This window comes from Mytilus trossulus, chromosome 2 (assembly GCF_036588685.1).
Source record: "Mytilus trossulus isolate FHL-02 chromosome 2, PNRI_Mtr1.1.1.hap1, whole genome shotgun sequence".
Lineage (NCBI taxonomy): Eukaryota > Metazoa > Mollusca > Bivalvia > Mytilida > Mytilidae > Mytilus > Mytilus trossulus.
In genome coordinates, this window is record NC_086374.1 from 45,092,439 (window position 1) to 45,236,617 (window position 144,179).

General features: G+C 31.7%; 6 protein-coding genes and 1 long non-coding RNA gene across 8 annotated transcripts; 5 read left to right on the forward strand and 2 right to left on the reverse strand.

Moving 5' to 3' along the window:
- The first annotated feature begins 5,105 nt into the window (after nt 1–5,105).
- LOC134707349 (cyclin-dependent kinase 2-like) lies at nt 5,106–13,044 on the forward strand. The gene is made up of 8 exons (XM_063567050.1): nt 5,106–5,300; nt 6,531–6,608; nt 8,596–8,716; nt 9,245–9,415; nt 9,893–9,994; nt 10,673–10,742; nt 12,025–12,158; nt 12,478–13,044. The coding sequence occupies exons 1-8, from the start codon at nt 5,185–5,187 to the stop codon at nt 12,583–12,585; spliced, it is 900 nt and encodes a 299-aa protein (XP_063423120.1). The 5' UTR covers nt 5,106–5,184; the 3' UTR covers nt 12,586–13,044.
- Nucleotides 13,045–27,256: 14,212 nt separating this feature from the next.
- Nucleotides 27,257–34,616, forward strand: LOC134707350 (uncharacterized). The gene is made up of 6 exons (XM_063567051.1): nt 27,257–27,563; nt 29,708–29,921; nt 30,835–30,956; nt 32,020–32,108; nt 33,843–34,072; nt 34,478–34,616. Exons 1-5 carry the CDS (start codon nt 27,305–27,307, stop codon nt 33,966–33,968), a joined length of 810 nt encoding a protein of 269 aa, XP_063423121.1. The 5' UTR covers nt 27,257–27,304; the 3' UTR covers nt 33,969–34,072; nt 34,478–34,616.
- A 6,654-nt stretch (nt 34,617–41,270) lies between these two features.
- LOC134707351 (TLC domain-containing protein 2-like) lies at nt 41,271–51,676 on the forward strand. Of its 2 annotated transcripts, none has more exons than XM_063567052.1 (5): nt 41,271–41,589; nt 44,348–44,661; nt 45,539–45,621; nt 49,830–49,912; nt 50,675–51,676. In XM_063567052.1, exons 2-5 carry the CDS (start codon nt 44,402–44,404, stop codon nt 51,077–51,079), a joined length of 831 nt encoding a protein of 276 aa, XP_063423122.1. In that variant the 5' UTR covers nt 41,271–41,589; nt 44,348–44,401; the 3' UTR covers nt 51,080–51,676. The 2 variants fall into 2 exon arrangements, with proteins under 2 accessions (XP_063423122.1, XP_063423123.1); XM_063567053.1 differs by lacking the exon at nt 41,271–41,589 and adding an exon at nt 41,624–41,710.
- Nucleotides 51,677–55,162: 3,486 nt separating this feature from the next.
- On the reverse strand, nt 55,163–75,879 carry LOC134707353 (uncharacterized). The gene is made up of 4 exons (XR_010105701.1): nt 75,799–75,879; nt 66,037–66,136; nt 57,653–61,662; nt 55,163–56,299 (listed from the first exon to the last, which is right to left on the reverse strand). It is a non-coding gene; the product is annotated as an uncharacterized LOC134707353 (long non-coding RNA).
- On the reverse strand, nt 70,585–72,220 carry LOC134708620 (E3 SUMO-protein ligase ZBED1-like). Its single transcript, XM_063569267.1, has 2 exons — nt 71,498–72,220; nt 70,585–71,004 (listed from the first exon to the last, which is right to left on the reverse strand). Exons 1-2 carry the CDS (start codon nt 71,630–71,632, stop codon nt 70,585–70,587), a joined length of 555 nt encoding a protein of 184 aa, XP_063425337.1. The 5' UTR covers nt 71,633–72,220.
- A 2,668-nt stretch (nt 75,880–78,547) lies between the features above and the next one.
- On the forward strand, nt 78,548–83,195 carry LOC134705169 (low affinity immunoglobulin epsilon Fc receptor-like). The gene is made up of 5 exons (XM_063563926.1): nt 78,548–78,649; nt 79,220–79,314; nt 81,129–81,222; nt 82,292–82,490; nt 83,055–83,195. The coding sequence occupies exons 1-5, from the start codon at nt 78,604–78,606 to the stop codon at nt 83,098–83,100; spliced, it is 480 nt and encodes a 159-aa protein (XP_063419996.1). The 5' UTR covers nt 78,548–78,603; the 3' UTR covers nt 83,101–83,195.
- A 3,351-nt stretch (nt 83,196–86,546) lies between these two features.
- Nucleotides 86,547–98,340, forward strand: LOC134705170 (perlucin-like protein). The gene is made up of 4 exons (XM_063563927.1): nt 86,547–86,987; nt 89,968–90,083; nt 90,829–90,922; nt 97,709–98,340. The coding sequence occupies exons 1-4, from the start codon at nt 86,624–86,626 to the stop codon at nt 97,924–97,926; spliced, it is 792 nt and encodes a 263-aa protein (XP_063419997.1). The 5' UTR covers nt 86,547–86,623; the 3' UTR covers nt 97,927–98,340.
- The last annotated feature ends 45,839 nt before the right edge of the window (nt 98,341–144,179 follow it).

Here is a 144,179-nt window from a genome sequence, read left to right on the forward strand (position 1 = left end):
CTAATGTCAAGAGGTTTTCACTTTTCTGACTGTTTGTACAAATATAGAAGGTGTGCATGTGGTTAGGGTTTTGATTTGTTTTTCATGTTTTTCATGTTTACTCTTTTTGGAAATAGTTGAACTTGCCATTTTTTGGAGTATTTATTTGAGAAGAGGTGCAAAGAGTTTCTGGATAGCTCCTCTTACAGTGAATCACATACCTATGTGCTCCCATGCTCAACTTTGTGCATTTTAAATAAAACTTTGCATCTGCTTGGGAAGCATTAGTGTCTCCCAGAAGAAATGATATCCCAAAGAAAGTACTACATTGACTACATTATAATACAGTTAATTCTAAGTAGAGTGCCAGGGCATCACTTTGACCAGTTAATATATAGATTCATTACAAGCTAAGGTAACTAATTGTTCTCACAGTGATCATTTGACCTTGATCTCATATTCAAATTTTATGGGTTATTGATGAGCCTGAAACTTTTGTCGCAGAAAACTCTACATAGGGATAGTGATGTGGGGACAACAGCGTTAGCTAATATAAAAAGAAGATTTGGTATGATTGCCAAGGAGACAAATCTCCACAAAAGACCAAATGACACGGAAATTATCAACTAAAGATCACCATACGCCTTATTTATGTACAAAAAATGTACTGAAAAAAAAAATGTAACGCATTAAGAACCACTGAATTACAGGCTCCTGATAAGAACTGGCATACACATACAGAATGTGGCGGGGTTTAACATGCAAGCTCGAGCCCAACCCTTCCCTAACCTGGGACTGGTGCAACAGTACAACATAAATATAAGAAAGAACTCTAAAAGTCAGTTAAAAAAGGCTTCTATTAAAGATTTATATTTTACTAGGTGGAAGGCCTGGATACTTGATACATTGTGTATAGATGCCTTGTGTAATGAAGTTTTTATCTGTCACATGCCATTGTCTTTGACCTCAATTTCATGTTTTAGTGACTGCTTAGAAAAAGTGGGGATTTTGTAAATTTAATTTCTCTCTTATTATGAGTAATAGGATAACTATTTTTGGTTTGTGTGTACCTTGCAAGGACTTCATGTATGTCAGACAGGTTTTTTTCTCATTTTACCTTGACCTCAATTCATGGATCAGTTAACTAGGTTAACTTTTGGTGGTCAAGTACATATCTCAGATACTATAAGCAATAGGTCTACTATACTTGGTGTATGGAAAGATTGTAAGGTTTATGCCCAACTGGCAGGTGTCACCTAATCTTGACCTCGTATGTACGTTCAAAAGTTGGTTTCTGTTAACTTAATATTATGAAACTTTTACACAATGCTTATTACTACTATTTAAAGATCAAATTTGAATTTTGGTGTCGTCACTTATACCCTTCTAAGGTTATGTCCTTTACAAATGGAAAATTGCTGAAAATTTCAAAATTTATCAAGTATTATTTTTTTTAAATTGGAGTTATCTTCCTTTGCCCATGATTGTAGTTGAATCAACTACAATCAATGCTTTTAAAATTTCTTTGAAAATTGAAGTTATCTTTCTTGGGTCCAGAATGGTAGTTAAATTAACAAAATACAATGCTATATACGATGCAAAATTAAATTTTACCATCAACTGATAAATTAAAGCAATCTTATAAGCACTTTGGTTACCATTCTAGGGTTATGTCCCTTTACAAATGGAAAAATTGCTGATTTTTTGTTTCTGTTCTCTTAACTTAAAACTCAGTTTAAGTTCAAATTTTGGCATCTACTTTTAACAGGTCTTGGGTTATGTCCCTTTATAACGTTATATGCTAGCAGGGGCATCATCAGTGTCCCTATGGACACTTTCTCCATTTATTCTTATACTGTATACAATAGGTCTATTATATTTGGTGTATGGAAATATTTTTTGAGGTATATGTCTCACAGGTATTATTTGACAGTGTTAAGTTTTTGTGTTTTTGTCTGTTTTATAACTAATATAAGCAATAGGTCAACTATTTTTGCTGTATGGAAGAATAGTAAGGCGTATGTCTGTTTGTCAGGTATTATCTGACTATAACCTCATTTTCATGGTCCATTGGACAATGTCAAGTTTTCATGGTTAAGTTTGTTTCTTAGATACTATAACCAAAAGGTCAACCATTTTTAATACAAAGATTAATATTAAGGTGTACATGTCTTACTAGCATGGTTCATATGACCATGAACTAATTTTCATGGTTCATTGGTCAATGTTTAATTTTCATGGTTAACTTTGTTTCAAAGAAACTATAGACAAAAGGTCAACGTATTTTGTGTATTCAATGGGCCGTCGGAATAATGGCGTGTAACCAAAATAAAATGGTTACACGCCATTATTCCGACAGCCCATTAGTCCGACAGCCCATTGGCCCGACAACCCATTAGTCCGACAACCCATTGCTCCGACAGCCCAATACTCCAACAACCCATAAGTCCGACATTTATCGAGTCAAGTACCAGGGCATCAGGGTAAAATAAAATGTGTCTGTCTGTATTATTACGTTTAAATATGTATTAACATATTTTAACTCCGTAGATCTATATATAACATATGGCTAAGGTTGTTCAGATACTTTCTATATACTCAATTCCAAATCTGTATATAGAATATAACAGAAAAGAATATGTCATTTTCCAAACTAAAGGATCTTTAAAGAGCATATAAATCAAGAACAACCATTGATGGAACGAGCTACTGGTGATACCCCCGGCCAAACATTTCGGTAAACAGGAAGTGTTTGAGTGGTGAATCTGAAAAAAACATCAATCACATAGTATAACTGACTAATATATAAATCTTGAAATCAAATTTAAGAAATCATTGTATTGTAGTTCCTGAGAAAAATGTGACTATTTTCAACTTGGCTGTCATGTAATGAGTAATGAATTTGAAAACGCATCACACGACTTAGACGACTTCAATAAACCGTCAGAAATCCTTGTAATGTAGTTCCTGAAAAAGATGCAACGAAAATATTTATGGGACGGACGGACGAACTGACGTCACGGACACACAGACAGAGATAAAACAGTATACCCCCACTTTTTGAAAACGGCGGTCTAATAATTGGGTCAAAATTCATGACATTAAGACATTACAATACTAATATAAATAATTATCTTTATAGCACTATAAGCCTCAGTCACCAAGACAAAATACAAAAAAAACTAACACATTGATATCAAATAACATTCGGTATCAAGACATGTACTACATGTAATTAAAAAGAACTAACGATGTAATCATCATCCCTCCCCCCCCCCCCCATACTAGTAAAGTTTTCTTGTGTTAACATCGAAAATTTATCATATTTATTTTACTTTTTAAAGTTTTTACATGTACTTGGAATATATTGAAAGAGTTCCTTCCTCAAATTATTATGAAGTGATAAGTTTATGTGTAACCTGTTGTAATACATTAAACTTAAAAGATTTTTAAAAATAATATTCAGTCATGATCATTAAAGCAAATTAAAGCAATAGATTTAGTGTTTACTCTCGTTTCGTGTATTATGAGTAAAAGGACAACTATGAATTATTTGAAGATCTGTCTGACAGGGTTCACCTTACCTTGACCTTATAGTTCAGTAACCAAGGTTGATGATAAGTTAACTTCTTTTATTTTAATATAGTCAACTATATTCTATGCATAGAACGACTAAATGGTGTACATGTTCCTATTTGGGTTTATCTTACAATACCTTGACCTCATTTACATGCTTCATTGATAAATGCAACATTTTTAGGTTAGCTTAATTATAAGAAAGTTATATATACATAATGTACATGTTCAGATATTTCACATCCATTATTTTATGGAAATATTCTTTATAAAGCACAAAAAAAATCAGTATTCACTTTAGAAGCTTTCAAAACCTTTAAATAGACTTATTAAGAAGGGGTATAGTTACGATACTGTTGTCGGACTGCATATTTTGGCGTTAATATTGACTCACTTTCAACGCAGGGTCTTTGCATCGGAACTAAACACATTTATTTAAAAACCAGTTGTTGGCATGACACGGGTAATGTTCTTCAAGTTCTCGTATATGTTATGATGGTATGGGGAGGATTGTGCCTGATGTTCATATGATGAAGAAAACCCAAAGCTGAAGCACAACAAAACTGATTTAAGCACAACTAAAATTAAGCACAAATTATAAACTGAATATAGCACACGCGGACACATTTAAGGTATAAAAGCATGTTTGAGCAACTTCTAAAATACTGATGAAAAAGCTTATCTACATGCAGAACAACATCACTTTGAACCATTCTATGACTGTATAAAGCAAAACAAACAAAAACCAATTTTGGTTATGGAAAATACATATCATATGGTGACCTATAATTGTTAATGTTTGTGTCATTTTGGTCTTTTGTGGATAGTTGTCTCATTGGCAATCATACCACATACTCTTTTTTATAATAGACAAAACAAACATAATGAAAACTCGACGATATTATAACATGTATATAATACATATGATAAAAACAGTTATCGGTCTCCTTTCCTCAGTTCTAATATGACTCTTAGATAAAACTACTGCTTTACATCATTTGGTGTTGATAGATTTAGTATAATCACGAGATTATCAGTAAAATCAGAGGTATATAATACAATGTATTTTATGTCTCTGGTAAAATTAAGTATGTAATGCGTGTGGCACATTGATAATATTTTTTTTTAGCAAAATCAGTAAAAAGATAATAGAAGTAGAGATTACACCTAGAAAATATTGCTCCCGAGTTCATATAATAGTTGAAGTCTCTGGCATAGGCTTTTATCATGATGGATCAAAGAAACATAAGGTAACAAGACCAAGAAATGATGATTATTTGGAATATCGAGAATATATTTTATACGGATTTCAAATAGGAGGTATTTTTCAGCAAATGTTTACAAATATTTTTCAGTTTGTTTCACAGGCACTTGTCTCAGAAAAAAAATCATATACCTTAATATAACATATAACATATTAAGGTATATAGGAATTTTTTTTTAAAAGTGCCTGTGGTTTGTTTATATTTTTGCTCCTCGTGGTGACACGCCCATTTTATTTACTTCCGGAAAAGTATAAACCAATCAAATTACTGGATTTGGCAAGGATTTAACGCGCGGGAAAATGGTAAACAAAAACAGTACCAAACGTTTCCGGTTTCGCAATTACCAACTTGCCAGCAGACAGCAATGGAAAATTTCCAGAAAATAGAAAAGATTGGTGAAGGGACTTACGGAGTTGTTTACAAAGCAAGAGATAAAACAACTGGTCGACTTGTAGCACTGAAGAAAATAAGACTTGATGCGTACGTTGCTTTTTGTGTGCTATATCATTGTCATCCCGAACATGCATGTTGACATGGTTGATCTCATGACACCTGCTGTTTTCAGATTTTGCTAGCTAAACCAAACTTCACATCTTTGTGAACATATTATCTAAATAAATATAAACACAATAATATTTTCCAAGCAATTAAACAACGTCAACCAAGCATCTTAAAAAAAGTTATAAACCTTCACTGTTCATGCATCGATCGTTGGCCTAGTGGGCATAGACAGAGACATGTATACTAAAGAGCGTATTTATATGTCTCTGGCATAGGCTTTTATCATGATGGATCAAAGAAACATAAGGTAACAAAACATGAAGGAAAGAAAAAAAATGATTGGAAACTAGGATATATATGTATATTTACTGAGTGATAGAAAATAAAGCTTTCATGTCAGTCCTGCCCCATGTTGATATGACCCATGTCGATCCAGCCCAACGGCAACGTCAATTTGGCCATATTTTAAGTCGTTCCAGCCCCAATAAAAAATATATTTATAAGGAATAAAAATAAAGATATATATTAATTGCAATTCATAATTGTGTATGAATTTTATTATAATATAACATTAAAAAGTGTAAGGTAAAGATTTTCAAGATTATTGGGTATATTAATTATAATTAAAACGTGTATATATATATATATATATATCAGTAGTTAGTACAATCAACAGACATCAATATTAACCTGCAGTAATTAGCATTTTCTTACAATTGACTGTGATCTGAATAAGTCTCTCATCCTGTGTCATAACAATAGTTACATACACAAGGGTATACAAGCTGATACATACAATATTCGATTTTGTTTTAAGTTTTAAAACTTCTCAAATAGTTATCAAAGGTACCAGGATTATAAATTTAAAAGCCTGACATGCCTTTCATCTACATACATGACATAAGACTAATCAGTGACGCTCATATCAAAATATGTATTAAGCCAAACAAGTAAACAGTTGAAGAGCATTGAGGATCTAAAATTCCAAAAAGTTGTACCAAATATGGCTAAGGTTATTTATGCCTGGGATAAGAAAATTCTTAGTTTTTCAAAAATTCAAAGTTTTGTAAAAAGGAAATTTGTATAAATTATAAGCATAAGATCAATTTCATTTCATAATGTTTGTTCATGAATACTTACTGGTTAAACCTATGTAAACATTTGCCATAGAGCATTTTTGTCAAATTGCTATATATATTTTTTTTATAGAGAATCTGAAGGAGTACCATCAACAGCTATCAGGGAAATATCTTTACTCAAAGAACTTGACCATCCAACAGTTGTCAGGTAATAAGATGTTCATCAGGCATTACACATTAGGTACTGTTTGTAAACAATGAATGATTTTCATCAATATTCTATAAAGATGCCTTTTCACGTTTAGTATATGAGTTACAAATGTAGTTTTATTTGAGTTTATAATTGAACCATATAGCTATAACATAAAAGTGTAATTACATAAACATTACAAATTTTATTACACCATGAAAGTATATTTATTGTTGTCATAATAAATGTCTCTCCAGTGATGGTTGAGGCTAAAATATTGAATATTAAAATTGAATATTGAAATGGGGAATGTGTCAAAGAGACGACACCTGACCATATAGCAGGCAACAGCTGAAGACCTCCATTTTGTGGTAATATTTTACATACACAGTGATCTGGAAGGCTTTGTTACACTATGGGCCCAGGGCCCCTCAAAAATATATTCATGGGCCATTTTAAAAAATAATGGGCCATTTGAATTGACTTCTGTGAAGAAAAAAAAAGTATCAGTATATTTTGGCAAAGAGGTGTTGGTACTTACCTTTATGATTTTAAATAATATGAATATTGTTCCTGCGATTTTGTAATTTCAATGAATATACAATAACTTCTTCCAAACCGAAGAATATTTAAGATAACCTTTATTTACTATGTTTAAACTGGTACTGTTGCCTTGTTCATGTTCATGGTTTTTTGTACATTAAATTTTGGTCTTTGTCAATACCATACTTATTCCAGACGTTCTGTATCAGAGAACATTTTTGGCATTTCCTCTGCACTTCTTGTATTATGATTACTTCATCATGGTGACAAGAATAACAGTAGAGAGTACCATTAATTGATAGAACAAAACAAAAGTCATGTTTACAAAATGTCAAAACGAACCAAAGACCAAAAAATGAAGGACAGTTAAGCGTCTTTCATTGAGACAAAAACTATATTCATAAAAAGGCTTTGGGGTTTTTCAATTGAAATTATAGCAAGCTTAACTAAATGAGATTATTATTAGAGTTAAATGTCGTCTATTCTTGCTAAATTTCACAAATTTAAAGTTGTTTATAAAAAATTAAATCATGAATGATAGTTTATTACATTTTTGGGGTTATCAGTTAAACCACATGGTTCTATTATTACCATAGAATAACACCCAAGATGTTAAACCACATTGTTCTATTACCATAGGAAAACACTGGAGACGTCAAAAAAATATGTAGGTGCTCCTATTATTGGAGGAACATTACACTGTTGTGTACACACACATGGCGGCACAGAATTCTGTACGAAATCCATTTGATTATATCTAAACATTTGGAAATGGAGTGAAAAATATTGTGCGCCAAGTGGGCTCTTACATTTGTCACTGTATTCACCATTTCTTGTTAATATGGGCTATAGGTACAGGGCGCACGTCTTGAAACAAGCCAAATGTAATCTCTGCATAGGTTTTTTTGTGTAATTTTACATACATGTACATTTCTAAAATACAACATAACAGTTTAGCAAATTTTATTATTCTCCCATAACGAAATATGAGAGAATTTGCATAATTAATAAAGAGTCAATGGGTAAACTATGCAAGAAATAATCTTCCTAACATATATATAAATATATTTTTTTTTAGGAATACATGTACCTCTTTAAATAACAGCCAAAACCACAAATAGAATTCTTTAGATTACTGTTAACATGGCCAACTAAAGGTGTCCTTATATAATATTAAATACATGTATAATACATTTAATAATAAAGAAGCACTACAGATATAGGTTATTTACTGTCGATTACATAAAGGGGAAATCAGCATTCCAGTAATACAGGAAAATGATTATACATGCTATACTTTATGAATAATTGAAATATTTAAAGAATAATAGAATGTTACGCTGTGTTTGAAGAGTTAAAAGCGAATCACTCATTGACAGCAAATAGATATAATCTTCAAAATTGGTTCCATTATTTATATTCTGATTCAATAATAGCTAATAAAATATTGTTTCTATTATAGATTGCTTGATGTTGTACATAGTGAGAAAAAGCTTTATTTAGTTTTTGAATATTTAAATCAAGATTTGAAGAAATATATGGACAGTTGTCCACCTTCTGGAATGCCTTCATCATTAATAAAGGTAAAGATAACTTAGCTCTGAAGTATAATAAATACATGTATGCATTTAACACAAACACACAATAAAAACTGGAAAAGAATGTAACCTGTTCACTAACGGCAGCACCTTTAGAAACATGTATATTTTGTTAATAGAAACAAGTGTATAGAAATAGCATTGAACAATGTAACAGTCTATACTTACACATGTTACAACTATGGTAATACTGTATGTTGTAAAACGTAGTTTTCTTGATTGATCAAATCAAATCAAATCAAGTTTATTGTACAAAAACAGGCCTCCAGCCCACGGTACATTTATAAATTCACAATTTAATATCAACTACAGTTCAATAATAACATATATTAAACAATACAACACACACATATGATATTACCAACATATATATATATATCTATTAATTTTCAAAAAGTTTTATAAACTTGTATTTGTAATAAATTTATTTGTTTTCTTGATTGCTCTAACTATGACACTAGAAGATTTTTCAGACTTTAGATATATATTTGATATGTTTTTTTGTGCATTTAGAGTTACCTTTACCAGCTGTTACAAGGTGTAGCCTTTTGTCATGCACATCGAGTTCTACACAGAGATTTAAAACCACAGAATTTACTGATAGATGTGGATGGTAACATCAAACTAGCAGATTTTGGTTTGGCCAGGGCATTTGGTGTTCCAGTTAGGACATATACACATGAGGTAGGATTTATTCATTTGAAATTATTAAAGTATTTCAAGTGTTTGAGTTGAGGAAACAGTTAATGTGCAAAATAAACCATGAAAACAATTACTGACAATTCTAATTTTATGATTAAAATGAATGAGTGTAACATGAACATTATTAGTAGAAATATTTCTTTACAAATTAATTCTTATTTCCGCTTAGTTTTTTTCTAGTTTGCAACCTTAAAATACATATTACCTACATGTATGGTTAATAACCTACAAACAAGCATTCACCAACATTTTCCAGCAAGAGTGATTTTAACTGAAATATAAATGATAAAAGGGAAAAAATTATAATATATTTCATATGTTTGTTAACTTAATTATTGATATTAACCTTTATATAAACTCCACTGTTCTATACTCAGTTTGTGAGTGGAAGAGTTGAGTCTTGTCACATCTGTTTACATTCATGAATGTTCGTCATAAATGATATTTCATTCTTAACAGGTTGTAACGTTATGGTATCGGGCACCAGAGATATTATTGGGAAGTAGGTTTTATTCAACACCAGTTGATGTTTGGAGTTTAGGCTGTATATTTGCTGAAATGGTAAGATATTCAATCATATATGATGTAAAGTAACCAATAAAAAGACCATAACAATCCCAGATATTTACAACATTTCATATTGGTTACTCATCACAGTAAGTTAATCTTGATCAGGGGCAGATCCAGCCATTTTCAAAAGGGGGTTCCCAACCCAGTTAATTTCTAAATATAGGGCAAAAAGTTATGGACTGCATGATAATTTAAGAAATACAAATCAGTTGAAATGGAGAAAATGTAGTGATATTTTCAAAAACTTATATTCCATAACTGTAAAATTAATAAGAGCAATATTGATTCAGTTATTTGCTACCCTTTTTGTCAGATAGAAATTCTTAAAATCAGGCATTTAAGCAGAGTATACTTATATCTGAAATTTATTATACTTTATGTGAATATATAATTGAAAAAAAAGTGAAAAAAAGAATGCATTCACAACAATACACTTACCTCATTCTTGTAAAAATAGATTTTAACTAAGCATTCATATATTTAGCTGGTGTTTTATCTCTATAAAATTATTAGAAAGGCCACATATCAAGCTATGCAAATAACCAGATATTATTTTTTTTTAGATCAGATAGATAGTAAATAGTGTACAGGCTGAAATTATGCAATTAACCCAATTATATACAATTAAGCAGTATGTGAGTCAAGTTTACAATATTTATTTTGTTGTAGATGACACGAAGAGCATTGTTTCCAGGAGATTCTGAAATTGACCAACTCTTCAGAATATTCAGAACTTTAGGTAAGTTTATAAATCATTAAAACAGAGAATTGTTTATAAGATGTGTCCAAAGTGCATCGAAATTTGGCTTTATCAGTTTATCACAAATTTTCTATTGAGGCAGAACAAAAATAATACATGTGTTTTCTGCTAACATGCTGAAAAAAAGGGGAAGGTAGGTAGGCAATATCATTTTATTTTATTTTTAGCTGGTTACTTCGAGGAAATCAGTCTGACTTTGAACATTGCTTGTTCTAAAATGGCATAAAAATTAGGGTTGATCACGAAGGTAGGGTTAGTGGAAACATATGTAATATTTTTTTGGCCTGACAAAAATTTTAACAATTGATCCATTATTTTTACAAAAAATATATCCCTTAGAAATGTAAATTCTATAGAAAATTGCTTTGTGAGCACTCTCATACCATTATTTTTTGTCTGAGTTGAAACAAAGTTTTATATCAGCCAGGGTTTGGACAAGTTTGATAATCAGTGCGGACCAATTATTTTTACAGGAGTAATGCCCCATGATAATGGAAAGTAAACATCTAAATGGGAAATTGCATTATAAGCAAGCTCTAGCCTACATTTCTGGAAGAAGTGAGAGCTGTATTTCATTTACTTTGTTCATCCAGTTTTTAACAAATATTTCTGTCACACTTTTCTAAGTTACCACTGAACAGGACTTCATGTGGTGTGAGCGCTTTTCGAATATATGACACTTACTTTCAGTTTTCTGATCTATGAGTTGGGTACGCTTAGAAAGACAATGGATTCAATTTTATTGTAATTATTGGCCTTGGTCTGATAAAATCTGTGATACAGTGGGGTTAACACTGTTCCTTAGGAATGTTTTACATAGATATACATGTAGGAAGATGTGGTATGAGTGCCAATGAGACAACTCTCCATCCAAGTCACAATTTATAAAAGTAAACCATTATTGGTCAAGGTACCGTCATCTTTACAGAGCCTTTGCTCACACTGAACAGCAAGCTATAACATGTATAAAAGGCCCCAAAAAATGACAAGTGTGAAACCATTGAAAAGGGAAAACCAACAGTCTAATCTATTTTAAAAAAAAGGAAAAACGCTTATGAACCACATCAACACACGGCAACCACTGAACATCAGATTTGCAACTCAGGACAAGTGCAAACAATTGCGGAGGGATTAAACGTTTTAATGATACCAAACCTTCTGCCTTGTGGTAAGTTATCTGAAACAATAGTGTAACATCACAACATAAAAGACACATACCACAATTATTTATATATACAATATACATATAAATATGTTTCAGGTACACCTGATGAAACGGTATGGCCAGGAGTATCACAGTTACCAGATTTTAAATCTACGTTCCCCAAATGGCCTCAACAAGCAATTTCCTGTACTGTCCCTCATATTTCAGGAGATGTATTAGATATGTTAGAAGTAAGTTTATAGACATTTGTTTTTTTATTTTACAGTTTTGATTTGGAAACGATACTGTGAAATAAATCATACAGTTTGGATCTTGGTATAGAAAGAAACAAGTTTTGTTATAGTTTTTACATGAAAAAATCACTGTTGTTGAAAATATTAGCAATAAGAAAGGTTTTACTTTTGTGCAATATTTGTTGCCATTTCTCATCATCTGTAAAATTGTACTTTTGTCCTATTGCAACAAAATTATAAAATTTGTGTCAGCAGTCCCACATGTCCTCTTTTACATATTGAATTCATGTTAATTGATTTTAAAATTTATTTCCAGCATATGTTAAAGTATGAACCAAGCCAAAGAATATCAGCTAAAGCAGCTCTGACTCATCCATACTTCAACAATGTATGTAAACAAAGACCACCGCAAATCCTCAAATGAAAATAATTCATGTGTTAAATGGATCTTATAAATCAAATTTCTACTTTGAAAGTAGAAGAGAAAACTATTTTCTGAAGGAAGAATGACCAAAACAGAAGTGATTTAAAATGTATACCTTTTAAAACTATTTTTAATATTTATACATCTTTGTCTCAAAGTATCAAAAGTATGTGACATAGATATTTATGATTTAGAGGAAGAAACATTAGTCTTTTGTTATTAAGAGATCATGTGGTAATGTGAACAATGCACCAACACTAAGTCTTCATTTCTGTTGAAAAGAGAACAATAAGGGTGAGGATTCCACTTCATTGTTTTTAAGCTGTAGTTTTATAAAAAAAAGTCTCACAGTTTTGATATGCATGTTATTTTTGCTGCTGAATGTTAAGAATCAACCAATCATCGTCAATTTTCCTATCACTCATTTTTGTCGAGCCTTCGACTTTAGCCGAAAAAGCGAGACATAGCGATCCTACATTCTGTCGGCTGCGTCCACAAAAATTCACTCTGTGGTTAAAGTTTTGAAATTTTAATGACTTTCATATACTATACTGGATTTCTACCAAACTTGGACAAGCTTGTTTATGATCATTAAATATTATCCAGAAGTAAATTTTGTAAAAATAAAATTCGATTTTTCCATATTTTACTTATAAATGGACTTTCTGCGGGGAAACATTACATTCACTCTTTGGTTAAAGTTTTTAAAACTATAATAACTTTCCTAAACTATCCTGGGTTTGTATCAAACTTTTCTCCCCGTGTTTTACTTTTAAATGTACTTAGTTTTTCTGTGGTTCCAGTTTTCAAAATTTTAATAACTTTCTTATACTATTTTTAATTTGTACCAAACTTGGACAGAAGCTTGTTTATGATCATAAGTAAGTATCTAGAAGGAAGTTTTGTTTCAATTTTGTACCTGTATATCTGTATTTTACTTATAAATGGATTTAGTTTTTCTTCCAGTGAAAATTACATACAGTCTGCAGTTGAAGTTTTCAAAACATTTTTTAGATTCATAAACTATCGTTGATTTTTACCAAACTTGGACAGAAGCTTCTTACAATCAAAAGATAGTATCAAGAGGAATATTTTTATTGATTTTTTTCCCTCATGTTTGTTGAGCTTGCGATTTACAGCTAAAGTAGGCGAGACACTGAGTTCCGTGGAACCCTTACAAATTTTTATGATATTTTAACAAAACTTTACTGTTTCCATTTTTAAAAGACTTGTATGTTATCCTTTTATTCCATATATATTATCATCTACAAATGTCCAAGGCCTTTCAATTGTAAAATGGTGAAAATTCCAAATAGAGTTGTTTATGATAACAATTTGAATTTCCTTTTGAAATTATATGGTCAAATATTATAAATGTTTTTTAATCTTGTTTTGTTTTCTCAATCAAAACATTTCAAAGATTGAAGAATCAGGATAAGTTCAGTCATATTCTTCCATAAAATTAATTTGATTTGTCATTAAACATCATAAGTATTAAATATTGTTATAAGTTGCAGAATATTGCATAAGGGCATTGTTAAAGTTTTAATTGAATAAACTTTTTTTAATTGCATGTACAGTACACATAAGGTAATTTTTATGTACAAAAATCACTGGTGATAATTTTTCACAGTCACTCTGAGCTATCTGTATATTCCATAAGTATGTTTTGAATTCTATGACATGATCATAAATAAGAGTATTAACACTCCAAAAGGCAAGCAATTAGCTTGATTCACAGTTCTGCAATCAAATCTGACAATGAATTTAAACTTATTGGTAGACATTATCTTAGTTTTAACCTTCATCATGTATTATGTTGCTAATGACAATAATGATAAAATTGTATGTAGCACCAAGATAAATTGAGGTTATAAAAACTGTAAGAGTGATTTTCATCTTTTTGGAAATTACATGTTTAATTATTTCGAATTTGTAGGAATAATGTTAAAATGAATTGTTCATATAGTTTTATAATATGAAATATATTGTGTGTTCAGACACATTTTAATTCTACTTGATATGAAAAATAAAAAATAACAGCTTAATTTTTTCGAGTGCTTCATTCATGAAATATAATCAGTTTTTTTTGGAAAATTTTCCTTATTTTTTGTTTTGTTATTGGCATGTTTATAATTATTTTGTATTTCCATTACTATTGAATTTTCATTTCTAACCAATATAGTAGAAACTTTTACTTACAGAAAAAAAAACCTACTTTTCTCCAATATTTCAATGGATCTCTTATTAAATGTCAGAAGTTTTAGTTGCATATGTACACTTTTTGATTTTGTTTGTTTATACTTTGTTTGTAAGGTTTTATATGTGAACATTTGTTACAAAGTTGTTATGAGTTTTTACTTGTTATGTATGAATAAAATAAATGTAAAATTTATATTCTTGTATATTTTTCACAATCTTCCAATTATTTGCACTTAATTGGTTTGACAATATAAGTAGCTAAAATAGATCAGAACAGCAACAGCATGCCTATGTGAAAGCATTCTTTCTTGAGGATGGGAAGTTTTCAATAACATCCTAGCTGTCTTCTACCAAAGACCTTAATTATTGCTTATTCTGATATTGAGGAGTTAAACATTTCAGATGGGTTAAACTATTCCTTAAACCTAATATCATAGAGCTAACACATTAAAATATTTGGATAAGCATATGTCTAGTACAAAAAAGGGCTGATACACCAATCAGGTCAACACTTCTCTACTGAATGTTAGACTATCTAGGGCTGATACACCAATCAGGTCAACACTTCTCTGCTGAATGTTAGACTTCCTAGGGCTGATACACCAATCAGGTCAACACTTCTCTGCTGAATGTTAGACTATCTAGGGCTGATACACCAATCAGGTCAACACTTCTCTGCTGAATGTTAGACTATCTAGGGCTGATACACCAATCAGGTCAACACTTCTCTGCTGAATGTTAGACTTCCTAGGGCTGATACACCAATCAGGTCAACACTTCTCTACTGAATGTTAGACTATCTAGGGCTGATACACCAATCAGGTCAACACTTCTCTACTGAATGTTAGACTATCTAGGGCTGATACACCAATCAGGTCAACACTTCTCTGCTGAATGTTAGACTTCCTAGGGCTGATACACCAATCAGGTCAACACTTCTCTACTGAATGTTAGACTATCTAGGGCTGATACACCAATCAGGTCAACACTTCTCTGCTGAATGTTAGACTATCTAGGGCTGATACACCAATCAGGTCAACACTTCTCTGCTGAATGTTAGACTTCCTAGGGCTGATACACCAATCAGGTCAACACTTCTCTGCTGAATATTAGACTTCCTAGGGCTGATACACCAATCAGGTCAACACTTCTCTGCTGAATGTTAGACTTCCTAGGGCTGATACACCAATCAGGTCAACACTTCTCTGCTGAATGTAAGACTTCATAGCAGATATTTGATCTATGAATTAAGAGGCAATTTATGCATGTTCCCTTTGCTCTGGGTGCCTCATGATTTTTCTGATCATGGACGACCTGATCCTCCAAAAATTACAGAATTTGGCCTGCATGTCAAAAACTATGATTTTTTTCCATATTTTCAAATTTTTCACAAACAATAATATCATGAATATAGACATGATAGATACAAGAGAAAAAAAGGTAAAAAGCAAGCAAAATTTTTAATGCGATGAGAGAAACCTTAACTGTCCCCATATAGAAGTTATTTGTCCGGGATGATGATTTTTACCTTTTTAGCTCACCTGGCCCATAGGGCCAAGTGAGCTTTTCTCATCAGATTCCAATATCTGCTTTTCTCATCAGTCGTTGTTAACTTTGACAAAAATCTTCTCCTCTGAAACTACTGGGCCAAATTTAACCAAACTTGGCCACAATCATCATTGGGGTATCTAGTTTAAAAATTGTGTCCGGTGACCCGACCAACCAACCAAGATGGCCGCCATGGCTAAAAATAGAACACAGGGGTAAGATGCAGTTTTTGGCTTATATCTCAAAAACCAAAGCATTTAGAGCAAATCTGACAGGGGTTGAATTGGTTTATCAGGTAAATATCTATCTGCTGTAAAATTTTCACATGCATTGTACAACTGGTTGTTAAGTTGCTGCCCCTGAATTGGTAATTTTCAGGAAATTTTGCCATTTTGGATATCATCTTGAATATTATTATAGATAGAGATAAACTGTAAACAGCAATAATTTACAGCAAAATAGGACCTAAAAATAAATCAACATGACCAAAATGTTCAATTGACTCCCTAAGGAGTTATCGCCTTTATAGTCAATTTTTAACAATTTTCATATAATTTATAAATTTTTGCTAACATTTTCCACTGAAAAAAACTGGGACAATCATTAAAGATAGAGATAATTGTAAGCAGCAAGAATGATCAGTAAAGTAAGATCTACAAACATATCATCATCACCAAAACACTATTTTGTCATGAATCCATCTGTGTCCTTAGTTGAATATTCACATAGACCAAAGTGAGCGGCACAGGCTCTTTAGAGCCTCTAGTTTTGCATTGGCATATATAGGAGGCAGAGAGTAACTTGGGGAAAAAAAATAGACTTTTTAGTAAGTCAACTAGTTGGGACAACATCCCTAATGAGGAACTCAAAAGTCATGTGTAAACAAAAATTCTCTGTGATAGGATTCTTTTATTGTCGAGCCTTCGACTTTAGTCGAAAAAGCGAGACTAAGCGATCCTACATTCCGTCGTCGGCGTCCACAAATATTCACTCTGTGGTTAAAGTTTTTGAAATTTTAATAACTTTCTTAAACTATACTGGATTTCTACCAAACTTGGACAGAAGCTTGTTTATGATCATAAGATAGTATCAAGAAGTAAATTTTGTAAAAATCAAATTCCATTTTTTCCGTATTTTACTTTTAAATGGACTTAGTTTTTTTTCTGCGGGGAAACATTACATTTACTCTGTGGTTAAAGTTTTTAGAATTATAATAACTTTCTTAAACTATCCTTGGTTTGTACCAAACTTGGACAGAAGCTTGTTTATGATCATAAGATAGTATCCAGAAGCAAATTTTATAAAAAAAAAAAAATCCATTTTTTCTGTATTTTGCCTTTAAATGGACTTAGTTTTTCTGCAGGGAAACATTTCATTCACTCTAGTTAAAGTTTTTAGAATTTTAATAACTTTCTTAAACTATCCTTGGTTTGTACCAAACTTAGACAGAAGCTTGTTTATGATCATAAGATCGTATCCTGAAGCAAATTTTGTAAAAAAATAAATCCTTTTTTATCCGTATTTTTCTTTTAAATGGACTTAGTTTTTCTGCAGGGAAACATTACATTCACTCTGTGGTGAATGTTTTTAAAATTAAAATGACTTCCTTAAACTATCTTGGGTTTGTACCAAACTTGGACAGAAGCTTATTTATGATCATTAGATAGTATCCAGAAATAAATTTTGTATAAAGATAACTCCATTTTTTCTGTATTTTACTTTTAAATTGACTTAGATTTTCTTCCAGTTAACATTACATACATTCTGCAGTTAAAGTTTTCAAAACATTTATTAGATTCATTAACTATCATAGATTTTTACCAAACTTGACAGAACCTTCTTACAATCATAAGATAGTATCAAGAGGAATATTTTTATTGATTTTTTGCCTCATTTTTGTTGAGCCTGTGATTAACAGCAAAAGTAGGCGAGACACTGGGTTCCGTGGAACCCTTACAAATTTTTAGATAAGTAAAAAAGATGATAAACTCTAAGCAGTAAAGGTTATCATCAATACCTATAAAAATTCAATTTATAAAGATCTACAAATAAGTAAACATATCTGATTGCAATAAAGAAAAAAAAATATATATAAATATAGCATATGTTTTGAAACAGGCGGTAGACACACATCTGATTGCAATAAAGAAATAAAAAGCATATCAGAATAGCATGTTTTAAAACAGGTTAGCAACACACATCTGATTGCAATAAAGAAAAAAACGATCAGGATGGCATATGTTTTGAAACAGGTGAGCAACAGACATCTGATTGCAATAAAGAAAATAAACCTATCAGAATGGCATATGTTTTGAAATGGGTAAGGACACACATCTGATTGCAATAAAGAAAAAAAACAGAATGGCATATGTTTTTGAAACAGGTGAGCGACACACATCTGATTGCAAAAAAGAAAATAAACCCATCAGAATAGCATGTTTTAAACTAGGTAAGCTACATCTGATTGCAATAAAGAAAAAATACGATCAGAATGGCATATATTTTGAAACGTGTAAGGGACACAGGTGATTGCAATAAAGAAAAAAAACATTATCAGAATGGCATATGTTTTGAAACAGGTAAGGGACACACATCTGATTCCAATCAACTAAATACACCCATCAGAATGGCATCTGTTTTGAATCAGGTGAGCAACACATCTAATTGCAATAACGAAAAAAACACCATCAGAATGGCATATGTTTTGAATCAGGTGAGCAACACATCTAATTGCAATAACGAAAAAAACACCATCAGAAGGCATATGTTTTGAAACGGGTGAGCGACACACATCTGATTGAAATAAAGAAAAAAACCTCCATCAGAATGGCATATGTTTTGAATCAGGTGAGCAACACATCTAATTGCAATAACGAAAAAAACACCATCAGAATGGCATATGTTTTGAAACGGGTGAGCGACACACATCTGATTGAAATAAAGAAAAAAACCTCCATCAGAATGGCATATGTTTTGAATCAGGTGAGCAACACATCTAATTGCAATAACGAAAAAAACACCATCAGAATGGCATATGTTTTGATACGGATGAGCAACACACATCTGATTGAAATAAAGAAAAAAACCTCCATCAGAATGGCATATGTTTTTACCAGGTAAGGAACACACATCTGATTGCAATAAAGAAAAAAAAACACCTCAGAATGGCATATTTTTTTGAAACAGGTAAGCAATTCAGGCTGTCTAGATCTTCTTGTTTCAATAATTAATATCAGGACTACTATATTTGGTATATAGAATCCTGTTAAATTCACCAAAACACGCGCATGTTTCATTAGTTGTTATACAGTATCAGAACACTCAAACACTAAGTTATCAATCCATTTTTTTTATTAAGACAATTGAAAGGTGAACACACACAAATGTGGTAAAATTATAAAATGCAAATTTTTTTTTGCTTTTAAAAATGAGCCATAACGTGTCCTAAGAAAATTTTAACTAATTCAGAAGTTGAACTAACAAAAATCGATACATCAATGATTTTAAAAGTCCAAATTACATAATTTTTAAAGCATCAATTATCACTGCTACGTCCTAAATCCACACAATCAGAACCGTCTTCCCCACTCAAGAAATCATCATTGAGGCGGTGGTAAATATTCTACTGGAGCTTCTCTGGGTACATCTGCCGACTCGGTAACAGTCTGACTCTGCTGCAGTTGGTCAAGATGTATGTTATATTAGGTATACCATCAATAATTCTTTTCAATAAAACTTGAAAAAAAATATTATGAAACGAGGATATTTAGGACATGCTGGCGATGCTGCACCAGTCTAGCTTATTTTAAGGTGTAAATTATTACGATTGCCAAAAAAGTTTAATGTTGTGCTTCCTTCAACCTGTAACCAAAAAAAGCTCCCTTCTTCAATTTTGGCAGTTTTGAAGTTTTCCTGTTTAATTCATATTGTAGTTGACCTGTTTTTGGCTAAATATCCATTCAACTTTGAACAAAAAAGTTTCCGCAGTTCTATTTTTCTTGTATAGAAGAAGATGAAGAAGAAGGAGAAGATGCTTATTTCCATAAAATGGGCTCGCAAGTAGCATAATATAATATCATTGTAATATTTTTCTTTTAAAATGTATATTAAATACATTTGTTATAGATTCATACATTCTATAGTTGAAACACAACGGGTTGCAGATCTTTGTGTTTCCTAATATTCGACGATGAGATTTTTTATGAAAATTGCAGTTGAATCTTAACTCAGGCACCATTGTACATATCATGTAGTTCTAGAATGCATGTAATACCATGCAGGTAAATTTGTTTAGATTGAAAATTTACAGATTTACGACCACTTAACTTCGAAAATTGAATAAAACAGTATCTAATTATCTCAAATATCTTAAGTTTCGTACCAACACAACTGGTATAGGTCGGTATACTGATACATTATTGTAGAGAATAGTATATACTGACAGACTTATAGATTATCGGTGATCATCTCAACGAGATTGATTTTCTTGCATGAGCCGGGACGGCGAAAGCGAAAAGGGCAATCGAGTTGAGATGAACAATGATAATCTTTTTATCGCTATTTTACCTATGAAGACGTCAATTTCGTGTAACTTTCGTTAGCAAAGCCACGTGCATGCTTAGTTTCTAGAGATAATTTTCCATCTCAAGCGAGTAGCATGATATGCAAATTATCACAAAAAAAAGATCAAAGGAAAAGTGCACAAAATAGCGATAATGATATATCACTACATGCAGAGCAAAGAAATATTCTTGAAGGGGAAATTAGAAGAATCAGTATCTGAACTGACGTATACTAATATAGGTAGGTAAATGCTCATGTATATGAAGCAGAAAGTTGGATCAGAAATAATAAACAACAACGATATATTTTGTCGTATCTGCAAAAATATTCACAAAGGAAAGTTATAGCAATCCAAGATTCATCCGTTAACATATGCTTGTAGATTCAGTTTGGCTTAAGTTTCTTTTTGAAAATCAGGACAGAAGTCTCTTCGTGAACAATGAATGCGTCTGATACACACTTTTGGTAACTTTATTATTTTAAGTATGTTGAACTAATAAATGGGGCTTTTTTTTTTTTTTGCCGTTGACATGTAAAAGTCTGTAGTCCAAGTTTTTTTAATTGATTTTCATAACTAGAGGCTCTAAAGAGCCTGTGTCGCTCACCTTGGTATATATGTGAATTAAACAAAGGAAGCAGACAGTTCATGACAAAATTGTGGTTAGCTGATTGTGATGTGTTTGTACATCTTACTTTACTGAACATTCTTGCTGCTTACAATTATCTCTATCTATAATGAACTTGTCCGTGTAGTTTCAGTGGAAAATGTTAGTAAAAATTTCCAAATTTTATAAAAATTGTTAAAAATTGATTATAAAGGACAATAACTTCTTAGGGGGTTAATTGACCATTTTGGTCATTTTGACTTATTTTTGAGTCTTAAATTGCTGTACATTATTGCTGTTTACAGTTTATCTCTATCTATAATAATATTCAAGATAATAACCCAAAACAGCGAAATTTCCTTAAAATTACCAATTTAGGGGCAGCAACCTAACAACGAGTTGTCCGATTCCTCTAAAAATTTCAGGGCAGATAGATCTTGACCAGATAAACAATTTCGCCCCTTGTCATTTGCTCTAAATGCTTTGGTTTTTGAGTTATAAGCCAAAAACTGCATTTTCCCCTTATGTTCTATTTTTAGCCGTAGCAGCCATCTTGGTTGGTTTGCCCGGTCACAAAACACAATTTTAAAACTAGATAGCCTAATAATGATTCTGGCTATGTGTGGTAAAATTTGGCCCAGTAGTTTCAGAGGAGAAGATTTTTGTAAAAGTTAACTAAGATTTACGATTTTTTTTTAAAAATTGACTATAAAGGGCAATAACTCCTAAAGGGGTCAACTGACCATTTTGGTCTTGTTGACTTATTTGTAAATCTTACTTTGCTGAACATTTTTGCTGTATACAGTTTATCTCTATCCATAATAATATTCAAGATGATATCCAAAAACAGCAAAATTTCCTTAAAAAATTACCAATTCAGGGGCAGCAACCCAACAACGGGTTGTCCCATTCATCTTGAAATAACATGGCAGATAGATCTTGACCAGATAAACAATTTTACCCATTGTCAGATTTGCTCTAAATGCTTTGGTTTTTGAGTAATAACCAAAAACTGCATTTAACCTCCATGTTTTATTTTTAGTCGTGGCGGCCATCCTGGTTGGTTGGCCGGGTAAAAAAACACAACTTTTAAACTAGATACATCAATGATGATTGTGGCCAAGTTTGGATTAATGTGGCCTGGTAGTTTCAGAGGAGAAGATTTTTGTAAAAGATCATGGAGATTTACGAAAAAAGGTTAAAAATTTACTAAAAAGGGCAATAACTCCTAAAGGGGTCAACTGACCAGTTTGGTCATGTTGACTTATTTGTAAATCTTACTTTGCTGAACATTATTGCTGTTTACAGTTTATCTACATCTATAATAATATTCAAGATAATAACCAAAAACAGTAAAATTTCCTTAAAATTAACAATTAAGGGGCAGCAACCCAACAATGGGTTGTCTGATTCATCTAAAAATTTCAGGGCAGATAGATCTTGACCTGATAAACAATTTTACCCCATGTCAGATTGATCTAAATGCTTTGGTTTTTGAATTATAAGCCAAAAACTGCATTTTACCCCTATGTTCTATTTTTAGCCATGGCGGCCATGTTTTTTTATGAAAAGGGAATTAAAACACAAACATTATTCTAGATACCCTAGGAATCAATCAGATGAAGTTTGGTTTGAATTGGTTCAGTAGTTTCAGAGGAGATGATTTTTGTAAAAGTTAACGACGACGGACGACGGACGATGGACGCAAAGTGATGGGAAAAGCTCACTTGGCCCTTCGGGCCCGGTGAGCTAAAAAAGAAAGATGATCGTGAAATAGCAGTGGAAGAACTTTTTTCATTTTTTTGTTACCTCCTTTATTTTATTGATAAATGAAGTTTAATTAAAATTTATATTCAGTCTAGGGCTTCGGTTTTTAAAACATCAATTATATTTTTAAACTTTTTAATGGAATTTCAGGAAACTTTCACCAATTCATGATTTGAAGATAACATTTTGAACTTAGTAATGCTTATCCCCTTTTTCGGTATTTTATTTATACATTCAATTAGCTTTTATTTCATATAAAGATATGGATGGTCTGTGAGTAAACTTTTCTAGACATCGATTAATACTTTGTCAAACCTTCATGTAATTCCTACATAACCTTCCGTTGTTTCCTTAATAATGGACTTAATATTTCATTTATCTCAGCATCACACTTTTGCGGCATTTTAAACGCAGTCGCTTGTCAGTTTCACAGCAGTTCTACTTTTTTGTCGAGCCTGCGACGCAGAAAGCTCGAAATATGAATAGTGATCCGACGGCGGCGTTAACTTCTTTTAAAAAGCTTTATATTTTAGAAGGTGGAAGACCTTGATGCTTCATATTTTGTATATGTATGCCTCATGTTACGAAGTTTCCGTCAGTCACAAGTCCAATGTCCTTGACCTTATTTTTATGGTTCAGTGACTACTTGAAAAAAAGTTAAGATTTTTTGTAAGGTTAAATTTCCTCTTATTTTATGTACATTTAATACGATAACTATATTTGGTATGTGCGTACCTTGCAAGGTCCTCATGCCCGTCAGACATTTTCACTTGACCTCGACCTCATTTCACGGATCAGTGAACAAGGTTAAGTTTTGGTGGTCAAGTCCATATATCAGATACTATAAGCAATAAGTCTTGTATATTCGGTGTATGGAAAAACTGTAAGGTGTACATGTCAAACTGGCAGGTGTCATCTGACCTTGACCTCATTTCCATGGTTCAGTGGTTATAGTTTAGTTTTTGTGTTTTGGTCTGCTTTTCTTATACTGTATGCAATAGTTCTACTATATATGGTTGATGGGATGATTGTAAGGTGTACATGTCTAGCTGACAGGTGTCATCTGACCTTGACCTCATTTTCATGGTTCAGTGGTTATAGTTTAGTTTTTGTGTTTTGATCTGCTTTTCTTATACTGTATGCAATAGGTCTACTATATTTGGTGTATGGGATGATTGTAAGGTGTACATGTCTAGCTGATAGGTGTCATCTGATCTTGACCTCATTTTCATGGTTTAGTGGTCAAACTTAAGATTTAGATTTTTTTTGTCTTTTTTCTATTACTAAATGCAATTTTAATTGAACATTTAAAAAAAAAGACCTGATCGTCTCTCTCCTTAATATAGATAAATAAATTTTGCTGATTTACAATTTTGAATCTGTTTTTCCTTGCAAATCAAAGAGACCGTTCAGATTTATTGTTTCACATGAAGTTAGAGAATATATTTCATGTTCGAAAGTGCTGTTGGAAGATGTTTGAATACCGGTATATAATATACCAGTATGCAACATTTGACTTTGAATGTATGCAAAGGAATCTCCACAGTTCTGATAATACAGTGAAATTATTTATCTGTTTGGGGACACCAAGTAGACATTTAGAAAACTTCTCATAAAGTTTATAAAGTTTCTCACACTGAAGATTTTGACAAAAAAGTACAAGATTTAAACTTTATTGCAAGATACGTAGCAACTTTCAGAAACTTTTTTTTTGGGGGGGGGCAGGGGTTGATTGAAAAATGCATGACTTTTTTGTGGACATATTTATAAAATCTTTTTTTTTTTATAAAAGATTAATTCTCCTTACTGTGTTGCTTTTATTGCTTCCCGTTTGTTTTTATACTATCAACATTGTTTTTACGTGAAAAGACGACATCAATTTAATAAAATAAACAAGAGGCTGTCACAACGACAGCAAATCGGATTTATTAGCATTTATTTGTGTCCTGACAATATCACAAGAACCATTATTGATGATTGGTGAAAGTGAAAATCGTCAATATCAAATTTGACCTCTATATTGTCATTAGTATCAACATATTAAAATTTGAAAAGCTTAGATTGAATGGTTCATGAGTAAATGCAACAACGTGAATGGAAACAAAATTTTACGATCTTTCAAAAACCATAACTCCTGAACGGTAAAAGTCAAAATCGTCATTATTGAACTTGACCTCCGTTTAGTCATCAGTAACAACATATTAAAATTTGGGAAGCTTTGGTAGAACAGTTCATGGCATGCGTAAATGCACGGACACGACTGGAAACGCCATTTTACGATCTTTCAAGAACCATAACTACTGAACGGTAAAAGTCAAAATCATCATTATTGAACTTGACCTATATTTTGTCATCAGTAACAACATATTAGAATTTGAAAAGCTTTGGTTGAATGGTTCATGAGAAAATGCACGGACACGACTGGAAACACCATTTTTCAATCTTTCAAGAACCATATCTCCTGAACGGTAAAAGTCAAAATCGTCATTATTGAACTTGACCTCCATTTAGTCACCAGTAACAACATATTAAAATTTGGGAAGCTTTGGTAGAACAGTTCATGGCATGCGTAAATGCACGGACACGACTGGAAACGCCATTTTTCAATCTTTCAAGAACCATAACTCCTGAACGGTAAAAGTCAAAATCGCCATTATTGAACTTGACCTTCATTTAGTTGTCAGTAACAACATATTAAAATTTTAAAAGCTTTGGTTGAACGGTTCATGAGTTAATGCACGGACAACATTTGATTGCCGCCCGCCCGCCCGCCCGCCGAGCATCCCTAAAAGATTAATTCTCCTTACTGTGTTGCTTTTATTGCTTCCCGTTTGTTTTTATACTATCAACATTGTTTTTACGTGAAAAGACGACATCAATTTAATAAAATAAACAAGAGGCTGTCACAACGACAGCAAATCGGATTTATTAGCATTTATTTGTGTCCTGACAATATCACAAGAACCATTATTGATGATTGGTGAAAGTGAAAATCGTCAATATCAAATTTGACCTCTATATTGTCATTAGTATCAACATATTAAAATTTGAAAAGCTTAGATTGAATGGTTCATGAGTAAATGCAACAACGTGAATGGAAACAAAATTTTACGATCTTTCAAAAACCATAACTCCTGAACGGTAAAAGTCAAAATCGTCATTATTGAACTTGACCTCCGTTTAGTCATCAGTAACAACATATTAAAATTTGGGAAGCTTTGGTAGAACAGTTCATGGCATGCGTAAATGCACGGACACGACTGGAAACGCCATTTTACGATCTTTCAAGAACCATAACTACTGAACGGTAAAAGTCAAAATCATCATTATTGAACTTGACCTATATTTTGTCATCAGTAACAACATATTAGAATTTGAAAAGCTTTGGTTGAATGGTTCATGAGAAAATGCACGGACACGACTGGAAACACCATTTTTCAATCTTTCAAGAACCATATCTCCTGAACGGTAAAAGTCAAAATCGTCATTATTGAACTTGACCTCCATTTAGTCACCAGTAACAACATATTAAAATTTGGGAAGCTTTGGTAGAACAGTTCATGGCATGCGTAAATGCACGGACACGACTGGAAACGCCATTTTTCAATCTTTCAAGAACCATAACTCCTGAACGGTAAAAGTCAAAATCGCCATTATTGAACTTGACCTTCATTTAGTTGTCAGTAACAACATATTAAAATTTTAAAAGCTTTGGTTGAACGGTTCATGAGTTAATGCACGGACAACATTTGATTGCCGCCCGCCCGCCCGCCCGCCGAGCATCCCTAAATCAATAACCGACATTTTTGTCACAAAAATCCGGTTAAAAATGAGTCTTATTTATCATGCAATGTTCGGATTTAAAAGACACTTCACGACGACATGATATTGCGTATTGACCGTGATAAGACTGAATTTTCCAAAGGTTTTCGATAGTATTATTTTCCCCACACCATAGTACCTCTGATTTTCGCGCAATTTTCGACGTCATAATATTGTACAACAAACGAAAAACATTTCATTTTCCTGTAATAATGGAGAGCGAAGGATCATTTCCTAAACCAGAAACAATTCGCATAAGATATCGAGACCTTGGTGACGATGACAGTAATTCATACTATCTTGCAAGTACAAAACTTCGACCGTATGTGGGTGAGGAAATTTATGTTGATCCGAGGAAATATTCTAAAGTGGACGGCGATGACGTTGACGATGCTTTGCTAAACAGTTTCATAGAGAGAGTTTTGTTATCTGTGACAATGAAGGAGGCAGGCGAGGATGACTTTGGGGATTGTAAGTATCGGGGATCGGAGTATATATACGAGAGGGAGGAATGGGGTTATTAGTGGTAAAATGTTGACATAATCATCGTACGCAGTGATGCGAAATTTTGACGACTTTATGCCAGTACATGCAAAATTTAAAACGAAAAGTCCTTAATCAAATGACAAAATCAAAAGCTCAAACACATCAAATGAATGTATAACAACTGTCATATTCCTGACTTGGTACAGACATTTTCTTAACAGAAAATGATGAATTGAACCTGGTTTTATAGCATCAAACCTCTCAAAATTAGGAGTACAACAGTCAACATTGTGGTTTAACCTTAATCACAATAAAAACAAACAAATATTCAACAAAGAAGCACAAAAGTGGATGTGTACAGCCTCCATATTCCCTTTAAAACCGCGAATGTCACCCGTTTTTTTTCTCTTTAAAAAATATTGTTTCTAAAGGCTTGCTTTCAGACTGATTATTGAGAAACCACATGTATATCAAATGTACGAAATGTCGTCTATATAGTTGGGATTATCTCAAAATCACATAAGAGCATAATAATTCTCTCGGCATAGATCATTTTCAACCTATTTTACCAAACATATGGTTTAAGTATTAAGATAGATCACTGAATAGAAACTATTTTTAACGGAAACAAATTTGTCAAGATAAAAAAGGTGCATTTTAATGGATTACTCAAATAAACATGTAATCAGAGACATATAATACAAGAGCTTGTATTATATGTCTCTGATGTAATGAATATACATGCTGAATTGTGAATGTTCAACAAATACCTGCACTGGAAAAAACATTAAGTCAGGGGTAATCCCGGGCTTAAAAACATGAAATCTCGAGGTTTTTATTATACAAATTAAATATCTGGACATCCCGAAATTCGAAAAAAGAAATCCCGGATCCCGAAATGGTCAATCCTTAAATTTCGATCTTAAAAACACCCGTTCCAGACGTTCCGAAAGTGTTTTTCCTTTTAACAGTCAATTCTCAGTTTTATAATTGATCTACAGCGGTCATTGATATATTATTCAGATCCTCTCTATTAAAAAAAAACCTGTGACTGCCGTGGATAGTAAACTTGAAAATGATATCAGACAGAAAATACACTTTTTTTTTCGTAGTATATGTATTTGTTTCAAAGTAAAAAGAAAAACGCAAACCGGAGGTCTAATCTGATTTAAATTTCGTCCAATGACGGACATAAGACAGAAAATACACTGTATTCGTAGTATAGATGTATGTTCAAAGTATACAGAAAAACGCAAACCGGAAGTCTGATCTGACTTAAAATTTCGCCCAATGACGGAAACATATCCGGACGTCTTTTTTCTCGTTTTTCACCCAAAATAACTCAATCTGAATAATCATATGAATGGATGACAAATGCGATTATGCACTGTACCCATAGAACACAGAGGCATGATGATTAATTTATTGTGGAAAGAAGAGAAGCGACACCCAAAATGAGGTATTCTCGTTTAATAGTATAGTTAATAAAAATTAAGGATTGTTCACCGTGCTATTTTTCAAGCTATGAATCGTTGAATATTGCCTAAATAAGCTAAGAAGGATCATGGAAAAATATTTTTGTTGTGCATAAAAAAATCTATGAGATAGAAGTTTGAACACAGGCACCTGATGTTGTTTCTATCCATTGGAAGACCTACTATCAATGTAGGGCATTCAATGGATAGAAACAAGTGAATAAATTGTGAGAAGATAGGTTTTATTATATGTTTCAATAAAACACAAATAAACATGGTGTCACTGGACTTGTTTTCTTTCTACAAACAAAACTAAAAACTTCCCGATCTGTCCAGTATAAATTTGTTACTAAAAGAGTTATCTCCCCTTAACCGGATTAGTTGAAAACAGTGATTCTAAAACACATCTAAAAAGTCGTATCAATAAAATTGCACATCTGTCTACAAATTTGGGTATTTGGGTAAATAACAAGACTGGTTGTTTACTGCAATGGTACATATAAACTCAACATAGATACCAGGATCAAAATTTTAGATTTAATCGTCTAAAAAAGACTCATCAGTGACGCTTGAATCAAAACTGATGAATCAATCCAAAATGGCGGTATTCCATGAATCTACAATTATTAATACTATCTTTCATATCTGATTTAGCAAAATTGGAAAATGATTCCGGAATTTCTCCTTCAAAACGGAGAGCAACAAAAATTAATAAGGATCGAAGCTTAAAGCAAAGGCGTCAAGATAAAAAGAATATTAAAAAGGACAGAAAAAGAGAAGAAGACGTTCCATTTGAAGCAGTGACAGAGATGAACAATGTTAAGCAGTCTACTGAGCGAAATATTACACTGCCACTCATCGAATTTAGGTTGAACATTTATAAGATTAAATTTAAAATTATTTTATGATACATGTATATACCGCTGCTATAGACTTTTAACAAAAGACCAAAGCAGCGCATGCATCTCCCAGTTTATATATACGACATCAGTTAAGGGCTTACGTTTTCTATCATGTTTTCCTAAACCGAGGAATGCTGTTGACAAAGAATTAAATATCATGATTATTATTGGAGTAAAATGCCGGGTATTTAGAGTTAACATCACCACGATCTTTGTTTTATTTAGAAAATTGCAGGAAAGTTCTCATTCATAAGCTAAAGATCTTAAAACTCACATTAAGATCTTAAGGGTCGAAGTTCAACTGTTCGCCAAATTAATTTAATGCAATACACAGCAACAGCAAATAAAATGTAGATGTACATACAAGGGTTATCGATATACTACATGAATAAATGGTGAGGATTTACTACAAATACAGTTATTTGACACGATTGTGATTTACAACAAAAAAATCAAAAATAATGCATGGCTATATCAAAACAATTTTAAGAAGACATGTTAAAGGAATTCGGTTGAAAATTGTCAATTAAAAACAGACAAATTACTCTATATGATAATTAATAAAATAAAAGCTAAACTTTCCTGAAAAATGAAGTTCGGAAAATGAATATTTACCTACATACATGTAGCTTTACCTCAAAATCTGTAAACATATGGGGATTATACACTTCAAACATTGGATAAAATTTCACTTTACCGACATAAAATATGACAGTTTACGCTCATACACTGGAGAAATTGTATCGAAAAAGTCATTCTGGAAACAGTCACGGTCATACTTAAAAGATAAAAATGAGGAGTGCGTTCTTCATAATACCTTTAATCTGTAATGCACATGCATGACAGCTATAAAATCAAGGAAACTCTTATGTCTTTTAGGAAAATGGTAAACGCCGAGATAGAATCAAGAGCAGCCTGTATCCATGCATACTACCAGAAGCAATGGGATCATTTACAACAAGACAGAATGGCAGCCTACAGGTCATGTATTTTGTGGAAAGGTAAGTTATATAAATTGTTGTTCTTCAAATGTTGTTTAAAAGGAAGTTTGCTACACAGTTTCAAAATAACAAGCTTTTCATAACATTGTTATATATAGATAGGGGATTAATACTAAGGTGGTATGGGAGTCTAAAATAGAAATGATAGAAATTGTTCATACTTTGCCAAAGCGTAGCATCTATTTATATGTTGAAAAATATAATAAAAATGATAGGTCACCGTGCATTTTCTCAAGCTACAGGACATGACAAAATGACACATATTTTGTATGGATTATACAGGGGAAAACACCATTTTGTTATTTGAAACTAAACAAAATGATAGAATTGTTAAATACTTAAGGAAAAGATAGCTTTCAGACAATGCTTTGAGAATATCAAAAGAAAAATTCCATGTTGAATCCTTCAGAAAATGCACTGTTTAAGAGTTACTTTCCCTTAAAATGCCAATTTAAAAAATCATCATTTGCAAAGATATTTAATAATTATAAGTTATGAGCAAGAAAAATATATATAAGATCGTGTGCTTGTTTTCGAGATATTAGCCATTGAAATTTTGTCAGGAACATGTTCTCTCTTGACTTTTCATAGCTAAAATATCATTGACATGTTTACATTTTTTTTTTAAAAACTATTAAAAAAAACCAAAGGTTTTATAAGACTTTTACTGATGACTTATAACTATACATGAAAAATGGGGGTTAATGGGCATTTTTGTAATGGCATTTAAATATAGATAAAACCAGAGGATTCTGAAAATCTGACAGACATTCCAAAACACGTATAAATGTTGGCATCTGTACTAAGGACACTGTATTTGCATTTTAATTTGGAATCTGATTGCATAGTTGGTTGCAATGACGAAGGATAAGAAAAAAGCATGAAGGCAATACAAAAAATAGAAGACAGACGCAATGTCCAAGTGAATGGGAAAACATGTATTTAAAACAAAACACTACAATGAAAACCAAAGAGTGAGTAAAACAAAATTGTCAATACTTACCAAAACCTGCTGTTCAATTATTAGTATCACTATTATTGATTTTTTATTATTTGTTTGTAGAGGACTGCAATAAAGCAGAGAACATGTATTTAAAAGTAGAAAAAGAGCTCATCAAATTACATACTGCATATGACTCGCTAGCGACAGAGGTTAGTGGTAATTGGTTTATTAAACACAAAGATGTATGGCAAATTCCGCTTCTATTTGCTTCGTTCAAATGGAATTTGACAATACTTATTATAAATAAGAAGATGTGATATGAGTGTTAATGAGACAACTATCCATTTAAGTCACAATGTATAAAATGTAACAATTATAGGTAAATGTATACGGCCTTCAACACGAAGCATTGGCTCACACCAAACAGCAAGCTATAAAGGGCCCAAAATGACGTTTAAAACAATAAAAATCAAACAGGATCACCAACAGTTTAACATATATTAAAGAAAGAGAAACAGCTATGAACCACATCAACACCCGACAATCACTAGACATGATAAGCTCCTGGCATAAAAATGCAGCGGGTTGAAATGTTTTTACAGCGCATACAGTAGTGTAAAAGACACACTATAGAATATCAATTGAAATGGCTTAAGGTCAAGTAACAGTAAATGGTCTATGTCACAGATTTCATACAACTCTGGCTCGATGAGCTTCAACTGAAAATCACGGTATACATCATTCAAAGTTGCGTTCTTTGTGAAAAAATCCAACAAAACGTCGAAATAATCGTAACGTTATTGCGTTGCAGGCCGTAAAACGTTGATTTTTGACGTTTTTCACTATCAACAAGGTAACAAATTGATTATTAGACAAAAAACGAAGTCGGTGACCCTATGATTATTTTGCATCATTTAAAACGGAAATTTATGTGTCAACAATATATAGTTTTTTAAGAAAAATATATGGAGTAGAATTAGAGATTTGGCGAATTTAAGACAAATTTAAGAAGGTTTTTCGCCGGTTTTGTGTGCTTTCTATACAAATATTCACCCATATTAAAAGAAATCAATCTGCAATTTTTCAGATAATAAATAAGATCAATGTATTTTTTTTTTCGATTTTCAGTTGTAGTTCAACGAGCTAAGGTTGTATGCAAATTTTTAGCAAAATCTGCAACATAGCCCATTTACTGTTTCTTGACCTTAACTCGAGCAAAAAGGAATTTGAACAAAAACAAGTAAACATACACTGAACGAATTAGTTTGATCTATGACACACTCAAGACAAAATTAAACTAACCTATGACGGTACACGTGTTAATCTAAATATAATATTTTTTCTGTTCGAAGTTCGAGTACAAGTGAAATTTTTTGTCACACTAAATACTCAAAGGTGGTAAATTACAGAAATGCATAAGAAATTGTGCAAACAGGTCAAATCAGCAACCCTACGACTGCCAAGAAATAAGACATCGCTTTATCTTTGACTGTTTAAAATCTGCGTCCTACTTTTTTCATACAGCGCGAAGACTTAGTTTATAGAGGGATACATGCGGTAAAAACAATGATCCATATGCACACCAACAAAATAAAAGATTTTTTACAATTGCTCGTGTGTTTTTAACTTTTCTTTTGAAATATTTGGATCAATATGTTTTCCTTTCCAAAATTTAGTGTGCGCGCCCAGACGTTTTGAAGTAGACTTAGCTTCGCGCCTGATAACTATTTTGAACATTTCGAAATTCCGTTTTTTTAGTTGTCAAAATTATCAACAAAATATATTAATGATTTATAGAAATTTTGATTTTGGAGAAATTGAATATAACATTCAAAGGTTAGACTTTTTTTTTATAAATTGTATATCTTGCAAAAAACAAAAATCATATCAAAAGATGTTTTCACATAAAAAATAAAAAGAACATTTTTTATTTGTTTTTTTAGATGACAAGTATCAAGGATGCTAAACGTAAACGTCGCAATGCGGCCAAGACGCGACGGAGCAACAAAGACCGAAACAATAACGACAACGACGAGAACATACCATACATGGAACCGAATTCAGTGTAACAATTTTGGTTCTCATTTGTAGTTGAGAAAATCAACTGTTTAATATAATTGATAAGAATGTTCGTTTGACTCTTTATATACCAAAAAAAGGTTACCTGAGACTCATAAGTACCGATTATCAGGTTATCTGCATGTTGATATCGTAAAATATCAGCTGCGAGACATAATATGAAGCTTTTTGTCGAGTGAGCGTAGCGAACGAGATCAAAAAGCCTTCATATAATGTCAAGCAGCTGATATTTTACAATATCAATATGCAGATAATCTGATAATCGATTTATCGGGCTATTTTTGCGTGTTTCAGAAGTGTTTTCTTTGTTTCACCAGCACACAAAAGATGACTTGATAAGTTTGGGTCAAAGTTATTAACGTCGGTTCAAACATTATGACGTCGCTGATATATCCGGGTCAAAGTTATTAAGGCCAGGTCAACGTATTTGACGTCACAAAGCCGTGATACGGAATAATATGAAGAGCTGAACAGAGTGATATAGACAGTGGGACGACCGATAATAAACATTAACCTCTATATGACAGAAATCTGTACGGTAATCATTGTTTGGCCTATGTTACACGGTTTTCTCTAAAAGTGACCACGCTCGATACGCGGCAATGCATTAATCTTTTAATAAAAACTAACCATATTAAGGAGTGAATGATTTAATCTTTTAGGTGCGGTATGCTTGCAAATGAGACCAAAGACTATGGGGGCACATGTCCGTATCCATTGATAAGGTAGGCAACATTGACAGTGTTGTCTTTAGTAATATCTTAATGGTGATCATACAATAAAGTATATATATTCAGTGTTGATAAAGCCGTATGCTGACCATCATAATTCTGTCCTTTGTTGGGTTTATGGTGTCCTATAATTTATGCTCTACATTTTATATGCCGTTTGACATTGAACACCGAAATATTGGTTACTTAACGTTAAGTACCAAATGTTTCATGCATGTTCAGAACGAGAACAAATTAGCACAGAAGACAGGATCTGGGTAGGACAGGAACATATATATTGTTATATATACTGTTCCCAGGGTAGAGAGAGCAATTTTACTACCACAAATAATGATTTTTAGATAGGGATATACATTGTATTTAACAGGCCACTAACAGAATCCTCAAAAGGTTCTTTTAAAGTGCACAGAGAGTGCCACTCTTTCTACATGGCGCATCTGATTTAACGTTCCCATTCTATCCTGACGTGGCTGTGTATTTTTTCATCCCGGATAGCCAAACGAACGCATCTCTTTAACGCGTTTACTGACTGCTTGAACGAGAGAAATCCAAGAGAGGATCACAATAATATACAACAGCTAAACCTTGTGTCACACAGAAGGAAGTGTAGAAGGTAAACAGATTTTGAAGATTTTTTTCATCTGTAATATAATTATTAATGAAAACTACATGAGAGTCATTTCAGTGAATCTAAAGAGATGTAGTGTAAACGCCGATGTTCGTGTAGTGTAAAATCGTCAAATTTAGAAACATTATTAAGTAATTTCAAATCCATATAAAGAATTGCCTTATCATCATTACGAAATTTCAAAACTACATTGCTTTTTTTGCCTCACGGCCATGATCGGCCCATCCGATGTAAAAATATCAATTACAAATGTAGTAATGAATACCGAATATTGAGTAATATCAAAGCAATTTGTTGTATGAAAACATTATTTATGAGTAATGTCAAAACTATGTAAAGACAAAATACCACAAGTTAATAATGAAACCACATAACGGTAATGTCAGAGTGCCACACAAAACAATGACATAAAATTCGACAGCATTCAGTTAGAACTGCAGGAATTAGTATTCTTGAATTTGCTAAGTTTTAAAATCTCTATAGAGACCGTCGTCCTTTTGCAGCCATTAATATGTAAACTCAGAATATTTTAATGTCCATAATAAAACAAGCGATCTTGACTTAAAAAGACCAGTCGGTTTCAATAAAATTAAAAGAGCAAGAAGTAGTATACAAAAGTTCGTCTATATGTCGATCTATTCAGACGAATGACGTGAAGATAGTTTCTTAATGTTTCAAAACAGACAGATCAGAAACACTATTATACATTAGCCATGGAAGTAAAAAAATATGTCATGAGATCTGTTATTCATTTTAAGGGCATACGATACAGTTTTGATCCTGTATTTACAAGTTAATGAAAATTTGCATATAGGCTATTTTTTACCTGATTAAATCAAATATGTAATAAAAAATATACCTTCATGTGCTACTTTTTTAGTAAAATGAGGTCGAAATTTTGTATATTTGCTCGAAATTTAGATTTGTGGCCGTAGTTTCTTTTTCGAAAGAAAGACATAACATTTTTGTTATAAAAGATAAAAACAATTTGTTTTTTGTTAAATAATCGGTAATTTCTGTATTTTATAAATATCTTTAAAAAATACGCAATTTTTTAATCAGAAATAACTCATATTTATCAAATGTTCATGAATTGAGGAAAAAACGTCATTTTTTAATGCATGTTTATCACAATTTAAAAAAATCCTCTATTTACAGTTTTATGAAATTTGGGTCACATAATCTCCCTGCAAAATGAAACCAAATGCCGTTTTGAAAAATAGGGGTCCATGAACTCGTTTTCAAATTAAATCAGTTTGAATGATGAAAATCAGTCGAAAAATGCATCTTTTCCCGATATGTCACAGTTTGACGTCGCGAAAATAACAAATTACGTTAGCAACGTCATAACCTTCCCTGTAACTGTATCGTATGCCCTTAAATGAAGTATATCATAAAAAAATATATAAAGTTATTCATAAATTGGTTAACGTGATTTCTAAATTAAAAGTAAATCAAATTCAATGCTGTTTTCAGACTGTTCCCTCTATTCAATCTAGATTTATTGATTACAGTTAAATAGTCGTTTTAAAATATTTATGAAAAAAATTTAAGTTTTTGTTTGAAGTAAAAATTTCTTTTTCCTACATGAATTAAAAAACAAGTTTTCAATGTGTTTATAATTCATTATTCTCTGTTCTATATAAATTTAATAGTTAATACAATATAGGCACCGTATCGAATGCATTCAGTGAGCTAAAAGCATATTTAAGGAGTAATTTTGTAAACAACTTCCAAAATTGTTACGCTTCGCATGCTAAAGTCTCTTCTGAAAAGAAAGAAGAAAAACCTATAATAAGCTTCCTTTGAGATAAAATTTAAGCTAATTGCATTGCAAATCTAAGTTCAATTAAAAGATGACCCAGTACACGATAGCATCAGATTGTGTATTACATACATTTAGTTAATTATTTTTCTCAATTACCGGTCACAGACACCGGTCTAAGGTAATATAACAAGATCATATTAGGTATTATATAAGAACAAAAATCAGACACAAGGGCCTTCGGTCAGTGTGGTGAATTTCATAAAAGCTACATCTATCATCTGCTTGAACCAATCGACTCATTAAGAAAAGTACCAAATCTCAAATTAAATTATCAATGAACAATTCTTTGATAAAACTGAGATTAAATATAGAGCAGTTGATAAATTATATATACTAGATATATACCGATATATACGGTATAAGTTTTGGTATAATTTGTTAAATTTGATATCTCTCTTGTATAGCTTATAGTTATAACTTTTCCATCAAAACTTCATGTGTTCATAATTAAATTTATCTCATCTAGTCGATGATTATTCTTAAGCTCTCTGTAGAAATCACAGGTCTCCTCAACTTTCAACTCATTCAAATAATCACCTCCCACATATCATCGATTTCCTTATATGTTCGTCAATGGACTCGGACCTAGCGAAACAGACTTTTTTTGTTTTTTTCTGTGGTATATAATTGGCTTTACATTTGCGTTCATTCCTACGAGCATGTTGAGTTTTTACCGTTTACATCCAGAACGATTTATACTTATTTGATTTAGTATTAAGGTGCATGGTACTTTCTCATTATCGGCTAGAATTATAGCATCAATATTAATTGCCTGTAGATGCAGTCGAGCTTGATGCAAGATTTTGAAACGGCAAATGAGCAGTCCAGCAGCAAATTTAGTGCAAACTGTTTCGCCACGGCAACTTTTTTTCTAAATTTAGTCGAGAAAAGTATCGGATTGATTGTTCCCGAACTACGACAAAGCTCTCCTATAGGTTTGGAGCAAACAGTATCTTCACCAGGAAGAGAACTTCAGAAATGTTGCAATATTTTTTTTCTCTTTGAATCACTTGGTGACCATATACAACATTCAAAGAAAGCGAAAATTCATCTTCTGTGTAACTTACATCTCGCTGTGTATATACACGCAGTGACGAAGAAGTCAAGTTTAACAATTGACTTCTACACAAGACAATCGTATTTATTGAAGAGAAAGTAAGACTATATATTTTTTTTTTATGAAAGGCCTGACATATATTTAGAACTAACGTGTCAGTCAAACGGACAAGTTTTTGTTTTGACTCGGGGAAATGGTCATTGGTATTTGAGACAATATCTGAAAAAGCCGATTTTCCATGTCCCCAACTTCACCAGCAATTATTTTTTTATTCAACCATCTTTTTTGAAAATTTCAAGTTTCAGTATAAACTAGATTATATAATGCACCAACCCCTGACAATTAAACACTCATTCTTATATTTCTTCCAATAAAATATTGTAATTTAAATGTTCAACCCCCCCCTAAAATCATGTTGTCCCCTGTGTTTTTTGGAAAACTAAATCATTCAAATAATATCCAAATTTATTAAACAGGCGTCCGATTCTCACATATATGATAAATTATATAATAAACTTGCCCCTAATTTGTCTTTTTATATTATAACTAGAGCATGTAATAAAATTTTGCAAATTTTAAGAGAGAAAAAAATTTGTCCCCAGGGGTGATTTCCCTCCTGTTATCACTAGGTCTTTTTTACCAGTGGAAACGTTTACAAGACCAAGAGTTATTTTCCCATTATGTATTTTGAAGAGCATCATTTTCTGAATGCATTAGTACAAAGAAATAGATTGGAAAGCGGCCAGGTTTGAAAATTCAAGCCCATCCAAGGTACGAAATTATAGAAAAATACTTTATGGTGTTCTATCCTGTTATAGCCTTTTTTTACACTTTCTGAGAATAATTTTAAGTGTGCACCACAACATTAGGTGTGTTTTTATGTCATCTTTTTAAATGTTATATGTCACAGGAAATACACTTACATTTAATGTGATAAAAAGGACAAAAAATATCGCGTAATTCCTTTCTGTTACGTTCTGTCATGTTACCTGATAAAAAGTAACAGCATAACCATCATCAGTAACAGGAAGGATGCTAAAGACAATTTTACTAAAGAATCAAAAAGTTTATCTACTATATGCCAACCATTTCATTTAATTTATGTTATCACCACCTTATCAAATAAATTTCAAAATAATACACAGTATATTGAATAAATAAATAGGGTTTTTCCCTTTGATAACAGCAGAGAACATTGTGCAATTCTAGTATAGAAGATAGTAACAGCAAGGAATTTATTTTAGAATTTTTCATTACCTAGGCAGATTTTTCATCTTGCAAATACAGTTTCAAAGGATAAATGACATTGTTTGCTGTTATCTTTCAATTGTGACCAATCTATAATGATGTATTTTTCTTAAACTTTAAAATAAAGCAGAAAAATCCTTTCTGTTACCAACTCTATCCTGTTACCGTTGTCCTGTTACTCAAGACTCTTTCATGTTACCGACATATTTGACTATATTTAAGTATATTTCTAAACCTTTTGTTATTGTAAATGCTAAAATCAATAATTGGCATTTGATAAACTATTGCAGGATATACTAGTAAACCACAAATAATGTCTTAAACTTATTCCTTATTCCCATTAGAAACTTTTTAAAATTGGTTCACTTTGGTAACAGGAAAGAACTGGATTTTTTTTTTACCATTTTTAAAATAGCCATTGTTTTCTTATTAAACAATTGTTTGAATTACAGACAACAGTTCCTAGATCTACAATGTGTGTTCTTCGATTCGTGCTATTAAAATACCGGGTCTAAAAATATATTTTTTTGTTTTTTCTCATTGCCAAAAAATCAGATATTGTCTCATATATATAAATGCCAGGTGTAACCGGAATTAATGACATTCCCCCTTTTTGAAATCAAGTTCAATATGTCGCTCTTTAAACTTTTATCTTTGCATTCCGATATAAAAAGGTATAGAAACATTAGGATACATCTCAGCTTCCGTAATTTCATCAAAGTAAGTCTTGATAATTCCTTAAAGTTAGTTCATGCATGCTATTGGTAATACGATCATCGACTTGTGTATGTATATTATGCCTTGCTCTGGCATACATATTATAATATACATGTAACTACTGTCTGTTAAATTTAATCAAATTATATTTTCCAAACATATGTACAAGTATGGTCACAATAAATCAAGAGAACAAATCAAACTGATATACAATTCAAATACGGACTGCAATCCGAAATACACATAACCCAATAACTGGTTAAAACCAGTGAAATACAGGCTCTTGACTTGGGCCCGGACAGGCACATACATATTTTGGCGAGGTAAAACATGTTTGCAAAACCCTCCCCTAACCTGGAACATAGAAATATATTATAAATAGTATGTATAAATTAAAGCCGTATATAAGATGGTGCTAAGGGAACATCACCACCGAAAAAAGGGGAAAACATACTAGTAATAGGAAAGAAAAATCGGACGTTTTGTATCTAATTTTGGTTTTCAGTTTCTCATGTAAACTGAATATATTAATATCTATATTTATATTTGATTTATGAAAAGTAAGTTCCTTTCGGTAAATGACGACAGTTTATTTATAAAATTCTTGATTCTTTAACGAAGAAATGCCGTCATCAGTAATGTTTTTTGTTGAATTTACCATGCTGAATATGCACGCGAGAGGTCAACGTAACTGAAGATATGTCGCAGTGACTAGGTCAGTTTGTTCTAAATATATATATGTTATGATCCGATAAAGGTTTCCGAGAAATAAAAAATAAAAAATCCACTTCTTATCTTAATCTGAACGAGCGTATTCAGGTGTAAGATGTCTAAATTCATTCACAGGCTCTTGTCTTTGAAAAAAATCCTATATTTGTTTTTAAGATTATGTTTTTTTTCAGATAATTCGTGATTTTTTTAAAATTGCATGACGGTCTCTATTGTAATTCAGACCGTCACATAAAAGTATTGTTTCCGTCTGTTGTAAGATAAACCGAGGACAAACCCGATTATAAAATTATATTTCTTCTGGGTTCAAAATTGGCATCTATATATAACCGGTATCTATATATAGCGGTTATAATTATACATCTGACACAGTGCATGTTGATGCATGCGTAAACTTATGTGTCTGACAACTGTAGGAAACACTTTGCACACACGAATAAAATAATAGTAAGAAAATCGATGGATATCTAACTATAAAGGGGTGCACTGATCCATGTACGTTGCTATTGATATACAAAGCTAGGCGAAATTTAGAAGGGCGAAACTTCTTATCTCATTTCTCGCGGTGAGTCACGCCTACGAAACTGTTGTCATCAAAATCTGGATGTTTGTATTGACAGAAAACGTGCTATATCGATCACAGGTATCATATGTGTACTGATTAACATACAAGGTGAGTCTATTACATTTATCAGTAATTAGCAAGGTTGATACTTTATCACAACTACTGACTATGTACCTGATTAAATTTCATGGTTTATTTTTGTACAGTTTATGAGAATATAAAACGATAGGTACTTCTGTCAAGAGTCTGTCTCTGCAACAGTAACATAGTATACAAGTTATCTTTAACGTCTTCGTCTAAAGACAGTCTGACAACCAAAAAACTTATAAAATTGCACGATAGAAAGGGTTGATAAATTAGAAGTAGTGGACCTTAGCTTGGTTTTGATTATATAATTGTTAACCCTTCTATTCAAATGTCAGATTTTTGTACGGGTATTTACCGTTACATTCATTCACACAATTGTTTGTTGGAAAGAATTAAAAGTTATAGTCTTGTTCCCTTTAATATATGTATACACATTTTTTAATCTGTTATAGTTGTAACACACCTACACACACATACTTGACATGACACAATTATATGTTTACTATATATATGTTAGCTGTCGGATGTAATATTTCAATAATTTTACTACTTTTCATATGAGATCAGAGAAATTAATACTGCAAGGACATTTAAAGTCAATAACATTCTTAAACAAGAATCTACGTTTTTCTTCCTAGATATGATTCAGATATGTTGAAAACAATTAAACTTAAAACAAATACATTCGTTGTATGTTACACCACACCGGAACACGTGTAAGTTATTTTTTGGTGTAAACTTCCTGTATAATAAAAGGTAGACTATCCCAATTAAGTTATGTCAAAAGAGAAATATACAATTTTAAATCCAGGGGAAAATAATGAATGTTTCATTGAAATACGATCTAATTAAAATATTGACCACATGATTTCATATGGGCCTCGGTGGCCTCGTTGTCTAAGAAGTCGAACCACTATTACTAGCCTGTCAACACTTTACGTTGTGAGTCCAAAAACCCGCAATCGACTTATCTTTAAGGTTTATGTTCCCTGTGGATTTTCTTTAAAAATCTTGATTTATTTGCCACTAAGTCCTCTTTTTCTATCAAATGCAATGAAACAGTAAAAAATAATGCTTTGCATCAAGTTTCCCCTTTTAATATGTACTAAATGGCCTATCTCTATTATTCATTATATCTGTAGTTTTGATACAATTGAGGTTTGAAAAAATCGTACAAAAGTGGCTACAGAAGGGTACATAAACCTTAATTGACATTGTTTGACTAGGGTTGTCAGTTTTCGTCTCGCCTTGACGAAGTCAAAAGTCGAGACATAGGTATGCTGTTTCCGGCGACGGCGACGGCGTCAACAATGTATTAGTTTGTGATTAGGTCTAGTTTATGATGAACCACAAGTGGTAGGTCAATCATATTTGGTATGCAGTTGTAAAAGCAATAGGCACATCTCATTTCCATGGAGATTATTTGGCCCTGCTTCCTCAGTCAGGGTCTATATTGATTTCGAAACTTGTGCATATTTTACATGTATTAGTTTGCGATTAGGTCAGTTAATAAGTGGTAGGTCAATGATATTTGGAATGCAGTTGTATAAGTATTGGCACGTCTCATTTCCATGGCGAGTATTTGGCCTTGCCCCTCAGTCACAGTCTAATGACTTTAAAACTTATCTTAGTTTACATGTATTAGTTTGTGAATAGACCAGTTTAATATGAACTGCTAATGTTAAGTCAATGATATTTGGTATGCAAGTTTATTTGCATTAGCAAGTATCGTTTCCATGGAGATTATATAGCCCCATATCCCTTTGATAATAAGTCAATGATATTTGGTATGCAGTTGTATAAGGAGATCTATAAGCAACGGCACATACATTTACATGGAGATTGTTTAGCCATGTAACTTAGTTATGGTTCATTGACTTTGAATATTTGCATAACATGTGTAAGATGTTAAATATTACTATTTTGATTTCAACAGTTGCATAATCAAAATTACAAAAAGGCATGACATATCTCTGTGATCACAGTTTATCATACCTAAGGTCGGTTCTCTCCAGCTTCCTCCATCAACATAAAATAATCGCCACGAAATGGCACAACAATGCTGAAAGTAGCGTTAAATACAAATCAATCAATCGTCGGATTCATATGCGCTTCGATGAGCATGCGAGCTCTAAAAGATGGACAACATATGCTGTACAGGTATAGACTTGTGGCGATTAAGTGGTTATTCATGTTTTAGAGCCGTGTTATGACATATATAGATGTGTGTTTGGTTAATTTGTGATATTTAATAGTAAGCTATGTCATTGAATGTTATCTTACATTTCTTTTTAACCATATCAACCATGATGTATATTCATGATGGCCAATTTTTGTTCGATATGAAGTGGAGTTAGTCTCTCAATTTAGGTGATAACAGTGCATGTTGTTTGTATGTTTCCAAAGCAAGAGTCTGTTTTAGTATTTATAAAGTAATAAACAATTAATATTTACTTTGTAGGCATACCCACTAACTACACTTTGCATTTGCGATATTCTTTATTGAAAAGAGTTTATTTAGAATTTAAATATATAATTATTCATACCTACTTTTTGTATATATTTGTTTAGTGTATTATGAGATTTTTAAACTGAGAATCGATAACATATCACATTGTGAATTGTCATATCAGCTCTATTGAAATTTATATTAACAGTCTTTGAATGATATAAACATTTAATTCTGTTTTGAATTTATTTCAATGTTTAAACAAGTTATATTTCAAGTTGTCTGTTTGTTTGAACGACAACAATATTGTTTTAATTCTGTTTATTTTAGGTAGACGTTGTTTAGTCTGGATATTGTAGGATTTCAATTTAGTCTGTTTCCATAATGGATCTGGCAGCATCTAACGACGCATACTACAACACTAGTTTTATAGTCAACCCTGGTGACGGTAGAGATTCAGTAACTGTACGGACTGCTAACCTCGTGTTTCTGATTAGTACAGTTTTCTGGTTTTGTATGAGCGCTGTAGTAACGAAATTGGGCAAACCTAAGTTCGTAAAATCAGACGTTAAATTCTATAAATGGCGTAATATCTTCATATCATGGGTCCATGGTGTATTAGGAGGAACATGGAACTTTTTATGGTATGTATATGTATAAAAGAAAAGTAATGTTTTATGGTACGGTATGTTTAAAGGAATATTAGGCCATTAGTTTTCTCGTTTGAATCATTATATATGCATATCTGTCATTTCGGGGCCTTTTGCTTCGGGTTTTTCTTATTATTGGAAGGCCGTTTGGTGACCTGTAGTTGTTAATTTCTGTGTCATTTGTTCTCTTGTGGGTAGTTGTCTCATGGGCTCCATGCAAAGAATTTAGGCATAGTAGTACCATGAAAGTATTATATTGACGTTCCTGTCAATATTGAATAGTCCTATAACATATGACCTCGGTGGCATTATTTACTATTTCTATTTACTGTTCTGATATTTTTTTTACTATCAATGTGCCACGCATTGGACAAAAAATAAAAAATGAAAATATCAGCATGAAAACGTTAAATAGTGAATATATAATGCGAAGGCATATATTATAGGACTAGTCAATTATAATACTTCCATGGTGCTACTAAGATAGGGTCAAGATAATTTCGATTTATTCTTTTACTGCAAAAATGACTAAAATTAGCAAACATACAAAACTATAAAAATATTCCTCTAAACTTGCTAGACAAAATAAATAATATAATCCATTTGTAGAGTAGAGATAGACCATCGCCCATTGATATTAAATATTATATATAGCTATTTTCATGCAGTTGCTGTTTTAACAGAAGTGGACAAATAACACTTATATAAGATTCATCTCAGTTCATGACAAGTGCCTGTAAAGAATCACAAGACTTACAATTCGATAAATATTATTCAATATGCATCTCTTGTATCTTATTTAAATTCAAACCCATGCACACAACTATAAATAAATGTTAATGTCTAAACTGACCTTTTATTGATTTTGTAGTGTTTTATGGTATCCTGGCCTATTGGAAGATCCAGTGTTCTATCTGAATAATTTTATATACCTCATGATCCCGTTTTCGATGGGTATGTATTGACATTAATTTTTTTATTACAATTACATTGATAATGAAAATGGGGAATATGTCAAAGAGACAACAGCCTGACCAAAGGAGGAGTCAACAGCCGGAGGCCACCGATTGGTCTTTAGTGCAGCGGGGAAATCACGTATCAGGAGGTGGGCCTCAGCTAAATAAAATGTGTACTTGTTCAGTGCAAATTGACGTTGTACTAAACTCCAAAACATATAAATGAACTTTCAATCAGTTTAATTGAAGTCTAGAGCTGGCATGTCAGTTTAATGATATATAGAAGTCTGTTGTTATTTATGTATTATTGTCATTTTGTTTATTTTATACGGTTACATCTTTTGACATCAGACTCGGAATTCTCTTGAACTGAATTTTAATGTGCGTTTTGTTATGCGTATACTTTTCTACATTGGCTAGCGGTATAGGGGGAGGGTTGAGATCGGATAAACATGTTTAACCCCGCCGCAATTTTGCGCCTGTCCCAAGTCAGGAGCCTGTGAAGTTTGTTAGTCTTGTATTATTTTGAATTAAGTTTCTTGTGTACAATTTTGAGTTTAGTATGGCGTTCATTATCACTTAACTAGTGTATATATTTATTTAGGGGGCAGCTGAAGGACGCCGGGTGCGGGAATTTCTCGCTGCATTGAAGACCTGTTGGTGGCCTTCTGCTGTTGTCTGTTCTGTTGTCGGCTTGTTGTCTCTTTGACACATTCCCCATTTCCATTCTCAATTTTAAAATAAAAAAATAAAACAAGACTTACAAAAGCCAGAGGGTCCCGACTTGGGACAGGCGCAAAAAAGCGACGGGTTTACACATGTTTTTTGAAATCCTGTATACACACATTAATACTCAGTTTAGAAGAAGCCCGAGTCCGATGTCAGAATAAGAAAGAGGCTCTTTAACCAGAGGCTCTAAAGAGCCGCTATCGCTCACATTAAACTGTAGATCTATGTTCATCTTCAACAATGGACACTCTCCAACATTATTGTTGTCCCACACTTATTGATAGTATTTCTGTTATAGCACTCGAGCATTTATTTCATTCTTATTTCCAGGCCTATATTTTAGCGCGAAACTAGGTCATACTTACTTTGACTTTACAGAGTTGTTTGTTATGCGGAATTATCTATTATCTTTCATATATAGTTGCAACATATTGACCTTATTCAGATAATATAAATGAATACTAGTAAGTCAACATTTATCTTTTTATATTGATAAAATTGTCTTAAATATTTGTTAACTAGAAGGCCATTTGGTTTACTTTAATATTTGTGTTCACACTTTCTATAGTTTTGTCGTCCTACACATGCACGAAACATTTGCTACTGGACGTTAACCAATCAACAGTCAATCGACACTTCATACCGTTTTCCCAGAAAATAGTCAGTTTCAAAAAGAAATTTAGTGAATAAAGTATCGTTTGGTTCTTGAATTGTGGACAAGAAAAAATTCATGTCACAATATTCGTTTTTTATTGATCTGAAATTGCTTCGTTAGTTGTTGCCTAAAACCTACGTCTGTATGTCTTTGTAAACATGTCGCACCGTTACTTGAGAACAACTAATCCTTTAATGAAATTTAACATAGTTGTTTCTTATGATGGTCAAACGATTTCTATACTTCTTGGTGAAAATCAGATTACAACTTTTTGAGTTACGGGACTTTGTAACTAAAACCAGGGTTCGGGGGGGGGGGGGGGGGGGGGGGGGATTACATGTCGCCGTATCTCTAAAACGATTTATGATTATTGCTTAAAACTTCACACACTTTGAAGTTATATTGGTCTTAAGATCTATATACTTCTTGGTGATTATGAAAAACATATTTTAGAGTTATTGATTTTTTGTTGTAAAAAAAGGTTTTTATTACATGCCCAGTCGTATCTCAGAAACTATTTATGGTTATTACAAAAAAAACTCACAAACAAAACGACGTGCGTATCGTGGCGCAGTTGTTTATTGCTGGCTAAAATGACTTTCCATATATATCTATACATGTATATTAGTTTTCAAGATAAGATACAGAACACTAAAAGGGTATAAAATAATCATCAAATAGCAATTACTTCAATAAGGGTAACTGACAATTTTTAGCAGCAGGCTTAATTGTAGATCTTTTTAGATTATATTCTATTGTTAATATATATATTTTTCTGAAGCAAGGCAAAGGAGTTGCTGCGGTAAGGGCCGATTTCGGCCTCAAATTTCAGGTTCATCTAATGAAAGTTTTTGATCGGTTTTTCAACACTCAAGTGTCTATTTTTATTGATTCGATTAGTTTTTGTGAAAGATTTTAACTGATTTAGTCATCAAGAACACTCTGATTAAAGCTTAAATATGAAAAATCAATCAAATATGCTAAAAAACGCCACTTTTCAGATGTTTTTTGTCAAAAATGAAAGTGGCCGCATCCGTGTTCATCCTCAACCTTTATATCTCGCTTTATATATGTTTTGTATTATCATCAAATACAACTTATATTTCAATATTATGAATGAACACGAATGCGGCCACTTTCATTTTAGACGGAAACCGTCTAAAAATTAATCAAAATGCTAAAATTTTGAAGATTTCGCTAATTTCGCACAACTTAATGATGTTAGTACTCGAAATATTTGTGCATTGTATTGTCAAAAACAGCCCCTATTTATGTAGCAGAACCATTTTATTTTTCAAAATATAGCTTAAAGATTACATTTTCACAATTTTGTAAAACTGCTATATTTTGGGGCCAAAAAGGGGTCTTACTGAACCTACTCCTTTGTAAAATAAGAGGACCACTCACTTTTTTTTTTACAAATTTACCTTGCATCAGAAAGACACAAACTCATCGGACGATTTCAACAATAACAATAATTTGTAGAGCTTGTTTTGCTTATACTTTTTGCTTAATACTAGAGTTCCTATCTCTATCTATTAAAGTCCCGAGATTAAAGTAATATGATAATATGCAAAAAACGCATGTGAATAGACAATAGGTAGATCTCATCTTTCTGAACATACACAAGAGGACACTTTAAATGCATGCTGCCTTGAGTTCCTTTCTTTTCTTTTTTTTTTTATAATTTGAAGGAACATTTATAATCTATAATAACGTATATTTTTCAAATAATCATATGAAAATTAAATACAATTGCATTTAAGCGACGGTCGGGTTATTTGGTACTTTTAAAGCGCGAAGAAAAAATTGGAAACAACGAGATGACCATTAAAGACCCCCCTCAATTAAACATGTTTTCCAGTCTGTTCAAGGATGTACTTAGTGAAATTTTAAAAGTCATTCAAGAATGGAAACTGATACTTACAGTTGAAATAGCATTAGTTAATGAACAAATTACGCTTAAAAATATTGATAAGCTATGCAACTTTTTTTCGAGATATTTGAGGTTTAAAAAGTGGCGGGAAAAGGCTGATTCTTACCTCATATGTATGTCTCAAATCGAAAGAAAAGAAATCTAGAATCTGCTTTTATTTTTCCAAATGACCATTGATGAGCTATTAAAGTCTTATATAAAACAAAAAATGGGTGTTATGGGACAAAATATTTTCCCCTATATCTTAGAAAAAAAATCCAAGAAGTCCGAACATCTGACTTAAGTACATCCTTAAGAAAACAACTAAACCTTTCATTCAAGGTACCCTTAATGTCGAGAGGGTGGCAAGTTTTCCTTCATCCGATGCCACATAGATTGAATAGACTAATTGCCTGTGTGTGATTTCACGACATTCAACAAACTAGCAGTGGAACAATTGCTGCTATATTCAATGGAGAATATTAATAGTTCCTATAATCGTCACCAGGTCACTAGTTTTCTTGTTTGAGCTGTTTAAGTAAGGAGTTTATATATGTTTTACATTTGTCATTTCTGGGCTTTTATAGCTGACTATGTGGTATGTCTTTTACATTTGTCATTTCTGGGCTTTTATTTATAGCTGACTATGGTATATGTCTTTTACATTTGGTCATTTCTGGGCTTTTATAGCTGACTATGTGGTATGTCTTTTACATTTGTCATTTCTGGGCTTTTATAGCTGACTATGCGGCATGTCTTTACTCGATGTTGAAGGTCATAGGATGACCTATAGGTTTTTTAATATTTGTGTCGTTTGTTAGTGGAATGTTGTCTTATTGGCAATCATAACACATCTTCTAATTTTTATAAGTATTTTGTTTACATAAACTTGGTTATTTTGTTTCAGGCTATTTTCTGTATGATGTCATAGATAATATGATGAATGGAACACTTCTAACTAACTGGGAAGTTACTTTGCATCATGTATTGGTGAGTAAACTTAAACAAAACAGATAATTTTTGTCTCGCCTTTGTCGCATTACGCGAGACTTGTGTATTACTGTATAGCGTCGGAGGCTGTGGAAACTTTGTAATAAGCTTATATTTGAGAAGGTACAAGACCAGCTACATTATTTTACAAAGTCTCCGTCTGTCAACTTTTTAGATGCAAATAAGTGTGGTTAGGAATGAAGTGAACAGTAGAACATTTTAAAGATGGTGAAGTATCAAGCTTTAGTGGTTTATTTTTAATACAGTCACAACTTTTATACACGCGGGCTAATTTACATCTGATATTCATATCAACTTTGTATCTGTTACAGTAACGTAGAATCACAACCAGCATGTTTAGTACATACATTCACATACAAGTTACAGCACTTTAATAAAGATATTACAAAGGACACAATAACCTCTCAATAAATCATCTTGCCAATACATTGCTGAAAAATCCTAAATCCTAGGAACACACGTCATCAGAATTTGAATTTATTTGTACCGAATAAAATTAAATGCAGACTAAGTTTATTGTGTGTTCGTTCATAAGCTAAATAGTATGGGGCCTCTTGGTATATGACCTGTTGCCGCTATATTGTATAGACCCGTCTACTGTTGAAGGTCTTTTGTTGACCTCTATATGTCTTTTGGTTCTGTGTAGGAGGGTTCTGTCTTTTTGACGTTTACCCCACATATTTGTTTAAAGAATACTTTAATGTTAATTTATGTTTCTTTTTTTTTATATATATTTAATAGGTCTTAATTGGTTTCACATACAACTGGACAGCGAAAGTGTGTCTTGGATACAGCATTTTAGCATTGATGGCTGAAATTAACAGCATATTTCTTCATTTTCGGAAAATGCTGCAGTTTTCTACCGTTGGATATGAGACAAAAATTTACAGAACTACATCTTTGTTGAATCTGATTTCATTTATATTGTGTCGTCTGCTTCCGCAGTGTCGTATACTAAATGGTTTCTACATAGATGGCCATAAACTTCCACGAATGTATATGGTAACATTGAGCATAATATTTCCTCCAGGATTTATAATCAATGTGATTCTATTCTGGAGAATATTCAAATCGGATGTTCTGAGATCCTTAAAGGCTGATAAAACGGTAATACCTATCAAATCAAACAGTAAAAAAGAAGATTGAGTTGATGAGTGAAAATGATCGAAATCATTTAAAACAGAAATATTATTATTTGACAAGTGTTTTTCATCTTTGAACCCGAGTGTTTCATTTTCATTTGAAATCGTGTTTAATTTACATCATTCTTAAAGGGATATGTAATGTTATCTAAACCAGGAACTTTCTATACTAAGTATAGAAAAATGTCCCCGTCTAAACACGGTAGTGTATTGTGCACAGATTACTACAATCCTATGAGTATTATACATCTGTAAAACTAAACACTATAGCCAAAATCTGTAATACGACAGTCTTCGAATACAACCCTTAGCTACGCTCTTGAAGGAACACATTAACCGTGCTTTCGCAAACTGAATTCAATATGCATGCCGAAGTTTATATGATTTATATAATGCGAAAATTGATGTATCATTTAAAGACACGCTTGAGTTGTTGTTACTTTTACAGATTCGCTTCAATTTTGGTGTACCTTTTACAGACACGCTATGCCTTAATTGTTTGATGACTGAAGCAAAGTTTTTATATTCTATTTTTATTTGATTTTAGTAAACTTTTAAAAGTATTTTTATATTAATATTTTTGAATAAAACTGAAATTATGCATTATGAGTCTTTTATAATCGTAGTTTTTTTTTTAGGTGTGCATAAGATGCAAATCAGTTAAACTAAGAATTGAAGTAATTATGATATTTCATGTATTGACAATTTGTTTACTCTGTGTGATAATTTAACAGTAGATCGCACTAGGATGGCATCCACTTGAACTTTCTACTGTCATGGATTGCAATAGGATATTCAATAATGTCTTACATCTGAACAAAGGAGGGAGTGAAATTGACCATATACCAAAACTTTAAGGTCATTTTTTATAAGGTGTATAAAAAACAAAATCACAAAAAATATTGAACTCCGAGGAAAATTCAAATCGGAAAGTCTCTAATCACATGACAAAACCAAACGCTCAAACACGTCAAACAAATGGATAACAACTGTCATATTCCTGACTTGGTAATGGTGGATTGAACCTAGTTGAATAGCTAGCTAAATATCTAACATGTATAACAGTCGCGTCATATTCAATTATATTGAGAACGATGCGTGAACAAAACAAACAGGTGATAATGTCAAAAATAGGGGTACAGCAGTCAACATTGTATTATAATCTTAATCACAAAAAAAGTACAAACCGGCCAATGTGTAACAAAGAAACACAAAATGGCATTTAGACCAATCATGTTAGAAAATCAAAGAATAGAAAACACACAAGTTTAGCAAAGTACAAAAAAATAAATACACAATGACGGGATGTATAAATACAGAACCACGTATTAATGTACCTTCTGTCGTAATCACGCGGCCTATGGTAAACATAGCGATATTTTGTTGCGTTTACAACCAGAAATTATCATTTAACTTGCAGTAGACGAAACACAAATGAAGTTCTAATCTTTTAATCATAAAACCTATTTTAGGAAACAAATATTTTACAAATACAATACGTTAGCTAACAAAGTTATGCGAATTACACACTTTCCTAAATGTATATCCGGAATTAATTTTTCTGAATATACACATATAAGTTAGTTGACGTTAAACGATGTTTATTAGTATCAATTCTTGATGTAAAAAACAGTGCGGCACTAAGTAATACAAATTAACAGTTACATGAAGGTATAAAAAATTCTGCACAAAAATATATCGGGTGAACACAGATTCAGACATACAACTATATAACAACTCATTATAGTCTAGGTATAGTCTGTCAATTAAAATATGGTTATTCACCAAGAAAAATAGATTTTCATTATAGATCACGCTTACAGAGACTTCCGGCGGGAACATTCTAATGATTTATGACATAAAAGCCTATTTTTGATTGAAAGGCGTCTGCCTGCAGAGGACGATTTCTATGATATTTCATATGTTTGTATCTATGATGAGTTTATTTACAACCACTGGGCTGATGCCACTGCTGGTGGAGATTTATTTCCCCGAGGGTATCACCAGCCCAGTAGTCAGCACTTTTTGTGCTGACATGAATTATCATTGATATGGTTATATTTATAAATAACCTGTATACAAAATTTTGAATTTTTGAAATACTAAGGCTTTTCTACCTCAGGCATAAATTACCTTAGCTGGATTTGGCAAAACATTTAGGAATTGTGGTCCTCAATGCTCTTCAACTTCCGAATCGTACTTTTTTTGGCCTTTTTAACTTTTTTGGATTCGAGCGTCACTGATGAGTCTTTTGTAGACGAAACGCGCGTCTGGCGTATATACAAAATTTAGTCCTGGTATCTATGATGAGCTTATTATTATGAAGATTTTGCAAGAACTGTAAACCAACTTATTTTCGTGATTTTCGCGAGGAGTAAAATAACGCGAATATAAATCGTCGCGAATAAGTAAATCTTTATTAATCTACATCAAGTAAATAAAAAAATCGCTTATTTTAAAAGCCGCGAAATGGACAAGAATTGGTTTAACACGAAATGGACTAGAATTGGTATAACGCGAAATAAAGTATCGCGAAAATAAGTTGGTTTACAGTATTGCAAACGAATATTAATAATAGTTCTTTCATTTGTTTCGTAACAACAGGTTAAATTTATAACTGAAAATATGTAAACAAACACACAAATAATGTCAATGGTAAAATAAAACAATTTTGCTTACAAACTTAATGTAATAGATCTGTTTCTGATTTTGCAAAAGCTGGAAGTATTTATATTATTTTCTTCATAAACAATATTTCAATTTTATGGTCTATATAATAAAAACTATAACACAAATTCCAATACGTTTCGGCCATAAGATATTAATTCTATACGTCTTTTAGAATCAAAAAGCAAGTAAATGATTAATGTTGCAGAAATTGGTAATTTTACACTAGAAATATTCCAATAAGAGTATTTAATGAACTATTCATTTCAGAAACATCTATGATCATCTATTATTCAAAGGACGACCAACAACTTGAAAATGCATACACCAGATTATAACAAAGTGGCGGCCGCATTATTTTACAAACATTACAAAGTTAATTATTCAATTTTAAATAATATCTGCTTGTTTGCAAGTTGACAGAATACAAAAACAATTTCGATTAAATAAAAATTATTATATTACGTGTATATTTCATTAGAATGCGTTATTTTGCTTGGCTAGCAGCATTTTCGCGTCAATCTGAAATGCAAAAGTCATGATGACACGAGCTTCTACAATAAAGTGCACAGGTACAATTAAATTAAAGAAAAACTTGATCTATAGAATGTAATTATAAAACAGGGGCGAAAGATACCAGATGCACAGTCAAACTCATTAATCGAAAATAAACTGACAATGCCATGGCTAAAAATGAAAACGACAAACAGTAAATATTCAATGCTTCTTTCACTGATTTTAAAGGGTTGTAAAAGTGTTGACCTTGTGCATATTTTTACTTCGGTCATAGCTTTTACACCCTAATAAATTACAAAAAGAAGCATTCAATTCTTAATTGGAGGTCATACATTCAGCGTGATATTCCAGTACCAACGGTTATAAAACGTCTGAGCACGATTATCGTACTACGACTCAGAAATCAACCAATGAAAATACTGGATTATTTGTTTTGAGCACAAATTGTGTAGTTTTATGACGTGAGGTCCAGATACTGAATTGTTTTCGTCATTAGGACGGTGGTCGTTAGATGACTGCACAGTGACTGTGAAGAGTGTTCGAGTGTTTCCGTTGGTAAAGAATAAAGTATTCGGACTAGGCGTGGCTTTAATTTACTGAAAGATGGCACAACATTGTTATCCCAAATTTTTGCTTAATCTGTCAAGGGTGAAGAGGAGAGTAGCGGATCGTTATCATTGGCTAGCGAAGATGTTACATCTCCAACCACCTAAAAGTGAAGTACGTCAGAAATTAGGACAACTTATTTTTGAATTCAAAATGTTTGGATGAACTCCCAAATAAGAAGTAATTGAAATTAGGTGCGTTGTCGATCTCAGCATACCTCACAACAGTTATGCTATCCTCAATTCATAGTAAGTAGTTATTTGGCCATGTCTGTCTATACTGTAATTGTTTAGAGTAAAATAGAACCATGATGAAGTTGGGAATGAAATAAAATGATTGTAAAAGTATATGAACTGGTTTTAAGATGGAAAGTTTACTCGAAGGTCAATTGTTTTTAATTGTTTTGTAAGTTTCGTATATGTTTTCTTTATTAATGTTTCAATTCCGAGGTCTGAAATCCAAAACCATTGTCTACCATTGACCAGGGTACTACTATATTACAAACATATATATAAGTAAGCAAAACATTAAAAATTATAAACGGCTACGCCATGATCGCATGATACGCCCGTCACATTTTCAAGAATAAACTTCAATAACTCCACGTCATATTCTAAATTTATGAAAATCAAAAGTGAGCTTACATCAATAGATATAAACAATTCACCATAGTGTCCTGATCTGGGAAATTATTTTTTAATGTATAAAACCCCATAACTAAGAAACATAAAATCTGAAATTTATAAGAAAAATGAAATTTTGAGTGAATGTTAGACAATTTTGATGAAGGACGGACGGACAACGGTATATCACAATACGTCCCGTAAACTGGCATATAAAAATCAAACAATCCATCATTAATCCAACAAATAAAATCATGTTATGTCATGTTATGTCTATACGTATCTTAATGCAAATTATCATATTTTCCTCGATTGGTAAATATTGACCTTGTTGGTAATGTTTACTATTATTATTACAAAATCACACTGCGACTAGAAAGTTTTATTACCTTACGTGGAGGGTGTTGTATTTGCACAATGCATTTCTACTCCATCTTATTCAGTAATTTATCATTTCCTTTCAATCGTCTCAACACATCTGATTTAAGTATTCTCCAAAACAAAACTATATTTATAACAAACCCAATTGGATATGTTAACAATAAGAGAATAAAGTAGCCTTTTGAGATACGATGTCCATCTGTGTAGAATCCAAACATCAGACGACTTTGAGGGAACAGACGACAAGTTATAAACGTAAACAGGTTCAGCATAGCTACTAACTGATAGAGCCAAGAATTGAAGTTGACCTTTGTGAACTGTAGAAGTTTTCGTAGATGAAGGAAAATACTGTTTATTTCCGATGTAAGTAGTATTACACTGTAAGCAATACACAACTTGTTAGTCCATGAATAGATCATCACGGTACTAAGCTGTAAAAAGATAAAGAAAATAAACATTCTGTTCTATTAACATTAAATATGTGGTTTATATCATAATGGAAGTACAATGAACATGCATGTAATGATTTCCCCCGTTTTGTATGTCTTCAAAACTAAAAGTATACCTTTACAAACACTAAGGGAGCCGCCAATTGACTTATAAAAAGGGTGGTATTTTTTTTTATACTCAGTCAGAATTTGAATATCTTTACTCTAGTTTTTTTTACGCTTTTACTCAAATTATTTTTTAAAAAGATCAACAATAAAGTATGGCAGAATTTTCCTTCAAAATATTTTGTTTTGGTCATCTGCTTGCCCAGAAATTTTTCATGATCTAGATAATTCCTTAAGAGAAAAATACCTGGCCATTCTTTACTTAAACTGCCTGCTTGCTCTCGTGATTTTGATACGAAGAGAAATATGTGTTTGACTCTTAAAGAGGCATTGGCTACGAGATGTAGAAAATAAAATAAAAGATGATTGTGTTGTTCAATCATTTATTTAAGCGAAATAGTGATACTACAATTCGCTTAAAATAGCCAGTTTGGATCAATTTTGTCAAAAAAAGAAGAGAAACTTGCAAGTGGATAATTCGACCTCATGAAATTCGCATTCATGTGAACTTCAATTTAACCCCTAGATAGGGGTTATGCATGAAACAAGATGGTTCAGCTAATTAGAGAAAAGAATGTCGTCATTGGAAGTAAAACAATGGCAAATCATTTGGTTACTAGTAACTGATTTTTTTTCTACAAAATCTCATTCTCATACAGTAAAAACGATTTTTGACATATGTTTAAACCAATAATGTGAAATCAAACAGACATAGAAACCCCCAATTTAACAGTTAGCTATCTATTCATGTTTATGTCAAGTTATATCGGATTATCTGACCGTTGAAAGTCTTCGGAGGTCACCTCGATGTTGTCCTTAATTGCTACGACCAAAATACAAATAAAATGTTGATAAATATGATCGATTCCGTGCTTCTGAAATTGTTTATTTTTAGACTCTTTATAATTTGAATATACGTTTTAGTATGTTATAAAAACAAATATGCGAATTTGAGTGAACATGAATTTGACAGAAGTGAAATTAACAAATAAAAGAATAATCTACACGTTTTGATAGCGTTTTAAAGGCATATGTACCACGTGATCACAGGAAACTGCCCAAAGACTGTTTGTATGAAAGTATCGCTGTGTAATTCTTACATATTTGGCACACTGCGGAAATCACAACCAGAAGTTATATTGTCTAAAAATCTTTAGATGATTGAGGATAACTTGTAAAGTAATAAGCACGCGTTAACTGAAAACTAAATAGCATATTGTTCCAACTTACAAGTACATGGTGTAGAACAATTTCCCAGTCAATGAATTTTTGTTCATTTGTCATCATATCATAAAGATCATAAAGAAAATAGCCTGAAATGTTCAATAAAATATAAGTGATGACTGCTTTAAAGATTGCAAGTCTGAAAGTCTAAAAGTTAATTCAAAAAATAAAAATGTATCCCGTCATTGTGTTATTGTGCTATGGTATTTTTGTCTTTCATTTTTACTTATGTGCTTTGTCTCTAATAAGCTATTTTGTTTTTCTTTGATAAATATTTGTATGTTTTTTATAGTGATCAAGATTATAACACAATGTTGACTGTTGTACCCCTATTTTGACATTTCTGTATCTTTAGTTCTCACATCTTTGTCAATATAATAATGGAATTTTATGAGACTGTCATACAATTGAGAGGTTTAGATAGCTATAAACCCAGTTTTAATCCACCATTTTCTACATTAGAAAACGCCTGTACCAAGTCAGGAATATGACAGTTGTCATCCATTCGTTTGGTGTCTGAGCTTTTGATTATACACTTTGATTAGGGACTTTACGTTTTGATTCTCCTAGGATTTCGGTATTTTTGTGATTGTTCTTTTTATAGAAACTTACTATTGTATTATATCATCATGTTAAAAATACGTTACAAAGAACTTCTTTATGTTTGTCATGAAAGATATCAGAATAAAATTATTAAAAAGAAAGACTCGTACATTTCTGTGATAATTTGTTTTATAAATAATGCATGGCTTACTCTTGCTTTGGTAGCATTTTCGTAATTTTTCTTCCAAAAAAATAAAAAAATTCAAATATTGTTAAGTGTAAGACAAAACGATTTCAAAAACTGGGGCCTGTTAATAATGTATCATTAAGACTTCCTGGATACAGATTAACTTTTGATTGAGAAAAGAGCTTAAACTAAAGGTTCCGATTGTATCACAAGGTATTGAAATAAGCCGAAGTATCTCTTTTTGTCTGTTTAAATGTGCAGGTAATATGACTAATTGATTGTTGGTTGCTTAACGTCCAGTGGCAAATATTGAATGCATGTTTAGAACGAGAACAAGTTAACAAAAAATACAATATGTAGTCTTGTGAGAGGCAATCCGGGATGATGGTTGAAGTAATTTAGACTACCACTGGAAAATTAGGGTATATTGGATAGGGACCGAAATTTAGCCTTGCAACAGGCCATCTACGGACCCCTCAAAGAGTTGTTACAAGGGTTCTTAACGTACAAGAGCGTGGCATTCTATTTAAACGGGGCCCCACTATGACAAGCGTTTTACTACTGGTCGGAAGAAGAAACAAAAATAAACAATCATTTGATAAAATGATCCAATAAAGCTCGAACTCGGAAGAATTTTAACACGTCCATTTGAGTGTAATTTTAACAGAAGGGGAGTACAAAATATTAGTAAATAACTTCAGGCACTCGCCTCATAACAAAATCCTACATACCTTTTGTGTTATATAATATATGAAATTTTTGGAGAAAAGTGCCTGTGAAAATAACTTTAAAAAATCACCTAATGTTCAATGCTATCTTTAAACTTAAGGAAAAAGAATAAATACCGATAGAAAACGGCACCATTAGGTACATTATGTTGTTAATATAAAACACTGGATCCTGGAAGAGATCAGGATACCACCATAAACTGGAAAGAAAAAACATAAAATTCTTAAATACAGAAACATAGACATGTAAATATGGCATAACATGTTGGGAAACTTTGCAATTGATTTGGTCCACTTATATCATATTCCTATAAGAACGGTGGTTGTATGCACACAAAAAATAATTAATTTCAATGTAATTTAATTAATTCTTTACATTTATCAATTAGTCATTAAAATGGTATAGAAAACATAAATAATAGATAATCAATATATCGTCCTTTCACTATCGTTTTATCATAAAGCAATTCAAGCAATTCATGCAATTCCGTACAATAGACACGAAACGACTGAAATATAACAGTGGTTCAGAATAAGAAAGAAAACACAAGGTAAACTTATTTCATACAGACACACCGGACCAACCTTTTCAACGAATGAGAAAGAAAACGAACAGTAATAATGACAAGAAAAACACAAAATACGAAACAAAAATAAATACTGAATGTTATAAAACAAGTTTAATCCACCATTTTCTACATACAAAAATGTCTGTACCAAGTCAGGAATGTGACAGTTATTTTCCATTCGTTTGATGTGTTTGATGTGTTTTGGGCTTTCGGTTTTGGAATTTGATTACAGACTTTTCGTTTTGAATTTTCCTGTGAGTTCGGTATTTTTGTGAGTTTTCTTTTCATATAGTATCTGGACTAGCAAAATAATGTTCTACTGGAACTGCTCTATTATAATTCTGTAAATGGAATGATCTGGAATCATGAAGTGGTGTTGCTTAACAAATTCCTGATTTCTCGAACAAAATATAACCAATTAGTATTACTACAAAATATGTTTCAAATTGGCCTTCGACTGAACACCAGGGTAGAATAACAAGGTTCGGTTTGGATTTTGGGGTATAATCATAACAAGAGTGCACATGTTGAAAAGAGGGACGAAAGATACCAAAGGGAGAGTCAAACTCGTAAATCTAAAACAAACTGACAACGCCATGGCTAAAAATGAAAAAGACAAACAGAAAAACAATTGTACACATGACACAACATAGAAAACTAAAGAATAAACAACACGAACCCCACCAAAAACTAGGGGTGATCTCAGGTGCTCCGGAAGGGTAAGCAGATCCTGCTCCACATGCGGCACCCGTCGTGTTGCTTATGTGATTACAAATCCGGTAAATAGTCTTAATTCGGTAGGTCAAATTCATGAAAGGGAAGGGGATTGTAGTTACGACGTAAGGAACATATCCGATATCATTTGTGAAACGGTTATTCCATAACGGTCAACCAACTCGTGATGGCGTCCGTAAAATTTACGAAGGGATGATTTCAACTTCACCATTTGGAACTCTTGGTTTAATAGCTTCCTTGTGAGCAGTAACCCTCTATCAAGAAAATCATGATAGGAAAAGCAAGGACGGGAATATCGTATCAATTGGGAGATATATACCCCGTATGCAGGTGCTGATGGAATGTTGCTACTTAGAAATGGAAAGTTCACAGTTGGAAAGCTGAAATCATCTCTTTTGTCGTAAAGTTTTGTCTTCAACCGACCCTCATTGTCAATTTCTAGATGTAAGTCAAGATATGAAGCCGACTTAACTGTATCTGTAGTATCCTTTATCTCCAATTCGATGGGGTAGATGCGATCCACATAGTCACCAAATTTTGAATTGTTTAGTGAAAGAACGTCATCTATATAGCGGAAAGTAGAAATGTCCCGCCTGCTTTACAAACCATGGCTGATAGTCCTTAAGATAAAATACTACAAGCATTACATAAACTTCACATTATCAATGAACATAGAAATGACATCAAGGTCAGATGGACACGGTTAGACATCCATGCACAGCTTACAGTGACTTATACTCATTACATGTATCAAACATAGTTGATTTTGATATGGCAAATGCAGTATCTACTAAACTCACTTGAGGAAAACTTAATACCTCTAAAATCAACCCCAACCTTCCTTTCGTGGTATAGAAACTTGTGGTGCAATTCAAGAAAGATCCATACACCTTTAATCAAGAAAAAAGCATTTTACTTGAATTTACAGTGTTAAACATTTCAGCACGATTTTCTATATGAAGATTTATACTTGCCACATGAAGTCCCAAGTACCAACAATGACAGCATGTATCCATGATATAAGAATATTTCTCCATTTCCAAAAGGACACTCCATCTTTTAAAGTTTTCGGTTTCCCAAACTTTGTCACAACTGATCTCATTGCCAGCATTAACATGATGCTAATTGCACACATGGTATATGCCTGCCAGACTTGTACAGAGTCCATTCCATCGCCTTGATTTATGATATAAACTGTCTGTTCCTTATCTTTTTCCATTTTCGCCTTGTTCCGTGAGCATGGATTTATTTACCCTGATGATAAAAAAAAGTCAATCACTTTTAGCGATTCATGGTGAATAAGCAACGAAATTTCACAAAAAGCGTTGATAAACATGCCAAACAAAGCTACAGGTACTATAATTTATAGGTCGGTATCATATTTTTAGAAAAGAAACATGAACGATCAATTGAGATCGAACTTAACCTAAACCTAAATGTTTTATTAGACTTCGAAAAATAAAACAATGCGTGTCTGTTTTAAAGTATTTCCTTTACGTCTGTTATATAGGCTTAATGTATATTGTTTAGGCTTTTCCTTAATAGACTTTTTATTATATAGATATTTTTTGCAAATTTTAATGTAAAAAGATATTTATACAGGAAGGGTGTTTTACTAAAATAAAATGAGAATGCCCTGATACGTTAAAAAAAAGTTAGCTATTATACTGTAACATCCGTTCGTTTCGTCGGAAATATTATAATCACGATTTTAAATGCAATATAACAATTGAAAAATATGAAGAGTAGGATATCAGACACATATACACAATACATTTCCTGAAACATATATGTGAATCATTATTATCAAGTTCAAGCATGCAGCTTAATTATAGATTTATATTTTTTAAATTACAAGCTACTAAAGAATATTGGATTTCTAAGAAAAACACATCGTTTTAACTTTCATCAATAGCACGGTTTCAATTGATGCTTTCATTGGACTTCGATAATCTCAATAGTAATGAACTCTTAAGTTTGTTTTAATCATATTTAAATGCACTCAAAGACTTACCACAAGATGAAGTTTTAAAGATAAAACAATAGTCCTTTCATGCCTTTGAAAACGTATGTTATATCATACATTACTTAATATACACAGTACAGTATCTGCATAATCACCCGCCTATTTAAATAAGATACTTACAAGGTGAATTTACCTTTGTCATATATTGTTTATACACTAGTTACATAGATACACATGGAGATAAAATCGAAGAAATCATTGATTAATGTACAAATATTATGTAGATGTGTATCGAGGATATATTTTACTAGATGGTGACATTTACCTTTGTAAGACATACATACAACTTAATTAATACAAAGATAGACTGCATAAACCTAAAATAATTTGCATATATTTGCGTGTTTCTACCAAAGATTATCAACAAAGAGATACGACATGACTGCTGACCGTTGAGAAATAGATTTGTCTGAGATGACAGTGAATTGTTTTCTTGTTATAGCCACTATTTATCACTTGACATTTTTGCTAGAACACGTGTTTCTCAGATTTTTATTTAATTTTTAGTGTTTTGAGGACACTGGTTTTTCTTTTTGTCTGATTTGTCTACTACTTTGTGATTAGCCCTTGATGTCCCCTTATTTTTCCTTACGTTAATAATTTACATATTATATCTTGATATTAGTAAAATCACCATTTGGCAAATTTGGTACCACACATGAGTCTTTTCATACTTCGTTGTCTGTGAAAAAATAAAGCAGAGACATATCTTTTTTTTTTATCTGACTGTATATCCTAAAAAAATATTGTCTTTATTATATTTAAAACCAGATGATCCGCAGATCGCAGCTCTATACGACCGCAGACGCTCCTGGACAGTTGGGACACAACATTTAAGCTTGATACAGCTCTGAATTTGAATTAAAAGGTTCAGAGATATTAACCCCAAACTGACACCAAGCGTTCCCTTCATTATATGGAAACTTGTGGTACAATGTCAGCGAGATCCATACAGATAAACATAAGAATTTGGCCCAAAACTTCAAAAATCTTGTTTTTGGCCCTTTATACCTAGACTGTTTGCCCCATAACCCTTAAAATAAATCTCATCGTTCTACCTAATGGTATGAACTTTGTGGTACAATTTCAGAGTAATCAAAATACTTATACACAACTTCTTGTCATGAAACTAGATAAATGTATGTTTTGGGCCCCTAATTACTAAACCAATGGGACCATAACCCCTAAAATCAATCCCAAGATTCCTTTTGTGGTTATAAATTTTATTTACTTCTTTTTACTTATACTAAACGACGACGTGATACCAATATACGACCGCAAAACTTTTTTCGGCCGTATAAAAAAAGCAAACAACAACGCTCAGCAAGTCACGACATAATAAATCTTTCTCATCTAAAGCATAAACAGTTAGTACTACTTAGCTTAAAAGTAACAAGCATTCTGAGAGTATTGCATATTAATACATAGTCCCTTTCCGAGTAAAAATTCATTGTATTGTAACAAAATTCGACCTTGAACTGTAACTTGTCATGATAAAACTATATACAAATGATCAAATCATATCTTCATACATTCTGAAAGAAGTGTGGAAAACTCATTATGTAAAGGACCATAACTCTACACAAAATCATCAGACCAGACAAAAATTTGAACTTGATCTGTAACATGTCAAGGTAATACAATTCCCCAAATAATAAATCTCATAGTATGAAGAAATAAGTGTGGAATTATGATTTGCCGGACTGGTAGATGGACAGACAGGCAGACGGAGTGCAAACCTTAAGTCCCTTCGACTTTGTCGGTGTGAGACTAAAAATCCCAGAATCGAGTATCAGCTGTACGGAAACCATGTCTTGTAAGAGTATTCTTGATGAGGAGACAAATTGCTCCTGTTCTTATATACATTTGAATATGCTGATGTATGATTTTTTATCTGTAACTTGGAATTTGATGCGACTGTCGTACATGTGAGAGGTTTATCGCTATAAAACCAGGTTCAATCCACCATTTTCTACCTTTAAAAACGCCTGTACCAAGCCAGGTACGACAGTTGTTGTCCATTTGCTTGATGAGTTTTATCATTAATTTTGTTTTTGCCATTTGATTAGGGACTTTCAGTTTTGAATTTTCCTCGGAGTTCAGCATTTTTGTGATTTTACTCTTTGCAGTCAGGGATATTATAACAATTTAAAAATCTGGAGTACCTGAAGTAATAAGGATATGATCCCTACTCTCTTTCCTATGTTACGAACGTGCGCTCAATAATGAAGCAATGCGATTAGACGAAACAATCAACAGAGAATTACGTGACATACTTAAACTTAAGAAACAAAACAAATTCATAAACAAACATGTTAAAAAAAATGAAAGGAAACTAAATTAAACACGTTCAAATTAGGAAAGTTATACAAGGGAATGAAGAAATGAAGTTCCGTCAAATATGGACTTCTATAGTAAACAATGGCATGTTGGTTTAATAAGTACAGATATTTTCGCCCAAAGAGATGTTGTAATAACTGAATCCGTTTACTTGTTCCAAGGATTTGTTATAGTAAGAAAGTTGAGATGATATTTCCTTTTATTTGCAGTTATCATTAAAAATTACTGAAATAATTTTTGTTGTAACTTATGCTTAGCAATTAAAACACCCATGATGACACAATACTTTGTATTGTATTGGTAATACAACTCTGATTTATCGTATCAATAAACTTGAAGATAAGATATAATATGCAATACCACGTTGCTGCTACATTGGTAAAATAAGTACATAAAACCTATCATAAAACCCTATCATAAAACTTTATATTCCAAGCGGTCCTACTGTCGATTTTAAAGTTTTTACAAAGTTGTAAAAGAAGTTGCGACTTTAATACCTTTTATGTATTAGATACTCACCAAACACGGTATTTTTCGTTTAAATGACGTCATCGGACAATGACGGTGAAGGGTATTTCTACCCCTTTTCAGTCATCATCAAAAACACCTGCACGAAGTCTGCTTCACGATTTAAAGTCAACATCTACAAGAGAGAATAGCCACAAAGTGTGCTACCATCGGAATGACTAAAACACGTTCACAAAATAAAACAAATTTGTCTATAATATTAAAACCGAGTAGTTCGAGATAGTTCTTATTGTATTTATTAAAACCAGAGCGATTTGCATTTAAATGTATTGTTTGAAATAAAAGATATATATATAGGATGTGTATAGCTCAGGTTCGTGTACGTTTATTATGACCGGACATTTTGGCAATACTAGTATATTTAAGACCCTGCATTAAAACGTAAGATTTACAACAATGGCCCTTTATCAATTACTATAAGTACATTATGCAGTGATTTGTCTATTAAAGTAAGGTAATACTACCAACTATTAACCTTTGTCTATTCTATTATTCTTATAAAACAGGTTGATGTATTTTAATTTAAAAATCTAATATATGATCATATTCTGATATTACAAACTTTTTATTGGGAAACTTAAACATACTGAAATTAAAATTACATGCAAGCAAATATCAATTACACATGCAACAAAATGAATAGCAAATGAAATGAAGAAGTTTAAAATCAAGTATTCGCAACCAAAATTAAAAAGCATAATAATAATGGATATTAAATGCAAATCAATCCTTACCTTCCAATGATGTTCAAAGGTCAACTCTTAGATACAAATTGTGTAATAGTACTGCGATTCAAACCCCAACAAATCACCGATCAGTAAAACATGGTAACACCTGAATACAAAAAAAGGATTATAGATATTGTGCCAAAATATCAAATCAAACAAATATTACATAAAATCCTGTTATAAATTTACATTTAATGATTAGGTATACTAGTTAGTAGTATGAAAATAAACTCATCATTATAAGATACCTGGATTAACATTTTATATTTACGCCAGACGCGCATTTCGTCTACAAAAGACTCATCAGTGACGCTTGAATCAAAAAAATGTTTAAAAGGCCAAATAGAGTACGAAGTTGAAGAGCACTGAGGACCAAACATTCCTAAAAGTTTTGTCAAATACAGCTAAGGTAATCTATTCCTGAGGTATAAAATCCTTAGTTTTTCACAAATTCAAAGTTTTGTTACTGTTAATTTATACTTTTGAACACGTTAATATCAATGTCTTCAATGATAACTCAATTCAACACAAAAGTGCTTACTGCTGGGCTATATCATCTACTTTTGAGTCTAAATGTCTTTTTGCATACAATATGATTATCAAAGGTTTACAAACAAGTTAATTAATATACAGATATAAAACAAGAGTGCACACGCTGAAATGTCGCGCCTTCTTTACTTATCATTGATATTATGTTGAAAGTCCTAAATATAAAGCTTTACTACAACTATCACATAAACTTAACATGATCCAAGAAAATAAGGTCAAGGTCATATAAACCACCTACGAAATACATGTACAACTTACAATCATTCAATACCCTTAATATAGTTCACCTATTGCTTATAGTTTCTAAGAAATTTACTTTACCAAGAAAACTTAACTTTGACCAATGAACCATACAAATAAGCTAAGGATTTTTTGAAGGCGAGTCCAGGGACTCATCATTTTTAGCCATGATGAGTCCAACAGCAAGAAGAAAATATTTTATTGCAATATAATGTAAAATTTAATTTTCCATTTCCTAACAGAGAAATGAAATGACATTAAATTCAGATAACTTTTAAACTTTTGCTGTAAAATGATGATATTTTTGTTTACCTGTGTTTACTTTATACAAAATATTTCAATGTTGATGCATCTGTGGACTCACCAGTTATGAAAATGGTGAGTCTAGACAGATTTTGATGAGTCCAGGACTCATTGATTCGCCTAAGTGAGAACCCTAAATAAGGTCAAGATCAGATGAATCATGCCAGGCAACCAAGTACAGTTACAATTCTTTAATACAATACATACAGTTGACCTATTACTTATAGTTAAAAAAAAGACAGCAATGAACCTTGGCCGTAGCAGTCAATTCACTGTTCATATACCAATACAAATCATCAATTTACTGAATTATCTAACAACTACTAAATGAAACTAATTCATCCAAAAGTGACTTTTTGAACAGTACCCAATTTAACACGGTGGATAAGGCGAAAATGATCTGCAGACCTGAAAATGGCTTATTTATCTATTGCTCAGACTTTTCAGGTGATGTTCAGATCAAAATGACCGTTCCCGACTAAAATGTATTTACTAGTATAGGCCGTAATCTATAATAAACCCGAATCAGTGATGAACTCTCCAACCCTTTTGTGTTAGTAAGGAGTATCTGAGACATTTAGTAACAAACCCTTTTCATTTATTTTGAATAGAAAACATACATACCCTATTACAAATATATATTTTTGGGCATGTTTACTCTGTTGCATTGAAAAATTAATAGACTTGACAAATATCTGATTCATCATTAACAATAGTGAGGAAACAATATGAATCTGATAACTAGTAGTTTCAAATACGTTTCGATCCTGGTATCTATAAAGAGTTCCATCAATCAATCAGCAACCTTCTCATATTTTTGATTCAAATCTCAACCTTGTGATACATTTTTGTATCACAGCAACTTTAAGTGGCTCACAGAGAACTCAATATGCTAATTCAGCTCCTATAACTCCTACAAGGTGGTTTACCATGATAAAATGTGGTTGAACTTTTGATTTTGTCATTATAAAGGAAACTCTCCGTTTTGAATTTCTTTGGAGTTCTATAGTTTTGTTATTTCATTGTGTACTCATCATGCAACATGTCCATAACCATAACACAGAAACATTTATTCACTTTAACCTGAACCTAAATACATGTTATTTAAAAAATGTCCATGAACGAAAGTATGTACGTTGTTACCTATATATCTAGTAAATTTTAACTGCCAAAGCAGTTTAACAAATATTTTAATTCAGTTTTAACAATTTAACACAGAAGAGACAACTGTTCATTTCGAAAACAATAAAATTTATAAAGTGTTTGTTTCTTTATATTTTAGATAAAGTTTTTACTAAAAGTATCACATTTATAAACTAAATTCTGTAAGATGGTCATGTACAGCTAACAATTATTTCATAAACCAAATAAAATTCACTGACTGCAAATAGTAGGCTAGAAACCGCCCTACATGTATCAATGAAAACGTAACGTTGACTAATGATCCATGAAAATGAGGACTCACTGTTCGATAATTTATATTATAAAATTACATTATCTAACAATCTTTCCATACAGTAAATATAGTTGACACATACATGTATCATGTATATTGCTAATAGTATTTGAGAATGATAACAAACCCCAATAAATTGCTTCCATGAGTGCAGCTGGATACTATCGCAGATGTCAAAACATGAAAAGTAGTGACCAAAATGAACACAATAATCACGCTTGATACAGGTTCAAATTTGGATTGTAATTAAATATTTGACACATAATAGGTTTCTGCAACAGAATAACTTTGGTCAAAGAACTTAAAAACTGGTTATATGGTTTGAATTGATATTCAATTTTTTGCTTTTGTGCAATACACTATGCTGTTGCATATTGACACCCTCCGCCCTTATATCAAACATTTTTTTGCTTTTGTGTTATACACTACCCTATTAAATTTTAACCCCCAAATTTTTTTTGGAAGAAATTTTGTCATTAATTTCTGACATCTGAAATGAGTAAAAAATATCCCCTCCCCACCACCACAAATTTATATTTACCTACATGTACCCCTCCCCCTTTCCCTTATTAAAAAAAATCATTGATCCATAACTGGCATAGTAAATCCGAACCATCCCTCTGTTTTATGAAATCTTGTGGTATAATTTCAGAGATTCATACACTTTCACACAAGTTATTGTCTGAAAACTACAAAAATGCTTATTTGGACCCCTTTTTTTGTCCTTAATTCCTAAACAGTTAGGACCATAACCCCCAAAATCAATCAAACCTTGCTTTAGTGGTTCTAAAATTTGTATTAAAATTTTATTGATTTCTATTTACTTTAACTTAAGTCATGTAAATTATTATCCGGAAACCATCCATCTTCAGATGAAGCTGACAAAGACATCGCTGCTGCCAACGATGTGATACCAATTTTTTTTATTTTTTGCAGTCGTGTAAAGTTGAACATTGACAAATGAATCCTGTAAACAGGGTATAGGTAAATGAACATACATTTGTACATGTAATCACCATAAATTGCTTCCAGGCACCAAAAGTGTTTGAATAGAAATTACCAAAGTTTTTTTTCCAGTTTGGAAATAAATAAATTCATGTGCACCAATAATCATGATAATACAGGTAAATACATGTACATGTAAGATAATACAGGATTCATTCAAAAGAAAGTTTAAATAATAATTTTAAACACAGATTTTGTTTACATACATTGTACATTCATTTGTCATGTATGTAATAAAACATATTCATCAGAAATTAGTCATCTTGAACCATAATGAAAGCACAATTCACTGCACACCATGGTTGTCTTAGTTCAAAGAATGTATATTTTTGTTGTTGTCCATATCTGTTGTTTTTCAGGGTTTGCAAGTTGTTTTGGTACACCTATAGCTAAATGACTAGTATTTATTTTCAGAACATGAGATAATCAATATGTGTGGCGTAAATTACAGACTAATTTTCTCTGTTTGTCCCCGAATTAATTATATATAACCATCCTGACAACTCAAACATGTGAACATTATCACACTGATTATTACAATTTTTTCACACCTGGATCACGGCTAAGGACCCACCCACTACTTCCAGGAACCCTATGCCAGCTCTTCAAAAGAAACACAAGCCTCCATCTTCTAGGAAACAAAATACCACGCATTTCACCTTGTGGATTGACCAAAAAAAAGCTGTTGCTTCTGCCGCTAACCTTGAAACTATCACCAGTACAAGCATAAATAATATCTGTCAGGCACAAGCCAGGGATACAGTTATTGGTGCAATGTATCAGGGATGGGGTCGATTACTTTGAAATGTAATCGATTACATTACAATTACTTTGCTTATTTTATGTAATCGATTACATTATGATTACACCCAATTTCAAATGTAATTGATTACATTAGATTACTTTTCTCCATTGTAATCATGATTACTTGTGATTACTTATGATTACATTGTATATTTTACATAACATCAACAAACTAAATGTATAGAATTTTTTTAATATCATAAATATATACAAGTTAAGTAAAGTGATACTAAGAATCCCTTCATCTGACGATTAGACCATAAATCGATAGTCAGACACACACTTTCTGCTGAGCGTAATTTTTCCTTTATATTTGATTGAATATTGCTTGCTTTCTGATGTAATAGTTTGGTAGAAAGATGTTTCCTGCTAGGAAGTTGATATTTTGGAATCAATGATTCGACAAAGGTCTTGAATTCAGGACTCTCTACAACTGAGAGTGGTGTTAAATTTCCAGCTACAAATGAAACCAAAGCATCTGTAATCTGCATTTGAGAAGCATCATTGGCAGAGTATTTTGAAACTGACGTAGATTTTGTAAAGTTGCTTATATTTGTTTGCGATATTTGTGTACCATCCTCAGATTTACTTTGAATGAAAATGTCTCTGTGCTTTCTCTGTAAAAGAAAACAAAAACATGGTTATTTGTTTATTATTTATAAAAAGAATTAAACAGACAGTGACTAATTAATGATCAAGTACATTGTAGTCTTATTGTGTTTGACCTGAGGACATAATTGACATGTATACATGTTTTTACAGGTGTTAATCCCCATTTAAAATTTTATGACAATCAATAGGTGTAATAAAAATGTTTTGTGTTAATTGCATTATTAAATAATGTTATGAATTGCTAATATTAATTACATGCACAATTATATAACATATTTTAATATTGAACATTTAAAAAAAACATTTTGTGTAAACTAAAAATTGGAAGTATTTTCAAAGTTTATATAGATGTTTGAAGCAATGAAAACATAAAATATTGTAATATTTATAAAGTCAAATTGTAGACCTGATACCCTTGCTCTAAATTTTGGTCTCTCAAGAAATGATAATAATCATGATAATATTTCAACATTTCAATAATTATTTAAACTAACTTACCTTTAAATGTGTCACAAAGTTTGATGTTGTTTTGGCATTGCCAGAGATGTATGTTGGACAATATTTGCACTTTGCCTTCACAGTCCCAGAATTTGGTGCATGATCGGGAAACACAAAGTGTTTCAAAGCAGACATTTTATATAAATTTCAACATAACATCCAATTCAAAAATTAAAGATAAAAGCTTAGTTATAGACTTATAATATAAATAAAATCTTTCAACAAAGAAAATTTAAATATCCAATAAAAAGAGTGAAAATAACTAGTGAGTAGATTTCAATGCAAGAGTTAATACTAAGAAAATTCTAGTTTAAACCAGTGTGATCACTGAAGTATAGAAAATAAACATGTTTCACTTTTTTCTAATTAAATAGTTTAAATCTTAAATCAATCTCAAATCTTAACCATAGTTATACAAAACTTTTTCAAACAGTAATAAAGATCAATGACAATTGGACAATGTAAAACATTGTAAACCTAAGTTTAATGTGCCAGCATGATTTATTTAAAAAAAAAATATGTCTCTAAAATTTGTAATCATCAAGTAATCATATAAATGTAATCTAAAAGTAATCTAAAAGTAATCATGATTACACCTGTTTTTTGCAATGTAATCGATTACATTCCGATTACTTGTAATCAGAAAATGAATGATTACTGATTACATGTGATTACATGACAAAATGTAATCGATTACAGCTGATTACGATTACTGATTACGATTACCCCATGCCTGCAATGTATATCATTTACACCAACAAAATATTGTGGAGAACCAGAGGTAGTCAATATCAAGATGAACATTGTCAGTATCTAGTCCATACAACACCCATCGCTATTTCTTCTATACGCCATCCAAACCTAGAAATATGTGCAAGCGTTGTAGGAAAGATTTTGACATCAATGACATTGACCTACTTCGGACACCATCACATACCTTGCCAACATCCATGCCAGATCAAGAGCGGTATCTGGTCGTTCTGGCCCCATACTGATAGAATCCGGGTCCGTTCGCACCCACTTATGTTCGCACCCTACATGTTCGCACCCAAAGACCGTTTGCACCCACTCATGTTCGCCCCCTTTCACTTTCACACCCGACATGTAAATGTACATGTTCGCACCCTAAATGTTCGCACCCAATTTTAATTGGTTTTGTGTTTAAAAACTTTGTAATCAAGTCTTGGCAAGTAGTATTCTTATAAGTATAATTGTTTTCATTGTCTCAAAATAAAGTGAGACAGCATTTTGTTTTGTGTTGAATAACTCTTAATCATGTTTTGGTTAGTGTATTGCTATACATTGTAACTTTGTTTCATTAACTTGTTTCAAAATGAAGTAAGATTCTGACTACGTTTTTTTTTGTGTGTGTTGAATAAATTTTATCATGTTTTGGTTATATTATAGTGTATTGCTACAATGTATATTTTATTGTTTCATTGTTTCAGATCAAAGGGACCAGTCACCCATTGCAAGCTGTAAAAAACAATTACTGTTTGTGTTTTTCATTGAAAATCTTCAAATTTTTCATCATACCAAGCTATAAATACATTCAGTATTTACACAAAAGCAATAAAAAACAACAATCATGATTTTCCAATTATTCAACTGGAATTTGAATTATAATTGGGCACGAACATGTAGAGAGCGAGGGGATAATGGTAGTCCAAGATTACTCTGACGTCTGTTTTGCCAGACAAGCTGGGGCCATCAGACGTCAGAGCTTGTCCATATCAAAAAGTGGATATTTGCCCACCCAAAATAGATGCGCTGCTTTAATTTGTCGCTTCTGGAGAATGAAAGGCAAAATGCTGAAATCGATGGGTCACTGTGAAAACTGTCTAGTTATGAGAAAATAAAGGTTGGCAGGTAGGTGAAACTTACATAAATGAAGAGATAAATGAAAAATTAAGAGATTGATGCCTGATTTATATAATTCCAAGGCCCTCAGTCGTCTCCAGAAGCGACAAAGCAGCGCATCTATTTTGAGTGGGCAAATATCCACTTTTTGACATGGAAAGTGCTCTGACGTCCCACGGCCCAAGCTTGTCTGGCAAAACAGACGTCGGACGCAGGGATGGGGTAATCGTAATCTGTAATCGTAATCGATTGTAATTGATTACATTTATTCAAGTAATCGACAGTAATCTGTAATCGAAGACATTTTCGATTACATGTAATCGTAATTTAATCGATTACAGCAAAAAATTGGATGTAATCATCGATTACTTTTCGATTACATTTCGATTACTTTAGTAAAATAGGTTGATGAAAAACAACCTATTTCAGAGGAAAATATGTATGTTATCACTTTGAAATACAGATAAAATATTATGCCTCAACAATACTTGAGAGTTAAGCAACTGCTTTATTTCTATCTATTGTCTCAAGCTGCTTTATGAACAACCAGATCCTCTACCTAAATTTGCTTCATATCTAGTTTTTTTAAACAAATAGATTTTTATGCTTGTCAATAATTCAAGAGCTTTAATATTAAAATAATTAAATAGATTTGAAATAATAAAATAGATTTTAAATAAGAAATGTTTCTGTCTTTCATTAAGTTCTGTACTACATTTTTAAAAGTAGTAAGTTTATTTGTATTATATTTCCTGAAAACATCATTTTCAATCAGAGTTGAAATTAAAGCTTAGAATAGGTTATAAGTTGATTTCTTAAATGTTATGATATACATGAATACAAATTGAATTAAAAAGAATAAAAAATTCTTTAAACATTAATGAACCAATGGCAATGCATTGCAATTCTTTTTAGAAATGTACAGATACATGTATCACTTTGACACTATAAATATATTTTGTATATAATTTGATTGGAGGAGTCAACAAATCTTAACAACATTCTTGCATTTCCTTATAATAAGATGATCAAAGTCTTCTAATCAATAACAAACATAGCTTGTTTTTATTTCAATTATATTATGTCTAATTAAGAAGGAAATTTACAGGATTTAGCCCCAGGTTATAAATTGTACTCCAGTGGCAGTTAAATAATCTGTAATTAGAGTGGTTATCCAAACAAAAGGTTTAAATTATGCATGTCATAAAAATAAATTTTGATCTTAAAAATTAGCTGAACTAATTAATTATTTTACTTTTTTTATATTTCCTTAATCATTACAATTAACTATGCTAAAATGTATTTTTTTTAAGAGTAAAAAACACAAAAGAACTAACTGAAGTCAGTAAGAAAGCAAAATTTTTGAAAAACAATTAGTTATGAATAAGTTATTGTTGCAATGCGATGACATCTTTCATGTTTGTTGAAAATAAAAATTTCAAGATTTTTTAAATATATTTCAAATCTTCATCAAGAGATTTGATCTAAAAACAGCTATTAACTTATAATTTAGAAACAATGCTTTGAATGATGCATTTGGTAAAGTTCTTAATTTCCACTATACAAATGTTGAGCAATATAATTGTGTTTATTCATGCTATTTTTTTGGTGAGATGTTGAGCATGTAATCGACAGTAATCGAAAAGTAATGTAATTACTTTTGATAAATTAATCGATTGTAATCGATTACATACTAAAATTTGAGTAATCGATTATTAATCGATTGCACAAAAATCCTTCATGTAATCGATTATTAATCGATTACATTTGTCAGTAATCGTGCCCATCCCTGGTCGGACGTCAGAGTAATCTCTGACTAGTTAGGACAATGATTACGTGTAGGGTGTGAAAGTGTACTGGGCGCGAACGGACCTGATTCTAAACTAATCTGGCCTCATGTCAAGCCGTTCAAAAGTATATCCATCCCAAGTCGATCCGGCCCACGTCAGCGTCGATCCCGCCCCATATATATATATAAAATAGGAAAAAACTAAATTGACTTTGGAGGATTTTTTGATAAATTTTCCTTTGGGCCGGATTGATGTTGAGCCATTGACGTGGGGCCTGATCGACACGAAAGCCAAGAGGCCATTCATACTGCCTCTGCCTCACACAATTGGATTTACAAGAACGGCCAGACACTCCGTATCTCATTCAACCACCATGTTGGAGTTAGATGAAAGGGAAAAGAACAGCAGATCCAGCACCGCAAGAATAGGTTAATTCAGTCAGCAATATCGGACTATTATACCCAACATCAATCAAACTCATTATGTACAGTACGATAATCGATCGTAAAGATCGCTGAAATATTCATTCAGATATTCCATGTACATTGGGACAATTTTCTATCATAACATATTTTAGTTTTAAACCAACATATAAGCAGATATATGCAATACACGCAATATAAATGCAAACATTTACAAGGCATAACTTACTGAAATCAAGAGTATGTCTCTGCAAATCCAAAATACAATAATTTGCCAACCGGATGTTGTTATTTCAGTCCATCAAAATTGCTAAAATAATGGAATGTTGATCCCGGGCATCTTCGTAAATACTATAGGATATGTAATTATATATATTTTGAAGTGGGTCATCTGAAAAAGGCGAAACAGTACAGACTAAAGTAAAGTAAAAGTAATTATAAATTATAAATGTAAAAATCGTTCAAAGAGGACTTAGGTTTAATAGTATGATGCATAAGTTCGATAACTTTCTAAACATTGAAGTCAGTCTACTTTTTTACCACATGTTTTAAACTAAAACCCTCAGTTCCCTAGTACTACTTCAGTAATGATAACTTCAACCAGGAAATATGAACTGTTCCCAGCTTTAACTATTCAAATAAAAATATAAGGTGGTTGTATTTGTTTTACCTAAAAGGAGTCATCAACTTAGAAGCTGGTATTCGGCCTATTAGTTAAAGATAAACGGTTAACCAAGGTACCTTATGTTATGTTCATTTATGATGAATTTCATTTTACAGGCTTAAATTACTTTTGCTTTGTTTATCCTAAACATCTCGTATTTATATTTAAATTTAGTTATGTAGAACTTTGATTGTTTGACAACCCCAAAAAAACTCAGATTTCATTCAATTATCATGGTCACGTGAAACGGCTAGATCTACCTTTTACAGATTCAGATTCAATAGGTTATTAAAGTCTCACCACATACATACAAGTATAAACACAATGTAATATCAAGTACACAATATAAAATTTGGAATGCATGTGCCATTTTTAAAAGAACTATGAGAGACTGTTTTATACAATTATAAAACAACATAAGTTTTGTTATTTATACAAAACATAAAAGTGCAATATCACCATGCACATCCAAGGATAAAACCTGATAAATGTACATAATAAAAAAAACTGATTTTTAACTGTATAAGATACTATTTCGTCGTAATAAAATATTATTGCAGGTTTTGGCAACAGAACTACAAACATTTTCATTTTTGAACAAAAATATAAATTTTTCATCATCTGACAAAGTGAAAAACATATCATTTTGTTGAATTATATTAATAAATAAAGACTGCATTAAATCTTCATATAATGGATATGTTAACAATACATGTTTTTCATCTTCTATATTATCACAATTGAAACATAATCTTTTATCTATTAGAATAAATCTAATCTTTCGTAACGACCAGTTTCAATTTTTAAAGGTGATACTCCACATCTAAATTTCGCATATGCACTGCGATATCGAAAAGGTATATTTTGCAACAAATATTGTTCAGTAGAGTATGTTCTTAACCTAACTTATTTCCTTGACCATAAGAGTCAAGCCTTGTACTCCTTTCAGTTTTATAATTATCAAAAATATTAACTTTACTGATGAATTCCAGTATCATAATCATCTACATTACAAAAGCTGTCCATATTGTAAAGTTTCAACATTTCTATCACTTTATAACTCCAATTTTTGATTTTATAACTACTTTTTCTAATTGACCATATAAAATTTATAATTTACATGAGCATTAGCAATCAAATGAAGTATAACCGATTCAACATAAATTAATTACAGTAAACTAATACCAGAGACATACAAATAATATGTCTCTTTTAAAACGTATATATGAAAATTACAAAAACAATGCATAAACTCGTAACGTTATAATGTATCACCATTTTCATACACATTTTATATGAAGACTCCATCTATTAACAATCGGGACGACTTACGAAGACTTTCGATTGTCCAACGATCTGATCATGTGAATACGCTTCGTCTAGGTCTATAAAATATAACATCGTTACTTTAACCCGTCATGCCAAGAAATTGTCTCCGTTGAAATTCTGCAAATATCCCATAGAGCAAATTAAATGGATGATTAATATTGACCATTTGGTATATGGTCGTGTTCTTAGCGAGACGTACATAAAGGTCATAAATTAATTTGTTGAATGAAATTAAATCTGTATCTACTAATGGGTGCCGTAGGAGGTCCACCGAAAATTTAAGCTAGGATTTCTTGGCATGATATGAATATTTTTGTTGTTGTTGGACGAATCCGTCAGCAATATTTTTCCCCTGGAGTCACTTCTCTCTTGTTTCAATTTACTTTTCTGTAATAGTGAACACGGTAACATATGCGAAAGCCTCGGTCAAAAGTTTGTATGCTGATGGATTCAAATGAGGTAAAAAAAGAGACATGTATGTATGTCTTTGAAATTAAAATTATTGACTTGCAAGCCCGATGTATTTAGCTCATTTGATATATAGAAATGAAACAAACTGACAGCAAATAGTTATTAAGAAATATAGTCATTTTCTTTATACGCTTTATTTATCAAAAGCAGACAGGTTTGAGTCTTTCAGTTATTTTATAAAACGACCATTCTGACTAACTTATTTTTTTCTGGTAATTTATGCGTTTTTAGACTCAACAAAAATCTCAAAAAATTATTAAATCGTCATTTAATGGCACTTCTTTATAGAGTTGACTTACTTATGTTAAAATCTTTTTTGGCTTATCATTTCAAAAAAACCTGCTAAAAAAGCAGCCGCATTGACCAAAAGTCACAGAATATGATATACAAATTATATATATTATTAAAACTTGAAAAATATAGGAACATCTTCAGGTCACTGATTTCCGTAAGGTATAGGTAAGACGTCAAAAAGTTAATGATTATTTACTATCAATTTAAAGATAAAAGATAAGGCATATCTATAATGCGACCACATAAAGTATCTTTAATAGTAGGAACACTAGTACTATGTTTAATTTGGTATACTTCAGTATTTTGACTCTATGCTTCATCGGTAAGATTATTTTGACTTTTTTTTTTTTATAAAATACTTAGATATAGGAAGATGTGGTGTGAGTGCTAATGACTTGCAGGAGTCACCATACCTGAGACCAGTAAAACAAATACAAGTTATACTTAAAACACCAATTATCTGACATTTGTCTTTAAACTAGGACATTTACAAATGGATATGAGGATATTTGGTAATAACAAAAATAAGATTCAGGGGGGTCACACAATTAAACGAAATAACCCGTTTCCCAAAATCTGATACAACACTGCACGTTTTTTTTTTTAATTTGATAGTCAGGAAGAAGTACTGTATAAAAATCATAGCTACAACCCGCAAATTATATTCATACCTTAGACCATTTGAGCAGTTTGTCTGTACACATATACGGACTTGTCAAAGTTGTTTTTATTACCTAATAGGTAATCCAGAGGACCCAGGAGGCTTCCAACTGTTTTCTTCGATATTACGTCATTAATGCAAGGCTTAGACATAGCTGGAGTATTCGTCAATAATTTGACATTGCTTAACTAATCAAAACAAGTCATTATGTGTTGTTTTATTTTTTATTAGACGCAGTAAAGACAGAATGTCACATAGGATGGTTGCATTATGGAAACTCTTGTTACCTTTTCAGTTCCACAAAGATGAGCTGGTATAATGCAGCTGTAAGAAATCTTATTCCTTTTCTCTCTCATAGTTTTTAATTTTTTTAGTAATTATTAAAAAGTAAAAACACAAAAACACTGAACTCCGAGGAAAATTCAAAAAGGAAAGTCCTAAATCAAAAGGCAAAATCAAAAGTCCAAACACATCAAACTAATGGAGAACAACTGTCATATTCCTGACTTGGTACAGGCATTTTCTAATGTTTTAAAGTGTACCAGTATTTTATGGTCACATTCGTTGTCCTACTGCTAGTCTATGACTTCTTAAACATTTTTGTCATGAATGTAATCTCTGATTCTCGATAATTTAATATGACTGATGATGTGAGTTTGTTAACATCAATATTCTTAAATGTTAAACTGTATATCTGAAAAATTGCAAGTAATTGTGATGATCTGTGTTTTTTTGTCTACATTAGATATTGACTCACACTGTCAGCGTTTTATATCACCTGAACCGTTATACTTTTAAAAGTAGTCTGTGACCGATAGTGAATACGTTCGAACATCGCATATGAAGCCAGACTAATTATATTTTAATGGCGTGTCCTGGTTTCACAATTGTTTTATATTGTGATTTTCGTTATTTGATCACAGAAGATAAGGCTCTGAAACCCTGTCAAGGTAACACATTAAATTGTAGGATTTTTTTTCTGAAATTGATTCTATATAAACTTTTTGATCTTCAAACCCTGCATTCTACCATTTCCTAAAGTAAAAATGAAAACTCGTCGACAAGGAATAATTCACAATGCTTTTCAATATGAAAAAGTAACATACACTACAAATTTGTTAATTTGGGATACCATTTGTCAATGTGTTGTTATGCTGTGGTCATTTTATGAATCTATCCAATTAAACTGTAGATAAAAGATACTACAGATACAACCAAGTCTGCCTCATATCTTTACTTACATCTAGATATTGACAATGAGGGTCGGTTTAAAACAAAACTTTACGACAAAAAAGATGATTTCAGCTTCCCAATTGTGAACATTCCATTTCTATGTAGCAACATTCCAGCAACGCCTGCATACGGAGTATATATCTCCTAATTGATACGATATTCCCGGGCTTGTTTCCCTATCATGATTTTCTCGATAGAGGATTGCTGCTCACAAGGAAGCTATTAAACCAAGAGTCCCAAATAGTAAAGTTGAAATCATCCCTTCGTAAATTTTACGGACGCCATCACGGGTTGGTTGACTGTTATGGAATAACCGTTTCACTGATGATATCGGATATTTTCCTTATGTCGTAACTACAATACCCTTCCCTTTTCACGAATGTGACCTACCGGAAGAGACTATTTACAGGATTTGTAATAAAATAAGCAATACGAAAGATGCCACATGTGGAGCAGGATCTCATTACCTTTCCGGAACACCTGAGACCACCCCAGTTTTTCGAGGGGATCAGCCTGTAGTTTTCTTTTCAGTGTTTTGTGTAATATTGTTTGTCTGTTTGTCTTTTCTTTTTTAGCCATTGCGGTCTCAGTTTATTTTCGACTTATGTGTTTGAATACCCCTTTGGTATCTTTTCCCTCTCTTTTGTCGCTTTTTATGTCTACCGTTTCTAATGCAATAGCATCTACAATGGATTTTGCGATTGTGTATTAAAATACTATCTGTGTTACCTGTTGCGTCTGCAGTTCCGATTGTTGGTGATAGGATACGTTATTTAATCTTACCATTAAACCTTTAGATGCATTTATTTCGTTTTGATGTTTAGTTTGGTTGCTTTGTTTAATCGAAATGTACCAGCTTACTACTATTATTCATTATAGTTTACATATCATTTTTGTTATGTTTTAGAGTTCATGTCGAGAGCATAGCGCTAAACTGGCAGAAATAGAGACACAAGCTGAGGATAGATATATTACGAATATTGCACAAACTTTAAGATCATGTATGAGTACATTTAATATAGCCTTATACAGAAACTAATTTCCGGAATCATTAATTTTACTTTAAAATTGTTATTTGAAGCAAGTTATTTCCCTTTTCGGGACGTGGATGTGATTCGTGCCAATGATAACGGAAGTCAACAATTAGCGATTTTTTCTCCCTGTCGGCTGATGATTTAAAGAAACGTTGTTTTTATATTCTTTTGATTGTGTTACAGAACATAATGACGCCAAAAGATAGTATGGTAATTTAAAGCAATCAAATAAGTTTAGGAATTGTCCTTCAAATCTTTCTTGGGCATTGCCGGTGGCCTCGTTTTTACAATAATTCGTTTTGACCTATTAGCCTGGCAACACTGGGTTCGAAGTTGATTTAAACAAAACAAACTATTTCTCTTTTTTTCGTTTTTCTACTGATCACAATTGACTGAGAGGTGAAGACATATAAGATGACAAAAAAAAAATCAAACTTAGGCAACCGTAAATGACGCACCAAGTTATCAAACTCGTTAGTTATACTTGTAACAGTTGTTATATTTTATATATTTGACCTTCAGGGAATTCAATGTTGATGGAATATCTTTAATATTCTATATAAAATTCATTAATTCATAACACGTGTTGACCCACTTTGAATTAAGAGCTTGCCCTTGAGATATATCAAAACCTCCAGTAATTCATTTGGTTAAAGTCTTTCTTCATTTGAGTAACGTCAAGACATATATCCACCTATAAAGGACGAGGATGTTAATAGGTCATCGAAAGGCCTCCAACAATGAGCAACACTAATACCATGTTAGTTCTTTTATTTACAGTGTATATCAAAATTTTACAATTCCAGTACTGAAGCCACTTAATAATCAAATTGTTAATTATATTTTTTTTTGACGCCAAAGTTTCTGCACAAAAGTGAATAGACCAAAGCAACCTACCAATTAGATTCGTAGCATTTGCTTTCTCCACTTTAGTGTTGTCATCATTTCAGAGTTTTTTTTCTTCCGTTTGAGGGTAGCGGATTATGGTTATCTATATATACTTTCTTAATAATTTGCTAGCATATTTTTTTCTCAGTTTTCTGGTTAGGTGCCAGAGACGACGTTGTCGAAGGTACGTTTGAATGGTCATCCGGAACACCCTTTATATATACAAACTGGCATCCTGGGGAACCAAATAACGGTGGTCCAGTAGGATCAGAAGATTGTGTATTCACTGATGGAGGATGGACTGACCAGTCATGTGACGTAAAAAATAGTTATGTATGCGAAAAAGAGTAAGTTAGAAACAATATTTCAGTTTTCTGGTTTAAATAAATTAAATTAAATATTCGACGACATGCAATGTTAATGACTTCAAAAAGAAAATGTAATCCCTCCTAAATAATAACTTTCTTATACTATTATCAGCAACAAATATTCTATGGCCAACGTATCTCCTCTTTTAAAATATGTGCATGACATCTCCCATGCAAACCTGCCCAATTTGACGGTGGTGTGACATCTTGGAAAAAATTATAAAACATTATTCTCGCTCCATCTTAACATATATCATGGACAGTTAAAATAGTAAATGATAAGTAAAAGATGTAACAAAGTATGTTAAACAAATTGTTGTGTAAAAATTAAATCACAAAAATACTGAACTCCGAGGAAAATTCAAAACGGAAAGTCCCTAATCAAATGACAAAATCAAATGATAAAACACATCAAATGAATGGACAACAACTGTCATATTCCTGACTTGGTACAGTATGTGTGTCACGTACTTTTATTGTTAAATCTAATGACACTCACAATATTTGCCAATATTTGTCATTGCTTACTTCTATTTACTGCAGATATCCCGAAGAACTTGCAACCGATGCTCCTGTTGTCGGGAAATAACGATTAGATGGAATGGCTGCATAATATGGCGATATAATCATAATCACTAACGCAAATTTATATTCAATGTTTGAATAAAATTATGGAGTTGTTGTTGACAAGTTTGATTCGTTACTTTAGAGGGTGTACGATAATCAAGAATTGAAGCAGGTTTCTAAGAAACTAAAGAGGATGGAGAGAAACAACTAAAGAGGATGAAGAGAAACAGTTTATTATAACAAAAAGAATAAACAAAATCAGATTTATACAAGTCAGTTGGCTGAAATCGTCATGGTATAGGTGTTACAAATATGTGACTTGAATGAGTGTTTTGTTGGCTATATTTTTTAAAACTGAAAAACAGATATACTTGGAACTTGAAAATAATTAGCTGCACAACATTTACGGATCCGTCAACATAGAAAAAAAATATTTCGTTAACTCCTTACAGACCGGACAGGAGTTATTGCTCTTGAATGATGATGTTTTGGCATTGTTTTTGTTTTAACTGAAAGTAAAGAGAGGCTATTAATAGTAAACATTATCAACAAAATAATTGATAGTGACTAAGATCTTCCATCGACATTTTATGAGTTATTGCCCTTTATTGATTATATTTTACCAATTTAAACGTTTTTCTACATTTCTCCAAAGTTGAACAATGAATAAATTGAAAAACAACAAAATTGTTTAGCAGCAAAATAGGCAACAAACCAAAACCAACTCACCAAAACCAAAATGGCGACCTCCAAAATGGCGTCCTCTACTACCTGTTCCTGACCCACGGCAGAAAATATTTCAACGCTCACCAATCGCCTTCGGGCACAGAGCCGACCGTGCAAGGGCTGTTTAGCCAGTCAAGGTACATGCATTTGTTGTTCAGCAGCACAGTATTTACTAAAATGTCAACTATAACGGAATTGTCGTTAGACTTAAGCTTCTCTCAAGATTTGTTGCCCCTAAATCACAAGTTCAACCCTTTTGTTTTGCTTGTGAATTAGCTATATTGGGTATACTAAATATTGGCACAGAAAAATGAGTAGGAATGTCACGGAATAGAAGTTCCTTCATAACATAAGTTCCAAAAGGAAAGAATATTCTGGAGTATTATTTCCACAGGAATAAATATTACAGTATATGTTCCTAACGGAATAAATGGTATAGCATATTTGTTCCAACAGGAATAGGTATTATGACAATGTTTATAATAAAGTTTTGACAGGAAGACAAGATTTATGCCCCGACAGTTTTCATTCAACATATTCATGTTGCATTGTATCAATGTTATGCAAATATTCAAGCTATTCAGTATAAAACGCGAAAGTAAAATAAAAACTGTTTGGGGAATGTCTTTAACTGTATAATTTCAGTATTACAACCAACAAGACCATAAGCAACAATACTATATATCACACTTGTTTAGGATAACCTTAGATATTTTTCATACTGACATGACAACCAACTAACACTTGTTTTTTTAATGTTTGTGCAGGTCTAAGACTATATAAAACACGAATATTATTAAAAAAAAACACCAACTGGAACCGTCGAAGTGATCAGTGTTCTTAATTCTAGCGTGCGAGAGGCTGTGAGTTTGCCGGTCATGTCAAACCAAAGATTTATAAATAGGATTTTCTGCTTCTCCGCTGAGTACCCTTCATTTAAAATTAAGAGCAAGGAAAGTTAAGCTCGGGTCAACATAAATGTGTCCTGTTAGGGACACAAATCTTGCAAACTGTTAAATTTGTAAGCAAGTTATCAAAATCCTCCTAAATGTATCTGTTAAGTGCAAGACATGGTTCATATTTAAATCACGTTTTCATGTTCTCCTTTTAAATTTCAAGTAACAAGTTCTACCCAACATCAATCCACGCATCATTATCTGATATCATCAAACATGGAAAGTGAAATACTAATAAAAATCTTATGAGCTTCTATAGGGAAAACGGTATTAATACATGTTCCAAGCATTCTGTTAGCCTTTTGTGTACCCAAAGCAGGTGAAGGAAGTCGATTTACAATATAAATTTTGACATGCTTGAAACCTATTGAAATATTTTATAATAATTAAAACAAGCTCCGTTGGAAGTAAATCATGATACTATTTGGTTTCAATTTTTAAAACAGAATAATAAACACCACACATATTAACTGTTCTATCCAGGCTTTTATTATAAAAAGTGGTATAAAATGTTAGTATTGTCGCCTATGGCAGAATACATAGTACTGTTTTCCCTCTAATAAAAATTGAGATTGAATGAACAGGACAGGTTCTCAAGCAGTTACGTAATTTAAGTTGTGTAGCAAGTTTCATTATCAAAAATAAGCTTGAAATAACCGTTCTCATTTTATACTATCATAGGGTCAACAACACACATCTGAATAAGTGCAGTTTAATATACTATCAAATGAACAAAAGTAATCTTTTTTTATCATCTGTAAACATTCTACACAATACATTCTTGAAATGTTGATAAAATAAAAATGTGTATTATCCACAGAAATATGAGTCATAATTTCAACTGTATGATTTAGGATATATACATTAATCTGAATTGATGGTAAGCATATACAAAATATATAAATCAGAATATAGACTACGGATAACTGATGATCAGAAATACATATAAAATTTAAAAATAAAGGAGACTAATTTGATAAGTATAATTCTAAAAAAGTTTGAGAATCTGTAGTTTATACCAAAAAAAAAACCAATAAAAAAACCATCGATGTTGTTGAGTAAAACTAACAAAAGGAAACAGCCACTCCATCCGAAGTCCATGCTTTGCTTAGACAAAAATAACCCAAATTCGGAAAACATAAGGTAGGACGTGCACAATGGTATTCATGATGATATGATGAGATTCTGGGAAATATCATTAAAAAATTATCAGGAGATTGCATAAGGACCGACAACAAATATGTATTACAGTGTGCAGATATGATATAGTATTTTTAAATGTCATCCAAAAGTCAACTAGAAAGAATGAAGAGAATTGAAATATAAGAGATTCTGTGAAAATTTCATAAAAATCTTAAAACACGATTCAGAAGCAGTTTTGGATACAAACAAAAAGATTGAACAGAAGGAGGAACAACTAGATAGACAGACACCCACAATCACTATACAACACCCGCTTTAGAAAATGATGGTATAAGAAAGAAGATAAGCGAAAATATCTTGCTCCTATATTTTAGGTCTATCCTCACTTTATCTTGTTATTAAAAATTGTAATAAATGAAGTTCCTTATTTGACAATTTAGATTTTGACATTGTGTACTGAGCATAAATAATTTTAGAGATATATCAGAAGTTTTAAAAAGTACATGAATGAAAGTATTATTTTTATATTTTAATAAAAATACTTTTTAAATAGTCTTCGAATATTTTATATTTTTTCTAAACTAAGGCCATTGTAGCTGAAAAATTATGTGAATTACAATAATTTTTTTATTACAGATTTAGATTCACCTTTAACTTGTTTCTGCGATACAGTTTTACAAGTATACGTTACTTTTCTAATATAATACCTTCGAGTAATCAATGGGAAGTATAATGTTTACACTTGAAGATAACACTGATTTGTCTTCAGTTGTCGAGTTCGAAGAGGAATACCACAATACACAAAGAAAACATACTCACTGGATTGAATTCTTACCAGGCACACGTTGCAGGGGTGTTGCATCATATGTGGAAAAGCATATTTTCAAAATTATGTGCGCTTTAACAATTTTATCTTTAACCTTGTCTATTATAGCAATTACGAAAAATAGTAAAAACGTACATGTATTAGAAGATAAACTGAATCAACAAAGCGTTGACCCTGAACAAATAAGTGTCAAACCGCAAAAAATAATTGTTAAACCGGAACAAATAAGTGTTAAACCGGATCAACACATTGGTAAAGGTATGTACTTGTATTTTCAAATTCAGACATGTATGTGATAGTGAGGAGCTTACATGTTGGATAATTTTGGGTATTGTATAAGGGTTATGCATGTTCTTCAAAGGTGGAAGATCCGGATGAAGAAAGACAACAGTAGTATACCGCTGTGCAAAACTCATAAATCCATGGACAAAAAACAAAATCGGGGTAACAAACTAAAACCGAGGGAAACGCATTAAATATAAGAGAAGAACAACGACACAAAACCGAAACGCAATACACACAGAAACGGACCAAGCAACAGACAAAACACCACGAGAATAACAAATATAACATCAAAACCAAATACGTGAATTCGGGATAGACAAGTACCGTGCCACGTCTTATCTCAAAAATAAGAGAAAACACAAACGACTCAACGTTAAAATGCAACACACACAGAAACAAACGATATTATAACAATGGCCATCTTCCTGACTTGGTACTGGACACTTTTAAAGGGGAATAAAAGTGGTGGGTTGAACCTGGTTTTATGGCATGCCAAACCTCGCACTTTAATGGCAAAGTTAAATATAACATTGAAACGGCAACATAATATTACAGGACTACAATACAAATAAATAGGAGAACACATTAGACAAAGAAAAACATGATGAATAGATAACAAAAGGCATCAGGTTTAAAATTCAATACGCCAAAAACGCGTCTTGTCCACACAAGACTCACCAGTGACGCCCAGATATAAAAGTTTGAAAGTGAAAAAAGTACGAAGTTGTACAGCACTGAAGATCAAAAGTTAAAAAGGTTTTGCCAAATACGGCATTGTTTGTATGCCCGGGATAAGAACATTCTTATTATATAGAACAATGAAGAAGAGGGTATATTTGATAAGACCAGAAGTACTCCTTGCAAAAGTCGTATACCGTCACGGATTACACAAACAGTTTATATATGGGAATTCTTTATTGTGTAGGGATTATTGTACTCTCTCTATACACGAATCATATGATTAAACATCCATATTATGATTGAACGTTTGTGTGTGTGTGTTTATGAGTGAGGAGTTAAATATAAATTCCACACACATTTTTATAAGTTTTTCAGTCGGGCGGAAGGAGTTCAAATGACCATACTTATATTCTTACATTTACCTTTGGGATCTGAAAATAAGATCTACATATGGTACACAAATAAACATTCGACAAAAATAGTACAGGAAAAGTACTTGCATATAATTAGTTATTGAGAAGGGGTGCTAGGCGCTCAACTATAACCCCGACATACTCTTTATTTGCCTGTCCCAAGTCAGAAGCCTGTAACTCAGCGGTCATTTGTTGTCGTTCTTCATTTTTGTTTTTGTTTTGTTATGAATTAGGGACATTGCATTATTTATCAAGGAGGGGGGACCGGTGCAAATGGTAAGGGGACATGTACTTTTTTCAAAGTGCAAAGTAGTGGGACCTGATGATTTTTCATTATCTTAATGCAAGGGACATACACTTTTTTCAAATGCTTAAGTAGTAAACATTTTATTTTAATTAGCCTAAAAATACACACAAGAAACATTCAAACAGAAACAGAATATGATAAACAATTTTAGTTTTGACTGGTGTAAATCAGCCCATCTAACTTAATTAAATATTGATCTTACAAAATTCGAGCTTATTAGGTAGTTTGATATATCGCTATGAAATGAAAGAATTTAATTTTACAATAGGTAAAAATAAAAATTATTATATAAATTCAGATAGGCATCTTTAATTTTTTTTATAACTTTTTCAAATCAACTTGTATTTTCATCATACTATGCATCTATTTAAGATATATGTTAAGCTTACTGAATCCCAGGTTATTTTGTTTTTTGTTGTATTGCTGTCAAATTCAAGAATTAAATTAATCTAGGTAAAAAAAGCTAGAATTTGCATTTCGAACAAAATAGAGATAGTACACTTTAATTATTTTAATAACCTTTTCAAATCAACTTGGATTTTCATCAAACTATGCATCTATCTTAGATATATATTAAGCTTACTGAATCCAATGTCATTTAGTTTTTTGTTGTATTGCTGTAAAATTTAAGAATTAGATAAAATAAAGATGCCTTTCTTAATTGCAAATACTAGCTTTTTTTTAACCAAGCTTACTTTAATCCTTTAATTACATTGACATGGGATTCAGAAAGCTTAATATATAACTAAGATAGTTGTATAGTTTGATGAAAATCCAAGTTGATTTGAAAAAGTTATAAAAAAAAATTAAAGATGCCTATCTGAATTTATATGAAAATTTTTATTTTTACCTATTGTAAAATTAAATTCTTTCATTTAATTTACCTTGTTTTTTCACTATGTTAAACTGGAATGACATTCAAACTGAAAACCACTCGATGAACTGTTAAGGTTCCACTGCACTCAAAATATAGGACACTAAGGAAAAATCAACACTTTGATTGTATTTCTCAACCTAAAATGAATAAAGTCCTATACTATGGAAACATGTTCATTAAAACATACATACCATATACACTTTGTGTAAATTGTAAATAAACTTGAAATTTTTGTGTTATGGTCAAACCGGTTTTGTGGGTGAACACTAAATTTTTCAAAAAATCTGGAGGCTTGTGAAATGACTTTATTTGTTTAAATGAAAGAAACTAATGTTCATTTGTCACAGAAATACGACTGTTCAAATGCCACTTTTTTCTGTATTGTACCTTCGATATTCGTTTATTGAGATCCATAAGTTGTTTAGAAGTCCTCCAGAGTTTTTGGAAAATTTAGTGTTCAAATCCAAACCCATAACCTAAAAATTTCAAGTTTATTTACAATTTACACAATGTGTATATGTTTAAAAGTATATTTAAATGAACATATGTTCCCTTTGTTCAGGAATTTATTCATTTTAGGCTGAGAAATACAGGCAAAGTTTTGATGTTTATGCAGTGTCCTATATTTGGCTTAAGTGGAACCTTAAGGATAAACGGAAGACTGTTTTTTTTCAGTGACAGAAGTCAGCGTTAAAGAAGTCAGTATTTATAAATGCAATGCTGGTTGGTTTCAAAGTAGCAGTGCCTGCTATTTTGTAAGCAGATCAAAATTAGATTGGTTTGGATCAGCGGTGAGATATTAAGTGATATTTCTAAAAAAAATTCTAGTTGTCGATCAAATCGAATACTATTGACTATAGAATTTTATATACAATGACAATGTAAGGGATTGACTAGGACAGGGATCGAATAGAACAGGAATCGAACCTTGGATGTCCCGCTTCTCGCTATCAAAAGATCAGAATAATGTTTCTTTCTTTTCCTATTTAGGAACTAAGACGCATGTTCTTGCCTTCCTTATTTTAGCCAAGAATACTAAAATTTTAACAAACTTGAAGTGTCAGTTATCGCGCTTTGCTCGATGAATTGCAATTTTCATCTTGCACATACTAATAGAGATGTTTCGGAAATGTTCAGTGGTAATACTTCTTATTGAATATTTTGGTTCAATAAAATTCAATTCAAGTGATGTTTGCATGTCGGGTATTTTCGCCAATTTCGCGATCATGTATTTCATCTGTCTCCCAAATAGTTGAACCAGGAAAGTATATATACACATGTCTCTGGTTGAATATATCAACAGTACTGGTGTGAAAGTGTCAATTTGAGATTTACGGCAAATCGAAAATAACGATCTGCCAAAGCATTAATGTTTACAAACATCAAATAGGCCCTAAACTATAAATACCGAAAGGCGGACCAGTCAGTTAGAGCTTGGCGATCAATATTTCACATAAAAATCAAGTACAATTCTATAACTGTCTATTACTTTGACTTAAGACTTAGCCATATTGAATATTTATTCTATATTTACAGGTTTCCTGTAGAGAACACGATGCTCGTCTCCTAGAAATAAAATCGTCTTTGGTAGAAAAAGACTTAGAAAATTCATCATTAAATCCCAATAAAGGTAGGTGTAAAAATTAAAGTTTTGTTTTAATTTCAAGTTTAAACCTAGAACCATTGATCACCTTAAACATTTTGTGATTGCTAGTCAACTTTATACTTGTTGGCTTTCTGACTATTTTGATCTGAGCGTCACTGATGAGTCTTATGGAGAGGAAACGCGCGTTTGGCGTATCAAATTATCAGCCTGGTACCTTTGATAACTATTAACACCACCGGGTCGATGCCACTGCTGGTGGACGTTTCGTCCCATATGGTATCTCCAGCCAAGTAGTCTGCAAAAGTATGAATTATACGAAATATTAAGGTTTTCCTATCCCAGGTATAGATTCCCTTAGCCCTATTTGGTACAATTTATTTGGAATATTTGGTCCTCAATGCTCTTCAACTGTATACCTGTTTACCTTTCTACCTATTTTGACCTGATCGTCACTGATGAGTCTTAAGTAGTCGAAACGCGTGTCTGGCGTACCAACTTATAAGCCTGGAACATTTTAATAACTATTTAACGTCTAACTACATCATCATACATCACCATTCATTCGTTACCATTAAAATATACAATGAATTAGTTTCCAACTATTATAAACAAGATTGTGCGTTTTTTTGGAATTTTGGGTCCTCAATGCTCTTCAACTTTGTATTTGTTTGGCTTTTTAACTATTTTGATCTGAGCGTCACTGATGAGTCTTATGTAGACGAAACGCGCGTCTGGCGTATAAAATTATAATCCTGGTACTTTTGATAACTATTTACACCACTGGGTCGATGCCACTGCTGGTGGACGTTTCGTCCCCGAGGGTATCACCAGCCCAGTAGTCAGCACTTCGGTGTTGACATGAATATCAATTATATGGTCATTTTTATAAATTTTCTGTTTACAAAACTTTGAATTATTCGAAAAACTAAGGATTTTCTTACCCCAGGAGTAGATTACCTTAGCCGTATTTGGCACAACTTTTTGGAATTTTGGGTCCTAAATGCTCTTCAACTTTGTATTTGTTTGGCTTTTTAACTATTTTGATCTGAGCGTCACTGATGAGTCTTATGTAGACGAAACGCGCGTCTGGCGTATAAAATTATAATCCTGGTACTTTTGATAACTATTTACACCACTGGGTCGATGCCACTGCTGGTGGACGTTTCGTCCCCGAGGGTATCACCAGCCCAGTAGTCAGCACTTCGGTGTTGACATGAATATCAATTATATGGTCATTTTTATAAATTTTCTGTTTACAAAACTTTGAATTATTCGAAAAACTAAGGATTTTCTTACCCCAGGAGTAGATTACCTTAGCCGTATTTGGCACAACTTTTTGGAATTTTGGGTCCTAAATGCTCTTCAACTTTGTATTTGTTTGGCTTTTTAACTATTTTGATCTGAGCGTCACTGATGAGTCTTATGTAGACGAAACGCGCGTCTGGCGTATAAAATTATAATCCTGGTACTTTTGATAACTATTTACACCACTGGGTCGATGCCACTGCTGGTGGACGTTTCGTCCCCGAGGGTATCACCAGCCCAGTAGTCAGCACTTCGGTGTTGACATGAATATCAATTATATGGTCATTTTTATAAATTTTCTGTTTACAAAACTTTGAATTATTCGAAAAACTAAGGATTTTCTTACCCCAGGAGTAGATTACCTTAGCCGTATTTGGCACAACTTTTTGGAATTTTGGGTCCTCAATGCTCTTCAACTTTGTATTTGTTTGGCTTTTTAACTATTTTGATCTGAGCGTCACTGATGAGTCTTATGTAGAGGAAACGCGCGTCTGGCGTATAAAATTATAATCCTGGTACTTTTGATAACTATTTCTTGTTTTGATATCTTTTTGAACTTCATATTAATAAAAATTTGTATAATGGGTAATATAATGACACCCAAATACATCTCCAGGTCATCAAACAGATATCAAGTGTGTGCCAGAAAAAAGGAATCGAGAAATGTCAAACATTGGTTAATGGTACTTTTAAATCAGACGTACACGTGCTTTGGGGTTGCTTGGACACTTTTTTCCGATATATATGTGCATTTTTGCAATATGATAAGGGAGGTACAAACGTTGTAATGTTTTTTGTTTTAATGCCGACATTTTTTTAAAAATATTTTACTCACAAGAGTCATATGATCCATCAGATAATCTTGTACTGAATTATGAGTTATATTTTGAGATTTGAGATAAAAAAAAATACATAAAGGGACATTTATTACTCATAAGTTGAAGACAAACAGACAACGCCATGTAAAAGAAACAAAAAAAAGGGAAAGGTCAATCAATGTTTTATAGAACACAAAACTAAATACTAGTACTTGGCAATACAAACCCAACAAAAATCAGCAGATGTGTTAATAATAATAATAATAATGAAAATTTATAAAGCGTCCTATATAAAAAAATAAAAATTATTCTAAGGCGCTGTACATTCACATAGTAATTAAAATAAATCAATGACAATAACTTAAAACATAAAACATACATCGTGTCAGATTCAAATAGTGAAATAAAAAATGCCTACTATAAAATAAAAGGTCAATACGAAATACATGTTAAAACCAAAAAGAATTAAAAATTAACAATATAGGATAAAAGCATGCAAAACAAGCAAAAACTCTAAAACGAAATACAAAAGGTAAAAAAGCTCGTAAAAGAGAAAAAATGTAATCTTATTAAAAAGCAATTCAATAAAATGAGTTTTTAGCTGTGTATTAAAACACTCTAGGGACTTGCAGCATCTTAAACTGTTCAGGAGATTGTTCCATAGAGATGCCGCTGCCCAATCAAATTGTCTTTCACCGTACGTCTTCGTCCTCACTTTTGGAACGGTGAATAGTTTTGTGGAACTTGAACGCAAAGATCGGTTTGGCACTTATAAATTGACTAGTTCCCGAACGTAAGTAGGGCCAATGTCATTCAAAGCGCAGTTCACATAAGTCAGTATTTTGTAATGTGGTCTATATTAAACGGGTAACCAATGTAAAACAGCAAGTATCGGTGTAATATGTTCATGTATTCTTGTCCTGGTGAGATGTAAGATGTTGATCAAAATATAGACCTAGGTTTTTCACGCAAGATACACTACTTATAACAGTATTGCCGACTTTGAGTTGGAGATTTGGTAAACTAGTCTTCAGATGATTCGGTGTGAATATGATAATATAAAAAAGAAGATGTGGTATGATTGCCAATGAGACAACTATCCACAAAAGACCAAAATGACACCAACATTAACAATTATAGGTCACCATACGGCTTCAAAAATGAGCAAAGCCCATACCGCATATAGTCAGCTATAAAAGGCCCCGATAAGACAATGTAAAACAATTCAAGAGAGAAAACAAGTTCGGATTTATCTTGTTTCAGTTTTAACATATTTGTTGACATCCATGAACTAATGTCGGAAAGACATAGTTCTAGTTTTGAAAAATAGTTCTCCCAGTTGTCTATTGGCTTGATAACCACGTACACTTGTGTGTCGTCCGCATATCAGTGATATGTCATGCCATGGCGACGGCATATTTCACCTAATTGCCTAGAGAAAAGACAGTACAATTTCGGGCCTAGCACGGAACCTTGTTAGATGACATTTCTTCGATCTAGTTGTTCCAATCACCACACGCTGGTGTCTATTCGTCAAATACGACTTAATTCATTCGAGAGCGCAACCAGTTATGCTATATGCGAATGACAGACGTTCTAGAAGAATTCTGTGATCTATGACATCGAATTCAGCGGAAAGGTCAAATAGCACCAATACTACTTATGACTGTTTATCTAAAGCCGCATTTATATCATGATGTTCTCTCGCTAATGCAGTTTCAGTTGAATGGCGTGGTCTGTATGCTGACTGAAGTGGATCACACAATGAGTTTGAGTCCAAATGAACATCAAGTCTCTTATCAACTACCTTTTCTAGGGTTTTTGAAATGAAGGGTAAATTGGACACTGGTCTGTAATTTTTGTAAATATCGGAATCAAGTCCAGGTTTTTTCAGAAGAGGTCTCACAAGAGCCTGTTTGAAGTCTGACAGCACAATTTTCTCATCAAATGATGCATTGACGATATCTGAAATTAGTGGCACGACAACATCGGAACTCTGTATCAAGAGGTTCGACGGAATAGGATAAAGCTCGCAGGACTTGTTCGGGGCTTTTTGTATGATAGTTCGTATCTCATCATTGGTTGTGTGTTTGAATGACAACAAAGGTGTACCAGATAATTCAACATCAGCCTGTAGAAATGCAATGTTATGACCCTTCACTCTGTTTTGGTCTCTTAGTCCATTTCTTATTGTTACAACCTTATTGACAAAAAATCAGCAAATGAGTTCGACCGTTCTAAATCCGAGGATGAACTTGGCCACGGGGTTTGTTGTTGTTTTCCATGAGATGTTTTGCTAGATAAATAACTGTTTGTGGTCATTTCCACAATTCTCAATTTTAGAAGAGTAGAAGGTTGCCTTGGCGATATACAACAGCTTACCAACAGTTCTACACTTTTCCTGAAAAAAATGATGATGGACTTTCAATTTTGAATCCCGCCATTTTCTCTCCGCTTTTCACTTATTTCCTTCAACATTATTAAGATCATCTAAATACAATTCTGTATTAGGTCTTAAAAAAAGTGATTTGATCGTGACAGGTGCGTGTTTATCAAAGATATTGGATAAATTATCATGAAAATGTTCGACTTGTTGCTCTACGAAACTATCAATTCCAGTATATGAAAAAAAATCTATAATGTCCTTCTTAAGTTCCGTCATGTCGATCTGTTTACACTTTTTCAAAGAAATATCCTTGCGCATACTCTTTGGTTCATGGCAAGCTATCGTTGCATGAACAGAAAAATGGTCACCCACTAGGTTACCTTGTGCATCACTGATGTTCGGACGCTGAACGTTGGGAATCCCGTTTAATATCTGACTATCTTTGTTCGTATAAGAAGGTCTAAGATATGCCCATGTTCGTGTGCGGCATCTTTGACATGTTGTGTAAGGTTACGATCTTCAAGGCTATGATAGAAACGTAATGCGTCTGGATTGCTGAGATTATCTAGGTGGAAATTGAAATCTCCGGTGAAAAGAACGTTATGTGCAGGTTCTTGAATAGTATTTGGATCAAGGTATGATTCCCATTCCTCAAAGAAGACAGTATTGCGAAAACCATTAGATTTGGATGGTGGGGGTCTGTATATTACACACAGACGAATATTGAGATCTACATAATGTACAGAGAACTCCATATGCTCAAAGTGAGAAAAATGCTTTTCATGGACGTTCAATCATGTCAATCGCTTTGAACAAAAGTGCCTTTCCACCGCCTCGACGATCACTACGACTGTAATGAATTATGCTGTACCCAGATGATACTAGGTCTTGAATAACACCGTCATAAATGTCAGAACCAAGCCATGATTCCGTGATAGTCAGAATATCTAAATCATGAGAAGTTACAAAATCACAAATTGCTAGAGCCTTGTTTTTAACAGACCTGCAGTTTAGAGTGGTAAACAGCATGTTACTTTTGGAATACTTTCTGATATTGGGAATGCTATTCACTGATGCAAGTGTTATTGGTCGATCAGAGTTTCTTACTGTGATACTTGTTGACTCTGTATCAGTAGGTGTGCTTACTATTATACGATTAGATTCACACTTGTCTAGATTAACGATGTTATTAAAGTTTATGCCATTTTGACTATATTTATTTACCTTGAGATATCTATTACCGGTCAGAGCTGTAATTTGTCGTATCACACGCGTTCCTGCCCGTGTACCTCGTCTGGTCCGACGTGACGATGTGGCGAGTAACGATCGTCCTAAACAGCTTAATGGCTGAGTGATTACAGATGTTATTGTATTCAACAATGTCATGATTAATTATCAAGCTGAATCACAATAAATGTTTTTCAAAATCCACAATTTAATTCAGAGTAATAGATTGTAATTCTGCAAAAAAGTTCATTAGTTTGTTTTATTAACTCACACAAATTGTAATGGGAGCAGCCATTAAGCGCTAACCACTACTCCATTTCTATGAAGTGTTTATGAGGGGTCTAAAAATTCTGCTCCATATGCAGCAGGCGTCATATAAGTTAAACATGATATATCTTATTTGGTAATGTCGAATTTTCTGGAAAGAAGATTGGACAGTAATTACTACAATTAAAGTCGTCATCTATGAATAGATATTCAATAACGTTCATCGAACCCTTGACGGGATTCAAAATTTCTGGAGCGTTGACTACAATTTAACACTGATGACCCTTTTGTTTGTAAAAAATTTAAGTAGCAACCGTCTATGAAGAAAATCAAGGTAACGTAAGCTCCTAAATATCATATTAAGTGTCCACAATTATGAGGATTCAAACTATCTCTTTTGTTGTAAACAGGCTTAATTGTATCTGTGGTATACTTAATGTCAAATTCGATGAGTTAGATGCATTCAACGTAGTCACTCTACTTTGCTTTCTTCTTTTAATTCTCCCTGAGAAACTCCTGTATGAAGGCAGGCACAAAGGAATAAATGAAAAGGTGACAAGAAAAGGAGCACAATTAGTTCCCGAATGTCAATTGATTGAAAAAAAATAACCCCCAAACGTTACAAATATGGTGTCAATCAAGAAATTAAGCATCTTGATAATGGCAGTTTCCTCGAAAGAGGAACCTTTCTTTTATTTTTTTTTATCTATTTTTACAATAGTCAGGATTTTTCGTCACCCTTAGTCGCAAAGCTTTAAACACAACTTGCAATGTATTGACCATATTCTTTTGTTTGGTCTTATTTAGCATATTGGCTTGGAGCAAGAGATGATGTTATTGAAGGTATTTGGATATGGTCATCCGGAGCAAACATGAACTTCACTAAATGGAACCCAGGAGAACCAAATGGAGGGGACAAAGAAAACTGTTTAATACTAGAAAATAATGGTTGGAACGATCATAAATGCAACGAAGAACGCTATTTCATATGTCAGCAAGATATGCATCGTATACAGTTGCAATAAGACACTAGGATTTGGCTTAACGAATAGTCTAGTAACAGGTTATGTTATACAAATAAAAGGGTTATGATTTATACACATATTGTTTTAAAATATGCATTTGTACAACTTATCCCATCGCTATGTTTACAAGAGAACCTGTGAGTGAAAAAGAAGAAAGTATGGCAATGAACATTGTTTTTTTTTGTCTTTCGGAAATTTTGTTTCTCTGTTTAATATAATTTTAAGATCAATAATGCATTACGGGACGTATTATGGTATACTAATGTTCTGCGTCTGTCTGTCCGTCTGTCCGTCTGTCTGAGAACGACTTATCCAAATGTCATGAAACTTTTAAATGGTTGTTTCTTATGATGGTCAAACAATATGTATACTTTTTGATGAAAATAAGATTTAAACATTTTGAGTTACGTGACTTTGTGAATAAAACAGGGTTGGTGTTTTTTCACATGTCGCGCCGTATCTCAAAACTGACTTATGCTTTTTGCTTAAAACTTCTTATTTATATTAATCTGAAGATCAGTATACATTTTGGTAATGATTCAAAATGGGTGGGGTGGGGTGGGGTGGTTGATCTTACATGTCGCACCGTATCTCAGAAACTGTTTATAATTATTGCATTAAAATTAACACACTTTCTAGTTATATTAATCTGAGAATCTGTATACTTTTTCGTGATGATTTTATTGTATTTTTTTATGTTATTTTTCACAAGACGGCGGGTGTGTCATCAAAAAGCAAGATCGCAATTGGAAACTAAGTTCCTAATTCATATAATTCAGTTAGTTTACAGGAAGTAAATATGTTTGTTACTTTTTGTACAAAGTGCAATTTCTTTGGTACTTGTGATGAAAATTGCAGTCTTTAGATATGATAAATTTCACGATTTGTCCTTTAAAATCCATAAATTTATTTAACATTTATTTTAAAATTAAGAGGTTTGTAAATCAAAGTCTTTCTTTTTTATCAAAGTTCTTGTGCTTTTAAGTTGTGTTCAAAGGATTTCAAATTGTAACATTCTTATTCAGTTTTTTGAGATACCATTGTGCTCTCAATCATATCATATACTGAGTTGAAATGTTTTATGTACTAAGAATATGCTATAAGATTGTTGGCACCTTAAGATTTATATTTAGAATAAAATTATTTTGGTTTAAATAGGATTATGAAATGACATTCTTTATGAAAACTGTCAGATTTAAAATGAACCCAGAGCAGAATGTATACTTTTAGCATGTTTTTATTTCATGTTAAAACTCCTACTCAGATTTATAGTTTTGAGCGGAGACCAAGTATATTAAACGAAGATGTCTTAAGCTCTAGTTTAACAACATTAACATTGTCTTTGATTTCCTTCAGGAATGTTATAAAATAAATTTTGTTCAGAAAATATTGACAATGTGATTATGCAATGTGACATTTAACAATTTTGCTGTTTGTATATGACAAAATAATTTTCTTTTATGACATTTTAGATTTTAACCTGTGCATCTCTTTTATTCAGGAAACAATAAAGTATCAGGTTACTTCATGGGTAAAACATTTTAAGAATTTTGTTGAATTAAAATAAAAAAAGAATAAATTACATCAATCCTGTTTATTACCAATTGACTTAATCCTACCGAATGAGATAACGTCATGTTAAGGAACTTGGCTGTTAATTTTTGTGTTAATCATTTTACTATAAACTTTATATTTGAGCTATTGCTATCTGCGGGCGAAGTGTCTTTTATTTTACGTGCATCTCGTGGGGCTCAAAACAAAACCAATTGTTTATAATACTTTAAAACAACAACCAGTTGCATGCTTAAGTATAACTTCGGATATCTAATTAAAAAGTCTCCAGAGACCCTTATCCATGGCATTCGACTTCTACCGAGTAGTTTCAAAAATGATTGATATGGATGTGAAACCAATCAATGCAGGCATTTGACTTCCATAATCCAAAAAAATCAAATCACCAAAAAACTGAACTTCGAGAAAAAATCCAAAACAGAAAGTCCCTAATTAAATGACCAAATCAAATGATTTAAACACATCAAAAGAAAGGACAACACCTATCATATTTCTGACTCGGTCATATTCCTGACTTGATAATGAGCGGAACATGTTATTGTCCCGTTTTAGCAGTCACCAGTTTCGAAAACCGTTATAATATTTCTTTTTTTAAATTTTCTGTATCTTTATATCGTATCTTGTAATGATTTACAATTTTAACTTCCTCTTACACTGGGAAAAATGTCGCGCCAAACATTCTAAACGCTTGAATTTTTTTTTGAAGTAGTCGTTTTCTCATTATTTGAAAGAATTGTAATATGATACGATTTTCAATAACACAACTAGTCATCAGCATCTTTATCATTAGAAAAAGAGAATTTACAAGTCGTTTTATTCTACGAAAATTAAAAAAAACCATGTCACTTTATAGGAACGTCAAGGGACAAAATATCATTTGTTTCTAATTTATATAAATCTTAATGACGCACATCTAACGATGATTTATCTTCATATCACATAATCATAACGTTGATGAACTTCAAACATCCATAACATAAATCCAACTATAACAATCAATCACTTAATCTAGGTTAAACCATCTTTTAATCTGGTGTCAGACAGCTACCGTACAATTAACAGAATGTTAAATAACTTCAATTAGAATACATTCAATAATATCATATAAGTATGAAAGTAATTATTTTTTCTTTATTTAATCATTCTGTATGATAATGATTTTCAAACTTAACTAGTGATGTATTAAGTGAGAATTCTCATGAGAAATTATGTATTAATTACAATATGTTTTGTAATTAATAATTTCTTTATAATAAAAATAATAACAGAAAGTGTATTCTTTACACAGTTCAGGTCTTAAAAATTGTCCTCAGTTGTACAAAATGCAAGAACTATAAAGCTGATTTTAAAAATATCTAAAACAATAAAGATAGTCACAATACTCTTTCAAAAAGTAAAACAAAATTGGAAATTGCTTGAGCACCTTTGATATATTTGTTGCTGCCTATATTGTTCATGTAGCTCTTCAAATGATTTAAAACTTATACATCATTGGCTTTCAAATTTTCGGCTTTGAGCGTTCCTGAAGAGGATACATTCATAAAAGCAAATTGTACACATGACATTTATAACGTGTTGTATTTATTAGCTTTTGTTGTTGTATTTTCGACAACGTTTTAACATATGATGTTTCGGCAAATTTTAAAAAGATTTAAAAAATCACTTGTTAATCTTCTTTATTTAAGTCTGAAATCATTACAATAGTAATTAAAATTCGGCTGTCAGTGTCCTTTAAATAACGGCACAAGTAGTATACCGCTGCTCGAAATTCATAAATCGATAGAGAAAAATAAAATTCGGGTTACAAACTAAAATTGAGAGAAACACATCAATAATAAGAGGAGAACAACGACACAACAGAAACGCAACACTAAAATGCAACACACACAGAAACGAACTATAATATAACAATGGTCATTTCCTGACTTGGTACAGGACGTTTTAAGAAAAAAATGGTGGGGTTAACCTGGTTTTGTGGCTATTCAAACCTCCCACTTTTAAGGCAATGTTTAATATAACATTACAATGACAACATTACATGACAGGACAATTAAATGGGAGAACAGACAGAGAAACGCACAAATAATAGCTATCAAAAGGTACCAGGCTTATAATTTAATACACCAGACGCGCGTTTTGTATGCACAAGACCCATCAGTGACGCTCAGACAAGAAAAGGTTATGCGTTATATATTAAGTGAGACTGGAGTAAAGTTCTTTTGATTTTTCATATATTGTTGACTCACAAGAACATGTATGGCTATAGTGTAATATCTAAGTATTTTGGTGAAGATGCTATCTTAATTTATTTACAGATGAAAAACACATATTTAGGATATAAATGTTTTCTGACACTTGATTTTAATTGAAATCTGATACGAAATTTTTAACAAGAAATTATTGATATTAATATAATAACAAATTCATGTTTTTGCGGGGAAACTTTTCTAGGAATCAGTAGGCGTAGCTATCATTTTTAGAATACATTAGAAACTGCCAAATGCCCTGTGAGACCCTCTTGTAGAAACATTGAAAAATCAAACAACCGCTGAATAGCATTCTATTAACGGATCAGACTTTTGTAACATGACCTATGGTTCAAATAAGTCACATCGCTTCTGTGATGTCAATCGTAAGATAAGCTTCTATTCTGTGTCACTCAAATTTATCACCACATTTGTTTGTTGAATTAAACATATGTGAACTGAGTATAGCAGCGTTATAAATCATTCTACAATCCTAAAATAACAACGATAAACATGATCAGATTAAGCAAATCAGAAGGATGGTACAACCCAAACAGAGATCATAACTTAGCATTACTGAATCAACAAAAGAACGCAAACAGAATATTTGGTGTATTGAGTAGTAGATTTGACTAAGACGCCTATAAAAAATGTTTGTATTTGAAAGTTAATATGACAGACACTAACAAAAGCGTCTGTAGTTTGTAGTACATACAGTTTATGTTACGCTATCTAAACATGATTTTTTGGCGATCCCGGGTGGCATTTGAATAACCCTGTAACAAATATTCAAGTTCTTGGATTAGTGTCCGATCAATTAAAAGGCCGCTAATGTAAAGAACCACTAAATCAGTCTCAATCAGAAAGAACATACTAAAGGCAGTACATATAGTTCCTATGAACAGCTGTAACATTGTCAAAATGTAAAATATTAAGATAAATTTGTTAAAGCTTAAGAACTTGGGATAACTGTAGGACTCTTAATGAAAGTTTCTTTCGAAAAATAAAAGAACAATGTATGAAATTATAATAGAAGGACACATTTTCTCTTTTGTTTTATTCAGAAGTACTGTTTCTGTACTACCAAACCTTCGGGAACTTGTGAATTATAGGTATGTATAAAAAGGAAGATGTGGTATGATTGTTAATGAGACAACTGTCCACAAGAGACCAAAATGACACAGACATTAACAACTATAGGTCACCGTACGGCTGTATAGGTATGTTGGTTTATTAAGTCGAGATAAGATATAATTTTGACATAAATTTAAAATGAAACTTTATTTGAAGACAAAGTAGCAATTTTAAATAATTGAAATTGCCGAATTTAACATAAAAACCAAAGATGGTCTGTATCATAATGTGGTTTCATTCCCCTAGGCCTTTAAATGGGGAAAAGATATAAAAAATCAGTCTTGTATTATCTAGGCAAATAGTAAATGCAACAATGTCAAACAGAAAACATATTTTTTGATATTTTGAAGAGTGGAAAAAGGTTAAGTTTCAAAAATCAAAGATCAGTTCTTATTTGACTGTGAAAATCACGGTATTTTATATTGCAACCTAAGTAATAAATTATAGTTATAATAAAATTATGCATTAAATCTCCGATAGCTCTACTATTAATCAAGTCCTGATACGAATCATCATTTTACGCTTAAATTATGATTGTAGTTACTACCCTTTTGAAACTAGTTTGTTCAGCTGTATAACTATAGAAAGAATCAAAAGTTATTTTTTAATGCACTTTTATTTGAAAGTTTATATCCGAGTTGCAAAAATTTGTGTCAGAAGTTAAATCATCAAATTCATATTTGCATAACAAAATACGAAAATAAGCTACTTGAATAGAAACTGCTCATTATAATTCTTTATAAGATGCAATTAATATTTTTGAATAAAATTCTGACGGGATTCCTTATTTAATGCATATTCAGTCAACAAGGATCCCTCGAACGTAATTAGCTCAACCGGATAATGTTTAACACAAATTTATTGACATTAGATTTATTATGTCTGTAATTCTATTCAAATTGCAGAACATTTGGATATTCAAATTCTTATATTAAGAGTCCAGTCTGAAATGAGTACTAGTCTACTCGGATTCACACTGTTTAGAAGGAATTATAATAACTTTAAGATGGTTAATACACTTTATCGTGAAGCCTTCATCTTCAGATTAAAAATCTTTGTTTTTCTTAACTTATTTTTCTGAAAAAAATATGTCATGGTTACTCAAGGCAATCATATATCATAGTATTGTTAACTTTTTCGAAATCATCAGCAAAAGTCAGTTTTCAGGGCTATCATTTAATTAAGGTCTAGATGCAACGAATCTAAAATTTGGAGTGGCATTCGGGTGATTTCAACTTCGGATAATTTTCAAATAGAACCTGTAAAGAACCTATCAGTTGATTTCACATTAGCATTTGCTTAGAAATGACTTTACTGTTTTCAATAGTACATACATAAATATCCAAGACAAATCTATATACTTATACTATATATCAATCATATAAAGAAAAGTACAGTTTCCTATCTCTAATGTAAGCCATACATATTTCATTACATGTATAAACGATTTGTGAGATAAACCGGTAGGATTTTATTAAATTGTAACCCTATTTCTATATATAAATCTAGTTTTCAGTCCGATAATAACAAAACGTCTATCTTATAAGCAATCAGTTGTACATGGACACTTTATAATTTATTTTCACTCTTCCTGAATATAAAACATTGTAGAAAACAATTTTAGTGAAGAGACGGTAGCTCATTCAATATCAACTTAGATTTTCTCATTTTATGGAGAATGATTCAATTTTCCTGATATTTTGCAGAGAAATGATATTTTGTGGTATAAGCTACTTCCTCTTTGTTCAAGTAAACATGAAATTAGATAAAGTCATAACTGAAACAAAATGACTCGATCGATATAAGAAATGTAGCTTGGTTCTTATTAAATATGACCAATAGCGATGAAACACATTATCACCCTTCCAAAAAAAACCCTCTACAATATTTGACAAGCTAGCTGCAATGACGACACTATAAAAAAATCCTGATGTATGGTTATAAACACATTTAGAATTTTCAGTTTAATATCACAAATGCAAAAGTTGAGCGAACAATTTGAATTTTCCGTAGTTACCAACCTCGACTTAATTAGCTTTTCTTCTACCTGTATATGTTATAGGAAAATTTCAGTGCTCTGTTTTGGTACAAAACTAGAATAAAGAAGTTCCTGGTCGAAAGTTGTCGCAGTAATAGGGATGCCGTTTCTGACATTCACTATAGATGTACTTTGAAGAGAAATGGTCGTTTTCATCTGACAGAAACTTCTAAGATAATGATGCAATTTAAAAATTGTTTCACAAATTTTCAATCTTTTAGTTATAGTAAAATCAGAACAGCAAACTATCTTGTCTGACAGAGACTGCACTTTTCCAAATTGGCAAATGTATAAAATCTGACCTGAATATAAAAAAGCATCGGGTTTAGTTTGCAACTCGGATTTGTTTTCTCTCAACCGATTTATGACTTTTGAACGGCAGTATACTACTGTTGCATTTAATCATCAAAGATGGTACACTTATAACTAGGTATGCAAGTCGAGCTTTGCGTCTGTAGAAGACTCAATATGCTCAATTCGAAACTGCTGGAAGGCCAAATTCAAAAAAAGTAAATAAGAGATCTCAAATACCTAAAACTTTGCTCATTCATCAAACTCAGTTTTAATCCTGGTAACTATCAGTTACATAGATAGTATACAACCATAGTATTAGGCAATCCTAACAGCAGTTATCATGTTAACCACTGAGAACGGATTCATACACTGTGCAACAAAAGAAGTCTAGACAATTTCTCAAAACGATAATCAAGTCACTCTCCGATAACCGTTATTCAAACAGCCTCCCACAACAGTAATTCAGCCACTTTCCCACAACAGTAATATAGATGTATCACACAGCAGTAATCCAGATAATCTCCTTCAGCGGTAATCCAGACACGCATTAATTTTATTTTGATAAGAATAATTATTGACAAACAGATATATAGATGTCTCGTCTATGTATATATTTTGTTTATTGCAAATTTTGAAAAAAAGTTGACAACACACTTTGAATATCTGTAAATTGACTTTCAATTTTTGTTGTCCTAAAAATTGACATAACCACACGTATCAAAACGTACAAAGGGGATTGACATTGACTTATGAGCCGGTATAACATCTTGTGGACTAATAATCTTATTCGAAATAAGAAGCTTATACTTTTATATCTGCTTTCCAAATATCTTTGATTTACTAGCTATTCTATGCCTTAAACTAAAATATACAGATATGTATAATATATAAAATCAACAGTTGCAATGGTCTATGAATGAGGGGATTGGGTTAGATAATTTCCCTGGCAATCACTTATGACAATGATTATACAATCGCATACCAAATGTCATTGTCATTTCTTTTAGCTGTTCCCCAAAGCAAGTATAGTCATAAAACTTGTGTTTATGCCACAAATACTAGATATAAGTCTCGCTTCAGCAGCTGCGTTGAACGCGAGACAAACAATATAAAGATCAATATTAACCAAAATTGCTACAGATTATTCAGAAATTTTTGAAGTATAGAATTATGAAAAAAAATCACGCCTTTAAAATTTAAAGTTAAACCGCCACATTTTTTATTGCGCCTGTTATCATTTTTAGTGTATAGTCTAATGGTTATAAGTAGTTGCCATCTGCCCTAATTGTTATTATTAAATTGTGAAAGTCTAAATCAGCTGTTATTTTTTGTATGATTTCTTAATTTTTTCCACAAAGCCTTATAAAACTTACTAAATGGCATTGCATCTTTTCACGTTGTTGAAGGCCGAATATTGGCCCACTGATATTTTCACTCTTGTCCTTTGGTTTGAGATAGATTTTACAAGAACACCACATTATTTTCATATTAGTTTATACAAAAGTATACGTGCTTGTGGTTACATATGCACATTTTCTAATATGCTAATTATTCATTTGATTTTATATTCCCTTTCTGACAATGTTATTTGCATTCTATGTCTCCAGTTTGATTACATTTATGGTTTATTTTACTGATTTCCATTACTGAAATTAACAATCATTCACTCTGCTAATCTTTTCAGAATTACATTACCCCATACTTCCTTTTCTGTTAAAGAGTAAACTGACTTCTGCTGTTAAACTTAATCCAATTCCTTAAACAGTCATTTCTCTCTTAGTGATCCCAATGGAATCATAAACTGAAGTAACCAATGCATTAATTAAAAGCAGAATAGAACAAAATTGCACAATGGTGGCTAATTATTCTGGAAAACTAACACTAATTCACTTTAAAAAACAATTTGCAAACTAATTACTTAATGAGTGATATTGTTAAAATGTCCTTCTTGATATATTTATTAAACCATCCTTTATACCCTCGAAACATTAGACGATATCATCTTCTCTGCCAATTTACGTTTAGACCCTTTAGTAAACATAGAATCATATATGATTTACGGACCATTAGTACGTGGAATTACAACTTTTACAAAAAGATGAAGGAAGCACAATTAAATAATAGATTCCTATCGAACATCAAAAACATTTCATCACATACGTTACAACGTCTTCATTGGTTTATGATCAATTTCTGTTGAAACTTGGTCATGTCAATAACATCATAAATGTAAATTTCTTTTCAATAATCAAGAACGATTACGTACTTTCTGAGTACAGTACTTAACTGTCTTACAGAACAATAAGACACTATATTTAAGTATGTACTCTGCCTTACATGACTAAAAAATAAGGGAAATTATGCAATTAGTTTGATTTTCATTCGATGTACTGGCACTTTACAGATTAACTAAGTTGTATATGTCTTTGACGGTTAGAAAACCTGGACGCATTTAAAGTAGATAAAAGCAGAAACCTAAACGACAAAATAAACTTAAAATATTATTAGCTAGTGTTTCTTAACTATAAATTGTTATTGGATAGTGTTCCTAACTGTAAAAGAAGATTTACTATTGTCCCTAAAAAAGAATGTTGATATGCATTATGATAGTTGGTGATTAATGTTATATTTATTTGAAATTAAAAGATTGTTAGTAGGAAGTTTGAAAGAATATCAATAAAGGTATAATTCATCAACAATATCTTGCAATTTTAAATGTGTGTAGTGCAGGTCATTTATTGTATAATAATTGTTTTCTGAAAACAACTTGATTTAATGAAAACAAACACATAAAGGAAAACAAAACATGTTGAAATTTGAAATATAACATGAGCCAATAGAAAGAAGTAAAATAATAAAAAAACCGAACTAAAAGGAAAATTCAAATGGGAAAATCCCTGATCAAATGGCAAAATCAAGAGCTCAAGCACATCAAACGAATGGAAAACACCTGTCATATTTCTGACATGGTACCAGAATGTCCTTATGAAGAAAATGGTTGATTCAACGAGGTTTTGTAACTAGCTAAATCTCTCACTTGTATGACAGTCGCATACAATTCTAATAATAGCTTGTATTAAATACTTTAATGAAATAAATGATTTTACGATTTTAAAACAGACTAGTTTTCCTGCTTGCTAGAAAAAATACATTGTAAATATAGAAATTTTAAATGTTCTATATTGGTTCAGTATCAAATAAATATATCCAATATTATTGCGTTTAATAATTATTAACAATTCTACCTTTAAAGGAACAATAAGACCCTTGTTTGGCCTAGTATCAAAAGTTAAAAAATAAATTCACATATGAATAGCTTCCATGGCAATAAGCCATGCAAAAAAATGATCATTTTTGAAATGTCTTGATTGATCTTGTATTATTGTAATTTTCATCAATTTGGGACAATATTTTGTTTTTGGTATGTGTATACTATTATAACAACCTTAAAGAGGCACTAGCTACAAGATATATAAAAAAACTTAAGTTTGATTTTTTTCTGTTCTATTTATAATGTGAAATAGCGAAATAACAATTCACGTTTTGCAGCCAAAAAAGTTCAATTTTGTCAAATTACGCTAAGAAACATTGGTTATTCACTTGCAAGTGAATGAGTCGACTTCTTTAAATCCGTATTCATGTGAACTTCAATTTAACCCCTAGCTAGAAATTGAAAACGCATGCATTGTACTTGTACTGGTTATTTAGAGTAAAAGAATGTCAACAATGAAAGTGAAAGTACGGCAAATCATTTGATTACTAATTCGATGCACATAAAATCATTCTTATACGTTTAAAAACAATGAGAAACATCTTTTTTTGATCTATAAAATAAAATCAAACAGACCTATAAAAATCCAATTGCACGTGTTGGTTTAATCTATTCATATCTTTATTTATATTTACATCGCTTATTTGGTCATCTGAGGTCAAATCGACAGTTAATGAGATGGCGTCGCGACTAAAATACACGCGAAACGAACATATGTATTATCTACCCCATGCTCTGTAAACTGTTTGTTGTAGACTCTTGATAGTTTGGATAAATGTTTTACATTGTTATAAATCAAATATGAGAATTTGAGTCAAATTGCTGACCATGAATTTGACAGCTAGTGCCCCTTTAAAACTTGATAAGATGATGTAAATAGCTTTAAGAAAGCCTAATCGAACTATTGTACAGTTAGTTTGTTGTAAGTATTGTTTACATCAAATAAATGTGAGTAGACATTGCATATTATAAATCTGTATTTTCCCGTTTACGTGAAATAATATTTCAATGCAATTAAGAGGTTATTAAATTGATATTTTTTGGTTTCTTGAATTAGTTTAAAAAGCTTTATTTTGATGGTCAAAATGAGCCTTCATAAGCATCTCCTTTGTTCATTTTAGAAATAGAAAAGAACCGTCAAATTCATAATTTGACACAGACATTTTCATTCGCAAAATGCGGGTTAGATAACACAATACTATCGTCTTTCGGTACGGGAGAACTAAATACAGAAGGATCTGTGTTCCATACTGCTATGAAAAATTGTTTTAGCTATCATGAACTGCAGATTGTTGTCTGTTTTTTATACTATTTCAATTGCGAAGCAATGAATTTTGCAATCGTGTTAATCATAAATTGATCTATGGTACATATTGCACCTACCGCATCGATAATCAGTAATAGGATGTGAAGCCGTTTATAGAAGAAAAATCATTGGAATATCTTTAACTCTGAGTAGTAAGACGCATAGTTTGCAAACAAGTTAAATTTCTCCTACTATAATGAAGGTAAAATGAGGTAAAATATTTAAAGAAGTAAATTTTAATATTTCATATAAAACTAAGGAATCTGCTATGTAATTGTAGAAAATAACTAATTCTTGTATAAAGCTTGTTGTATAAAAGATATAATTAGAAAGTCTATAATATTATGTAACTTTTAATATATAAGTATTAGATGTGAAATTCTTCTTATTTGACACTTAGCGACATAAATAAGGTTTGACAGCTTAAACTCTTAGAAGTATTTCCTTTAGCAAATATATCTTATTCTTTTCTATTGTTCACCTAGAATTCAATCTAACCAAAATAATCGGATTCCCGTAATGGTCGTAAAAACAAAGTATTAAGTTATTAAAAATAGTAACCCCAAATTATGCAAAAATGAGAATAGGGTTAAAGAGATCTAACCAATAAAAACGGTCCTTATAAAAATAAGTATTCTAAAAGTCATTTTGATTGGTGAATAAAACAAGTCCAACCAGCACGTGTTCTTAGGGTTTAAAATAAGAAACCCTAAGGAATGAAACATTAATTTACTCGTATGGTTGGACTCCAAATAAACATATATTGACATCTTTGTTTTATTCACCAGGTTCGTAAACTTATAATTTTTGTTTAATGAAAAGTTAAATAATAGAAGTCTTTCTTGATTAAAGTTCCACAACTATTATGATACATTATTTTAATTAATTGATAAAGTATTTTGATAATTGTTATTTCAATTTCATTTAAGAATCAAACTCTTTTATTACATATTTATGTATTAGATTAATTTACTCGTATGGTTGGACTCCAAATAAACATATATTGACATCTTTGTTTTATTCACCAGGAGCCTCGAAAGAACGCAAACGATAGTCCCCCAATTATCGTAGTTAAATAGAGAACACAGACATGTAAAACAGCAGACCAACAACAACACAATAAACCCTTCAACGGGAAAGGGGAGGCAACTGCCTTAGTCTGCGCTTTCCCCCTCTTTCCCGCACAACAGAAATGGTGGAGGCAAGTGGAAAGATTCACGGTACCCGTAAAGCGAGTAGTTTCCCAAAGAATAGTGTATTTGAAATTCGAAATGAAATCAAGTGTGTTAAATATATTCTAAAGGATAAAGAAGAAAGTAGTGCGGAGAAAGGAGAATCAACAAAGGAAAACGGAAACAGGAGAATAGAGATGGAGCGTTTAGAACGGAGAAAGGAGAATCGAGAAAAAATGGAAAAAGGAGACAGGAGAATGGAACAGGAGCATGTAGAATGGAGAAAGGAGACAGGAGAATGGAAAAGGAGCATGCAGAACGGAGAAAGGAGAAAGAATAGGCAGAATGGAGAACGGAGACATGTTTAACATTACAGATCTTAACTTTGGACATTTATTCTGAACATTGGGATTTGAAATGAACAATATTGTGTCACTCTTTGTGTATATATTGTATATATGTTCTATTGTTTAAAAAAATGATACTTAAAAAGCAAGTAAGTTAAAGAATAATGTAAAAAATATATTAAATAGGAAATAAGTTGAAAATAAAGTTAAAATATATAAAATAGCGAATATATTAAGTAAAAAAAAAAAGAGAGGATAATATAGGATTGAGAGTATAAGTTAAAGTTAATAAAAGAAATAAAACAAATATGTAAGAATAAGTTAAATTGAAAATATATTAATTGATAAAGCTAAATTTGAAAAGAAATGTATAAATGAAGATAAACGGAATATGACTTTCTATTTAATTAAGTGCAAAACTATATAAAAAATATTGATAAAGAAAAATATTTAATTTGGAGACTGTAAATGGCAAATAAGAAACTAAAATGATTAAGACTAAATGTAAAAGAAAACAAAGAAATATGAGATGAGAAATAAAATATTTATAGTTAACTAAATAGAAAATACAAAAATATAGAAAGTACGAAAAAGTAACTTAGAGTAACTATATTGAAATGTAACATGTCTTAGAAGTTAACTTTCAGGCGGTTCAAATTCATTAACGTAAAAGAGTAGAAAGAAATACCCTTGTTTATATGAGAATCGTAAAATAATGCCTTAAATGTTAACTTTCAAAAGATAAAAGTACAAAAAAAATACGATCTGTAAGAAGAGGTTGGTTGTTTAAAGACTTAAAAAAAGAAGCAGAAATTGACGAAGTAAGGCACAGTGTCCTATAAGGAATAAAAATAGAGAAATAAATAAAGAGAAATTTAAAGAGAAATGCACGTGTAAAAATGAATAAAATGTTGGTAAATTGTGTAAGTTTTTAATGTTTCTATAGCGATTACGATAAATGTTGAGTAAAACATGTGTTTTAAGGTTCCCGTATGTAAGAATTTAATATGAGTTTAATCATAAGAATTAGGACGGTACAAACCTAATTTAGTGCTAAATGTGTTGACCTAGCTAGTCATCATGTAAAATCTTGATTATAGCAAACATAATGTATTCTAGCATAAGCAAATCATTAACCATAATGTAAAATCTTAACTGTAATCAAATGTTTTAGAAACTATCCATTGTAAAACAAACAACAAATCCGACTTAAGAAATATAAAAGAAAATGAGGGTATGACTTGCGGTGGTTCTGGAGTCGGAGCAAAGTACCCAGAAAATGAGCATACTCCAGCGAGAGGAAATGGCTCGGGTATATTTGGAGTTCGAGCAGACTACCAAGAAAAGCGGGCTTACCACATAAGTATAAGTTGTAGAGAAACGATAATAATGATAATAAAGAAAAGAAACCACCAACGCTCCTAAATTACAGAATAAAGAGATCGAAAAATGTAAAATATTAAAGAATAAAATTGTTTAATTAATAAGAAATATAAAAACAAGAATATCTAAAACGCAATAAGTCATCTTGGTCATAACAACTTGTATAACCAAAACATCTAATATAAACTGATCATACGCCATAAAGTCAAATAGTCAAATCCAGTTAAGAGAATATTTAAAAAAAAAAATTTAAACAAGTTTTAATAGAAATAAATTCGAATGTAAAATTGCGGAGCAATTTCTTCGAACAAAAGGGATATATAATGAAGGTAAAATGAGGTAAAATATTTAAAGAAGTAAATTTTAATATTTCATATAAAACTAAGGAATCTTCTATGTAATTGTAGAAAATAACTAATTCTTGTATAAAGCTTGTTGTATAAAAGATATAATTAGAAAGTCTATAATATTATGTAACTTTTAATATATAAGTATTAGATGTGAAATTCTTCTTATTTGACACTTAGCAACATAAATAAGGTTTGACAGCTTAAACTCTTAGAAGTATTTCCTTTAGCAAATATATCTTATTCTTTTCTATTGTTCACCTAGAATTCAATCTAACCAAAATAATCGGATTCCCGTAATGGTCGTAAAAACAAAGTATTAAGTTATTAAAAATAGTAACCCCAAATTATGCAAAAATGAGAATAGGGTTAAAGAGATCTAACCAATAAAAACGGTCCTTATAAAAATAAGTATTCTAAAAGTCATTTTGATTGGTGAATAAAACAAGTCCAACCAGCACGTGTTCTTAGGGTTTAAAATAGGAAACCCTAAGGAATGAAACATTAATTTACTCGTATGGTTGGACTCCAAATAAACATATATTGACATCTTTGTTTTATTCACCAGGTTCGTAAACTTATAATTTTTGTTTAATGAAAAGTTAAATAATAGAAGTCTTTCTTGATTAAAGTTCCACAACTATTATGATACATTATTTTAATTAATTGATAAAGTATTTTGATAATTGTTATTTCAATTTCATTTAAGAATCAAACTCTTTTATTACATATTTATGTATTAGATTAATTTACTCGTATGGTTGGACTCCAAATAAACATATATTGGCATCTTTGTTTTATTCACCAGGAGCCTCGAAAGAACGCAAACGATAGTCCCCCAATTATCGTAGTTAAATAGAGAACACAGACATGTAAAACAGCAGACCAACAACAACACAATAAACCCTTCAACGGGAAAGGGGAGGCAACTGCCTTAGTCTGCGCTTTCCCCCTCTTTCCCGCACAACACTACTATAAATAATAATTTGCCATACAAATACAAATAAATGCCACAATAGGATAGAATAAGTACATCTTCGATACAAACATCTATTCGGATGAAATAAGAATTTTGCACGCAATATCAAATTTCACACGATTTGATAAACACTGGTCAACTGATGCATGACAGTCACCACAAAGATTTACGTGATGCTTATCTGAGTAGTTGTCCTTAAAACTAACCTGTCGGAGTTTTTTTTGTGTTAAGAACAAACCTGTATAATAACATCAATCTAACGTGAACATGCCAGTGCGAATGAATTAATCAAGATAGTTCAATGTCAAAAGCCCGGTTTTTTGGTTTTATATTGAATATCATTGATAAGTTTACCATATGTTTATTCAATTTTATCAAATATAGCGTACTCGAAATAGTACTAAGGTCTTTCTACATAAAGGCATATAATGCATAAGATGCATTCGATATAACTTTCGAAATTTTAGGTTTTAATGGTCAACTACTTGATATGGCCTTCCGACTGTTTTGATTTGAGCGTCAATGACGAGTGTTATGAAGAAGTAGTATGAGTCTTGCGTAACAAAATATACACCTGTTATCTTCTTTGAGTTTAAAAAAACAATGGGCAGATGCCACTGGTGGTGGAATTTTCGTTCACAATAAAATTAAGAATGGAAATTGGGAATGTGCCAAAGAGACAACAACCCGACCAAATAAAAAACAACAGCAGAAAGTCACCAACAGGTCTTGAATGTAGCGAGAAATTCCCGCACCCGGAGGCGTCCTTCAGCTGGCCTCTAAACAAATATATACTAATTCAGTGCTAATGAACGCCATACTAATTTCCAAATTGTACACAAGAAACTAAAATTAAAATAATACAAGACTAACAAAGGCCAGAGGCTCCTGACTTGGGACAGGCGCAAAAATGAGGCGGGGGTAAACATGTTTGTGAGATCTCAACCCTCCCCCTATACCTAAAACCAATGTTGAAAAGTAAACGCATAACAATACCCGCATTAAAATTCAGTTCAAGAGAAGTCCGAGTCTGATGTCAGAAGATGTTACTAAAAAAAATAAACAAAATGACAATAATACATAAATAACAACAGACTACTAGCAGTTAACTGACATGCCAGCTCCAGACCCCTAATTAAACTGACTGAAAGATTATGATTTCATCATTTGAACATCAGGCACAATCCTTCCCGTTAGGGGTTTTGTATCATACCATCATAACATATATGAGAACAACATAACCCGTGTCATGCCAACAACTGTTTTTAGAATAAATGTGTTTAGTTCCGACGCAAAGACCTTATCAGTGACTCAATATTAACGTCAAAATATGCAATCTTTAATGACTTGACAACAGTATCGTAATTATATCCCTTCTTAATAAGTCTATTCAAAGGTTTTGTAAGTTTCTGAGGTGAATACTGATACACTGACAAGATCACCACCATCCTATCAAACGACACTGTTTTGCTGACACGAAAAAGCATTGATATTTCAAAACATTTAAAGTTGACACTTAATGCTATGATATAAATTGCTCGAAAAACTACGGTTTTTGAAACTCACATGCATATATTGCCTTGTCCGAATTTCGAAGAACGTTTTTGGAATTTTATGTTTTCAATGCTGTTCGACTTTGGTTTGATATTGCCTTTCAACTGCTTTGATTCGAGTGCAATTGGCGAGTCGTTCGACATGTGCGTCAGGAATAACAAACTAATGCTGCTTCATGTGTATATAAAATGATATCGGATATTAGAGGAAAATAAAATAACGCAATTGAATCTCATCAAATTTGGCTTCGTTTTGGATTTGAATACGGTTTTAACAAAACATAAGATTCTTAAGTTTAAAATGTGACGTCTCGTTTATCTGTTGAAAACATCTCATATTAATAAATTCAATCTTGAATTTAAATTGCGGTTTTCTTTTCTTACAGAATGGTAGATTGAAATTGATTTTCTTTTACATATTTGATGTTTCACTCAAGTGAGTTTGTGAATGTCTTAAATTTACCACTGCACAAACAGAACACAATAAACGTGTCTAAATATTTGTGCAGATGCTACTGACAAAAGCAGATAATTTTAGAAGTGGGATGAAATAATAACACACAAAGGATTTTCAAACTGGTATGAAACAAATTGAAACTTACGAAGGTCATTTGAGCTGTAATATTTGTCAATATGATATTATGTTATTTTATTAGTATTTTGATAGGTTTTATCAGTATCGTTGCATAATTGCAACGTGGCAATATGGTTTTGATTTCAAAGAGTCATTTTGAGCAAAACTGCAAAACCATCATAACAATACGTAGTAAAAACAATTTTAATTTGGGATATGCTTTTAAATTAGTTGTGCTCTTAATCTCGTAAAAGGCATTTTCCGTCTAAAGCACTTTATTCATTGTGATCATGTAAAACAGTGGTGGTCGTTTATAGTTGTTTATAATTATTGTGTTTTGTAATTGTTTTCTACAATAATTAGGTCGTTTGTATGTTCGTTTGAACGGTACTACCACTGGGTCAATGCTTCTACTGGTGGACTATAATTCCCCGAGGGTATCACCAGCCAAGTAGCCAGTACTTCGGTACTGGCATGAAAATACGGATTTGTTGTGTTATTAAAATTTGCTGTTACAAAATATTAGAAATTATTATAAATTGAGGAATGTATCTCCCTCATGCAAAGCTCTGATTCCTTTGGATTTGGCTATACTTTTTGGATCTTTGGGATTAAAGGTCTTCATCTTTTATATAAGCTTTGGATTTCAAATATTTTGTCCACGAGTATCATTGAAGAGACATGTTTTGTCGAAATCGCATCTGGTGCAAGAAAATTGGTACCGTTAATTTTATTTGACATTTTGTCATTTCGGACGATTTTTTTTTATAGCTTAATGTACTTTATGGGCTTCGCCCATTGACGAAGGCTGTATACTAGCGTTGCTTATTTCGACATGAATTTGTCTATGGTTGAGAGTTGTCACATTATTTATGAATCTTCTTTTTGTATTAACGATTTAAAGAGACAAATAATAGATTTAAAAAAGCATCCGAATTCCTTTAAAAGCATAATGTTTTAGAGCTCTTTTTTTTTTTATCTTTATATTTATTAAACCTCAATTCTATTATTTACAACAAATTTTACATATTATCACAGAAAACATAGAGCTCCTATACTACCATACTAAATCATTCTATCTTCATGTTTTAGAGCTGTAGGCCTTTTGCAAATGTTAAAAACAAACATTATCTACACTGAAAAAGACAATATGCGTGGTAACATACACTCTTATAAATTCGTTTTTCGCAATATTTTCAAATGGAAACTATTTTCTTAAGATGTTTTAATGGTCCTTTGATGGCTCTAAACTGCAAATGAATATACAACACAGCTCTTGTATAACCATTAATTACGGTCTCAAGATGTTCATTTCAAACTTTGTCTTAAAGTGTAAGGCTTATGAAACGGCTTGTTATTTTACAAAAGTACATATTAGGATAAAAAACGTGACATTTAATTGTGGCGGTAAAGAAAATCTACTAAAAGTATTGACAGTTATGGTGAAACTTAGTGGGATACATATAATTTTTGTCTAAAACATTTTCAGTAATGTAACTGGATCTCAGGCGATATTATGAACAAAAACAACATAATTCGATTAAAGATAGTTTTGCTATTCCATGTGCCCTTGTCATAAGGGATTAATATATAAAGTAAATTTCACGATGTAGAACATGTTCGATGAAGTAAATCTATCGTCGTATTCGAGGTATCATACACTGACTGACGGGTTGTTGTCTCAGGCATGATTTGTTTATGATATTTTCATTTTTTTATATTAAAATATATAATTATGTATAAGTGTTTTCCAAGGTGAGTTGGTTCATAACTTTCAGTGTCGACATTTGAAGGACACATATTGTAAGTGATGGTAAGGACATTACGAATACTAAATAACGATCTGAAAATGACTCTTCTCCCAAGCACATAAATAAAAGTAATAATATTAATAATTGAATAATTATCAATAACCAAAAATACATTATAAATAAAAAAAATAAATTCAAATACAATTTCAGTGAGCTGCAGCTATGCTTGTCTACATAATAAACAATGTTTTGCATCATAAACTTAAATAATATCACGACACCAGCATTCACGCGAAATAGATTAAAACAGATCTGCATAAAGCGGTATTGGGAAGGCAATGTAAGATTTTTTTTTTCATTAAAACCCACATAATAATATTTTGCAAATATTTCACAATGAAATACTAATTCTTTTTGCTATTGAATTTTGCATTGTTGTTGTCAAATTAATGCAATATTGTTGTGAAATTAATGCATTGAGTTATGTTCGGGATCAATGTCTACTTGTTTATTTATATTTAATACACTAATGATTGTTTGTTTGTTCCTTGTTCTCTATTTGATTCTGTACACAAATGTATTTTGCACGGTATCAAATCTTTTGCACTCTTTATGAACCGATAATAAGAGAGTAATAAAAAAGTTTTTATATTATCAAATTTGTTAAGAGCGTTAAACATTACTGAACACATCATAAAATAAGGTAAATTCAGAAAAGGCTGGTATTGTCTTGTATGGTTGAACGACGAAGCAGGAAATGAGTGTTGGTGTTTGTATGATGATGCAATTTGAATAAATAAGAAAGCATAAAAACCAAACAATTCTAAAATAGGTAATACTATAATAAAAGCTATCTATCTTAACGTTTTAATCATAATAATATAAAAAGAGGCGATTAGAACAAATTGACCACAACACGTTATAACGTTCAGGCGTTCGAAGCGCTTTTCGAGATATACCTCTTTCAAAAACTAATAGAGTCGAATGAATGAAAGCCAATGATGTACATGAAATGAAACAGTTGAAGAGCTGTATGACCACAACGTGCATAATAATATATAAATTTTATTCAAATCCATCTAAGGTTAGTTTTGCCTGAGGGGGTTTCCTTATAAATATATTCAAAGATATATATGTGAAAAAAAAAGAAACCATTACAGCTCGTTATGTAACGAACATTGCCAAAATAAATGGACAAGGGAGAAGCTACAAGCAAAATATAACCAGTTTACTGAATATTTTGACTTAACAAACTTTTTTTTTTCGTACGTATATGCCAGTCCATACATTTCGTGAAGTTAGTTTTTTTTAACTTTTAATGTTCCTATCCACAATATTCCAGTTGTTACACTGGTACAATGCAAAAACTCACCAAAGATACCAGTTTTATAAATTAATACGCCAGACGTACAGTACAGTTTGTCCTGATATAGGATACTGATATAAACAAATGGCTGCTTAATACAAAATGCACTTAAACAGTAATGTTTGACAGTTCAATTTCTGTTGAAAATGGATAAGTAATTAATTTGTATAATAAATATATGCAGTTATTGTTGATTATGTCTTTCCAGTGTTGTTTTGATAAATTTAAAAAGATTCTAGTAAATCAAATGATGTGCGATAAATAAATGCATTTTATGTTTGTAAAAGTGTGTTTAAAAGTTACATATATATTGTTGTACGTATTTGTGTGTACATACAAGAAGAACCTGGGGATACAAAAATAAAAACCCCAAGCAACCCATTTGAGACTTCAGTTGTTTTATGAACATTCTGCTAATTTAATACAAATTAATTTAATGATTCTACTAAAATGATATTACCCGTAGATAAATACACTTTGTATAACATTACTCAAACAGTGGTAACAGCACCATTCAGCCAATGTTAAGATGTGGTAACTTTATATTCTAACATGACGTCCTTCAAACGCTTTGAGTACGCACCCGTGGTCAAATATGAATATATTGCATCGGCTGTTCCGATCGTACACCCACGTCATAGGTTTTTTATGAATGAAGTACCCGACGTCATAGAATGATGACGTAATAATTAAAACATTTTACTGGAAAATACACGCTTCTGAAACCGAAAATCATCACAACAAGGAAACGTAAACAAACGATGCTTAAATGTGGTATAAGCCCATTATTTGATACATAAAAGACATACAAGTAAATCATCATTAAAATTCATCCAAATCTATCTATATACGTTATTGTATTAAATAGTTTGAGCATATCACTAGTTTTGTTTGATCCGTTCTTTTACGCCAATCTAAAAGTGCGTTAATTTATGGGAATGGCAAATATTTGCCTCCACCTATCACTCAGGGTAAAATATTTGTCATACAGGGCCAACCCGTGGTGAAATCACGATATATTCAAGCCCCCATGAATTATTTCTTAAATATATTTTCCACCATAAGCAATAGGAATAAATTTGAGATGTAATCTTATTAACTTCTGTAACTTTAAAGAGTAGTTTTGCGAAATAACGACAACTTTCATTGTTTTGTCAGCTGGTCTAACAATAAAATTGCTTTAAGTGAGTTTTAAGAAGGGATAACAGACAAGTTAACAGGGGGCAATATAACCATTTGTTGGTGAAAACCAGAAAATATCTTGACAAAAAAGCAAAAAATATATGTGTACTGGTTGACTGACTATACACGTGACTCAGAGTTGAAAGTTCTATCAAAACGAGGCAACATTGAAATATCTTTAAACTGTTGAGCTCAATATTAAACAAATCAAAATAAAAATCGTAGTAGAGCAAATCGGCATGCGTAGACAGTACAACCGATTTTGCTCTGCTTTATCATTCACAATGCGAAAAACACAATTTCATTATGATAAACATTTTGAACAGAATTTTAAATCTAAATAGTACTTTCTTTATGTGCTATTTCTACGCCAGGTACCTGTTATTCCGAGGATGTTGTTGATTGCTGTCTTTCAGATTTAGTTTTAATCAATTTTTATGTTATAAATCAAGCCGTTGTTGTCTCATTCGGATTGTTTAAAATTTTCCTATCTAGATTGCTTTGATAACTAACGTTACGGCATCGGTCTTTTTTGTTGTTGAAGGCCGTATTGCTTATATTTATGCCATTGATGGCTATCATACCACACTCTTGATGCTGATACAACTCATATATTTATTGCAATTTGTTCTTATTTTTTTTTTAAATAAAAGGCGAATCTCATGACCTTAGAGGCACGAAAATAATTTTGAAGAACAATTAAACATGATTTCAATCTATATATTTTTTTCCTTTCCATTTTTCGCAAGGTTGATTTATTAAAATTCTTTTTATGGAGTAAAAACATTTCCAAATCATACCACAAAAAAATGTGGCATGATCGTCGTAACAGTTATCAATTATATATCACCGCTTCAATAATAAGAAAACCCTATAATGCATAGTTAGTTTTTACCAAAAGCAGATGGAGGAGGGAGGGGTTGTCTGACGACTACAAATGAAGCTTCATTTTTGATAAATTCATAGACTATTTACATATTTTACTTCATTGTTTAATTTCGGGATGCAGGCCTTCCCTTTTTTAGGATTCGCATTTGATTAAGATCTGATTAAGACTCTGACATGACTAATGAAAAACAATTCAAACGAGAAAATTAACAGCTTGTTTTATGTATAAAACAATAAACGAAACATAAATATCATATATACCAGTACATCAACAAACGACAAGAACTGCATTCTAGGTTCCTGATTTGTGAAAGGTACATACAGAATGTACCGGGGTTCAACGTGATGGTCTCAATCCTTCTCTTATCTACAACACAGTTAATGAAAAAAAAGAGATATAAACCAACAAAGCTTCTAATCATATTCTGAAATCCAGGCAACACATACGAATTTTCTGAAATCAAGTGATTATAGTTCCTATATGACCATTTCAGAAGTTGTTTTACTTGACGAGAGCATCATTGTTCTCTGATCGGACAAAATGACAATTTCGAGAACTCTTGGGAGAATTAGTTGATGAAATAATTCGTTGAACACAATCATTGCGTCCATCTAGAACACAAGATTTGTCTTCAAAATGGACTGGTAGAATGAACACGACTTAACTGATAAATATTTGGTTATTTTATTTCAGTTCAGATAAAAATGCTGTTTAAGATCAAAATATGTTTTCTAGTGCCACTAGATTATGAACTGCCTATGCATAGAATGTACTTTAGCTTTTAAATGAAAATCCAAATATGGACGGCGAGATAAAAATTTAAAACATGCACTCATTAATTTAGCAATACTTTACAAAATATCTAGTTGCATTCTGTGATAGGTCAATCAAGTAATCTGAAGTACAATTTTATTCAAATGTACGTTAACATTTCCAAAAACATATTTATTTAAACTCGATAATGTAATAATGATTTATGATAACATAATGGAATCTGTCTGTCGATACACTATTGTATTTACGCAAAACACAATTATTTATTGTTTGATTGTAAACACGTGTAATTCTGGACGCAATGGCAAATCCCATCGGACAATATCAAGTTCATGCAATCTCTTTTACTTACAAACGTAACCAGATATTATAACATTCCCTCCTGAATTGTTTAGTTTAATCGTTAAAATACACACTTGTTTTACGACTGTATAATTAAATTTTGGATCAGATAGACTATATTATCCGTCAAGATGTCAGCAACAATTAAACATTTTTGCTGGGATGAATTATGTATAAGACTTATGATACGTTGATTTGTCAAGGGTATCGTCAGGATTTAACTGTATAAGTGAATTACAAGGAAGAGAAGCAAAAATCAAACCAGATTAATATCATTATTTTGATATAGACTTGTTTACCTGAATCTTGTTGAAGAGCTTTTCTCTTGAGAATTTTCTGATTTTCCAAATGAATCTTTCCATGTATATTTCCAAGGAATTACATTATGACTAGAATAGGATAGTAAGTTAGTACAAGGGATGGTCATTGTCTCTCAGTTTTTAGTTTTTATTGTTCTCATGGTTTGTTACAACGTTATACATAAAAACGGCCGAAATAATGATAGACCGGATAAACAACATAGTTCATCGTAAAAATATCAATCGTTAAGCGATAGTAATTATCAAGCCAAAAGAAACAGGACCTAGGACATCAAGTACATACCTTGTGTACAAACGTAGGAGCTGCGAGTAACGATGAGCAAACAAACAATGTACGATTTTATATTAAGTTGAGAATCAACACGATAAGTGAATATGTTGGAGCAGTTATTAAGGGTATGCCGGAGTACATACATACATGTCCAATAATGGTCAACAGAATCATGATACCCACCTTTAACTTTCCAAGATAATGGGATTTTACATCGCCATTACGAACCATTGCTACCTATCCCCTTTTCCGGGAAAGCATGATAGGAATAACAAACTCTAGAATATCGTTTGCATTGAATATATCTAAAGTATTTGAAATTTATGGAATATTGCCGTAGATGTAAAAAGAAGGAATAATGAAGTAAATAAACTCATCATAGATACCAGGACTAAATTTAGTATATACGCCAGACGCGCGTTTCGTCTACAAAAGATTCATCAGTGACGCTCAAATCCGAAAAAGTTAAAAAGGCCAAATAAAGTAAACTCTTTTGTCGTAATTTATAATTCTCAACAGAATCTCTTTGTAATTTCTAAATAAAAGATATGAAATACTGGGTTTCCACTTTTGCAATTACTTTTTTTATGTAAATCAGTAATAGAAAATGTAGGACAATATCTAAATATAGAAGCGCGAAGTTTATAATCTTCTCATTGTTTTTAGTTGAGCGTAACGAACTGTTAATACTAACCCCAAAGGACAACAATTTGTCCCTAAATGATAATTTTTAATCTTAATTGGATCTGAAACGACAAAATATAGTAAATGTAAGTATTGTACAATGTTGTATATTTCTAATATTTCTCTTGCAGTAAATTCCAAACTGTTCACGAACTTCGGTTGCAGAAGATACAGCTATGTAGTGAAAAAAGACTGATCGAATTTTGAATTGCAGCATCCGAACTGTTGAAGCTGTATCAGCATGTTAGCAATCTAAAGGATTATGGTGAAAACACATATTGAAAAATGCAAAAATATCGATAAACAGAACGTAGATATCTGTTAGTTTCAAAAGATTATCAACATTTTAATCATAGTATCTATGATAAGTTTATTTACAACACCAAAGTTAAGATGCTGACACAGAAGGTTTTAATAAAAAAAAACAAAAAAAAACACATTTCTTAGAAGCAAACAAAAACGCCTGGTTACAATAATTTATCAATCTCAGAAAAGTGATATTGGGCTCAGTCTTTGCCTCATACCACTAGAATTGAAAAATCATTGTGACATTTTTACACAGTATGGATTCTAATAGTATTTGATGTATGCATACCAGGAGACGCTTACCCTTTGGGAATGTATACGATAACCTCCTTGTTTTTTTAATTGTCTGACAAAGAATTATCTAAATTTGAAAGTATTGAACATGTATCCCGAATTTAAAGCTAAAACGTGGCAAACTATTGTTAATTTTTCTAGAGAAATAAGCACTTAATAGAATGATAAATTAGTTCTCATATTGACTGTTCCAAGTTTAAAATTAAGGGAAACCGAGAATGACAAAAATCCATTTGGTGCGGGAAAGAATTATGAATGTATACTCATAAACTAACTAATAAATACTAGTATAAAAAGAAAATGGCCATTTGTCCTACATATGTCGACGGTCTTTTTAGAAATTCTACGACTGGTTTCAATCGGCAGTCTCAATAGAATTGAATTAATCTGAATGTACGACTTTATTTACATCATAGTTTGCATCGTGCATGCTTGGTTAATAGAAATCGTCATCTTTTTTTGCCATCTATTATTTGTTGTTTGTCAACATAGTATTTCAATCACAAATTATCCTAACATTAGGCTTTTATATAAAACTTGGTATTTAAAAGCGGAAAATATATTTTAGCAAACCTCTTTTATTCACATAAGCAACACGACGGGTGCCGCATGTGGAGTAGGATCTGCTTACCCTTCCGGAGCACCTGAGATCACCCCTAGTTTTTGGTGTGGTTTGTGTTGTTTATTCTTTAGTTTTCTATGTTGTGACATGTGTACTATTGTTTTTCTGTTTGTCTTTTTTCATTTTTAGCCATGGCATTGTCAGTTTGTTTTAGATTTATGAGTTTGACTGTCCCTTTGGTATCTTTCGTCCCTTCTTTATTCCCAACCGGTGGCATTGAAATTCTATTTAATATTCTTAAATGCGAAAGTGAGTTTAGTAAAGCAATCAATAACACAAATTCACAACGCGCACATACAAATTCTAAAAGTAAAAGTGACTGTCCCTTTGGTATTCGTCCCTTTTTTGTTTTCACAGCAGTTCTTAATGTCAATGTCACATTTAAGCCAAAATGAGGCAAAACCCTCACATTACTGTCAATTATATCTGGCAAACATCTATTTAAAATTGTTTTAAACCTGTCAAACCTTCAAACTGAAAAATACAGAAACAATACAAACATTTAAGCAACTACTGAGCTCTTCTCTATTTGTAAGATAACGAATAGATTTGTATAAAATTATGAATTAAAAACAAATTTTTCAGCGAAGATTTTGTACTTATCTTTTTACAAAATAAAACAAAATTCACTCCTTATAAGGAATTATCATTCAATATTCCTTTCATGAAAATGCCTGAATTTTAGTTCTGCAACATCAGGAGCTTACTAATAGTCATTATCATACCATGTCATTTTAATACGTTTCCCAAGAACCGTCCTCATTGCAATGGAATATTTGAATAGTATAGGATTAATTTATATTACTTTATAATGATAATGTCATATGATTGGGTTCTATTTGGTATAATAAGCAATAATAGCAATTTCAATAGAATATTAGATTATCTTTTGATTGTATGCGGATTGTGTAAAATTTTCCTTCTTTTTGAACACAAATATAGCTCTTCAATCCACCCTTTTGAAATATTTTTTTCCATTAAAATCTACTGCTCCCTTCTTTGCCTTTGGAAAAAGAAATCCCGTAAAATAACATTATTTCGTTGATATATCTACATGTAAATTCAATTTAATAAAACAAATGAGATAAAAGAAGATTGTTATTGAAAGCAGATCTTTAAAACTTTTCATTCTTGTATAAACATGGATACAACAATCTACCAAAATTTCTAAAAATGTTTATCAGCATTGTATCTACTTTTAAGTTATACTATTGCAATTTGAGAATGGAAGAAGCTTATTCAATACAAAGTGTTGTGTAGATATTCTAATAAAATAGCCTTGTATGTAAACTTTGACGAAATTGAACTTCTGTCAAATGCTTCCATCAGAGAAACATCGATTTGAGATAACCTAATTTACTTTGGATCTGCTGATGACAATGCTATCCGACAGTAAAATCCCAAATGTCTAAATCATCAATGGATACTGACTGATGACGAAGGATGAAACTGGGATAAAACGCCTTTCATATTTGTCCTGTAACCTTAATTAATTATTCTAATATTGCCATTTTTACTTTTAAATAAATACGTAAATTTTCCAGTCCAATATATATCAATAAGAGTACGTTCATAATTCATGATATATTTGTAATTTTTGGGGTAAAATTAAAAGTATATTAAAAATTTTAACAAATCTAAGCTTTCATTAACCTAGTCAACTTATATTTGTAGATTTTGCTCTTTTGATTAGTCTTTTGGTTGAAATGCTCCTAAATAAAGGCAACAGTAGTATACCGCTGTTCAAAACTCATAAATCCATGGACAAAAAACAAAATCGGGGTAACAAACCAAAACCGAGCGAAACGCATTAAATATAAGAGGAGAACAACGACACAACACCGAAACGCAACACACACAGAAACAGACCAATCATCAGACAAAACATCACGAGAATAACAAATGTAACATGAAAACCAAATACAATAATTTGGGATAGACAAGTACCGTGCCACGTCTTATCTCAATATCTCAAAAATAAGAGAAAACACAAACGACTCAACGTTAAAATGCAACACAAAGAGAAACGAACAATATTATAACAATGACCATCTTCCTGACTTGGTACAGGACACTTTTAAAGGGGAATAAAAGTGGTGGGTTGAACCTGGTTTTAAGGCATGCCAAACCTCGCACTTTAATGGCAAAGTTAAAATATAACATTGAAATGACAACTAAACGTTTTCTTCATTTTGATATTTAAGTAGCATGTGTCGTCTGGACTGGAATATGTTTTTTGTTATTACTTTGCATGATAGATTTGATGGACAGTTACTCTAATCAGACAAATATAGCAACAGATTTTAGAAGCCACATTTAAAAGACGAAGAAAAAAAGAAATATGCAGTTACATAGAAAAAGTTGGAATAAAGATTGCACGAATATTTAACATGAAGAAACGAAATGTATCATTTAACCAAAAAACACATTGCAAAATCATTTATGCAAATTTAAGCCACATGAAACCTTTGTTATATATTTCATTTTGTTTGTGGAAAAAAATGTCCGGCAAAACTATAACTAACGTTTACCCATGAATTACTTATCCTTTAATACAAAAAATCCAATATAACTGATGCAAATCTTTCTGAATGAAATGAATGGTAACACACTTTTCTTGTATTAACGACAAGAGGTTAGATGATTCTTCGTGTGCAAAATATTACTGTTCCTTTCTCCGACAAATATAATATGTTTACACAGTTTGTCTACAATTTAGTGTACAGCTGACTCTGTAAAGTCCTACATTATGCCGTTTATTACACAGTTATAACTGTAAGATTTTCTATCTTCTATTTTCACTGTGACAAAAGAATCACTATCTACAAATGTATACATTTACCTAATGTTTTATGTTTATCCTGTTGGGTCTTATAGTTTCCTTCACTTTTGGTTTGTTACCCGGCTTTGTTTTGTACCATTCAATTTATGACTTTAGAACACCGTTTTACTACTGTTGTCTTTATTTACTTTCGCATTCAATTTGCTGTTATTTATTTTAAGATTCTAGCTAGCGTACCATTTGTAAACATGTCTTGTCATTTGTCAACGTCCTTCAGTATAGTCAACAGTGACATATCGGACGCCGATATGATGCAGCTAAGTCCTCTTCATACATATACATTTTTAATAACAACGAGGAACAATTTCCATCGCTGCAAATAATTGCTCAAACATGTAAATCTTGAAATAATGTACTAAAATTATCTGCAATAAAATGCAAAACACTGATAATGGTTAATATCAACAAATTTTCGTAAAGTTACTGTTATAAAGAATATATCGACTTGATTCTATTCCAGTTCTTCTAGTTTTAAAAAAGTGCAAAACTCCTAAGATAATTTGGCTTAACTACTCAGTGTGAAAAAGAAGAAAAAAAAACCAGAAATAACTGTCCATGGAAACATAATACAAATAATTTTTTATATAGATTAGACCGTTGGTTTTCCCGTTTGAATGGTTTTACACTAGTAATTTTGGGGCCCTTTATAGCTTGTTGTTCGGTGTGAGCCAAGGCTCCGTGTTGAAGGCCGTACTTTCACCTATAATGGTTTAATTTTTAAATTGTTATTTGGATGGGGAGTTGTCTCATTGGCACTCACACCACATCTTCCTATATCTATATAATTAAAGAATTAAGTTAGAAGTTAGGTTCACTGGATCATGACATGTCATTCAAGAATGAAACCGTTGGCATCTCAACTTTTTAGATACCCAGATCACGATGACATAAAAAACAAACCTCATCAACCCGTCCATAAATAACGGAATTAAAAAGAAAAGAGTGTATTCTGATGAGAAAATAATTTAATTTTATTTGAAAAAATAGAACTGTCGATGTATGAATATCCATTTAAATTTGGAGCAACAGACGTTTTTGATTTTACTTTTGAATATGCTTTATTTTCTGTTCAATGATACATTAACACAAGATATTTTAACAGAACGGAGCATGCGTTGATATTCAAATTATCTATGGATTTAAGTTCAATTTTTTCGAAAGATGTATGTGCAGTTCGCTTTCAATGATTTAAATCTGTTTTCCAATTTGCATGGCATTTGACATATTGGTAAAAAAGAACGCATGTAGTGAAACAGATCATTAGTTTGAAATAAAAAATAATAATCATTAAGACATATTATCAGACAGACGATTTAGATACATTTGTATAATCGTTTATATATATTTCTTTTACACTATATATCAAGTCCTAATCTCATTTGCAAGTTTAACATGTAACAATGGTACAAATTAAAAAAAAAGTAATGATTTACAGTAGACATTTATATCTTTATAGTTACAATATGTAAGGGATAAAAAAAAATATTCTACTATCTGATAAATTTGAACTCGTTAAACCATTTCCTAAAGCGGAAGCTAGACACATCTAACAAAAAGATCTGCTGAAGACATCCGTAATCGGACAACGTTGAATAAAATCCCAGCATAATCCATTTCTTTTCGTTCTGACGTCATTTGTCATAGACCGAAATAATTGCTGTCTTGTGAGAAGTGTAGAATAACCTGACCTTAGATATATCATATTCCGTCAAATTATTTGACTTAGCGCCAATAACAAAGAAGTAGTTTAATACATAACGTTCATCTCATTTGTCATCGAGGACAATTAAAACGATTAAACCGAGACTAGATACTTGACAATCATATCTATTGTGTAAATATCAGAGTCGCCAGATATTTCAAAAGATTTTGATTGCGTTGTCAAGTGGTCATTTTCTTTTTGTATGAATAAATTGAACCAGTATTTCATGTTCTCAGTAAAAATGAACACAATAGAGAATAAACAGTCGTATGAAAGAAATCGAGATGAAACGAAAACTATTGAATTTTAACTCACTGATAAAAAAAATATAAATAAAAACAACACTTTATATAAATTTCATCCGTCAGATGCGTTATTCTTGATTTACTTTCATCAGGAACGCTCAAAGCCAAAAAAATGTAGGCAAAAGATTTATAGAAACCGAAAAAGTAAAGAGCTATATGACCAAAAATAACGTAATAAAATAGCGAAATCAACCTAAGGCCAACTTTGCCTGCGGGAGTTTTAACCTTACTTACAAACGGATAATTTTAGAAATTGTAATTGATATTATATAATTGATAATATTATCAAATTAGAAGCCACCCCCAGTTGTTTTTACACAGGTGTATGTTGCCTGTTATAAATTAACAACACAGCTACAATAGCTGCATGAATTTCAAACGATGATTTAAAAGTTAAAATCGAAAACGGTTACTCGTATTATAACAACAATGGTTTCTTGAAAGGCTGAGTTATAAAACCAAAACAATTCATTTGAGGTTCAACGACGACTAATGTAACTTGTAGAATAGGAAAAAAAACATCGTCTTAAAATGTTAAAATTAAACATGTTTTAATTCACTGCTTAAACTGTAATAAAACCCGTATGAAAAAAGTAAAATAATAAAAATACTGAACTTCGCGGTAATTTCAAAATGGAAAGTTCCTAATCAAATGGCAAAATCAAAAGCTCAAACTTATCAAACGCATTTATAACAACTGTCATATTCATGACTTGGTACAAGCATTTTCTTGTGTAGAAAATGGTGGATTCAACATGGTTTTATAGTTATTCTTAAATCGTACGATCTTCAAGCATGTTAAAACAAATCAAACCTTAATCGTAGGTTACCTTTTACGAAAAAGATATCATTGACGAGCAGCTATTAAAACGCTGATCCTTTGATTTTTTGCTGTTCGTGTATTGATGTTTTGTCAAGGGTAATGTTACGCAATGCTTTTTTTTCCTTCTCTATTATAGATTTTGATTACAAGTTTCTGATTACAGTCTATATTTTTTTGAAATGAGTCTCAAGTTATGAGGGCAGCAATATTATATAAATGCTGTGGTTATTGTTATCGGATGCTACGAAACTTGAAGCCAACATGTAATTAAAGATGTATGCTCAAATACGTAACAAAAGAAAACAAGAAACCCTTTTAAAAAATTCAATACATATTATAGAAAACTAAACAAGTAGTATGCATTAATGTGTTGACGTGAACTATCATTGATATTGTCATAAATATTCATGAACTGTTTACATGAAAGTTTCAAAATGCTAAGGATTTTTTTACCTTAGCTATATTTTGCAATACCTTTGGGAATTAGTCATTGTTTTGATTCCAGTGTCAATAAATAATATTTTAAAGACGCAACTCACAACTAGCGTATGGAATTAAATTACTGGTATCTAGTTTATTTACAATACATAATAAATTGTACATATTCTTTATAAGTGTATCACTATTTACCAGCTGTTCCATAAATTACTTTCTGTTTAAAATCAATTTTTAAAAATGAAAAAAATGTGAAAGAAAAATAGTAATGCAGTATTGAACCTCTCAAAATAATACACGCCTGTAAGTATTCTATGGTTAAATATCTCTAAAATATCAGTATATTTTCAGCTGTCGTAGAAGATATGCAGTACAAATTGCAAAGTTGCTGTTAATTTCTTTGAAATAAATTTTAATTAGGATTTTACATTTTCCACTACAGTTCACCATCGACCACACCTATTCATCAAACAGAGCTTTTACTATAAACTAATCATAGGTCATGAAAAATCCTTCTTTGTAAATAACAACACTAAAGATGATATAAACACATTCTATACTTTTGGTCGACGATATATCTGTTGAGTTGGTTGTTTGATATGTTTACACACTGTCGGTATTTATAATACTAATTTTGCAGTCCTACATGTCGATATGTACTGTACTATGAAGCAGAATTCAAACTGCACCAAACCAATTAAAAAACATAGAAAGCATCGGATCTTTATATTTTTTAATTAAAAGATATTGAGAATGTCTTGACATTTTAATAGCCAACATCCAGTTAAATCAAGAACTAGAATGTCTACTTCATTTCTTTATCGTGGCATTAGTATTGGCACAGATGGACGGCTCAAAGTAAAATCTACGGCCAACGTTATAATTCTGTTGAGGCCAAACATGTTCAAACATAACATAGACCTTTAATAGTTCATAAAACCAAAAAACGGATAAAAGTAAAGTTAAACACGGAAAGCGAAGCAGAGCTATCATTGTTCAGTATCTTTACCAAATTGTATATTCACTTGAAATTTTTTTTTTTATCTAAAAAAAGAAGACTTATATAATTCTGCAATTTCAAGGACAGACCAATGTTCAAGTTATATGAAAAGCCTGATTAAACATAATGCGCTTTCAGTTAAAGATCGTTCTTTCCTAATTAAGTCTAGACGCTTTTTTTAACCCTCGGTTTCTCAGTATGTTTTCGTTTGACAAAGACCTTCCAGGTGAAAGTATTGTAACTGCTGTTTCGTCTATATAGCTTAAAGTCATAAGAAACCTCAAATCAAAAAAAAATAAAGTATATGTTTTTTATAACTCAATGGATAGTTTTCATTATAAAACTTATGTACATATACTTTTTTCTGAAGAAAGTTCTTTAATTTATTCATATTTAGAAGAAGTTTACTTTATTTGAATTGCTTCCTTCCAGCAAGCAATTCCGCCGATATATTTTCCGTATGCAAGGTGACCTCAGTGTGACCCATTTCGTAAAAATCCGGTGACCACAATACCCATGGATGTCCTTAAAATAAACTATTATCTGAATTAACATGTTAAACACGTGCTCAAATTCCATGCTTTTTTGTTTATTTTTCGTCAATTGTTGACAAACAGGTGACAATCGTTAAAATTCGGCTTCAAAACACGAACTTTAATTACCTGCCATATTTTCACAACAACACTGACCGATTGAAAAAAAATTGACGATTATACGAAATTTACACGAAAAAAATGATAAATTCGAGCAGAGAAGACTAAGTTTATGATGTTTGTATGCATTGGTTTAAGAATTGGAAGAACATTATTTTTCACCGGTCACTCGTTTCTTATGACTTTAATATGAAATTTTCTAGATTTGCTCTTAAAAGGTAGTAGCTAAATGTGTGATTATAATGCTCGATGGACACAAAGTGACCGGTACAAACGTTGCAAAGTTATTTGACCGTTGTTATAGCTAGTCACCACTTCCGTTTAATAATGTATATCTAGTATATAGTCACTGTTTGCAAAACTTTATATTATTCTTTATAATAATAATGTTTTTGTTCCAGACGAATAACACTGGCTTCACAACTTTTTGGAATGTTTGGTCCTCGGCGATCTTCAGCATTGTAGTAGTTATTGCTTTCAAACTTTTTACGTCCGAGCATAGTTTTGTGTTGACGAAGCGCGAGTCTGTGGTTTAGAATATTTTTTAACCTGTTACCTTTTGATTGCTCTTATTCGTTTGTTTTTGCTGTCCTATATTTTCTCCCATTTATCTGTTTATTTATTGAAAGCCTGTCGTGTTATATTGTCATATGAATGTTATAATTAAGACTGCCATTAAAGCGGGAGTTTCGGCATGCCACAAAACCAGGTTCAACCCACCATTTTTTCATAAAATGTTCTGTACCAAGTCAGGTACCGTTGTTACATTATAATTCGTTTCTCTGTGTGTTAGATTTTGGTGTTGTGTCTCTAATGTGTCGTAGTTCTCTTATTTTTGATACATTTCCCTCATTTTTTTCTCTATCGATTTATGAATTTTAATTATTATACATCAGACGAATGGAAAACGACTGTCATATTCTTGACCTGGTACAGGCATTTCCTTATGTATACATCGCCTTTAAATGTTTCAGTAAAACAACTTCAAATGCATTTTGAACACATAATATGATCCGTATTTATAAAACATTTTTATTCCTTTAAAACTATACAACAAATCATTTACACGAGAGTTATGAGTACGAATATAACGGTCTTGAATCGTATTACGTGCAAACATATAAAGGGTATCGCTCAATGTGGTGCTAGTGATTGTATAGATTAGAATTCGTTGTGTATATAAATTAAAAAAAGACAGCTTTACAAATAAACGATTTAATGATGAAATTACAATGACTTTTACACATAAAAATAATGAAGTTACACACAAACAGAGCAAATGAGTACAAGTAGATGTATAATTCTAGCGGTATTATAATAAAATAGATAATGCAATTGGGGAATATGTCAAAGAGACCCGACCAAAGAGCAGAAGAGGCTCAACAATTGGTCTATTTTCCCGCAACAGGCCCTTTTAAACTGTGAGGTGAAATATTTTACACAATGTTGAATGTTTCACTGTGAATTTTAGATGAACATACATAAAATGGACAGTTCCTTAAGGTTTGGATTTATAGTTACAGGAATTGATACATCATGTCATTTTCGTTTTATTATGTAAAAAACATAGATTCACTTAAAGTAAAAAAAGTTATTCTGATTTTGATTATATATACTGCTAGTCACAGTGTACCTAATATTTGAATATGTCCAGTAAGTAATGAGGACAGTTATACCAATAGTCCGTTGAGTTTATTTAAGAAATAACATAACAAATGGTGTGCACACGTAGTGGCCATGGGTTATATAAAAGTGTGCACCACATTTTTAATGTTATTTTGAATAGACAGATTAAATAATAGAGTTATTTATTAAAATTTAATTCTAAATTCCATTTTAAACCGGGTTAAATCATGAAAAACATTGATGACGTAATGGTCATGTGACTAAATTATGTCTATGAGCTCATAAACAAAACGACGTCAGACAATCAGAAGACGTGTTACATCCAAAATTAAATTATTGCTAATTGATACTTCGAAACTTGACGAATAACTATATCATTTTATTATAATATATTATGAAAAAGTCAATACATTATATATATGTAAGGGACAAATAAATGTTCATTCCCAAATCTGTATATTTTTTTTTCAAATATATTGCCTTTGACGTCATTACACTTTAATCTTTGGCCCTTTCTAGATCCTCAAATCTGAGTTCTTTTCTAAGATGACTTGCAACATCAATGAACTAAACTGTGTGGCACTATGTGTATTCAGATCCACGTTATAATATAGACTTGAAGGTATGTTAAATAACTTTGGGAATATAGAATACGGTAGAATTATAGCATGCAATACTATAATACCCTGTAACAGTTGTTAATAACACAACACAAACACAAATTGTGGAAATCAACAGGAAAAGGCTTTGCTTATCAGAACTGAAGAAAGATCACAATTTAATAGCAAATTTACTAGAAGACCTCGAGTACAGTTCAAACCGTTTGTCTTTCAAGGCTTCATAAGTTTGACGAACCCCGAAATAGCGATCATCATTAATGTGTTTATAATGAGAAAAACAAGTCTTTGTAATCTGACTGTTTTTACTGCAATTTCTTTGATTTCAAAAAAATATATTTTGAAACTTGATTATAAGGTTAATGACTGACTGAAAAATACTTAAAAAGAAGCTGCTTTATGCGAGAAACTCAGCTCATATGTAGTTCAATAGTTCAACTTGCATTTCAATGGCCTAATATCGATTTGTCTCTGACATCAAAAGTCTTTCCTGTTTCATTTTTAGAAAACCCAATACAAAAGAGCTGGTTTAATCAAAAGGACCAAAGGACTAACGCGAAACCAGGAAAAGGAAACATATCTATTTGTAAGGAGTTTGAATTCCTTAAAGTAAAATTATATCGATTTTTTTTTAAAAGCTAATAAATACAATATCCGTATTCACATGCCAGCACCAAAGTACTAGCTAATGGGCTGGTGATACCCTTGAAGACCAACAACAGAGCTATTAACCAAGTGGTAATAATAATACACAAAAAACGCGGCGGATTTGAATGTGTTTAGTGAAATCTCAACACTCTCCCCCTACTTAAAGCCAATGTAGATAAAAAAAACAGAACAATATGCACGGTAAAACTACTACCAGTTATTGACTTGCCAGTTCCAGACTTCATTAATGAATTTATTAACAACGAATGGGGACAAGACTCTATTGGCTGATGGAGGTTTCCAACCCGCTGGTCTCACCAGTAGTCAATCTATCTGTGTTGAAGTGAATTATCATTGATATGGTATTTATTATGAATGTTATAATTATCAATAAACATTTTTCTAAATTCTAATTTTTGAGAAATACTAAGCATGTGCCATTCAATCTCCAACCGAGAATTCAGCATTTCTGTGTTGACATTTTCATTATTATGGCCATATAAATCATCAACAGTTTTCGAAACTTAGAATTTTTCAAAATGCAAAAGATATTCTACCATATGAATAGAATACCTTAGATGTATTTGTCAAAACCTTTTGAACTTTCAGGTTCTTTCAATACTTTTCAAGTTTGTACTTTATTTAACTTTTTAACTTTCTTCTATTCAAGCGCCACTGATATGATCTTTTTTGGTAGACGAATTTGGCTAGCAAAATTATAAGCGGTATTTTTGATAGGCTTATTTATAGAGATAGTCAAAAAGGTAGAATATTATTTTGAAAGGATATTTGGGTCAACATATACAATTATTGCTGTATTATGTCGTTAAATTGAATCATCAAATGACCATAAAAGAAGTAAAATTACAAAAATACTGAAAATTCTAAACGGTAAGTCCCTAATCGAATGGCAAAATCAAAGTTCAAACACCTCAAACAAATGGACAACAACTGTCATATTCCTAACATGGTACAGGCATTTATTTTCTTATGAAGAGATTGTGGATTGAACCTGTTTTTTTAAATAGCAAAACCTCTCACTTGTAAAACAGTCGCATACATTCCATTATATTGATAAAGATGCATGAACAAAAAAAACAGACATAATAGGTAAAAATGTAAAATATACAGCAGTCAACATTGTCATTCATGTTATTTCAATGGTATATTCAAAAAGCTATTTTGATCTAAAAACTTATTGATATAATATGATAACAAGAATTTTCAGATTTGTAAAAAACTTTTTGTTCTCGTGGTGCACAAAATACTGTTCAGACATTCAGACAATGGTATAGATCAGTTAATTTAATTTCCGGAAAACAGTATATTAAGTTATAAGTAGTTAAGGGGTTTAAAAAATGACAGACATTTCTGTTTATGTGTAGGTTGCCAAAATGTAGCTTTCATCACACTATTTAGAAAAGATAACAGAACATATTTTCCAAAAACATTCAGGTAATTTAATGTTATTATTTCATAGAGATCATCTAGCAGAGAAAGACAATTATATAAACTGAAAGATACAGTTTTAGGAGATATGTTTTTTGTATAAACTATAGCCAGAAATAAAAAGAAAAGGAATTTTATACAGCAAATAATCATGTTCCTTATAAAACCATGTTAGATTTTTCATTTCCTATCGTTAATTATCCGTTTTTAGATGGTGACGTTCCCATGTCACCATCTCACGGTGTTTATATATCTCAACTTGTACGATTCGTTCGTGTATGTAACAATGTTTTAGATTTTAACGAGAGAAATTTATGTATTACTGAAAAATTATTACACCAGGGTTTTCGTTATCACAAAATAGTCAAAACATTTACTAAATTTTATCATCGGTATAAAGACATCATTCGTAAATATAGCTCAACATGCAGACTTCTTGTACGTTCAGGTATTTCACATCCAATTTTTTATGGAAATATACTTTATAAAGCACAAAGGTGTCAGTATTCACCTCAGAAACTTACAAAACCTTTGAATAGACTTATTAAGAAGGTATATAATTACGATACTGTTATCAAGTAATTAAAGATTGCATATATTGAGTCACTGATAAGGTCTTTGCGTCGGAACTAAACACATTTATTCTAAAAACAGTTGTTGGCATGACACGGGTTATGTTCTTCTCATATATGTTATGATGGTATGATACTAAACCCCTAACGGGAAGGATTGTGCCTGATATTCATATGATGAAATCATAATCTTTCAGTCAGTTTAATTGAAGTCTGGAGCTGGCATGTCAGTTATCTGCTAGTAGTCTGTTGTTATTTATGTATTATTGTCATTTTGTTTATTTTCTTTGGTTACATCTTCTGACATCAGACTCGGACTTCTCCTGAACTGAATTTTTATGTCCGTATTGTTATGCGTTTACTTTTCTACATTGGTAAGAGGTATAGGGGAGGTTTGAGATCTCATAAACTTGTTTAACCCCGCCGCATTTTTGCGCCTGTCCCAATTCAGGAGCCTCTGGCCTTTGTTAGTCATGTATTATTTAAATTTTAGTTTCTTGTGTACAATTGAAAATTAGTATGGCGTTCATTATCACTGAACTAGTATATATTTGTTGAGGGGCCAGCTGAAGGACGCCTCCGGGTGCGGGAATTTCTCGCTACGTTGAAGACCTGTTGGTGACCTTCTGCTGTTTTTTTTTATTTGGTCGGGTTGTTGTCTCTTTGACACATTCCCCATTTCCATTCTCAATTTTTGATATAAAAAAAATCTTTTACATGTTTCCTTCTTTATATTTTTCACCTCTGTTTCTCATTATTGTTGCCTTGACCAAAGAATTTTCAGATTGAAGTATTGTAACGCATTTTTATAAATTTTCTGTTTACAAAACTTTGAATTTTTCGAAATACTAAGGATTTTCTTACCCCAGGAGTAGATTACCTTAGCCGTATTTGGCACAACTTTTTGGAATTTTGGATCCTCAATGCTCTTCAACTTTGTATTTATTTGGCTTTTTAACTATTTTGATCTGAGCGTCACTGATGAGTCTTATGTAGACGAAACGCGCGTCTGGCGTATAAAATTATAATCCTGGTACTTTTGATAACTAGTAACGCCATATCCGTCATTTATTGCTTAATTGAATATACGATGCTGTGGAATGAGTGCCAATGATTCGACTCTCCATCCAAGCCACAATTTGTCAAAGCAAACCATTATAGGTTAAAGTACTTTAACACAGAGCCTGGACTCACATCGGACAGCAAGCTATACAGGGCACCAAAAAATTTTCTAAATGTTTGTAGATTTTATTGACCTTAAATTAGTTTACTATCAAAGTTTGTAGATGAATGAGTATTTACAATGATAGATGGACAGAAAATCACACGACGCAAAATAAAAAAAATAAAAAAGTTAACTTTTGCCTAAATACAGCCTTGAATTTCGACGTTTTATAAAATATAAGTAATATAACTAGTTTTAAAAAATCTATTTATAATAAGTCAATTTCAATCTTTGGTTATTCCACACATTTGATATGAGAGGAATAAGCTAAAACTTATTGTTTTTACAAGTAAGGAAATGTTCGTTTACCTTCAAATCTAAAAAAATGAGAAAAAGATTTGTTTTTTTGTAATCTATTCCGATGAACTTAAAAGTTGAAATCGGATTACATATTACTTAATAACAATGATTTACATCCCCCAAAACAATTCATCCTTAGTATGAAACTCTTGATTATTCAAAATTGAGAATGGACATTGGGAATGTGTCAAAGAGACAAGAACCCGACCATAGAAAAAAACCAACAGCAGAATGTCACCAACAGGTCTTCGATGAAGCAAGAAATTCCCGCACCCGGAGTCGCCCTTCAGCTAGCTCATAAACAAATATATTCTAGTTCAGTGATAATGAACGCCTTACTTATTTTCAAATTGTACACAATAAACTAAAATTAAAATAATACAAGACTAACAAAGGCCAGAGGCTCCTGACTTGGGACAGGCGCAAAAATGCAGCGGGGCTAAACATGTTTATGCGATCTCAGCCCTCCTCTATACCTCTAGCCAATGTAGAAAAAAGTAAACGCATAACAACACGCAGATTAAAATTCAGTACAAGAGAAGTCCGAGTATGGTGTCAGAAGATGTAACAAAAGAAAATAAACAAAATGACAATAAAACATAAATAACAACAGACTACTAGCAGTTAACTGACATACCAGCTCCAGACTTCAATAAAACTGATTGAAAGATTATGATTTCTTCATATGTATATCAGGTACAATCCTTCCCGCTAGAGGTTTAGTATCATACCATCATACCATATATGAGAAGAAAATAACCCGTGTCATGCCAACAACAATGACCTTATGCTCAGATCGGAGCGAAGAGGATAAGTAAGTAAGTATGCCAACAACTGGTTTTTGAATAAATGTGTTTAGTTCCGATGCAAAGACCCTATATGTGAATCAATATTAACGCCAAAATATGCAATCTTTAATGACCTGACGATAATATCCTAACTATATCCCTTCTTAATAAGTCTTTTCAAATTTTTGGTTAGTTTCTGAGGTGAATACTGTTTGAATAGTTTGATGTTGAAACAAAATGTCAAAAGAGGAACACAAGAAGAGAAAAATAAAATATCACAAGTAGTCCCTTCCTTACAAAAAACGGATATATCAAGTATAACAGTTCGTTACTAACAGCCCCTAAGGTTTGATACAGTACTTTTACACGACCCGGCTAGAAGAATTTTTATCTTGATATAGTAATTCTCACACGGTATAGTCAAAGTAGATGTTTATTTCATATTTAATTTGAACAGTCTTATTGGCTTTTTCTTTTCTCTTTGTTAAACAGCTAAAAAGGGTATATTTAAATCTGCAGTGACATTAGTTTTCGAGGTGGTTCCAAATATATTATAACAAATAAATAAAATCAAAGTACATGTTTTATTATCTCAGTTTAAGTATGGTTCGAATTGTGATGTAATTATTAAATGGTGATGACATCAGAATGAATAAGCAGGTTAATATTTTGATTTGGAAAAACAGATACTACCCAACATAGCCATAAAAACGAAACAAATATTCATTAGAAACTTACGTTATTAAGGTTTTATTACAACAATGAGCAGTTTGATTTAAATAATTTAAGTAATTAAGGCTCGTTCATCTGTTTTATTACGTCAATCAGATTTGAATTACATTCTTTTCAAAGAGAAATATTGACAATGAAAATATCGAGTTTACATAAATCTGGAATTATTTTAATTAAACGAATCTTACTCGTTAGTATAATAACTAAAATCTGATAACAGTGGCCATTTTTATAGCAATTACCCATTTCCTGTTAGTTATATTAACAGTTTAGTATCGATGACAGATCCATGAAAAGAATATGAGAAAATATCATTTTTCAGCAATTACAAATAAAAAACTCTCCATAATGCTAATGATACAATATATCATATATTTCATATATTTGTTTTCTGTGAAAATTAAAGAGGCTATTTCCGACAATTTCATTGATCAATGCCATTTATTTTAGTGCCATAAATAGATACAATCTACTGTTTATGTATGACAAAATATAAACTTCAGTGATAATTCTCTTCTATGTGCTTGTTTCATTTGAATGTCAACAATTGCGTTCTGTATCATCACTGTCAAAGGCTGCTTGTATATCCATTTATTTATAAATAAAATTAAAAAAACCCCGTAATTTCTAATCAAAATTAAAGTAAAATATTAGTTTGCTCTATTAAATAATAAGTAAAATTACAAATTCGAACTTTGATTTATGTGTATGTATTCGCGAAAAACAAGTTTCATTTCTCGGTATACAATCAGAAATTTTGTGCTATTTATTAACCTTAATGTGGGTCTTATAGTGATTAAGATTATAACACATGTGACTCATGTACCTCTATTTAAGACATTTTAACATATTTCGTCTGTTTGATTAGATCACACAGTGTTGTCAATACAATGAAATTGTATTCGACTGTCATACAAGTGAGAGGTTTGGATAGCTATAAAACCAGATTGATCTTCCATTTTCTCCATATGGCTATGCATGTTTGGAATATCCCAGTTTTTTTTTCATTCGTTTGAGCTTTTGATTTGTCGTTTTGATACATGTAAGGGGCTTTCTGTTTAGAATTTTCATCGGAGATCGGTAATTTTGTTAATGTCACTGTGTCATATTTTAAATACCGTGATTGAAAAGGACAGTAAACAAAGGCAACAGTAGTATACCGGTGTTCAACAGTTGTGGAATGTCAAATTGTATCTGTGTGTGTTACACTTTAATGTTGGGTCGTTGTACTTTTCTTCAAATTAATACGTCTCCCTCAGTTTAAGTTTGTTACCAAGATTTTTTTTGTCCATGGATTTATGAGTTTTGAACATCGGTATACTTCTGTTGCCTTAATTTAATTCGTTTTGAATGGCAGGCCATTATAAAGGTACTTCGTATAATTTTCATTCGACACTCTCGGTAAAGAATCTCATGATAAAAACATTGTTATATAAATGAAGAAATCAAAGCAACGATCGTAAGGAGAAAAAGGCTCATACGCGTCAAGTGGTTCAAGCTTTTTAAAACCTTTTTCTAAATTTCAATTCGGTGATTAATAATTATAGCAAAAACTGATGAACGAATGAAACAATGCATTCATGAATGCTTTACCATTGTTCGGTTTGTCAAGTGCACACAAACGTTTTATTGGTACTGTTAATTTGCGTAATCCCCTGTCCAGAATTTTCTTACATTTATTTATACTGTATTTCTGTCATGTTATGGTGTCATTTTAGTTTTAAATGTAACATTGCAATATAAGTGCGAGGCTTGGCAAGCCACACAACCAGGTTTAACCCTCAATTTATTTTTTAAAATGTCCTGTGCCAAGTAAGGAAAATGGCCATTGTTATATTATAGTTCGTTTCTGAGTGTGTTACATTTAAATGTTGTGTTTCAGTTGTGTCGTATTTCTCCTCTTATATTTGATGTGTTTCCCTCAGTTTTAGTTTGTAAATCGGATTTGTTTTTTTCTCTCAATCGATTTATGAATTTTGAACAGCAGTATACTACTGTTGCTTTTATCTATTCAGAAATTCAAGACATTTATAGAACAACTGTTTACACACGTACAAGACATAATACCCAAATATTATGCAAATACCTAGATATGAGGTAAACATGAATAAGAATGTAATTTAATGTAAAAAAACGACGAAAACCATCCCTAAAATACAACTTGTTTAACTCCAACACATTTTATGTCTGTTCCTAGTCACGCTTTCTGGACGATATTAGTAAGATGTAGTATGATTGCATATGACGCATCTCTCACAATTTGTAAAAGTTAAAAAATATAGAATAGTGGCGAAGATACCAGAGGAACAGTAAAACTCATAATTCGAAAATAAACAGACACCACCATGGCTAAAAATGAAAAAGAACAACAGACAAATAGTAGTACACAAGAAACAACATAGAAAAATAAACTGAGCAAATGTTCTTTGATGCTTTTACTAGGATACAACGTTAACACTTTCAAGCCGACCTATATATGCAGTGTTTTACTCGAGAAAAGTGCGAAATTAAATTGCATACACATATTTATTATTTTGCATTATCATTAACAGAGCAACCTATGATATAGACAAATAATGTCTATCAAGTATGTTAAGCTTTATGCATCTTCTCATATTAAAACCCCCAAAATACAAGTCGTCATTATTTGAAATAGTATAACAATAGCTGATGTTAAAAAGTTAAATAAGCTCTCATTTACCTACAAATAGTTATAATAGTACACAACGAACAACATAGAAAGCTAAAGACAGGGCTTAAAACTGGGCGTGATTTCAGGTGTTCCGGAAGGGTAAGCAGATCCTGCTCCACATGTGGCATAGTACTGTTTATTTCCTCGGAGAACAGTACATTAATGGCATAGTACGGTTGATTTCCTCGGAGAACAGTACATTTGTGGCATAGTACAGTTGCTTTCCTCGGAGAACAGTACATTTGTTAATTTACTTTTTACCTTTTACTCTATAATTACATTATAGCTTGGAATGATATATATCTTTTTTTATTATTTTAAATGCTAGTGAAATCAAACTATTAATAAAGTCTTTTATTGTATAGGCATGTGTCACAAAAATTGTCATAAAGGAACAAAAAAGAGAAAAAACGAACGATATCAAATGACAAAAGTCTGATTGTCACCATTACGAATTGTTCAATACGATGTTTTGTGTCTCATCTCACTTGCAACAAGTTTTTGTTGTCTTGTATCTTAATTTTCTAGATACGAGAACAGCTGTCTAATCTGTTAATTTATCTATTATGTCCTACTCCCGATTATGCCATTCTTTTGACAGAGTGTGGAATCGTATGCAAAAACAGCATGAGAAGCACATCGTATGTCATTGTTCAACTGTTAATGTCTCTAATTTGGCCCAATTTGTAGAATAATTGTGACATTTTGATCTTCGTGATACCAATAATATTTCAAGGCGTAAATATGAGAGATAACAGTGTCAATGTCCGACAATACAGTATATTTGCTTACACAACCACTCGTGTTTTTTTCATATTATTTCTTGT

Excerpts from the sequence above, each read along its gene's own strand:
- LOC134707349 (XM_063567050.1), top strand. The coding sequence starts at position 5,185 with ATGGAAAATTTCCAGAAAATAGAAAAGATTGGTGAAGGGACTTACGGA. Across the intron at positions 9,995-10,672 it reads GCTGTATATTTGCTGAAATG|ATGACACGAAGAGCATTGTT; the intron begins GTAAGATATTCA and ends ATTTTGTTGTAG. Across the intron at positions 12,159-12,477 it reads ATGTATTAGATATGTTAGAA|CATATGTTAAAGTATGAACC; the intron begins GTAAGTTTATAG and ends ATTTATTTCCAG.
- LOC134707350 (XM_063567051.1), top strand. The coding sequence starts at position 27,305 with ATGGAGAGCGAAGGATCATTTCCTAAACCAGAAACAATTCGCATAAGA. Across the intron at positions 29,922-30,834 it reads CTGCCACTCATCGAATTTAG|GAAAATGGTAAACGCCGAGA; the intron begins GTTGAACATTTA and ends TATGTCTTTTAG. Across the intron at positions 32,109-33,842 it reads ATGACTCGCTAGCGACAGAG|ATGACAAGTATCAAGGATGC; the intron begins GTTAGTGGTAAT and ends TTGTTTTTTTAG.
- LOC134707351 (XM_063567052.1), top strand. The coding sequence starts at position 44,402 with ATGGATCTGGCAGCATCTAACGACGCATACTACAACACTAGTTTTATA. Across the intron at positions 45,622-49,829 it reads CATGATCCCGTTTTCGATGG|GCTATTTTCTGTATGATGTC; the intron begins GTATGTATTGAC and ends ATTTTGTTTCAG. Across the intron at positions 49,913-50,674 it reads TTACTTTGCATCATGTATTG|GTCTTAATTGGTTTCACATA; the intron begins GTGAGTAAACTT and ends TATATTTAATAG.
- LOC134708620 (XM_063569267.1), bottom strand. The coding sequence starts at position 71,632 with ATGTCTGCTTTGAAACACTTTGTGTTTCCCGATCATGCACCAAATTCT. Across the intron at positions 71,005-71,497 it reads ACTTTGTGACACATTTAAAG|AGAAAGCACAGAGACATTTT; the intron begins GTAAGTTAGTTT and ends TTTCTTTTACAG.
- LOC134705169 (XM_063563926.1), top strand. The coding sequence starts at position 78,604 with ATGTTTAATTTGGTATACTTCAGTATTTTGACTCTATGCTTCATCG. Across the intron at positions 79,315-81,128 it reads TGAGCTGGTATAATGCAGCT|AGTTCATGTCGAGAGCATAG; the intron begins GTAAGAAATCTT and ends GTTATGTTTTAG. Across the intron at positions 82,491-83,054 it reads AGTTATGTATGCGAAAAAGA|ATATCCCGAAGAACTTGCAA; the intron begins GTAAGTTAGAAA and ends TATTTACTGCAG.
- LOC134705170 (XM_063563927.1), top strand. The coding sequence starts at position 86,624 with ATGGGAAGTATAATGTTTACACTTGAAGATAACACTGATTTGTCTTCA. Across the intron at positions 90,084-90,828 it reads TAGATTGGTTTGGATCAGCG|GTTTCCTGTAGAGAACACGA; the intron begins GTGAGATATTAA and ends CTATATTTACAG. Across the intron at positions 90,923-97,708 it reads ATCATTAAATCCCAATAAAG|CATATTGGCTTGGAGCAAGA; the intron begins GTAGGTGTAAAA and ends GGTCTTATTTAG.